This window comes from Schistocerca serialis, chromosome 5 (assembly GCF_023864345.2).
Source record: "Schistocerca serialis cubense isolate TAMUIC-IGC-003099 chromosome 5, iqSchSeri2.2, whole genome shotgun sequence".
In the NCBI taxonomy this organism is placed as follows: Eukaryota; Metazoa; Arthropoda; class Insecta; order Orthoptera; family Acrididae; genus Schistocerca; species Schistocerca serialis.
Genome location: NC_064642.1, coordinates 575,867,916 through 576,012,094, shown reverse-complemented (window position 1 = coordinate 576,012,094; position 144,179 = coordinate 575,867,916). Strand labels below are relative to the sequence as shown.

At 39.6% G+C, this 144,179-nt stretch overlaps 1 protein-coding gene across 1 annotated transcript; it reads left to right on the top strand.

The window, feature by feature from the left end:
* The first annotated feature begins 50,795 nt into the window (after positions 1-50,795).
* Positions 50,796-139,516, top strand: LOC126482106 (carboxypeptidase B-like). The gene is made up of 9 exons (XM_050106082.1): positions 50,796-50,872; positions 59,976-60,185; positions 70,741-70,837; positions 79,991-80,296; positions 95,858-95,945; positions 97,932-98,077; positions 118,634-118,690; positions 118,775-118,859; positions 139,326-139,516. The coding sequence occupies exons 1-9, from the start codon at positions 50,796-50,798 to the stop codon at positions 139,514-139,516; spliced, it is 1,257 nt and encodes a 418-aa protein (XP_049962039.1).
* Positions 139,517-144,179: the final 4,663 nt, after the last annotated feature.

The window sequence follows — 144,179 nt, the reverse complement described above, 5'->3', positions numbered from 1 at the left end:
TAGAATTTATGGTCAGCGACTAAGTATAAGGTCAATGAGTCGGATGCGGGTTTTGCAACTGTGAAATACTTTCCTACATGAATGAGATTTTCACTCTGCAGCGGAGTGTGCGCTGATATGAAACTTCCTGGCAGATTAAAACTGTGTACCCGACCGAGACTCGAACTCGGGACCTTTGCCTTTCGCGGGAAAGTGCTCTACCAACTGAGCTACCGAAGCACGACTCAGGCCCGGTACTCACAGCTTTACTCCTGCCAGTACCTCGTCTCCTACCTTCCAAACTCTACAGAAGCTCTCCTCGCAGGAGAGCTTCTGTAAAGTTCCCTGATATTTGTAGGACCTTGGTATTACTTTACATCTTGAGTTATTGCGATACAGAGAAGTGTTTTCTAGTGGTGACTTGTTGGAACCATTTTCAATAATCAAACGAGTGTACCGAGGGGCGACCTGCTAGACAGCTGCGCTATGTGGGTTGCATTCGAATCAGGCGAAATGCAATTCAGGTTGTTCGGATACTTTTGAGCACGACTGTACATGGAAGGAAACTGCGAAGAAACCATGGGTAACGGAAGAAACACTTCAAGTTATCCAAATATCAAGGCTGTACAAAAATCTTCGTATAAAGAAAGGAATACTGAAATACGTCACTTAGGAATGAATTAAGTTTGGGGAAGCCAAGGCGAAATGGCAAAGAAATCGAGAAAAAAAAAAAAACTTTAGACGGACTGACTCGCACATAGAAAAGCCACAATCACTGTCGGTGAAATTAAAAGCAAAGGTTTCATATGAGAGTACAAATGGAATTCCAATATTAAACGCAGGGATAGAGCGGATAGGTGGAAGGATTAAATAAGCCTCCGCGATTTGCAGGAACTGTTTGATGACGTGATTGAAGAAGAAATCAGAGTTAATGTGGTAGACAATGGAAACCCAGTATTAGAGTCAGAGTTTTATAGATCTCTGGGAGATTTCCGATGAAACAAGCCGCAAGGCATAGTAGCACTCGTTTTGAATTTCTACAATTACTCGGCGAAGTTGCAATTAAACGAAAATTCAAGCTGGTCTGCAGCGTGTATGAGTACGGGTAAACATCATCAGTCTTTCTGAAAAATGTCATTCACACAATAGTAAAGATAATAAGGACAGACCGGTACGAGAACTATGGCACAATCAGCTTAACATCTCAGACATCCAAGTTTCTAGCAAGATTAATATACTGAACAACTGACGAGACAATTGAGGATCTGTTAGGCGACGTTCAGTTTGGCTTTAGAGAAAGTAATGGCCAAAGAGAGGCGGTTCTAGCGTTGCACTTGATAATGGAATGAAGGCTAAAGAGAAAAGCACACCTTCGTAGTATCTGTCAACCTGGAAAAAAATTCAACAGTGTAAAATGGTGCAATACGTTCGAAACTCTGAGAAAAATAGGAGTAAGCTACAGAAAGAAAGAGTGATACGCAATATGTACGAGAGTCAGGAGGGAACAAAAAGACTGGAAGATCAAGGACGAAGTGCTCGGATTAAAAAGGGTGTAAGGAAGGGATGCAGTCTTTCGGCATTACAGTTCTTTCTATGCATCGAAGAAGCAATGACGGAGTTACAGGAAAAGTTCTAAGGCGGCATTAAAATTCGGGGTGAAAGGATACCAAATGTTAAGAGGAGTTCAGTGAAGATGAAGAGGAATTATATGTAGATTCTGTTGAATAGAATGAATTGTCTAACGAGTATAGAATATGGATTAAAAGTAAACCGAAGAAAGACGAAAGCATTCAGAAATGAATGAGAAATGTGAGAAGTTTCACATCAGAAACTGTACTTCTGGAGCACAGAATTGTATGGAAGTGATCCATGAATGAACTTTGGAGGAAGCTGGAAAGAAGAAAGTCGAAGCATTTGAGATGTGATGCTGCGGAAGAATGTTAAAAAGTAGATGGACTGATATGATAAGGAATGGGGAGGTTATCTGCAGAATCGGCGAAGATCCGAAATTTGGAAAACACTGGAAAGAAGAAGGGACAAGATGACAGGACGTATGTTAAGACATCAGGGAATAACTCTCATAGAACTAGAGGGAGCTGTAGAGAGCAAAAATTGTAGAGGAAGGCAAAGACTAGAATACATCCAACAAACAACTGACGATCTAAGGTGAAAGATGATCTGAGCTACATGATAAGAAAGCTTACAGAGGAATACAGTAAGGTGGAACGGAAGACGAACATGAAGAAGTGTGAGTAGTGACAGTTGGAGAGGGGAAAATAAATAATTTGGAAGCAAATGGAGAAGTTATTGTGTTTGTGCGTGTGGGGAAGGCTAAATATCTTGGGGTATTATTTAAGAAACAAGGCACACCTATGTACGAAATCACTTGTAGGATTAATAAAGGACGACCGTTAGCAATGGTAACGAACTGTATTCTGTGGAATAAAAGGATAAAATGAACAACAAAGAAGGGACTGCGTAATAATATATAAAACCAGTGTGCATTTTTGTGTGGAGCAGAAATCTGGGATTTTAGTAACATAAATAAATAAATACAAATAAAGAATAAATTGCTTCCCACTGAGATGAATCACTGGAGACGAGGCTCAAACTGTACTAGTATGGATAGACTAAAAATGATGTTATCTGTCAATGGATGAAAATGGATGGGGATATAAGTGATGAACTCCAATAAAAACAGTCAACAAAAACAGCTGATGTGACATGTTCATGTTAATAGAATGAAGACAGGTAAGCAAATAGGATTCTACAATAGTTTACCACCCCAACAGAAGAAAAGGGGTCACACACGATGCAATTGCCTAATGATGTGGAGGAGGCAATGGAGGATGGTAATACGAATATTGAGGGAAGGTAAGAGAGAAGAAGATAGCCACTGGGGTAGAGAATCTGCAACAAGAAGAAAAAGAAGAAGAAGAAGGGTACAAGTGCTAGTCTGAGTTGAAAATGTTGTCACAGGAGACAAATTCACGGCGGGTCACTTCAAACCAGCCCGGAGTCTGACGACTAAAAAAGATAGTATCGGGTACGTAGCCAGTGTCAAACGTCACAGAAACTTTGAATAACCTTGGACAATATCATTATCGTATGATCATGAATTTACGAAATGTGTTCATCGGTTGCTGGTAGTGCCGGAAGATCGATCCAAGACCGTTTTTATGGGTCCATACGGTCGTTCCCAGTACTGCCGAATGCCGAAAAGATTTAAGAATGGCGAGCGATGGACAGTGCCTATAAAATGGAGTACTACCATGGCCAAAACATGAAACAATGTGTTGTGTATTTAACTAACGCAGTTGTGTTCCTAAGCACATTAAATAGCATGTCGTACATTTATACTAAGTCATCTCGTGTTGTTGGAAGTTCGCTATTCGGGTCATGTTATCAGCCAGAATGGTGTGGGAACAGACCTCCAGCTTGTAGAAGTCACGTGACATTTTCCTGCAGTCCTTTTTACGTTTCGGTAATTATTAGGCGAAATTTGTAACGGAATTTGATGAAGTATCTAGCCCCCTTGGCCGTCTGTTAAAGAAGGCAATAAAATTGCGATGGACTTGGACGGAAAAGAAGCCTTTGCCAAATTTTAAAACTACTTCTACATTTGCATCTACTGTACATACATACTCATCAAATCACTGTATGGTGTGTGGTGACGGTACTTTGTACCAGTACTAGTCACTTCCTTTCCTATTCTTCTAGAAAATAGAATGAGAGAAGGCTAACTATCTATATGCCTCCATGCGAGCCGTAATTTCTCTTATTTTATTTTTGTTGTCCTTACGCGAAGTGTAAATTGGCGGCGGTAGAATCGTTCTGCAGTCAGCTTCGAATGCCAGTTCCCTAAATTTTCTCAAAAGTATTCCTTGAGAAAAATGTCACCTTCCCTCCAGGGGTTTCTATTTGTGTTCCCACAGCATCTCTATAATACTTGCGAAGATGATCGAACCTACCAGTAACAACTTTAACAGCCTGTCTCTATATTGCTTTGATCTCTTCCTGTAATTTTTCATGGAAGGGAGCTCAAACACTCAAGTAGTACCCAAGAATGGGTTACCTTAGTGTACAATACACAGTCTCCTTCACAGATGAGCCACTTTCCGAAATTCTTCAAGAAACTGAAGTCGACCATTCGGCATAGCTGCTACCATTCTTGCACGCACGTTTTATTTCATATCACTTTGCAACGTTACATCTAGATATTTAATCGATGTGTCCGTCTCAAGTAACACGCTACTAATGCTGCATTGTGGGATTGTTTAACCTACTTATCTGCATTAACTTACATCTTACTTCTTTTAGAGCTAGCTGCCCTTCTTCACACCAACTAGAATTGTTTTCTTAGTCAACCTGTATCCTCCTACAGTCACTCAACGTCGATAGTGGTCCTGTCCTCACTTTTTCAGGTTATCAGAAAGCCGGCCGCGGTGGTCTAGCGGTTCAGGCGCTCAGTCCGGAACCACGCGACTGCTACGGTCGCAGGTTCGAATCCTGCTATGGGCATGGATGTGTGTGATGTCCTTAGGTTAGTTAGGTTTAAGTAATTCTACGTTCTAGGGGACTGATGACCACAGATGTTAAGTCCCATAGTGCTCAGAGCCATTTGAACCATTTTTGTTATCAGAAACAGTTCATATTAACTTACGATACCAGCAGCCACACCTTAGGATGCGTATTAAGTCAAGAAAGAGACAGAGCAGACTGTCTGACAGCTAGCCACCTACATAAGGCAGAAAAATAAAACCACATAAAAGGAGATGCTTAGCCTGATTTATGGTACCACGTATTTCTGGCAGACTCTTCAAAATTATAACGGATAACACAACATTAATATGTTTGATAGGCCTTAAAGTTTCAACTAGCTATTTGATACAATGGGCTTTACAGCTTAATGAATTTGACAGTGTACTGCGCCAGAAAATGCTTGCTAGCACCGGTGGGCTGAGTCGTAAGGTACTCGAGTGGAAAACGTTGACATGTCAGTAGATAAGTGGCGAAAGGCTCTGGCAGCTGATCGAGACCATAAGCAGTTCCCACAAGCTCAGATGTGTGCTGACGATGGTGTGTTGTACAAACAAACAATTTGTAGCCGACAAACAGTTGTTCCGGTGAGTTTACCTGACGAGGCCCACAGGTCTATCTTAGCTTTGCACCGTGGTCGTCAAACTACTGAATGATGTATCACACAGAATTATTGGTGGGAAACACATGAGTAGGACATGGAGCAAATTTTGACACAGTGTATAGCGTGTGTGAAATCAACAGAGCTTATTCATCAGCGAACTTCATTGCAGAGATTGCCAGACAACAGTAAGTCGTTCAGAATGATTGGTATGGATATTCTTAGAACCTGTGCGCAAATTCGCATGTTTTGACTATAATGATCACGTCCGACATTATTTATCTACAATTGCTGTTCCAAACCAGCAGGAAGAAACTGTAGTTCAGGTAATGGTTAACCACGTTATTTTGAAGTTTGTTGCACTTGAGACGGAGATAACCAATGAGGATACTATGTGATCTGAGGGTTTCTCGGCATATATGCTGCTTCCAAACTTCTCGAGTGTGGTGCCGGAGCCAGCTGTCGAAGGTTCAAAACATTTTGGTGCATAACCATTCTGCTATCATCGGGTGGTTCTTATGGATGATGTTTCTGCAGGGTGCTGCCAGAATTTATGCAAGTCCAGAGTTCAGGCCTCGCTGTCCCCGTGTTGTGCTCAGTGATGTGTGGTCGTGGTAGACGGGGGTAGAGACTGCCAATTCCAATCCGCACACTGTCCGTCTCGCGTCCTGCGTTCGGATGTTACTTTCTGCTTTGATGGAGCTTAGTGTTTACTGCAAAGCCTTGTTCAGCTGGAAGCCCGAGTCCCTGTTGATTAACTTATCAGTCACATGGATTTCAATTGCTTCTTTGAAAATATAGCCTCAAAATTTACAGGTGGTAGTCAGGGCATTAGTTTGGTGGTAATTCATTTTATGTTCACTCTCAGTGCCGTGTTCTGCTATTGCGTACTTTTTGGAATGCAGTAAAGCAGTATGGCGTCCTTATTCTGTATATCGAACTTCGATTGCGCGGATTGTTTGTTCAATATAAGTTTTTCCTCATTCACGTGGTCCATGGTACACACCCGTTATCTGAGATACTGTCCCTAATAAAGCTCATTTTTTGGCTGGCGGGCGGCAAACTGGCGTTTCGTGGTGTTTTCGCAGTAGTTTGTCAATTTTTGACGATACATTGCCAGCAACCGGTATGAATGCCGTCTACTAATTCTTTCATAATTTCGTCCTCTGTGTCGTTCTGGGGGCTCTAGCATCGCAGAGCCGTCCGAATCTGTCGGTTGCACTGGCGAAGTGATTTCTCGTAGAAGATGGAATCCAGGTGCTGCAGCTCTGCCGTCAGATTTTATTCGTCTGAAATGGAGTATGCCCTATGTATTAGAGCGCTAACGATGTGTTCTTCTGCGAGGAATGGTGGCAGTTATAGGAATGGAGATGTTAATCACTACACATTGGCTTACAGTATACTCTATGGGCAAGCGAGCCATTCGTGGTAAACTGGACTTTTTTGGGTGGAATTCAGATGTTCTAAGAATTTTTTCGGGTTTGTGTGACCAGATGACAAAAGTACAGTCGACATACCGAAAGAAACGAACAGGTTTTAGTTCAGCAGTTTCCAGTGCTTTGTTCTCAAAGTACGCCATAAAAAATTTGCCGTAACTGCGAGTAGGGGCTGTCCATGGCTATGCCAACAGCCAGCCAAAATAGGTGGATGCCAGACCGTGTCAATAAAACTGTGTCAGTTCATGACTGAACTTCTGGTTGACTAGTTTTAGAGAGTCTTCCAGGGGCAGTCGACTGAAAACTGAGACGACATGAAAACTGAGTATAATGTCAGACAGCTGCAACCTTAACTCCTTCAGCTGACCGATGAAATCACTCGAGTTTCATGTGTGTGCACTTGTCGACATGAGGACCCGACACAGAGGTCAGATGCTTCGCCAGAGAATATGTTGGCGCCTCATGTTGCTCACTGTTGGCCGAATGCCATCTTCGTGGCTCTTTGGCACCTGGTACAGCAATGTACTGGCGAAGTGATTTGCCAACGTCATCATTAAGCACCCCATTACTTAATGAAGCAGAGATGCTTTGCTGCAATGTTATAGACACATTCTTATATCGACCTATTTCATTTTCAATTGGCAATACTGTAAGCAGACTGATGGGGCAGTTATGGGCAGTCCCCAGTCGTCAGTTGTGGCAAATTTGTTCATGGAGTACTTCGAGGACGGTGCGCTGAAAACCGCCAAACTAAAATCTGTTTGTTTCCTTTCATATGCCGCCGGGTCTTCCGTTACACGGCCGCATGGATCTCAAACACTACAGAAAATCTTAGACCTGAATTACATTCATGAAAATATCCAGTTTACCGTGGAAATAGGAAAAGATGGTAAAGGTCTTTTCTCGACGTCTAAGTTCAGCATAAGCCTGACAGTCCGCTTACCCACAGTGTGTACCATAAAAATTTTACCGATTTACATCTACGTGCGTACAGCATCCGCCATCCCTCACAGAAGAACAGAGTGTTCAACATTCTAGTACAGAGAGTACACGCCATTTCAGATAAACAATGTATGATGGCAGAGCTGAGGCACCTGGAGTCCGTCTCCCGTATGAATGGATACAGCAACCGACAGCTTCGGACGGGCATGCAGCGCGAGAGCACTAAGAGCGACACAGAGGTCGAAAACAAGGAAGGAGAGGATAATAAGACAGCTTTCATACCGTTCCCTGACAATGTATCGTCAAAAATAGGCAGAGTACTGTGAAAATACCACATAAGACCAGCCAAAATACGAGCTCTATTATAGACAGTTAAAGACGACCTGGGTCTCAAAAACCACTGATATTCCTCTCCCCCGCCCCCACCGCATCCGTACGCCTGCCTCCCCCCCTCTCCCCCACTACTAACACAAATGAGGCCCGAACACTGGACTGGCAGATATAAATACCTCTAACACGCAGCAGACACATCATTCCATAGCACACCTTACCATGGCAGAATGGTTGTTCACCAAACATCGTAAACCATCGACAGTTGGTGTCGGCAGCACAGCAAAGAACCTTGGATCCAGTCAGGGTACTAATTTTATATATGAGTTGACGAATCAGTTGTCTGTACTTTTACCATTCGAGTGCACTGCGTCTGCAAGTGAATGGGAGCACAGAACAAGTTCACCGTACCACAGGGAAGATATTACATTACTATGTGTGTGTTGTTACGGTAGTGGTTCAAAATGGCTCTGAGCACTATGGGACTTAACATCTTAGGTCTTCAGTCCCCTAGAACTTAGAACTACTTAAACCTAACTAACCTAAGGACATCACACACATCCATGCCCGAGGCAGGATTCGAACCTGCGACCGTAGCAGTCCCGCGGTTCCGGACTGAAGCGCCTAGAACCGCACGGCCGTTACGGTAGTGACTGGGACGTTTTACTACCATTTCTGGTAGCAACGTATAGCTCAAATGTGCATGAAAGTATTTTGTTATAACCAGATGAAATTGTTTATTGAGAGAAGATTCCATATTCGTTCGAACTGTGTAATCCATTCATGATGAAGATGTATCAGCTACATGTAACATTGCTAAGACATTTGGGGGCAAGAAAGTGCACAGAAAAAGATGTCAAGCGGCCGAAATACCATGATGAGCAATAAGTAATGTTTATCATCCCACATATTCCAAAATGGAAGCAAAAAAATTTTGTTATGCGATACCAGAGGCCATATCAGGTGGTCGAAATGACCACTCTGGTCAAAGTTTCAGTTACCAATTGTACCATTGTGCCACACCCAAAACAAGTCTGTCAACCAGAGGGTGCCTCTGACGCCCTGCCGCAACTGCCAGCGAGTTTCTCGAAAACAAAAGGGGGAGGGGGGAAGAGAGAAATGAAAAATACTTCAGCTTATCTGTACACTTTAACTTCACAGGGTGGCCTAGGGGACTAACTGATGACATCCTCTGGCTCTAGAGTGAGGTCCAGACCCAAACTATGTTCAGTCCTCAGAGGATGGCAGATGCCAACACCACTTCAGGCCTTCAAGTATCGGGCAAGGTTAGTTAGGAGAGTAAGAAGCTCATCACAGTGACAGTCTTGGGCATGTTTGGTAGATATGGGAAGGCAGGGGCACTCACAGTATATCCTTTGGATTGTGGTACACTTTTTATCCAATTGACCATCGCAAGGCTTTATTAGATTCTCACAGACAATATCACTGACGCTCACATTGAAGCTACCAACCTGCAGGAAGCATTTAAACGCACTAACTATGCACACATACCCCTAGTACTCTTACCCATGCAGCAATTTCTAGAAAGTCAGCAAAGGGTGTAGGAATGGTTATCAGCACGCCTGGAATTGCTAGCGACGTTGGAGGATGGGTCCATACTCTTACGCCACCATATAGCCAATGTTTATGTCACCGAGGGTGGAACCCGTTCACAGGTTTTGGTACAAATACCCCGTTGACATGTAGAGAGTGCGCGTTCGAGTGCTGTCATCTCCTACTCAGCAGCGTAGACGACTCCAAAGAAGTTCGTATCACTGAAGGTGCAAGACATACTATTAGCTGGGCCTGAAAGATAGTCCCACATACTACTTGTAACAGTGCAGTATCGATAAGTCACAGTAAACCATACAAAGCCCTGAGTCTAGTGAATTCGACTTGTGCCGAATTGAGAAACCCATGTATGAGTATCCTTAGGATATCATTACAAGTAAAACTGAATGCATCTTACGTGTCGGCTCACATTGTCTCTTCTCAGTGGCATATCCATGGTAACGTTCAGGTATGTCAAGATATCTCTAGGAATAATTTCGGAAGACTGGTCAAATAGTTAGTGCAGTTAGTAGGTGGTTCTCTAAGGTATTTATCATCTGTTGTTGATAGTAGCTTATGCAGATGGTAATTATCATCTGCATATGCTATGACCAATAGTAAGCAATGATTAGAGGCGCGAGGACTAGTTCTAATAATCAGTGGCAGCTTTTGTGACATGACTGGCCCCTCTTGTCGCCTTCCTGTCTTCATTACCCGAACCACACCGCTAAAAACCGCATACTCACTACACTACATACATGACCAGTCTTTCGAAATTATTCTTAGAGGTAACCTACTTGAACGTTGCCATGGACTCCAAACTTCTTGTCCCGCTGAAGCAAATGCTAGCCGCCCAGAACTGTGACATTCAGATGGAGCAACTATTTTTGTGCAGATAACGCAGTTCCATAACGAACATCAGTGCAGATTAATCGCATTAGGAACCTCCAAGTCCGCTGAACTCTTAATCTTGTGCGCCATCTCCCGCTGCCCCAAGAGTGGAGTAGCACAAATTCTATCCCTACTGACCTTCAAACAGCAAGCCTATGTCAGCAGTGTCGGCATCCATGTTGACAAATCGTGAATAAATTCCTGTAAATAGTGGAACCCAAAAAGACTCGCCTGAATGTGTCTAACATGATGTAAAACTTGATTAACTTCAGGTTCAACCACAGCGATATATTTGAATGGTTAAATTCTTCTAAGAGGGGAAGGATGTAACAGAATGTGGCAAGGCAAGTGCTCGTTGCCAGAAGCATACTGTTTGCCGAAACCTGTTAGAGCATCATAATGCTACACTATCTGCTTAGTAGCTGCAGCACGACTGTCTGGTCAATGACCATCAGTTGCCACGATCTGGGACATAAATACTACGGTAAGCTGTGACGACTCAACAACGAATCTGGTCTTGTGCAGGCAGGTCTGTCCAGGCTTGGATAGAATTTGGCGAGTCATTGAGTCGGCGTCCACTGAAGTGTAGGCTTCCACCAAGAAGTCGCCATCACAAAGTCATCATCCTGACAGGACTGCCTGCTTAGTAGTCCAGCTGTAGCGCTGATGGGCTATGGGGCGAACTGACGCCAATTCAGCCACCGATCCACTGGGTAACTGCCAACGCTAAGCATCACTTTCGACATGATGGGAATGGAGTTCGTGTCCCATATGTCTAAGCTTCTCTCACTCGCTACAGCTGGACAGGCTTCCCACTCAATTTGTTAGTACGTAGTGGGTCCAAACTGCCACGCCAGCTTCTGATACAGCCCACACCGCCACTAGCCTGAAATGCTTACAACACAATGTTTCTGCACTTTCGAGCTACACTGGGTGTAGCACCTGCAAGAAACATCACGATTATAAATCTGACACCATGGACCGTGGGTTTTAATCCACCACAGGTGGACATGGTAAGAAGGTCCAGGTATCCAAAGAATCTCAAGTTTATTAAGACACAATTAACAAATGAATTTCCGATTGTGGTAATTTAGTAATCAGTAATCAAACATAACAAAATCCTTTGAAGTTAACAATAGGCAGTTACTGTGGCAGAAGGATGATGATATCTCAAGTAACTAAATAAAGTTCACAGTTTAAGTACACACACTAAGTGCTAGAATTAAGAGTCTAGAAGGGACTAGAGGAAGTCTCAGTCCAGTCGCAGAAGCACTAACACGAAATTCGGTGTCTTCATTGCAGCAGCTTCAAAGTGAGTTCCATAATGATTGAATGAGATGCATTTGGCACCTGGTCCAGGAAGCCCACTTGGAGTAAAACATAACTCATTGCCCTTGCGATAGTCTAAATACAGCCCGGCACCAGTATACAGCCCATCCTCTTTCCATTCACGTGGTTCGTAAAAGGATAAGGTTAGCAGGGTCAACGACCTCTGACGGCGCATGGGTTATCGTCTACTGACCGTCGGAATGTAGCAGCCTTTGTGTGTAATCTGCAGGGATGGCGGCAGCCCGCGTAACTCCGATGCAACGTGGGTTGCTGACAGAGTAGAAGTAGGCCCCTGATAGTACAGGTGCAACGCCTGTCACTCTGATCCTATCCAAGGTTGTAAGAGTCTACTGTTATGAACTGTTGAGAAACAAATAAAGGTTTTAACTGTCTTTCAGGTGCCTGTGACCTGTCCTGCCAACCCACTTCCACAAGAGAACCCTTACAATACTAACGCTGTGTCAGAGTTTCAGTTATGCTGGCGGGATATACTGCAGAGCTGGGGCGGATTGCCTGATCTTACCTTAGAAAAGAACGTCATCACCTTGACCTAAAATTTTCAGGGAAAAACGCGCATTTGCAGCATATCAATCGCAGCAATCGACCCAACATGAAAATTTTTGCAGTAATTCTTATACTTCGCAATTGGAACTATCTGAACGTACAACTTTTAAACGTTCATGTGCGCTGGTTGTTTATCACTGCCCGAGATCGAAGTACTGTACAGTGTACTGAGTAGGCAGTTTTGTGTTCATAATGTTGTCATGTTAGTAACATAATTATATGTGTCTATTCGACTAACTTTTATATGAGGCAAATAAAAGTGTTTGGAGCTCTGTTTATGCCATTATTTATACACTGAAATTTAATTGCAGAAATCAAAGACCTTCACAAGTGAAGATGTGCTACATATAGAACGAAACAGCGGCTCGGCTGTATACTTCTGGAAGTGAGCATGAAGATGCTGATGAGGGTGTCCTTTGAAAACATTTACAGTCATCAACTGCCATATTGGTACAACGGAACACAGTTATAAAAACGAGGACGGCAGGTACCAGTTTGTCTGTAACAGAGGATGATATGAAACGAGCTGTCACCTTTTGGAAAAGTGCAAAGAAGGGAAATCTGTCTTTCAGAACTGTCGAGAGGAACTTTTAATTATTGAAACAAAAAAGGAATCTGTATATTTAGAGTAAATACACTGAAAACTTGAGTACGCATAATCTCCAGTTTTCGAAGGTCAACACATTCTATGTAGATAAATTTGATAACGCATTCAGGAGTAGATGAACATCTGCGATATTAATTTGCGGCAGGGAGCGTTCAAACCGCAATGGATTTTAAAGCATCTGCTGGATTGATGTACACTTTCAAGAAGAAAGGATAACCCACATTACTACAACTCAAAATCCAGACTTATTGCATGTAAAGAGCTTGTCGCTGAGATCAGAGCTATTATGGAACCTGTCAGTAGACAGAATGTGTACGATATGGCTCAGAGCGGGTTTAACTGAGAAATCAAGTCCAGTTGATCTCTTACTGAAAAGGAACGAAAGACATCGATACAGTCGTGTAGTCCGTCAGTAACACGACACACAACTGTATAATAAAGTCAAAGGTATCTGCATATGGACACTTGCTGTTACCTCTGTTTCAATTTTTCAAAGTGCCAATTTAGACGTTTGGGCCGCAAGTTTATTTCAACAAAGTTTGTTTCATGAGTTCAATATTTTAAGTCACTTCTTCTTCTGGAAAAGTCAATAAGGAACATTTACAAATGTGCCGACAGAAGATGTTTTCTGACGCGGATGGAGATTAGATGTACTGTACCTTTTCCTGAGTTATTTCGGCTGTGGTTCTCCCTTGGCAACTGTAAAGTTAGTTCGCTGAAGAATTGGAATCAAAGAGCCATTTGGCTCAAGCTTTCCTCTTTCTTATTGAATGAATTGTCATGCATGTGGATTTATAACTTTTTTCTGAACAAGAGGATGTGCTATCTCTCCTACAAATCAAAAACTTCTCTGTCATCAAATTTTATTACGTGGTGGGTCTCAGAACGCTCTTGCACCACAACGATCGATTTCTTCACTTGTGGCAGCCTGTAATGCCGTTCATTGTCTGTGATCTTGGCGTTGATGGACCTTCTGGTCATTCTCATATAGACTTTTACACGTGTGTAGGGTATGTGGTACATACCAAACATTGCAACTGGGACCTTTCTGTCCTTTGCTTCTCGGAGATACTTGTTGATCTTCTTGATTGGTTTGCGGATATCATTCTGTTTTTGTAGTGACTTAATGGATGAATTTAATTGAATCAACTGTGGGTTCTTGGTAAACCTAGGTTTTGCAGTAACAATAATAAAATTTGTGAAACAATACAAAAACAGTCTGCTGAGTTAACTTAATCGGTGGGTTCATAGTACTGAAAGATGCTCCACTGTTCAGAACCGACAGTATACACTCGTTACAATCACATACATTAACAACTAAAACTATCGTCCTGTGTTTCTGAGATTTGGCATCATGTATCTTAATCTTACTAATTTTCGATAGTATCCATGGTGACAGCACGGACAATTGCGATGAACTGGCTTTAGAGACCACAGTATGGTTTTTAATACCAAAAGTAGGGGTGGTAGATTTTTTGTATTTTGAAGTTGCACAGTCTGCCGCAATTGAGATGTATTAAGAACAGATGAAATAGTATTCTCTCTGTCGCATAAAAGCCCTTCAAGAATGAACATGTCGAAAACTATAGCAGCAATGTAGTTTCCCTCCTCAATGCAGCAGGCATGTAATTATCAGCGGTGATAATGACGGTAATAGAATGTACCGTATTTACGTGTAACTCATTACCTTTTTTTTCGTGCAGGAGAGGCAAACCATCACAACCATGTGATGTATAATATAATGCTGTTTAATTCAGCGTAGAGTTTAAACAGCAGTGGCAGCAAACGCTTTAGCTCGGGAATGATGCTGGATCGTGAGTCCTCCCGGGTGATGATTCTCGAAAATCCTCGATATAGTTATACAAATTATCCTTGGATTCGTCTATGTGACACTTCAGTGAAAATTACTGCCATGTTCATCGGGAGTGTTCAGATCCCCTCAGTGACTGAGCCATGGCAGCCCGTATAGATCCTATATTTATTAAAGGTCGCGCTCTTTGGTTTCGAGCTGGCTGGGTGGCATGCGGCGGCGTCAGGACTGTTGTGGCGAGTACAGGCGGCCTGTGAAGTGAGCAGAGACACTGAATGCTTCTCTGTATGGCTGGGTAACGGGATTTGGCATCTGCTTGGCCGTAGTGTGGTGTGCCGGGCTTTCCTGGTGCTCCCTCCGTAGCGCCCTCTTGAGCTTTGGTCAGCCATTTACTTCTTGGCTAGCCGGGAGCTCAAGTGTTTCATATTGGGAAGATCTCTCACTCTTAGGAACTGCTTCTGTTTTTACTTGTGGCGCTGTTCATTGTGTGATTTAGGAAGTGCTTTTTAAGCTGTCACATGTGGTTCTGAGTCTCGACATGTTGTATGTTATCTCCTTTTTAAAAAAATAAAAGAAAAGAAATAGCAGTTGGTTTGCTTATGGACGTTATTTAAGCTGCCTATTGAGGTAGCGTGCACGTGATAAGAAAGGAGCTCTTTCTATGATGTTGAGAGTGAACTGTGTGCTACCATTATCTTTTTTTCTAATATTAAAACTTCTGTGCGTTTTAGTTTTTTTCCCTTCGATTACCGCTAAGTGTCTCTGGATGCAGGGCACGGTCCTGTTGTTGCGCCTGAGGCTTTGGGCATGTGTTTCTTTGTACGCACCCGTGTATTGGGTGCAGGAAAGCTGGTTGAAAACTGTTCTCCATTTTTATATTGAAAGTAGCAAGTTTCTACTTGGCTTTGGCTAGCTGTAAAATGCCGCTTATTTCAGTTTCGATGTTTGAGCTCCTCTGAAGACTGATGACAGTTCGTAGTGCTAATATTACTAGAGATATTTGTTTTGAGTACCTAGATGTTGATTAGCAAGCCCTGAAGTAGCTCTCATCGGTTTAATTGGGCCGCTAAGGCAACAAAATTTTAAAGTGTACTACTGTTGTGAATGTTATCTTCTGATTAGTGTGATTAATGGATGATTCAAGGTGCAGCTTGTACTTAGGCTTATCCTAATTAAGATGTCTTCTCTTCATTCGGCTATAAAGGTAATTAATGAACTATTGGCACAGTACTGATCAAAGTTACGGAGCAAATAGTAAAGCTTTCTTATTCCCACTATTTGTAGCTTACTTTAGTTGGCTTTCTCGAAACCCCTACATTACACTCTATTTCGTATCGAATCTGGTACTGAAAATTCACTATATCTTAACTAATAGCCTTTTCTCTGTACTAATGATGAATAGTATTAAGTGAAGCTACTCGAGCCAAAAGTGCAAACTTAACACCATTTGCAAATTGTAACAGCCCTATACCCAGATATAGTCTTGTAATTGTATTAACTTTTTAATTATACCCATATTTGTACCTTCAACTAATTGTTTTTGTAACTGTATTAACTTTTCACTATTTTTTTGTGTCTGTAGCTCTAACCATTACTTAATTTTAGTTACTGCTAATACTTTTTTCATTTTCTCAGTTTATTCTCTTCCATTCTGTAATAGTTCTATTGCAATTATTAGTCTCTCCTTTAGTTCATTAATCACCCATCTCTTCGGTTTAAATTGTTCATAACAAAAATCACTATCAGTATCACTCTAGCAAATTTCAATCTAATTGTAGCTTCCTACGATGATCACTACCAGTATCACTTTAGTAAATTTCAATTTAATTCTAGTTTCCTACGATAATCTATTAATTATTAAGCTTACTTCTCTCTGCTGGCAGCATCGCCTCTTAAATCACTCCCCTTTCCCTTATTTCCACCCTAAGCTGTTTCAAATACGCTAATTACTTTTCTCCTCTTACGACATAGGATACACACACAGCCGTCACTATTTTGGTCATATTCTCCTTGCACCGAATACCACTAACAGATTTCTATACTCCCGCAACCTCAGGAAATCTCTTGCAGTCGCCTTTCTTTCGGCACTCGCGGAGTCACAAACAGGGTGCGCAATATCTCGGACACCCCTGTGTTATGTCACTTGGCGGAAGCAGCGGCCAGTGCCCCTCGCGGCAGGTAGTGCCTAACAAAGGGACAAAACAGTCTGCCACCCTACTCCAGGCTGCTCAGTGGAACGCGTCAGAGCTTTTAGCAGCTCACTGCAACATCCAACCTTTACCTGCACATTACGAAGAACTTAGCCTCCTCTTCAACCAACTAAACTACAACGTAATCCTCTTATCCGAAACGTGGTTGAAACCACACATATCCTCTGCATCTATTCCTCTCCCAGGGTACACATTTCTTAGGGCAGACAGATCAAAAAAGCGAGGTGGCGCGGTCGGCGCGTATATAAGAACAGATCTCAAAGCGAAAGTCTTATGTACGTCAAATCCTACTGAAGAAAAAGAGGCTGGATTCATGTTCATTGAAATAAATATACAAAGTCGGAAATTCTTGACTGGCGTCGTGTACAAGCCGCCAAAAATAAGTTCAATAAGTTCCTTCCAGTCGGAATTACGAGGGCGGTTCAGAAAGTAACCTCCGATTGGTCACAGTGCGGGTTGTGGGGGGAATAGCGACGCCATCTGTGCGTTCACGCACTCAACAGGTCAGTCGGCATCAAGCCGTGGTCGAGTGAACGTCGTACCTGCGCTAGTTTAGTTTTTGTGGCAGTTTGAAATGTGTGCTGCAATAGAAAACCCCGCCAAATGTGACGTGCGTGCTGTCATAAGGTTTTTCACAGCCAAAGGATATTCTGCAGCAGCTATTCATCGTGAGCTTTGTGCCGTGTACGGACCAAGAGTTATGAGTGAAGGAGTTGTCCGTGAATGGGTACGTTTATTTAAAAGTGGACGAGAAAACGTTCATGATGAAGAGAGGTGTGGTAGACCATCATTGGTGACTGACGAACTCGTTCAGACAGTTGATGCAAAAGTTCGTGAAAATCGACGTTTCTCAATGTCGGAGTTGTCTACTGGTTTTCCACAGATTTCTAAGACTCTCTTGTACGAGATAGTGACAGCAAGATTGGGTTACCGTAAGTTCTGTGCACGATGGGTGCCCAAAATTCTTACCGACCACCACAAAACTCAAAGAATGGCCTCTGCATTAGACTTTCTGTCACGTTATGAGAACGAAGGAGAACCATTGTTAAACAGAATCGTGACCGGTGACGAAACCTGGATTAAGTACGTGAACCCTGAGACAAAAGAACAATCAAAGATGTGGGCACATTCAAATTCGCCTACCAAACCAAGAAAAGCCTCGCAAGATTTTTCTGCCAGAAAACTGATGGCAACAGTGTTTTGGGATGCCAAAGGGGTGTTGTTGGTTGAATTCATGGAACGTGGTACGACCATTAATCAAGACGTGTACTGTGAAACAATAAAAAAGGTATGACGGGCTATACAGAACAAACGCTGTGGTATGCTGACTTCCGGTATCGTTGTTTTGCACGATAACGCCCGTCCTCACTCTGCTCGCAGAACAACGGCCCTTCTTGAGTCCTTCAAGTGGGACGTTATCAACCATCCACCTTACAGCCCAGACCTGGCGCCAAGTGATTATCACCTCTTCATGCATTTGAAGAAATGGCTCGGGTCACAGCGGTTTGATGACGACGAAGAGCTCAAAGATGCGGTCAGAGGCTGGCTCCAGGCACAAGCGGGTGATTTTTATGCAGAAGGAATTTCAAAGCTTGTGAAGAGATACGATAAGTGCCTCAATCGCTATGGAGACTATGTAGAAAAATAGTGCAAAGATGTAGTTGTAAGATGTATATATTAAAATATTTTTATTTAACTTGGTGTATTTTTTTAAATCAACCGGAGGTTACTTTCTGAACGGCCCTCGTACATTCACTTTAGTGTCAATACGAACATGTCATCTTAATGGGTGACTTGAACATAGACCTGCTAAGAGACACTCCCTCCGCAATAAACCTAAGAAGACTGTTTAGTTGCAATAGCATGAACATTCTTCCATTACAAGCTACACACCATACGGCGCACAGTCATACTCTTATAGACGTAATCGCAACGAAACAGACTGACAAAGTAAGAGATGTTGGTCAAACATCGGCCCCTGGCCTCTCAGCACATGATGTAATATTCCTGGCCTACTCTGTGCAGCCCCCAAGGATCAAATCGCGGTACATAACTTGTAGGAACATGAAACGTATTGACCTTGACGCTCTAACAGCCGATTGCTCAGAAATCTCATGGCATCAAATAATCAGATAACCTACAATCGACGGCAAAATTAATGAACTTGGTGATAAACTCACTGCCCTCTATGACAAACATGCACCTGTGCGCACAATCCGTGTAAGAAAATCTCCTGCTCCATGGCTGACAGCTGAATTACGTCAAATGATGACTGATAGGGATGCTGCCCACAGGCGTTTCAAGGCAGATCCGAAACCTGAGCGTTTCAAAGAATATAGAAAGCTATGGAACAGAGTGAAACAATCCATTCGCAATGCTAAAATCAGGCACGCTCGCTCCCTTGTATGCAGCGATCTGACGCCCACGACTCTATGGAAGAATCTCCGTAGCTTGGGGGTCGGAAAGGCAAAATCGGAAACTACTTTTCATGTGTCACCTAACGAATTAAATGAATTCTTCTCTGCACCTCTGAATACCAGCACAGCTGATAACTACCGTCCATAAGAATCCCCAAACAGGGTAACTAACAATGATACCTTCCATCTAAAACATGTAACAACAAATACGGCAAGAAAAGCAATAATGAGAATCTCTTCTGATGCAATAGGCAACGACAGTATCGGTATAACCATGATTAAGAATGTTACTGATATCTTAGTACCTGTCTTAACTGACATATTTAATTTTTCCCTTGTGAACGGAATATACCCCACTGCATGGAAAAGAAGCATAATTCGACCCATCCCTAAGATCGAAAACCCGCAACTGCCTAGTGATTACCGACCAATTAGCATACTGCCTGCTGTTTCCAAAGCACTTGAATATATTGTTCATGACCAAATCACTGAACACTTGCATGAATTCAGCCTATATGAGAAATTTCAATCCGGTTTCCGTAAATATCACAGCACAAACACTGCTCTAATTAAAGTAACTGATGACCTGAAATATTCCATCGACAATCGAAAGGCAACAATATTGACGCCACTGGACTTCATCAAAGCTTTTGACACTGTTAACTTTGACATATTGCTCAGAAAAATGCAACAGGTTAATTTCTCTGATAGTGCAATGAGATGGTTTGAAAGCTACTTAAAAGACAGACAGCAATGTGTTGTCTCTGTAAATGAAAAATCTTTCTGGAAACATATTTCCTCGGGAGTGCCACAAGGATCAGTCTTAGGACCACTTTTGTTTTCTTTATATGTCAACGTTATTTCATCTGTTCTGTCCTCCTGTAAATATCATTTCTATGCCGACGACCTCCAACTCTACCTAAGCATCAGACCTGAAGATGTAAACACTGCAATCGCTCAGATGAATGATGATCTGTCTTCAGTAGTGACATGGGCGAAAAACCTGGGGCTTAAACTAAATGCAAAAAAGACGCAAGTAATCTTAATAGCCCATCAGAAATTAATAAGTTCAGATTTCCGCGAACGGCTACCTCCTATTCTGCTTGACGGTACTCCAATACCATATCAGAAAACAGTGAAGAACTTGGTTGTAGCTTTGGATGAGCATCTCAACTGGGCGGAGAATACAGTCGCAGTGTGCCAAAAGACGTCTGCTTGTCTCTATGCTCTCAAAACGTTTCGGAACATATTTCCACAGGACTTGAAACGCCAGCTCGTGCAAGCACTCGTTCTACCGAACCTCCACTATTGTGATGTGATTCAACAAGGCGTGAGTAGTGAAAACAAAAGACGGCTAGAGCTAACCATGAATGCCTGTGTACGTTACACCTGCAACATTCGCCGATATGATCATGTTAGTGCTTCATACTCCGAGCTAGGGTGGCTGCGGCCGGACAACTTGCATGACTACCACACTCTATGTCTACTTCACCGACTCCTCGTCGCGCAAGCACCCCAGTACCTTGCTTCAGATATTAAAAACCTGTCATGCCATCATAATCGAAACACGAGGTCACTCTTATTTGGTATCCTAACTGTGCCCACTCACAAAACAAAAACTTTTGCAAACTCCTTCTCAGTTGCCGCTGTCTGCCTCTGGAACAAACTGCCCCTTACCTTGTGCAGAATTCAATCTCCTGCTGCTTTTAAGAAGAAGTTGAAGCATTTCCTACTATCATCCTCATAAAGTTCTCCACAAAATTAATGTACAAGGCCAATCCTCTCATCTGTCAAATAGCAAAGCTAGCGTCTCCTATTTTGCTCCTGAGATGCCTTTCTCTTCATCTATATCTATTAGCCACGCAATCTTCTTTTCCTTTATATTTACTTAATTATGTTTCAACATGTCTCTCTATTCTTCTCCTCCCTTCACCATGAGTCTCATACTCCCTGCTGCCAGCACTCCTATCTAAAATCTGTCTCTTAAATAAATTCTAATTATAACAGTACTTATGATCTACGAATATAAACTCTATATGTATGTATTTTTACAGGTGCACCTTTCTAATTGTTTATTTCACTTTTTGTACTACATGTAGTTTAACATGCCTACTAAAACAAATGAATGTAAAATAAGTAGGATGCCTGGTTAGATGTAAGAGAGGGCCTGATGGCCCTAATCTTGCCACGTTAAATAAATCAATAAATAAATAAAAAATAAATAAATAAATGATGCGCCTGGGCCTGAATTCGTTGTTTAGAAACTTCCTTAAGGTTATACTGTTGCTGTATTTTGAGCTGTGTCAGCACTGGATTTTGGTTTTCAATCACGGCCGGCTCTCAGTGCTACTGGTCAGTTTACACCTACACAATAGTCATGATTTCCGGCAGCTTGGGCTGAGTGTATTCTGCAAATTAACATTTTTTTGGGTGCCCTGTTGCCACAATCAAAGAAAGAGATAAGTGTTTTTCTAATTTTAAGAGTCTTGTAATTTCAGGACTATTTATGTGTACTTCCATTATTTTGAATTTTAAAAGTTCCTTTTCTCTATGGATTAGTTTTTTGATTGTTTAACATTATTAATTTATTTTCCTGTGGAGAAAATTTGAGTCCATTCACTGTTTTCTTGGACAGTAAAATAAAAAAGAAAAATTTATAACTTTGTTAAAGTTCGAAATTGTTATCCTTTTAAATTCTGAGTGTGAAATAAAGATGTTGCTCCTTTTAATGCTGATTGAGGTCCAGTCCTTCCGTTCAACAGCATTTACTGGTGCTGACTTCTCCACAGTTACTAGGCTCAGTAATACAAAACGATCGTGCGATTGCTACAGAGGACTTACCACGAACGGTTAAACTTTTTAACGAAAGAGAATGCACTCTCGTGCAAGAGTAGGCGTTTAAATATTAATGCATACCAATTAAGTGATCCAGCATGCTCTAGGCATATGTCTAAGACAGCCATATATGTACAGATTCTATGAGAAAAAATGTACCAAGAGGAAGATGATGATGAATGTAACACTCTTTTCTGACAATATGCAATCGATAACCGCTGAATCATCAGACTGTGGCAATATGACTGTCTTTACATTTGACATTTTGCTGTAGAAAACCAGGATCAATTATGGAAATATTTCTGTTTCGGTCATCATATGTGGGTTGACGTCTTTTATTTGAATTGCACGTATTTTAGAATTGTGAATAATTGCTAAGTGATAAAGGAAATCCAATTATAGCTTTCAAAGAATACAATACTGATTAAAAATTCTTTCAGGCACACATAGAAACTGATATAATACTAATTAATATCATACTTGAAGATTGCTGGAAACTACAGTACAGGTTTCTAGTTACCGATAAAACAAGAAACTTGAGTGATGGGTGAGGAAGACTAAATTTCCAGGAATTTCAGTTAACAGGTAATTTACTAATACAGAACTGTGTCAGTATACTGTATACGAATGACCTGTATGTATATATAGACAATGATAAAAGTTTATTACACTACTATTCATTTCACTTTGGACATAATTCAGTGCATGTCCTGCATTCATTTAAGAGGGCGATGTACAGATGAAACAAACATTTGTATGTTGATGCCAAAATTGCATGAATCAACAATGACATTCTACAGAAATGCAAGTGATGAGTGATAGCACTGAAAATTCAAATGATCTACATAATTCTGAAAATCCAATCTGTAAAAAATACATTGTTGTGCGATAGCACTGAAAAGTGTAATACGAAAATTCAGATGACTGAAACTCCAATGACTGAAAATCTCTAACGTCATCTCATGGAAAGTCAAGTGAACAACCAAGTACTCAAAATCCGTTCTAGGTTGATTATATTAATCACTGAAAACCTAAGACTATAAATGTTCAACTAGAGAACAATACTAGAGGCGTTTTTGATTCACAGTAATATGATGCGTTCCTGCAGTTAGAAAAACGCTATAAGGTATAAAGAAGGAACAGTTGCACAGTAAGTCTGAGAGTACACATTCTGTATACCGACAGGAAGAAGGTTTAGTATGCAACATCATGTAAATAAATCGCTATTATCAAGATGAGGACTACTTGGCAGAAACTACGATTTCTCTAAGTGTTAATCATATCTAGCACACACCCAATGAATAGTGGCATACATGGGCGGGCGAATAATGGAATCTGATTAATACACTACTGGCCATTAAAATTACTACACCACGAAGATGACGTGCTACAGACGCGAAATTTAACCAACAGGAAGAAGATGCTGTGATATGCAAATGATTAGCTTTTCAGAGCATTCACACAAGGTTGGCGCCAGTGGCGACACCTACAAAGTGCTGACATGAGGAAAGTTTGCAACCGATTTCTCATATGCAAACAGTAGTTTACCGGCGTTGCCCGGTGAAACGTTGTTGTGATGCCGCGTGTAAGGAGGAGAAATGCGTGACATCACGTTTCCAACTTTGATAAAGGTCGGATTGTAGCCTATCGCGATTGCGGTTTATCGTATCGCGACATTGCTGCTAGCGTTCGTCGAGAGCCAATGACTGTTAGGAGAATATGGAATCAGTGGGTTCAGGAGGGAAATACGGAACGCTGTGCTGGATCCCAACAGCCTCGTATCACTAGCAGTCGAGCTGGCAGGCATCATATCTGCTTGGCTGTAACGGATCATATCTGCTTGGCTGTAACGGATCGTGCAGCCATGTCTGGATCCCTGAGTCAACAGATGGGAACGTTTGCAAGGCACTTACCATCTGCACGAACAGTTCGACGACGTATGCAGCAGCATGGACGATCAGTTCGGAGATGCTGCATCACAGACAGGAGCGCCTGCGAGTCTGTACTCAACGACGAACCTGACTGCATTAATGGCAAAACGTCATTTTTTCAGATGAATCCAGGTTCTGTTTACAGCATCATGATGGTCACATCCATATTTGGTGACATCACAGTGAACGCACATTGGAAGCGTGAATTCGTCATCGCCATACTGTCCGGCCCCGGTAGCTGAGTGGTCAGCGTGACAGAATGTCATTCCCAAGGTCCCTTATCACCCAGTGTGATGGTATGGGGTGCCATTGGTTACACATCTCGGTCACCTCTTGTTTGCATTGATGGAACTTTGAACAGTGGATGTTATATTTCAGATGTGTTATGACCCGTGGCTCTACCCTCCATTCGACCCCTGCGAAACCCTACATTTCAGCAGGATAATGCACGACCGCATGCTGCAGATCCTGTACAGGCCTTTCTGGATGCAGAAAATATTCGACTGCTGCCCTGGCCAGCACATTCTCCAGATCTCTCACCGACTGAAAACGTCTGGTCAATGATGGCTGAGCTACTGGCTCGTCACACTATGCCAGTCACTACTCTTGATGAACTGTGGTATTGTACCCGTAGCTGCATCCAAGCCCTGTTTGACTCAATGCCCAGGTGTATCAAGGCTGTTATTATGGCCAAAGGTGGTTGTTCTGGGTACTGATTTCTCAGGCTCTATGCACCCAAATTGCTTGAAAATGTAATCACACGTCATTTCTAGAATAGTATATTTGTCCAATGAATACCCATTTATTATCTGCATTTCTTCTTGGTGTAGCAATTGTAATGGCCAGTAGTGTAATATATAATAATAATGATGATGAAAAATAACTTATTTTATATACATTTTCCGTAGGTGAATGTAATAAATATGTAATTTATATATAACACATAATGAATTATTTACTTTCTGATTTAGCAACCATAAGATTATTATCATTTGTTGTTTGTAAATGTTTTTTGAGTGATCTCTTTAATACAATTCTATCACATTCATAAAATTTAATTGTTTTGAAAAAGTAGTTGAAACTTGTTTGTTGAAAGTAAAGTACTTTTCTTGCATATATGAAGGTAAGTAAACTAATTAAAATGCATTAGTTAACAAAGTGCATTATTTTAAAATTTTCAATTTTTATTTTTTCTATCCCTCTTAAAATATTTCAGAAACGTATATAAGCATGAAGTTAACACTTTTATAACTGTTATAAGTTTGTCATTCATTAATATAGAAGCAAATGTTAATAATCTAATAATTTTCAGTAAGTAATCTGTGTTGTGCATCATGTGTAAGATTCTTTTTAGCATACATGATTATATAAGCAAGTGTATCATTTGGAATTTTATCACTAAAACTTGCACAAAGTTTCATGGTAGTTTTCTGTGTAGTTACAACATTCTTTCTATGGGTCATATTGATTACATAAATTAGATATTTAGTTATAAATCGAATAATATCAGTATCTAATTTCAGTAAAGTAATCCTTATGAAATCAAGGAAAGCATCATATCCCTTCAGAAAATTATTTTAAGGAATAATATTCCACATTTCTTGCAGAAAAACTTCATTTCTACCATTTTTAAATAAATATTCTGTATGAAACTTCCTGGCAGATTAAAACTATGTGACAGACCGAGACTCGAACTCGGGACCTTTGCCTTTCGCGGGCAAGTGCTCTACCAACTGAGCTACTCAAGTACGACTCACGCCCTGTCCTCACAGCTTTACTTCTGCCAGCATCTCGTCTCCTACCTTCCAAACTTTACAGAAGCTCTCCTGCGAACCTTGCAGAACTGGCACTCCTGAAAGAAAGGATATGGGGAGAGATGGCTTATCCACAGCCTGGGGGATGTTTCCAGAATGAGATTTTCACTCTGCAACGGAGTGTGTGCTGCTATGACACTGGCAGAAGTAAAGCTGTGAGGATGGGGTGTGAGTCGTCCTTGGGTAGTGTAATATTAGTAATTTTTGCCTCACAAACATTAATATACGCTCAATAGTAAGTGCGAGATCAAGAAAATGTTACGCTGGAATGTGATAGAAGTATCTCATTCACCTTATTAGAGACCTTTATTGTCTGTACCAAAATCAGACGGTGGCGTAAGGCTAGTCCTAGATGCAAGATTAATCAATAAAATTATAGTACCCATACGAACGAGACCAGAGGCTCTTGAAGAGGATCTGCAGAAGTTTCATGAAGTTAAATATTTGAGCACCCTTGATTTGAAAAGCAGTTACTGGCAAGTAAAACTTGCGCAGGAGTCTAGGAAGTACACTGCATTTATATTTGCAGGTAGATCTTACCAATTCAAAGTTGTACCTTTTGGACTAAATGTGAGTTCCGGAATTTTTATTTCTGCCCTTGACTATGTACTAGGTCCTGATCTTTTAGATGCGGTAACAGTCTATGTGGATGACGTTCTTGTAGCATCGAAAAATTGGGAAGATCATGTGGCCCTTCTGCAAAAAGCATTTCAACGAATCAGAGAGTATGGTGTTACAGTAAATCTTAAGAAATCCAAGTTTGGAAAAAGTGAAATTAAATTTTTAGGACACATCATCACCTTTGAAGGAATTAAACCTGCCCCGGAAAAATTGTCTGCTATACAAAACTTTCCAACCCCTGTTACAAAAAGGCAACTGAAAGGATTTATCAGTCTTACGTCATTTTTCAGACGTTTCGTTCCCAATCAGGTACTGAACAATCCCGCTCTTCACAACCTTTTAAAAAAGGATTCACATTGGAATTGGACGCCAGAATGCCAAGACGGATTTCAGAGAATTAAAGACAGTCTGGTTAACAGTAACATTCTCCATCATCCTCAGATGGATAAGGAATTTTGCATTACTGCAGACGCTTCCTTTGTGGGTATCGTCGCTTTTCTTTTCCAGATTCAATTAGTAAATGGACACGAGCAAATCCAAGTGATCAGCTTTGTGAGTCGAGTGTTATCTGAGTGTGAAAAGTCTTATTTGGTTATGGAGTTGGAGGCACTCGCCATAGTATGGGCTTTTAGGCGATTTAACTATTATATCTATGGAAGAAAAATTAAAGTCTATTCAGACCATCAAGCCTTATCATTCCTCCTTACATGCAAGTTGTAACATCCTCGTCTTACTCGATGGTGCTTATTCCTGCAGGAATATGACTTTGACATTGTATATATAAAAGGTAAAGATAATGTTATAGCAGATGCACTTCCTCGCTCACCTGAGGGCTTACCAGAAACCAGCGAACTGGTGGAACAAATGTCTAATTATAAAGTTTTGTTAATGAAAGATCCAATTCACAGAAAGTATTTTCTTCAGTTAAGTAGGCAGATTCAGATTCTTCAAAATACAGATCCAAAATGGAAAAACGTTAGACAAATTCTTCACGAAAATCCAGCCCACAAGTTGTCCAAGTTTTATAAAGTTCATAACCAAGTGCTGTTTCATAAGACATCTGAGTCATCTGAGAGGTGGTGTGTTTGCATCCCTCGAAATTTCATTGAACATCTTCTGTGGTACACTCATATTTCATGGGGTCACTACGGATCAGAAAAATGTAAAAGGAAAATCTCGACTTACTGTTATGTTCCGAACCTACATCAGAGAATCCATAAATTATTGAGAAACTGTGTCATCTGTCAAAAGGCATAATCCTTAAACATTTCCACTTCAATCCCACTAAATCCAATAATTGCTGAAAGGCCAAACCAGCTTCTTAGTATTGATCTGGCAGGTCCACTACCCACCTGTAGGGGAGGCGCTAAATACTTAGTAGCAATCCTGGACAATATTTCTAAGCACATAACACTGTACGCAGTGAAACCTTCTTGTGCAAATCCGATAATTCGTCGCATTGAAAATGATTATTTCTCACGATTCAGGGTTCCAGAATCAATCTTGTCCGATAATGCTTCAAATTTCACATTACGCCCATGGCATGCATTTCTTGCTCGCCATGGAATCAAACAAATTTTGATATCCCTGTTTCGACCGCAATCGAATCCGACAGAAAGAATCTTCAAAGAATTTAACAGATTTATAAGGAAGTACATTCCGAATAAGCAATCTAAGTGGGTAGACTTCGTAACACCTTTCAAACAGATTGTAAACCACCTTCCTCATCTGTCGACCGGATTCACGCCACATGAGTTAATGTCAATATCAAAAGAAAGGAATGAATGGATAGACCCCCTTCCAAAGTTACAAGACAACGAATTGGACCTAGACGCAAAAATCAGGCAAGCTCTCATGTCATTGACAACGTATGCTAACCTCCAAAAGAAGGCATTTGATAAGAAGGTAAATAGAGTTATCGATTTCAAAGGAGAGAAGGTATAAGTCAGGACTCACTTTAAACTATCCCTGTTGTTAAAGAAGAATCGTAAGTGGCAACACATTTATGAAGGTCCCTTTGTGATAATGAGGAAACCACACATTGGTAGCTATTTGTTATATGACCCTGCCACGAATAAAATCGAAGGATTGTTCCACCATCATGATTTCAGAAAATTTTATAACGCCAGGAATTAAGTTAATTTATGCTGTAAGAAAATTCTAAGGTATTGGAGATCAGGATTAACCAATGAATGACAAGAACTGAACTGAACTGACTATGGACGTTAACTGGTGTTAAAAGGAAACCTTATGTATTAAAACAACTTGTCTGGAAAATAAAATACAGAATAAGTTGTAGACAAATATTTATATGAATAATCTTTATGTAAACAGGAGGACATGTCCTAGAGGCAATTTTCAATTTTAGTTATAAGTTAGTATGTGAGAAAAATGATGTACTCGAGAGGTATTAATTAGCCCCGAGGTACTAAAATGAGGAAAGAGGAAGGAGCGAATAATGCACTTCTCTCGCTAAATAGTAATTTGAGAATGAGCGGGAAGGAGCGAATAATGCACTTCTCTTGCTAAATAGTAATATGAAAATGATGATTATATGTGCTTAATATTAGTAAGTGAAATTTAATCGAGGACAAATTAATGATCTGTTTTAAAAGGAAATACTTAACGTCCAGACAAAAGAGGAAAGTTGTGTGAAAAGATTCGATTCCATGAGGATATTCCCTATTTTCAAATGTGACGTAAATAAGGCACGACCTGTTAGCGCTAAACAGCCGGTAGATTTAACTTGCAACTTCCAGCACAGTGCTGTGCCAACGATAAAATAACATCTCTTTGAAGTAAACAGGTACCCAGGATTAAGCATGAACAGATTGATGACGCAGTGCAATTGTTCTAAAAAGGCCTGACGTTAACCTTAAGTAAAAGCGTGATGGAATAAAAGGAAGTTTATTATATAACGCAAAGTAAGATGAGCCCAGACTATAAACAAGCTGAGTAAAAGAACATATGAGTAACATGGTTTGTTATGGCAACTTCACGGTACTATTGAGCATTAGCGATGCTGCAAATTCACGAGCTAGCAGCAAATAGAACAAGAATCTCGCCCAAGCTTCACAGGTCGCGACAGCAGCAAACAACAACACTCTAGTGAGAGGCTTATATATACAAATGATAATTAATACCCAAATGCGTAATGCATAAACATGACTTAGTCTAAGAAATGAACAAAGAGTAGTAAGCAAGCTGCAGCAAGATACATATTAGATATAAATGCTTGAAGTGAGGCAGTGTAATATTAGTAATTTTCCCCTCACAAACATTAATATACGCTCAATAGTAAATTCCTGATGGCCTAAAGTTATCGAACAATTGTAAAGTAAAAGAAATGAACCATCGCATAGAAGCGACAGAGTCTATTATTCTTTATCTTTGCCGTTCTTGCGCGGTGCCTGTAAATCTCTATGTACATGTATCGATTAATGGTATAAAAAAGAATTCTGTTGTTTCAAGACAAATGAGGCTTTTGGCGCCTCACCTTTTTTACTGTTTTGTATTCTGTGAAAGACGGCCACGGAATTGCTGCGTTCCGCAACAGTATTTTATATTCTATGTGAAAATATTGAGTGAATATGCTAAATGTTATTTTTTTCAATCAAAATACATGTAGTTTCTTGTAGCTGATTACAAACAGACAGCATCAAGAGGACATATTGACTGTTATGTATAAAGTATTTAACCACAATGGTCATCTATTGTAATTTAATATGAAAAGGTATGTAGCATTAAAAAAAAGGTGTGTTACAGATGAGTGTGCTTATTTTAGTAAATTAACCTTGATGATTTCCATCTCCTCATTTACTTGAATTATAATTATTTTGTGTTACTTCATCACCAGAAATTACAATCACGCTGATGGGCCGAATGCAGCATGAGGCAGAAGGAACATTATCGTTCTCCTATTATTTCTGAACCAACTTTTTTGTGTAGTGTTGCATTTCTTTTAAAGTCTATAAATCCTCTGGTCCCTTAGTGTTGGTCCGGGTATGACTACATTGCGACTATAAAAATGCACAGAAATGATAATGTTTCTTCCAAATGGTCTCAAATATATATATCAATATGCTGCTCCTATTCAGGTATTTAATGCTCAACGTATGTTATTATAATAGTGTAATCAATCCCTGATCTGTTGCCAAGTGGCCCACCAAGATATTAACTTTTTTGACATTTAAAGAAAAATATAAAATAACAATTCTTTTTCTTTTCGTCCCCCAGGAGCAACGCTACAGTAGCTCAGTTGGTAGAGCACTTGCCCACGAAAGGCAAAGGTTCTGAGTTCGAGTCTCAGTCCGTCACACAGTTTCAATCTGCCAGGAAGTTTCATATCAGTGCACACTCCGCTGCAGGGTGAAAATCTCATTCTGGAAACATCCCCCAGGCTGAGGCTAAGCCATGTCTCCCCATATCCTTTCTTTCAGGTATGCAAGTTCTGCAAGGTTCACAGCAGAGCTTCTGTAAAGTTTGGAAGGTAGGAGAGGAGATACTGGCAGAGGTAAAGCTGTGAGGACGGGGCGTGAGTCGTGCTTGGGTAGCTCAGTTGGTAGAGCACATGCCCTCGAAAGGCAAAGGTCCCGAGTTTGGGTCTCGGTCCGTTACACAGTTTCAATCTGCTGGGAAGTTTCATATCAGTGCACACTCTGCTGCAGAGTGTAAATCTCATTCTGGAAACATTCTGTAGTTTAGCATGATCAAATAATGACAAATCCACTAACTGATTATTTTTATTATTTGTCTGAAATACAACAAAAACAAAATATGGGATGTAAAATTCTGTAGAGTTATAGTAATTTGTTATATCTAGTTGAAAACTGTTTTTGTTAGATAAACCAGGAACTTCTTCAGTTTGAAGTTTGTAAAAAGAAATAGGAATTTTACGATTTTTTAAAATACGTTCATGAAGTTCAAGTTCACACTTTGGTTCATATTTAATAACAGGTTCTCGAATTTCCATAGATTCTATAATAATTATACCCTCTTTAGGTGATGTATCTTTAATTTCAACTGCATCATTTTTATCATACCAACATAAAATTGCATCTCAAGAAGAAGTATGTGTAAAAACTACAGTTAAGTCTCCTTCAATCATAAATTTTTTATGATCTTTAAAGAATCCACCAATAATGATAAAGGATAAAGTACTTCATTTCTTTTATTATTTATATTTCCTGTATTCAGAATATGTCCTTCTAAACTTATTTTGTCAGCAACAGATGAAGTTAGATGTAGTAAAACTGATGAAGAAGTAAAAGGATGTTCAAATCTAGATAAAATATTATTTCCTTTTTTCATTGGTATAAAATCAACAATTAGCCTTATAATTATCAAATAAGTTTTTGTTTGATTTTCCATCATACACTGTATAATCTGTACCATCATTTCCAATAATACTAAAATTCACGTATAATTGTGCACGATTTGGATGTAGCCAACCATCACCAACATTTATTTTTAGTTTTTTCATTAACAGGAAATGAGTAAAACTGAAAACTTTCATTTTTATTCATGACACAGTCAAAGATTGCTTTAGCTATCACTGATTTATTAAGGAAAAAACTTAATAAGATACTTTTAAAATAACTGTTACAGTAGCACCATTAAAGTCAATTAAATTATCATTTTCATCAGCTACAGTAACTTCTAAATCTCCAATTGTATAAAAAATAGGAACATTTTCAGGATAATTCGGTTCATAAATTATTTGTAAACCAAATTCTGCATTATGTTTAAATGAAGCAATAATATTAATTTCTTTATTAAAGTGATCATTATGTTTTACATAGATCCTTCAGCAAGATTAAAATTGATATTTATTAATTCAAAAGGAATAATTTTAGGAACATCTTTGGCTATAGCTTTTTTGTTAGCTGAACAATTTGATTATTAAAACCAAGTAAACTACCAATAATATCTTGTGTATTCATATATAATTTTACATCTCCTTCAATAGTAATTCTATTTAAAATTTCATCTGCTTTAATATCTATTTTAGGTTTGTTCGAAAAAATATTTTTTTTTTTAATTTTTAGAACTATATTGACATATAGGAATTCTTTTCTCCATCACAATAATATTCATTATTTTCTGTTTTAATATTAGTTGTTAAAAATGTTGAATTAAAACCAACTAGTGAAACGTTAGTACAGCTATCATGTATTGGGACAGTTAATCTTTTTCTAGTATTGAAGATTTATCACTAAGGTGAAATAATCTACTTATTTACTACTGAAAAAAACTAGTAATGAATAAAGAAAACAGATTGGGAACCTAAAGTAAGAATTCCAGAAAATAAGTTAAAAACAAACATAGTAAACCTTTACCAAATTCTATAAGATGTGCAACAATTGGACCAAGTGGTTGTGGTAAAACAACATTAATGATTGATAATTATATTTTAACTCTGGGATGGTGGAATTGGAATAAAATTAAACATATATACCTTTATTCAAAAAGTTTAGATTAACCAAAGTGTCAAGAAATTATAAAATAATGTAAAAAAATAGAAAATCAAGTTAATATATAAATTAATAGCTTCATTGAAAGTAATGAAGCAAGGAATATCAAGATATTGTTATAGATTATTTTACCATATGCAGACACAAAGTTTTAGATTGTTTTTATGTAGCTCAAACTTATTCAAAACTATCAAAACAGTTGGTTATTGATAATTTTATTTTTTTAGATATATTCAGTTTAGATGATACAAGTTGGAATCATATTTACCATGGGTTTGTTGGTGAAGATTTAAAGTTCGATAATTTTAAAAAAACATGTAGGAAATGTTGGAATGAAGAATTTGGTTTTTTTAACACTAGATATCTCTAGGAAATCAAGTGAAGGTAAGTTTAGAAATATAATACAACATTTCTTAAAAACATAAACACAAACAAAAGTGTAAATGTAAATGTAAACAAAAGCATAATCATAGCTGATGTTTTTTCTTCATGAATAAACATTTGCAAAGTATGATGAAAAAATTGTTAAGCTAGCTAAACAAAATAGAAAGAAAGCGGAAAAACTAAAAGAAAAATTTAAACTTTAGAAAAAGCAACCAAGAACAGAATGTGAAAAACAGAAAAAAGAGGATAAACCTGTTACTGATGCTATTGAAATATTAAAACAAGTTATTGAAGGTTTAGTTGATAATATTTTAAAAGCAATTGAAGAAAATTGAAAAATAAATGATTCCATATCATCATAATATAGAAGTTTTGGAGATGTATCACCAATTAAGCCATTAACAGGTGGTCTGATGATATTTCTGGAAAATATAATTATATATGAAGTTAAACAGAAATTAATGATATATTGAATAATAATAAAGAAAAAATATAAATATAAATATAAATATAAATGACTATAAATGTAAAAATTGAATGAATCGAAAAAAATAAATGTTAGTGAAAGATGTTAAAATATAATTATTATAGTGAAGGTAAAGTATTAGTTTAAAAGCTGTTGCTATGTTTAAATATTTTGGTGATTTACCTGTAGAATTTAATGGTGATATTTTAAAAATTGGTGGTAGAATATATGACGGTACAGAATGATTATGAAACTCTTAACTGAAAAACAAATTAATATGAAAGATTTAAATAAAAAGTTTGATGCTGTAGATTTATCATAATGTGCAAATATATTATTTAATTCAGCAACATTATATTCTGATAATAATCGAAATAAAATATGTTCAAATAGATGTAATAAATATAATTATTTAATAAAAGAAATTGTTAATGTTTATTTTCCAAATTTAAGAAAACAAACTATAGATTCTTCAGATAATAATTCTCCAGGACTGAAAGGTAAAGTTTTAAATTAAAAACATGCAGATAAATAGATTGAATAAGTTAGGTTACATGATGTTAAACGATTAATTAATAGATTAGCAGTAATTCATGGTGAGGAATTAGCTGGGAATAAGAATTATCAAAATGAAAAAGTTAGTATTGCACTAATGTCAACAAATAATTTTAGCGATTTTATAATTGATAATGCAAGAGGCATTTCATATTCAATTAGACTTTAAGATAATCTTCCACATACATTTTGAAACAGTGATAAATAGGGAAATGGATTAGTAAATCCTTTAATTAATAAATTACCTTTTGAAATGCATCTTACAGGTTATAATTATTGTAGTCAAGGTACAAAATTAGAAGTAAGATTAGCTAAAGGTGATAAAGGTATAAATCTATTAGATGAAGCTTGTTAAAAACATGATATTGCTTACAGAGGTAATAAAGATTTAGAAAAAAGACATATAGCTGATAAAGAACTATAATTAGCTGCTAAAGAAGGAATGTATGCAAATGATGCTACATTTGGTGAAAAAGTATCAGCAATAGCAGTTAGAAGAAAAATGTATGGAAAAAGAAAATTAGGTATGGGTGCAGAGAAGCATGCTTCAGCTGGCACTGCAAACTAATGTTAATATTGACGAAAATGGCTGGTGTTTATAAAAATATCATTATTCATTTTTAAACTATATAATTTTTTTATACATAATTAAACTTTATAAAAATAGTTATACATTTTTAAACTATCTAGAAACGTTTATTAAATTTTTAACTATGTAAATCAATAACATTACAACTAATTATACTTTTCTAAAAATAAAAATCAATTAAATTAAAGTTAAATAATGAACAATTAAATAAAATTGAACCAATTTAACTGAACTACAAGAATGTAAAAAAGATAAGAAATAGGTGGAAATTAACTTATTACATTAAGTGTTCATGTTGTTAAAAAATTATTGAATATTAAACAAAAATGTAATTTGGTAAAGGATTAACACAACATGAAGTTAGATTTTTAACATTATTATTATCTGATTTAGCAAATTTACCAACAATTGGTTCCTTAGCTGGTGGTTCTGCAGCAATTGCAAATGCAGCTGTAAATAAAAATAATGCTGATATAGAAAAATTTACTAAACAGCTAAAAATTAAAAACTTCCATGGTGTATTAATGATTGATGAATTGCCAAATAAACCATTTAAAATTAAATGTGGTTTAGTTAATTTAGATAATCTGATAATCCTGGTACTCATTGGACTGCTTATTATGAAAATAATGAGTGACAGCTAAAGCAGTCTTCAGACTGCATATATAAAAAGTTGTTTATGAGACATTTGATCATAATATACCAAAACAATTTGATAACTATTTATGGAAAAAAGGAACTATACTACAATACAGAAAGAATACAAAATTGTTATGATATAATATGTGGTCATTTGTTTTTTAATTGTTTTAAAATTGCTGTGTGCAAATAAAAAATTCAAATTTATGTAAACAAAATGAACAAATAGTTAATACATCTTCAATAAATTTAGAAAATATCAAGAATAGTATTAAACAACGACAATCATCAAAAAATCATAAGATAACTAATGCAATTAAACAATTTCAAAAAGTATTTAATGTTATTTATAAAATAGCTAAAGGTTACATTGGTTTGTTAAAGTAAATGTTCCAATTGATGTAAAAACTGTAGACAACAAACAATACTTAGAAAAAGAATATGTTACAAAACCATAATACACAAGCATTCCAACACAATTTAATAACTATGCTACCACTACATGCTGTAATGAAAAAATCAATCAGATTCTTCAAAATAACAACATAAGTATTAAGAATTTCATGGAAGTAGAAAAAACTTTTTCAGGTTATTTCTCAAAAAGGGAAATAGAAATAGCTTTTAATAACTATGTGAATAAAGATGATGATAACAAGTATTTTTCAGATTTAAATTACGGAAACTGTATTATAGATGGAATTAACACACATTATAATAAAGAGATTAATGATATGAAAAGAAATCTTTTTAATGCATTAAATAAAATTGATTCAGCAGAAATTTATGAATATCATTAGATTCAAAAATTAAAAAAAGCTTCCACAAAAAGGTAGGTAGGGATCTAGAAGTACTGGAAAAATTAGATAAATCTTGATTTCATTGGATTTTTTTAATCTATTTAAATTTTTATATATATAAATGGAAAATCACAATCATGCTCACATGAGTATCATATTAACTGTTTAGAATGTAAAAGTTTACTGATACACATAATCCATATAAAGTAACAACTAAAAATGGAAGACAAAGAATTTTAGGTCTTTGTACAATTTCTAAATCTAAAAAAACTAAGTTTGTTAAAAATTTTTTGTAAATGAACAAAGTTCAGAGACTGCTTCATTAGTTGTTGGTGAAGCTTTACTTAATAATAATATTTGTGAAAATATAATTAATGTATTACATAAACCATCTCGAATGAATTTTAATAGAAGAAATTTTGTTTCTTTTAATACAGACGATTTATGGCAATTTGATTTAGTTGAAATGGATTCTGGTAATTTAAAAGACATTTCTAAAATAAACTAAGGTTGTAAATATTTATTAACAATTATTGACGATTTCTCCAAATATGCTTTTGCTACTCCTATTTAAGAAAAAGCAAATAAGAATATTTTTGATGCTTTTAAAAAAATTTAATAATTAGAAAACTTAATAATTTACAGATAGATAATGGTAGAGAAATTTATAACATTAATCGTTATTCAGGTTTATCAGAATTAAAAGTATCAGTTGTTGAACGATTTAACACTACACTGAAAGAAAAAAATGTGGAAAAATTTGCTTTACAAGGAAATTATACATGGTTATATTAAGTTAAAGATGTAATTGATGAATATAATAACACAAAACATTCTACAATAAGAATGAAACCAATAGAAATTAATGAAAAATTTTAAAAATAGTTATATTTTACTAATGAACGACAGCTAAGGCAGTCTATTGACTGCATCAAAACAGCTGTTTTTAAAAAGGTAATAAAGATAGAATTAGTGAACTTAAAGGTCTTTTTGAAAAAGATATTGCAGCTAATTGGTCAATGGAAATATTTGAAATTGAATATGTTATTTATTCTTATCCAATTACATATAAATTATAAGATATAGAAGGAAAACAAAATTACCCTGTTGTATACTTAGTTGAAAAAGATTTAAAAAAGAAAGTTAATAAAGTTTATGTTAAACGATTTGGTTTTGATAATTCACATAGCAGTTGGATACAGAAAGATAAAGTAATTTTATAGTAGTTCAATTAGATGAATCATTTTAATTTAATTAATCAATTGTTCTTGAGTATAGTTATCCAAAATATGGGAATAGTTCAGATGATGCACAATCCTTAGATTTTCTTTCATTCTTGAACAAATTAGCTGAATTACGATTATAGTACAATCCTAACATTTCTACAAAATTTTGTTGTTTTTGTAAATTTTTTCGTTGTGTTATAATGAAATAATAGTGATATTCACGATCGACATTAAATAATTTTGAAAGAATGAATGTTGGTATTTAAATGTCATCAATTGTTTAACAACTACATCTGCTAATAAACTATTTTTTTCTTCATTTCTTTTACCTACTGCTTGTGAAGCAGTATGAACTCTTTCTATCAAATTTTTAATTTTACCATTTTTAATTGAGTTATTTATGTGTTTCATTTATTTAATTTTTGTACTTCTATACAATTATCTTTATATTTTGTTATATCTTTGTAAAAAGTTTGAATTTTATATTCTCCCGGTTTTCTAATTGATGGTAAAACATCATGTGTAACCTTCTTTTAAATTGATAAGCTTCTTCTTTTTTAGAAGATAAAATTTATGAATATATTCAAGTTCATTAATAAATATTGAAGATTTTTCATCCTGTTTAAACACCAGTAGTTTTCTGGGTATAGACAAATTTCCGTATGTTACTCGATCATCAATATCAACATATTTTCTAATTACATCATCAGTATCTTCATCTTCATCAATAACCTTGAAAACTTGTTTATAGTTGCAAGTGAGGTTTCTTGTTGATTAGATCTCTAATCAGTGACATTTAGGAGAAACATTTTTTTTAATATTGCAAAAAATAACCTGTAGTTGAAATTTGTAGTTTGTATTTCTTGATGATAATGATTAAATTAAATTGTAAATGAAAGTAACTTAATGGATTATATTATTTTATGTTGTAATCCTTAACGCATAAATTGTAATTCATTTTAAATTGATTAGGAATTACAAGAGAATATAGTTGTAATTAATTAAATAATAATGTTCTTTCAAATTTCATTATAAGTTAGACCTAGCAATTCATCAGCTATAATTGGTTTGCTATTAAGTTACTTAGTTTAACAATCAATTAGTTTTTAAACAATTTGATTTTATAAGAATTAGTTTACTATTTACTTTAACAAACAATTAGTTTTTAAATTTATATTTTGATCATTTTTTGATTTAACCATATCATCATTTATTTTAATTCTTTCGTTTTTATTTTAATACTTTCATCTCTCATTATTTTAGTTATTTCATTTCTTAATTTATTTAATCTTCTTAGTTTTGTGTTATGAAATATTTTATTTTAACTTTGTATAAAGATTCAATTTAAATTGATAATTTATATATAAAAATTTTATTAATTTTATAGAAATAATTTTATTAATTTAATAACCTATAATTGTAATTTGGTAATGTATCTACTTTAATTTCCAATATATGTCTTTTAGTATCATGAGGACTTAGTGCTGTCCTGAATTGTATACATTTAATGTTTTTACCATTTAATTACATAAAATTATTTATATTATTCTATATTGTTAAACAAACAATCTTTATAATCTTCTAAAATTTTTGTGTCTTTAACGACGCATTTTTATATCTTTAGATAAATTCTCTTTTTCACTACGAAATTTATAACCCTACATCTTTGCTCTTAAACCACTAAATTCTTTCATTATCTTTCCATTACATTCATGTTTCATTTCACCAACACTTTACTGTTTACTTGTGGAATACCATATATATTATATGTTGGATAATCACTTGTATCAAAGTAATCAATCATTAATGTGATGTCTTCCTAAAATTCTTCAGTTTTAATATCATAAATATCTGTACATTGATAACATAATTTAGAATTTTCTCCATATTTATGTTTCATAACTCTATAGTGAAAATCATACATTAATTCTTTAGATAAATCACTTATACTTAATCCAATATAAATAGGTTTATTAAGCATAATTTTTGTTTTATTCAGCAGCAAGATTTTCATTACATTTAGATCTACAGTAAAGTTTTGTCTAGCTACAAGTTTATCCCATACTTTACTATTCGAAACTAATTTTATTTACTGTCTGTATCTTATATTCTCCATTGTTTTACAAAATATAGAATTATTTACTAATTTATACAAAACTTTATAAAAATCATTTGTTGCTTTAGTTCTTACCTGTGTGTTTAGATTTATATACTTATTTAACCAATCAGATTGATTAAATTTTAAAACTTTATGTACTTTTGTAAGTTGCATTCCTAAAGATAAATGTTTTAAAGATTTCTATAATTGACTACATAATTATGAATTTTATCTAAAGTAGTTATTAATTATTTGAACCTGGAACAGGTTTTGATTCAGAAGCCAATGGGAAATCTCTATGTAAATCATGTAATTCTTTTTGGTAATCCAGAAAACCTTTGATTATATATCCATCTTGGCTACATTTGACTTATTTATGTACAATTAATGGTATTTTGTTCTTCCCATTGAAATCCACCATATGGTAAATATTGGTTCATAGCATACCCATATAAATTATTTGCATCTAGATATTCAGGGTGATTCAAAAAGAATACCACAACTTTAGGAATTTAATACTCTGCAACAACAAATGGCAGAGCTAGGCACTATCTGACAGCGAATTAAGGGAGCTATAAAGTTTCATTTAGTTGTACACTTGTTCACTTGAGGCGCTGTTGACTAGGCGTCAGCGTCAGTTGATGCTAAGATGGCGACCGCTCAACATAAAGCTTTTTGTGTTATTGAGTACGGCAGAAGTGAATCGACGACAGTTGATCAGCATGCATTTCGAACGAAGTATGGTGTTAAACCTCCTGATAGGTGGTGTATTAAACGTTGGTATAATCAGTTTACAGAGAATGGGTGTTTGTGCAAAGGGAAAAGTTCTGGACTTCATCACTGGCCTCCAAGAAGCCCTGATCTTACCCCCTGCGATTTTTTCTTATGGGGGTATGTTAAGGATATGGTGTTTCGGCCACCTCTCCCAGCCACCATTGATGATTTGAAACGAGAAATAACAGCAGCTATCCAAACTGTTACGCCTGATATGCTACAGAGAGTGTGGAACGAGTTGGAGTATCGGGTTGATATTGCTCGAGTGTCTGGAGGGGGCCATATTGAACATCTCTGAACTTGTTTTTGAGTGAAAAAAAAACCTTTTTAAATACTCTTTGTAATGATGTATAACAGAAGGTTATATTATGTTTCTTTCATTAAATACACATTTTTAAAGTTGTGGTATTCTTTTTGAATCACCCTGTATTATAAAATCTGATATTTTTTTATTGTTAAAATCTTTCAAATATTTATTATTTTTCTTTTACATACCTTTTACAACATTGTGCTATACGTCCTTATTTCCTATTTTAACCTTTACAGGCCTATCATAATCATATAATAACTCAAGTTTTCTTCAGTAATTTTTAACATTGCATCCTAAGAGAAACCTGGAGCTGTTAAATATCAAGAAGGATCTGGATTATATGTTTGTATACATGTTTTTCTAAAATTTTCAAATACATCACTTTAGAAAATAGATCAGTTTTGAGATATAAATCATGATAGTGAGCAAGATTTATTATATTGAATTTTTCACAAACTTATTTTGCATGTTTATAATCATTATCACTTATATCACTATCATTGAATTTTACTATGACAGTTTGCTTTTTTGGTAATTGTGGTTCACCAAATTTATTCCAAGAAACCATATAATAATATGGATAAATAACTTTTCTAATTGCTAAATTAAAAAAATCTGAAAAAAATTTTAATTTTTTTAAATTTATTTTTCTTTAAATTTTTGATAGTTTATCAAGCGAAGAAACCATTAATTTAAATCAATCAAAAAATCTCATTATTAAAATTTTTGTGTTTACCAAAACTAATATAATTATTTACATTATTTGGTATTAATTCATTTTCTTAATAGTCGTAATAAACTTCTTTTACTAAAAGATGTAAACGTTAACCAGATAAATTATGTAAATAAATAGGTACAAAATCCAGTTGTTTTAGTTTTATTTTACAATTATTACATAATGGAAAAATATATTTCCAGTTAAATGATCATGATAACGAATTATTTTCTTATTTTTTGTATAATAACATTTACATAATGTACATCATTTAGAATTATTTTGTATTTAATTTTCTTCATTTGTAAGTGGTTACATTTCTTCAATTTCAGAATATGTACTTCCAATTTCTTCACCTTCTTGTTTTATACATGCTATAGATTTTTTACGCAAATTTGGTCCTCTATAAACAGCAGGATGTTTATAATTTCCTTATATATACTTAATATAATAAAAAAACCTCTTGTTGATGTTTTTGATATTTCATTGTATATGGTTTGGTTTACAGTTACCTATTTTTATAAGTAAACTTTCAAAATCAGCATAAATAACAAATGGAACTTTAGGTGTATGAAGATAATTTTTAAAATATACATATTCAGCTTTAGTTGGCATTTCAACTTTTAATGGTTTTTTAGTTAAACAATTTGGTGAGTGATTAACTAGTTTTTCTATGCTAAAAATGTGGTAAACGTAAGTCACAAATAAGTTTACTGTTTCATGTTTGGTAATCTGACTTGATACCATTCTAGATAATTTTTTTATATAACAATAGTGTGGAATACGGTCTATCTTAAAATAAAGTAGATTTACATATTTTTCTTTTTTTATATTCAGTTATTTTTTATTTGATGTTTTTTATCTACATCATCAAATGAATAAACAATAATAGTTAAATTAATTATATTTTCTAATTTTGGAATATGATAAACTAGTACACATCAAGAGCAGCATCTTTATAATTTGTTATTCTTTCTGCATTATTATTTACAGGAAACAAATCTGCTTTCATAGACCATAGAAAACATTTTCATCACTTTTTTACGTTAGTACAAGTTTTTTGTTTTTTATTACTTAAGGTAAAACAATATAAGATTATCATTTTAATTGAACATATTTAGTAATTTATCCATAAATCATGATGTACTTTCAAACACTCACTAACAATTTTAAAAAATTTTATTTTTACTACATTTAATAAATGTTTACAATCAAGTAGATGTATACTATTTTCAAGATTTGTAATCTATTTTCAAATGCTTTTTTAACTTAGTAATCTTTAATGATTTTGCTATATTTTGTGTTCGTTTTTACAAATAAATTTGTAGGAAATCGAAATATTGTTTTAGAATGGCTTATCTCCTTTAGTTTCGAAAAACATCATAAATATCATGAAATGGTAACTTTTTCCAAAGATTTTCACTGGGTTCAGCGACAGCTGAAGCAGTCACAGATCTGTGTTCAGCTTTATTATGTTTACCATTATTTGTTTGATCTTTACTGACAGCAGTAGCAGTCTTAATAAGGCTATCAGATACATAAATATTAACAATATTTTTATTATTTTTACTTAGTTCAGTTACGTAATTTTCACTTACTTCTGATTTATTATTATTATTTTGAACAATATTTGTATTATTTTCACTTACTACAGTTGTATTATTTCTAACAATATTTGGAAGATTATTAATAATAATTTAGAGATTACTATTAATAAATCTAAGTAAATCAACTGTGCGTAAATTTTAATATCTTCTTAATAATGATTTCTCTGTGTTACAATATTTACAAAATTTAGTTTTTACAGAAGATTCTTGTTGAACTTGACACAGTTCTAAACCTGCTTCAGCTGGCGCTTGCTGCTTAATATCTAAAATAAATTTATTAGATTTGTGAAAAAGTAAATATTTGTAATTTTTATCACCATTTTAATTCATCTAAAAATATGACTTGTGAAGTATATTCTCTGCTGTATTATGGAGAATATCATCCAATGTCATAGTACCAATGTCAGCTTCATCATCACCTAATGTTAGTGGTTTGATTTTAATAATCGTTCTACAAAGCGGACAATTTTCTTTTCCTTTTAACCACTTATCAATACATTCTATATGAAAAATATGATTGCAGTTTGTTTTAACAAATTGATTATTATTTTCAGCACTTTAACAAATGGGACAATCAATATCTTTTCCACATACCTCAATTGTTTCATAACTACCGTTTTGTAGCTCAAATTTTTTGTTATCTATTTATAAGAAATAATTGTTATTAGATTTATAAAAAATGAAATTAGTAATTTTCAATACATCATTTAGCTACAAGTACAAAAATTCAATTTTTTTAAATATGTAAATTCAAACTACAAACTTATTTTTGTATAGACTAATAAAAATACTTTTTATATAAATGGAAACTACTTTAATCAAGAAGCTAAGTAATTTAAGTATTTCTAAAGAAACTAGAAAAGTAAGTGAGCTAGAGATAAATATTTTATATAATATTATGAATTGTGATTATTTAAATACTCAATTTGGAGAACAACTTTGTGTAGAACTCAATAATGATTTTGAAATTATTTTACACAGCTAGATTTTCTTAATTGATTGACGAGTTTGGTTTTGAAATAATTAAAAAAGGACAAATGAAATTAAGATATAAAGGATTGAAGAAACTTAAAAATAGAAACAATGAATTTCATGATTTAGAATTTACAATGTAAAATGTTTAAAATAGTTTTTTTGTTAGTTAATACATTATAATTTTTTACTTATGTTCAAAAAGTACAATTTTCAAAAAATTATCTTCTCATTAATTTTATTTTAAATTTGAAGGGAAACACTAGGCCACAATTAAGACAGTGTAGTGAATGTATGATTAAAAAAGTATTGAGGAATTTTATAAAGATAAATATCAAACAGGTGCACATAAACTTGTATGTGAAGAATGTTACAAGGAACATAAGAAAATTAAAGTTACTTGTGAATGCAGTAGAAATATAAACAAGAATAATCTTAAAAAACGTTTACATAGAAGAAAACATAATAATCTTGTAGCTGCTAAAGCAGAAAGTAAATAAATTTATATATTTAATTTATTATAAATTATATCTATTATATATTTATTACATTCACCTATCGGAAATGTATGTAAAATAAGTGATTTTTTATTATAGTTATTATTATATTATACTATATATAAAAGAACTATCGTGCAATAAGTGTAACGGCTGAGGCAGCCAGTTGCTAACAAGAGTAATATACAAAAGAATGGAAAAGAAAACTGATGATTTGTTAGTTGATGGCCAGTTTGGCCTTAGTGAACGTAAAGGAACCAGTGAGGCTGTTCTGACATTGCAGGTGAGAATAATTTAAACAAGACTTAAGAAACAGGACCCTCAGCTTTGGTAGACTGGCAGACTGAGCTAGCCAAGCAATCTCCTACTCTCCAAACATCTCTGTCGCTCTCCCAAATATCTCGCTAAACGAGGACTCCTGGAAGGAAGGATGTTATAGAGAATCTTCTTGTCACAGTATAAGGTGTCGTTTCTAGAACTAAGAAAGGATAGATCTCATGAAGGCTTTGTGGGTATAGAGCATGTGTGTGTGCTCCAGCGTAGTGCTCTTTCTGCAGAGATTCCACAGATAACTATGTATCCTACTTTACTGAGTAGACAAGCCTACGAACCCCACATTCTGTTAAGAGTCTTTGACATCCAACCATTTAGCGCCCAGTGGTTAGTTTCACTGTCCTACCTCTTTTTGTAGGTGCCAGGGGCAGGAGAACGTGAACATCCGACCAGCTTCTCTGTTTTCGGGATACTCGTTCACAGTCTCCCTGTATTAATAATCTGTCCTTTGTCAAAGGTGCTTATCTCAGTGGATTTCCCAATTCGCAGCCCATATCTTCGCTGGGGTGATCCCCCGTCCACCTCTGTTCAGCTCAGTTACTTTTGTCTCTGCGTCACATGCCGGCAACGCCAGCATGCGGTATCCAACGTCCTGGTGGGCAGTGGTCATAACGCTTTTGCTTATCAGTGTATAGCAGACATTCACCTGCACTTGCATGTGGCCTGTGATAGTAATCAAAGACACGCTAACAGCTGCGATCCATCTGCATTCCTTCACGATTAATGTCTTTTCTGATGGCGATGTCATCTTTCAGCAGTATAATTGTCCGTGTTTCGGAGCCAGAACGGTGCTACAGTGGTTTTAAAAGCATTACAGTGAAATCATATTGATGTCTCGGCGACCAAATTAGCCTGATGTAAATCCTATGGAACCCATCTCGATCGCTATTGGGCGCCATCACCGCGTATGGAAATCAGTGGCCCGTTATTTCGCAAATTAGATGAGCTATGTGTAGACATCTAATGCTGCATATCTCCATAATGCGCAAAATCAGTGATGTATTTCGTTCTAAAGACTGACAAGTAAGGTACTAAGCAGGTGGTCATACTGTTTTAGTTCATCAGTGCATACTGTATATATATTTTAAACAGGGTCGGCAACATACTGCAGCCCTCTCTCTTTCGATTTTTGGTATGTATCATCAACTTTCTCCCTACTTTAAATGCGAAATACGATTGGTGGTATATTCTCCAAACTAGGGATATTTGTTGTGCTTCTACACCTATATACTACATCGCTTTTCATAGTATGTTAACGGATACAGAATCACACGCATTTTCCTAAATCCACTAATGTTATGTGTACTTCTCGACCCTCAGAATACGTCTTCTCACTTACTTGTCTAAGACTAAAAATATGATCCGCATAAAATCTTCCAACAGTAAAACCTGCCTGTTTCTCTCGCATATTACCCTCAGCCTCATTCTCCAACATGTTTTTCAGAATAGCGCTAAAAGGTCTGCTAACAGATGCACTAGTTCCCCTATAATTATTTGATTGTTTCTTGTGTCCCTTTTTAATAGATAGTATATATCTCTGACACACACCACTCCCTTGGTATTTCCTCTTCCTCCACAATCTAACTGAATAGTTTACATATAAGTCTCACCATTGGAGGGGGCCCATATTTCCACAATTCCATCACAACTTCTCCCTTTTCCATTTCTTGGGTTTTTCAGCATCTCTTTTGCTTCTTCCTCTAGCATGGGTTTCGTACTCTCTAATATACTGCTTTTGTTGTGGACATCTATCAAGTGGCGTATTCTTTTTTTCTACCAGGAGCTCTTTGAAGTGTTTTTCCACTGTGCAATAGATGTAAGTTGTATTGTGGGTGCGGGATTGTTAGCCATTTTCATCTTCCTTATCGTCCTCCATGCCTCTGCCGATCTCCTATATCGAAGCGAATTCTCTGTTTCCCCACACACTCTTTCTCAATGCGCTTCCAAGCTTTTTTGTTATTCTTTAGTGGCACAGCAGATTGAATAGGTTGACGTTTTTAGAGCAATGTTAATTTTTGTACTTTCCAGTCACTAATCGTTTGAGCTTCTCACCCACATTAAAGCACAATGCCACCGTCTGTCTCTCCTTGCCACATTTTCCTCCATGACAGTTTTTGTCCTTAACATGTAATGTTTCTTCAGACATAATGTTATAAAAAGGCCGGAGTCACTCATATTAAATACATCGCTTAGGTGAACAAATGAGAGCGCTTCGACTAAAATTCCCATGTCCACTCATTAGGATCTTCCTCAATTATTCTATGTGCTTCGACAAAGACACTGACAGCACAGATCTAACGTCTCTTCTATAAACGTCTTAGTCAGATCTCAGAACGCACAAACACAGCATTTGTCTTTCTGTGGGCAATTCCACGACACTTTTCTTGAAGCATGGAGCTGGACAAAGGAATTCGCAGCGAGCACATATGTTGGAACCACTGAGACAGCGAATCCTCCACTTCTTCACGTTCGGCTGTCTCATGCGTTAGTTATAGTTGCTGAATGAACAGCTTGTCAGGCTTGCCTCTATTTTCTGTCTTGAACTTATTATCGGTGAGAGGGTAGGTTTTGGGATCTAAAAGTGTTCTGCAACCTGTGTTTCAGTCTTCTCTCCACTGGCAACCACATGTAGTATTTTCTGCCTTTGTTATAGTATTAGAGCGTTATGAGCTCGTTTATGTTTTGGCGGCGTAGCAGCAGTGCTAAAATTTTTCGTTTCCAAATAAACCCTTTTAAAATGGTTCAAATGCCTCTGAGCACTATGGGACTTAACTTTTGAGGTCATCAGTCTCCTAGAACTTAGAACTACTTAAACCTAACTAACCTAAGGACATCACACACATACATGACCGAGACAGGATTCTAACCTGTGACCGGAGCGGTCGCGCGGTTCCAGATTGTAGCGCCTAGAACTGCTCGGCCATCCCGGCCGGCTAACCCTTTTAAAAAATGAATAATTCTGATTCGTAAAAATTCCATTGCCTGGAAATATTGCTTATAACACAATATTGTAAAAGCGATGAGTGCTATTTTAATGAGAATGCCGACAGTAACGAGCAACAAACACGTGGCATAAGAATTGGTACAGCACTGCTGAGACAATACTGTCCCTGTTGCCATGTGGCGTGGCCGTTTACCTGGTACGCATATACAAGCAGTGTGCATGGCGTGCCCCATCTGATCTACACAGCAGTTTTCACTGACGGCGTCAGACAGCAGTTGTGTCACAGAATGGCGACATCCCTAGTCTGTAAGTGTTTACGAAGTGCGGTATCAGTGAACTGCAACGCTATATTTGATTTAAAAGATTAAAACTGGAGGAGCCACAACAAAGGAGAACACTTAAAACTTAACGTTTCATTCATAGTTTACGCTAAAAATCTTCTGCCTGTGTTTAAAGAGTATACCTTCATCTGCTTATAGCCCTTGAAAACGGACAGATTAACATATTTTTAAACTTCAGTTTTCACCCTTTAGCAATGGCTATTCGTAATGATCATATTCCTCGATTACAACAAGATTTTTGAGCAGATTTTCAAAAAACTAGAAACAATAGGATAATATTGCTGATTTTTTGCAGTATTCATCCATTTATCACTTTTCGAGAAAAAGGGGTGAAGTGTGGACGAACTAAGTTTTCTTTTATTTGCCTATTTAATTTAATATTTTAATTCTACTTATATTGAAACTGAGTGAGTCAAAATTTTTCAGTCTTTGTTCGATTTCTACATTTATTACAGGAAATAAGAGGAATAAAAAAAATGAAAATCGGTTATTCCGGAGATCGGTTATCTTGAGCTGTTTTAACAGTTGGGTTAAACTGGCATAGAAAAAAGCGACATAATCGAAAATCGGTTGTTTCAGCGATAACCGCCACCCCTGTCTGCTGGCGAACCCCTCTCTTCCCCCTCCCTTCCCTCTCTTACGCTGTGAATGCGCCACGTGAGCAGCAAGCAAGCGATTGGCCCATTGTTACAAAATGGCTTGGCTCTGAGCACTATGCGACTTAACTCCTGAGGTCATCAGTGGCCTAGAACGTAGAACTAATTAAACCTAACTAACCTAAGGACATCACACACATCCATGCCCGAGGCAGGATTCGAACCTGCGACCGTAGCGGTCGCTCGGTTCCAGACTGTAGCGACCAGAACCACACGGCCACTCTGGCCGGCTGTTACAAAATTACAGTACAGTATATTATTGTGAAAAATTATGTGGAATCCATAATGGAAGATATCGTAGTATGCAGCACTACATATGTACGAGGGTGAGTCAAATGAAAACCTTAAATTTGTGACAACAAATCGAAATTTCGCGCCGTTATCCTGTAAGTTGGTAAGCATGCTCCAAACAGCGTGCAGAATGGCCTGTAGGTGGCAGCATGGTGCAGATGCACACATACCGTCGCAGTACCAGTATAAAGATGGCCGCCCCACTTGCGACTTGCACAAGGGAAGCACAGCATTCTGTTATTCGGCTTTTGCTTAGTGAAGGTGTGAAACCTATTGAGATTCATATTCATCGACGAATGAAGATTCAGTACGGTGATGCATTTTTGTCAAAGCAGCAAGTCTACGAATGGAGTAGGAAGTTCGCAAATGGTGTGACTTCAGTGGACGATGCTCCTCGTCCAGGTCAGGCACAACGAGTTGTGACTCCACAGAACATTGCAGCAGTTGAAGCCATAGTGAAGGAAAACCGCCGAGTGACAATGAATGAGATTGCAGCATGTTTACAGACTAGTCTTGGATCAGCACACCACATTGTGCATGATGTGCTCCAGATTCACAAAATGTCTGCAAGATGGGTGCCACGGCAGCTGACTCCTGAAATGAGAGAACGAAGTGTTGATACTTGTGAAGAACTTCTTCGGCGCTTTGAACGAGAAGGTGATGGCTTCCTTACAAGAATCGTTACTGGGGACGAAGCCTGGGTTCACTTCCACCAACCGGAAATAAAGAGAGCGAGCAAGGAATGGCGCCATTCCTCATCACCAAAAGCAAAGAAGTTTCGAACAGAACCATCAGAAGGGAAGGTTATACTGACTCTCTTTTGGGACGAAAAGGCGTCGTTGTGGAGCATTACATGCCTAGAGGGACCACTGTCACCAGTGCATCATACATAGATTTAAAACTTCATCTGCGGCCTGCAATCGAATCAAAGTGACATACATGACAATGCAAGGCCCCACACTGCCGGTACAACAGTTGCAACAATCACAGACCTGCATTTTGAGGTCTTCCTCATCCACCATACTCATCAGACCTTGCCTCGAGTGATTTCCATGTGTTTGGACCACTCAAAGACACAGTGGGAGGAAAGAAGTTCCGTTCTGATGAAGAGGTACGCCACGCGGCGCATGAGTGGTTGCGCGGACTACCAAAAGCACTTTTTTGTAAAGGAATTCATGCACTTTGTAAGCACTGGAGGGCTTGCATTGAGCGTGGGGGAGATTATGTTGATAAACGATACAGCTTTGTACCACTCCTGCACAATAACTAATAATTAAAAAGACATTGAAGGTTTTCATTTGACTCACCCTCGTACATACTTATTCAGTTTAGACGAAGAATAAGACATGGACCAAGTAATGTGGGTACCAAATTTTAGTTTGTAGTACGAATTATCCGAACTTCGGTTTATGAGGTAGATTTTTCAATGTAATTCGGCAGGGATTGGACAGCTAGTACCGCTTTATCCGATTTCGAAATAACGAGGGTCTACTGTACTTCGCTTTTAGCGTCACGTGCCCGCCACGCTAACATGTAGCATTCGTTCTCACGCTGGGTAACGCTCTTAATGGCTCATCAGTGCATAAAAATGATGATGAACGATCGATCTGCGGTCGAGTGCTTTTAAATATGGCATTAAGTGAAGTGGATAATTAGAGGCTAGCAACGAGATAAGGCCGGGTATAGATGGGGGGCGAGCAGAGGAGTCACCAGACGGCAGGATGCGCGCCTCTGCACTGTGTCTGCTGCCGCTACTGGCATTACTGGCGCCTGCGCTGGCCGCCGTCTCCTACAGGGGGTGAGTCTCGCTAATGTTACGCCACCTGACGTCGCAGTCCATCTAAAGCTCACATCCTTGCTATGATCCTTGGCGAAGTTGCTTATGGGAGTTCCTGAATCGATTCAAATCGAAATACGTTGACCGTCTTTGAATGCTTCCCGGGAGCTAGCAAATTTAGCTACCAGATGACACACAGTGCATATTACGTCTAACGCGTCAGTACATCCATTAGCCAATTACGCACAACACTTCAGTGACTATCAAGTCCGTCAGTTATTTCTGGTTTAATGGTTATAGACACTCTAAATTCAGTGTCGTCTGTTAGTTAACGGCGGCAACAATCTACAACCAGGCAATACCTGTCGAAATCATGTGACCTCTGTTAATTGAGATACTGCTATGAGCCATCGCATCGAGTTTCCTGTAATACTCGAGTAGAAGAGACATGTGCATGCTCTTCAAAGATAAGAGTGCTGTGTGAAAGAGTTTAAGAGATTTTACGAACAAGAAACCACATATTCCTCCAGAAACTTCTTTCTAAATCCTTCTGTGTAAAATGCTTAATATAACTGGTATACTTGTTGTCACTTTTTTCCTAACATTCTAACACTGCACCCTTCCACTTCTCCTTCTTGTCATGTTATGAAAAAGAGTAAATCAGTGGTTCCAAAGAACTTTGCAACGATGAGATTCTTGCTTTGATTATAAGAGGGTGATCGTTATAACAATATGAAACACAGGTTTCTTCCCGCAATCCACCAAACACAATCCCACAAAAATCTATGCTACAATACAAAACATATTATACAATACTAAACGTATTATACAATCATGCAAATACATAATAAAGCTATGGTGTTTCTTATTATGACTGTCACATAAAGCGCTGAAAATGCTGAACTCAGTCATCGATACCTGCTAAATGGGATTATGGACTGTCATACTCACAGATCAGAGCAGTGTATCACCGTATTTAATATCGTCCAGAGTCGTCGATATGTCCTTGTAGATCTTATAATTATTTCCACAGATAAAAGTTCAATGGTGTTAAGAAGTGTAGGTCATTTGTGTTTCCCGAACTACGCTCCAAATGATGTCAAAATTTTCTGTTGAGGAAGTTTGTAATCATCTGTGCAGAATGATTGAGCCATTAACGATGCTCCACAAGGATTTCCTTAATCACCGTGGGATAACTTCCAATAACTGGCGCAGCATGTCCGCTAGGACGTGAAGGTATCTGTCGTTGTTTAGAGTCCCATCAATGAAACGAGGAACCAAAGATGAGATTCTTGGAAAATTACATCACACGTTGACGCACTAAGGTCGTTGTTTATCCATTTCTCACAGCCACCGAGGATCCCCAATTGACCTGTAGTGTATAATGTCAGGATTAATATGATTGTAGTTTGTAAATAATGCTTCATACGTAACAAAAATCCTACATAGAAACGTTGCAACGTTGAATCGGAGAACTTCAACCAATTCTGAAGGTCATTACCCCGAAGTAGTGCATGTAGCGAAATGTGGAGAAAATGATATGCATTAGAATGTAGCATTCGCACACACTTATTTGGCTGATCTCGCTTGCACACCAAGTTGCCACGTAACGAGATGTGGGCTGTGTGTAACCGCTGCTGAAATGTAAGGTGTATTTCTTTCACCTGCTGCTGTACTTATTCGTAGGCGTATTATATCATTCGAACTTCGATCAAATATTTTGACAACGTTTTTAAAGACAGATGGTGAGTGTTTGGCATGACCAGGATACCTCTCAGCTGCAGCCGCACTGGTACTCCAACAGTTTGGTGACGTTCACCACATGGAACTGTCGTATACGTTGCGTGAGTCTGAACAGCAGCACGAGCAAATTACCTGGCCAGACTAGCGGGCTTCAAGTTCACTGTGTCTCAAACAATTCTGGAGAACTATCAAGTTGCAGCGATTATCGTACTTGTGCTAGAGTGGAGTAACATTAATTTAATTGAGTACAGGTAGAATGCAACACGTGTTATACTATTGTAATCAATGCTGGCAAATCATCTTAGATACGTGAAAGGTGATCTAGCCTTTGGGCCGTTTGTTGTAATTCCAAGAAAAGTCTTACAAAACTGCTTTCTATCAATAGTAATGATCTTTGTGAGACGTTATACCTTACCAAGATCAAATGTTGCTATCGGCCAAGTCGTTGTGAGAATAAATCCTAAAAACTAACAACTGTTTCAGAATAGCTATACATGGTGTGTTCGATAACGCTAGTAATTGCCGTCTACGTCCTGATAACAGGTTCCTAGGAAATGATGACTCTGGTCCCTGTCGTTTGATTGCAGACCACTTGCTATCGATGCAACATTTTTATATGAAAATACCAAATGAATCAGTTGCAGCCTTATCGTTGCGGCAGTTCACTTCTTTCGTTGCTTAGTAGTTTCAATATTCTATGCTCTGTACTATGATCTTCATTCTTTAGAATAATTATTACTCAAAACATGTTTACATATTACGGAACTGAATAGAGTACCCACTGACGACAGCTCAAAGGCGCTGAAAAACGTTTAGGTGTATACAGAAAATAGCTGTTTGTATGAGAGATGGACCTGAAATCCAGTAACTTGAGAAGCTACGTCAGCAACATGAAGGCCATATTGAAAATCACGTTCATGGGTCAAGCTCGTAATTTTCAGATAAAGGGGTCAAGCCACATACCCTCCAAACAGAGAACCACACGAGAAAAACAATGGTATCTTTTTTAAAATAGCTTTATTCATTCTCGAGTTACAATTTTATAGAACAAGGAAAACGCTGCTGATAACATACAGCGACCGAAGGATGTGTTACATGTGTTGTTCAGCGTGTTGTAAGGTTGTTGTTGCCCGCCTCGCCCAGTCCATATCTAGCACAAGCACCAAAATGCGAACATCAGCAATCTGCCCCCTGAGATGTGCAAGCTTTGTGATCATTACATACACACTTGACTTCACAGGTCCCCACAGATAGTAAACTATCGGTTTCAAGTCTGGGGAATACGGAGGCCACTCCACCAGAGGTCTATGGCCTATCCATCTCCAGATACGTCCCGACAGCTATCCCCAATGAGGCGCTGCACTCCATCTGTGGGTATCAGTAGATTACAAGGGTCGCCCAGAAAGTAATATACCATATTTTTTCTCTCAGCCAACAATAAAGGTATGAATGAAAAACTTTAGGTGCCGGTATGCATTATTGGAAGTTTCCGGAGCATATGTGAACACGTTGACCAAACTCAAGAAGCGTTTACAACGACTTCAGCTTCGTAACAAGCCAGATGATAACGCTCGGCGTCACACAACTTTGAGGACTTCGGAAGACATCATTAAACAAGGTTGGACAGTCTCCCGCCATCCACCCTATGTAGCCCTCACCGAACTCCCTTAGAGTTCCACAAGTTTGGGCAATTAAAGGATGGAATTCGTGGAAGATATTTTGAGTATGACGAGGGGATAATGCGTGCAGTGAATAAATGGCTTCATGACGAGGAGGAGTGGTATCGACAGGGCACACATGGCCTTGTGTTTCGTTGGAGGAAGGCTATCGAACATGTTCTTAGTTGTTTGAGAAAAATCGACGTAATTTACCAGTTCTTGTATGTGAAACTATTTTTGTGTGATGCTTGGTAATTTACATGTGTTGAAAAATCTTATACACCAAAATATAGTTTGAGGATAATAATTATAATTATTATTATTATTGTTAATCATATGGTAATTACGTATCAGTTTAGAAATAGAACTGCGATACACAGTTTCGCCATTGATAGGTTTTTATCCCTATGTAAGTGCATTTTAAACATAGTAATTTTCTTTTGTATGAGAACTGGTAGAGGTGAGTGTTCGCTTTATCTTTAAGGTGACAATTGTGTGCTATTAAATTCTCTAGAAATGTGGACTGTGGAAGTTCACTAATTATTGATCTCATGTGTTACACATATTTTATTCGAAAAATTTAATACGCTATATCACTCGCGTATTGGGTTTTCAGTCATTACTTGTTAACTAGGATCTCTCTGCTTCGCCGAATTCCTCTGAGACTCCACTTAGCGGTAGTTACTGTTTCTGTGGTGTGTTACCTGATCTGCAGGTTTCTTGCACTCACTGTTTTCTTACGACGCTTTCCACTCCACAGAATACTTTACTGTTAAATGCTTGTGTGTGCCACTGTTACAGGTTTCCTCTTTCATGTGCTATTGCTTTATGGCATTGGAATATTTCTGTGTAACGTTTCAGTTTCCTTGGTTATGTGTTAGACAGTCATGTTTACATTTCATGTTTCAGTTTGTCTACTGTGTCTGACTTACTTTTACTTTTTGCTGTGGTGCTTGCCTTGTTAAGAGAGGCGTGCTTTTAGAATCCCACCCTACAAACCCTTAGACAAGATAGCCATAAAACCGTAACATAAGAACTTTCCTTCCTCAATATTTGCCTAAACCCACTACTTTTTCAAGACAAGAACAATCACAACATTTTCTACAGACTTTGTCCCTTACAACTGCTTGTAGTGAGAGCAAATATCAGGGTATCTGACGCTTTGGGCTCCACATAACGCTCATGGCTGTGTTGCAGTGTGGCGTTGCCTGAAATGACATTGAATCCAATTCATTTAAAATTATATGAGAATACCTTTAACGCATGATAACTGATAGAATACATTAAGGACGGTTTTCCTAAATGAAGTATAACGAACTGTGAAGGTAGAAGAGAGTTGGCAATAAAATCGAACTAAGGAGACTGAACGGCAGGTAACAAGTTTTATGATTGACAGAATAACATCACAACCGCCCACTGGCACAAAAAGGACGAAAACTGGGCTCCCAGAACCTGAAATATTAAAAGTGGCTGTACCCTATTACGTCACTCACAGTTGACATGTTGGATCATCTGTCGGATCGTTTGTCAGCGGACGCGCAGCATCGACGGATTGAACGGCGAGAGTATCATCTTTACGAGACGCCTCTAGACCTCAGTAGAGTGGCGTCCACTGAACGCTTCTGCTCTTGTTACTACTATTACTACCACCACCACTACTACTTTTCTCTCGGGGGCGACACCTCACTAAGCTCCCTGAGTATCATTTGCAAAGTAAGCATTCAGAGTTCTAGATGGAATAATTAATGTAGATTTAACTTTCAACCTTTAAAGGCACTCTGAGATGTACTGGGTCCATGTTTAATCTCCTTGTTCTATTGAAAATACAAAGTAATGGCGTATTCGTCAATTTAACTACATATTGTGCTGCATTGGTCACTTTCCCTTCGTGTAATCTGTTCCCAACCATACAAATTTAGTTGTTATTGGTTTATGCTCAGCTATTTGGCGTCCAGAAGTCATTAAAATGGCCGATAGGACAAGAGGGTCAAACCATAATTAGTGTTCAACGTGAGGTCAGTAAAGCACACCAAAGTAATCGATGCCCAAAGAAGTAAACACTACCCTGCTTCAGGATGTGTTAAGTTTTCCGGTGTCGCTGCATCTGTACAGTATGATTCCTAACATATGTGTTTATGTACTGTGGAGTTGTTTGATTTAATGTGTCACTAATTTATGGTTTCTGTTGAGAGGCTGAGAAAGACATTCATATGGACGGAAAATGGTAGTCAGTAGGACCATAGTAATATCACGGAAAAATTGTAGTTTGGTGGTGGTAGAGCCGTTGTGTAAAGGGGCATCGAGACTCATCGAAGTCCGGCGACTGTCTGCTTAGGTGGTGGCTGAAGGAAAACGGTTAATGAATGGAGTTGCATGTATGAGGTCCACAACCCAAAGTGTGACTCTGTCAGAATGCAGTTGTCACAGATCTCCTTCCTTTTATAATTACAAAATCCATTCCAATCCTCGAGCGGTTCTAGGCGCTTCAGTCCAAAACCACGCTGCGGCTACGCTCGCCGGTTCGAATCCTGCCTCAAGAATGGATGTGTGTGATGTCCTTAAGTCAGTTAGGTTTAAGTAGTTCTAAGTCTAGCGGACTGATGACCTCAGACGTTAAGTCCCATAGTGCTTGGAGCCATTTAAACCACACCAATCTCTTCTGGCGGAAACAGACAACACATAAACTGGACGGTAGCTGGCTGGTGGTTTGTAGTCTAGTCTGAAGAGTCGCACCTTTACTTTTCGTAAGACGCAAGCCACATACCTGTAGTATGTATGTGTAAATGGTGTAGTTCAGACTGGAGGTGGTCCTGTTAGCTTTTGGGGTGTTTTTCGTGTCATGATTTTTGGCCTACGCATCCAGCATTCTCGGTGACCAAATGTTGCACCTTCTTCTACATCTTAGTGAAGAGTATTCTGTGGACTCTCCCGTCTTCCAAGACTACAACATGAGTGTTCGCAGAGTTTCACGGATTCGTTCCTAGTTCGAGTGAGACTCAGGCAACCTATCACACCTCTAAGTGCCCGCTAAACCGTCTGATCTTAATATGGGACCATTTGGACCAGCAGGTGGAATGTAGCAACTAATATCATAGGAATTTAGTAGCTCTGCTGGTTGTAGTAGTGAATTTGCGGCTTTATTTAGATGTGGCACACCTGAAAATAGCTTGTGAAGGCTCTTTCTCAATGAATTAATGCCATTTTCAGGGCTAGAGACGGTATCATGTCGTAGTAGCATGTTGTCTCCTCGGGGCTACTAGTACACTACTGGCAATTAAAATTGCTACATTACGAAGATGACGTGCTAGAGACGCGAAATTTAACCGACAGGAAGAAGATACTGTGATATGCAAATGATTAGCTTTTCAGAACATTCACACAAGGTTGGCGCCGGTGGCGACACCTACAACGTGCTGACATGAAGAAAGTTTCGAACCGATTTCACATACACAAACAGCAGTTGACTGGCGTTGCCTGGTGAAACGTTGTTGTGGTGTCTCGTGTAAGGAGGAGAAATGCGTACCATTACGTTTCGGACTTTGATAAAGGTCGGATTGTAGCCTATCGCGATTGCGTTTTATCCTATCGCGACGTTGCTGCTCGCGTTGGTTGAGATCCAATGACTGTTAGCAGAATATGGAATAGGTAGGTTCAGAATTATAATACGGAACGCCGTGCTCGATCCCAAAGGACTAGTATCACTAACAGTCGAGATGACAGGCATCTTATCCGCATGGCTGTAACTGATCGCCGGCGGGGGTGGCCGAGCGATTCTAGGCGCTACAGGCTGGAACTGCGCGACCGCTACGGTCGCAGGTTCGAATCCTGCCTCGGGCATGGATGTGTGTGATGTCCTTAGGTTAGTTATATTTAAGTAGTTCTAAGTTCTAGGAGACTGATGACCTCAGAGCCATTTGAACCATTTTTTTTGTAACTGATCGTGCAGCCACGTCTCGACCCCTGAGTCAACAGATGGGGACGTTAGCAAGACAACAACCATCTGCACGAACAGTTCGACGACGTTTGCAGCAGCATGGACTATCAGCTCGGAGACAATGGCTGCTGTTACCCTCGACGCTGCATCACAGACAGGAGCGCCTGCGATGGTGTACTCAGCGTCGAACCTGGGTGCACGAATGGCAAAACGTCATTTTTTTGGATGAATCCAGGTTCTATTTACAGCATCATGATCGCCATACTGGGATATCACCCGACATGATGATATGGGGTGCCATTGGTTACACGTCTCGGTCACCTCTTGTTCGCATTGACGGCACTTTGAACAGTGGACGTTACGTTTCAGATGTGTTACGACCCGCGATCCATGCGAAACCCTACATTTCAGCAGGATAATGCACGACCGCATGTTGCAGGTCCTGTACGGGTCTTTCTGGATACAGAAAATGTTCGACTGCTGCCCTGGCCAGCACATTCTCCAGATCTCTCACCAACGTCTGGTCAATGGTGGCCAAGCAACTGGCTCGTCACAATACGCCAGTCACTACTCTTGATGAACTGTGGTCTCGTGTTGAAGCTGCATGGGTAGCTGTACCTGTACACGACACCCAAGCTCTGTTTGACTCAATGCCCAGGCGTATCAAGGCCGTTATTACGGCCAGAGGTGGTTGTTCTGGGAACTTATTTCTGAGGATCTATGCACCCAAGGCCGTTATTACGGCCAGAGGTGGTTGTTCTGGGAACTTATTTCTGAGGATCTATGCACCCAAATTGCGTGAAAATGTAATCACATGTCAGTTCTAGTATAATACAGGGTGATTCAAAAAGAATACCACAACTTTAGGAATTTAAAACTCTGCAACGACAAAAGGCAGAGCTAAGCACTATCTGTCGGCGAATTAAGGGAGCTATAAAGTTTCATTTAGTTGTACATTTGTTCGCTTGAGGCGCTGTTGACTAGGCGTCAGCGCCAGTTGATGCTAAGGTGGCGACCGCTCAACAGAAAGCTTTTTGTGTTATTGAGTACGGCAGAAGTGAATCGACGACAGTTGTTCAGCGTGCATTTCGAACGAGGTATGGTGTTAAACCTCCTGATAGGTGGTGTATTAAACGTTGGTATAAACAGTTTACAGAGGATGGGTGTTTGTGCAAAGGGAAAAGTTCTGGACGGCCGAGAACGAGTGATGAAAATGTAGCACGCATCACTGGCCTCCAAGAACCCCTGATTTTACCAACTGCGATTTTTTCTTATGGGGGTATGTTAAGGATATGGTGTTTCGGCCACCTCTCCCAGCCACCATTGATGATTTGAAACGAGAAATAACAGCAGCTATCCAAACTGTTACGCCTGATATGCTACAGAGAGTGTGGAACGAGTTGGAGTATCGGGTTGATATTGCTCGAGTGTCTGGAGGGGGCCATATTGAACATCTCTGAACTTGTTTTTGAGTGAAAAAAAAAACCTTTTTAAATACTCTTTGTAATGATGTATAACAGAAGGTTATATTATGTTTCTTTCATTAAATACACATTTTTAAAGTTGTGGTATTCTTTTTGAATCACCCTGTATATTTGTCCAATGAATACCCGTTTATCATCTGCATTTCTTCTTGGTGTAGCAATTTTAATGGGCAGTAGTGTATTTTGTGTGCTGTGTTTGTTTTGTGTTCTGTAGTTGCTCCAAAGCTGCGTTCAGGAACATGTCCACAATTTTTCATTGTGCTTAGCGTTTGCACGTTGTTCTAAAGGCTGTGTTGTTCGTACAGACACGAAGTGTATCGTCTGGTGCCCACGGAGGAGCAGCTGCCTGTGCTGGCAGAGTGGCGGCAGCGGGCGGACATCGACTTCTGGTCGCAGGTGCACCTCGCCGGCCACCCTGTGGACGTGAGGGTCCCCCCACACTTGCAGCGAGAATTCCGGGAGCATCTCTACCGCCACAGAGTGGAGCACCAGCTGCTGATCAACGACCTCGAACAGTGAGTTTTCGTTTCTCTCACACACGCTCTCATTCGACAGCATGACACTGTTGACAACCACACCTCCTGACAAAAAAGTGAAGCACCAGAGGGAAAGGAGGAAATGAAAATTCGCTACTCAAGGGGACATGTAATGTTGTTTCAGGGGATTCAACATGGAGTCAAAATTTCAAAGAACTTGGCAGGAAGGGCCCACTTATCAATATGACGTTGCGCCCCTTTCCGTCATGACGCGTGCAGTCGTCCGGTTGGGATGGGTGTTATAAAGCCGTGGCTTCCAAGGCACTTGTTCGACCTATTCCTGAGAATTGTTCATCTATACGCGAACCCTACCAAGTAAAAGTGATAGAAGAAACAGAATATCTAAAGAACAGAGGCGCGTTTCGTCACGTGATAGTTTAATGGGCGCGAGAGCGTTACAGAAATGTTCAACAAACTGCAGTGGCAGACTCTAGAAGAGAGGCGTTGGGCATCACGGAGAGGATTACTTCTGAAATTTCAAGACAGTGCTTTTTGGCAAGAGTCGGACAACATATTATTTCGTTCCACATACATCTCGCGAAATGACCGCAATGAAAAATTAAAGATAATACAGAGGCTTACCGGCAATCATTCTTCCCACTCGCCATTCATAAGTGGATCAGGGAAGGCGGATCCGTTTGTGCTACCAGAAGTACCCTTCACCACACACCGTCAGGAGGCTTCCGGAGTATTGATGTAGATATAGATCCTCTCCTGAGCGGAGCTGGCTTAAGACTGAAATGATACAAACAATGATTTCCACAATTTCTGGATTTATACGGTGTCTGTACACTACATTATAATGTTCCTCAGACATACATGTATGTCTGGAGGACATAGTAATGTAACATACAGGCACTGTATGAATATAGGCTTTGTGTAAATAATTTGTATACAAGGCCTCAACGGACTAAAATGACAATAGTAAAAGTTTTCTCTCCCTGTGAGGGAATCACAAAGTTCGAGCACTTTTCATGTGTCATCAATAAAATGTACAGCTGACATCAATACTTCTTGGCTAATGGCGAATTCATTTCGTAATATTTACAACAGCTGTGAACCGTCAAGAGAGAATTCAGACGTTCATGCACATCTAAAGGACATAATAATGTAATACATTCTACAAACACAGGCATTGTATAAATCAGTGGTATGTATTCCTCTAAGGGCTAAAATGACCATAATAAAAATTGTCTCTCTCTGTGTGGGAAACAAGGACTTCGAGCCTAAGGGATATAGAGAACATGACATAAGGAAGTTTTGGTCGGCCCAGGAGGCGTTCACAGCTAGCCGCAGTTGTTACGTCGACCACTCGCGATAAACAAGATATCCGGGTTCGAGTCGTGGTCTGGCACAGATTTTCATGTGACTTGTGCAGCTGACGCCACTACGTATTATCAAATTGCGAATCCATTTCGTAACAGCATCAAAAGCAGCAGTTTGGGTCGCCAAGCTGAGAGGAAAGCCAGAAGCGACCCTAGCGCAAAATTTACACACAGGATGTACGGTAGTAGTGAAAACAACCCATTTTCAAGATCACTACATTTAGATATATTTTTAAAAGTTTGGCAAGGAACGACAACCAGCGTCTGAATGAGGGAGGGAAAAGGGGGTGGGCGCCAAATGATACCCCGCTTGTGTGAGAAAAATCGAGGTGGAGTGGTTGCCAAAAATATGTCGCTTGTGCTGCTTCTGAGGCAAGCTCAGCAACAACTGTTGTAACTCGTCCTTGTTATCCCGAATGTCGATCCTGGAACGGAGTTCACGTCCGAGACGATCCCACACATGTTATGTCAGAGACAGATCTGGGCATCTTGCCGGTCATACGAGTAGCTCAACATCATGTAGAATTGTAGACAGTTCACTGAGATACGTACGAAGTGAGGACGAACATCGTCGTCTTGAAAAATGGCACCACCATTCTCTCGCATGAGAGGTAACAAATGAGGACAAAGAATATCCAGTGACTTACCGTTGTTTCTCCAACCACTATCAACCGTGATCTGAAGTCACCATGACACCAGAAGTAACTACGCTGTGTTTCCCCGCCTCTCCAGAACAACGTAAGACTGGAACCTTTCCCAAGATTGCCATCATACTCGCCAACGGTCAGCTGGGATAGTGCAGAACTGCGATCCATCGCGGAACCCAGTGCGACGCCATTTATCAGCAGTCTTTGCTTCCCGGTCATGGCACCAATCCAATGGCAACCGTTTGTGTTGTGGTGTTTACGGCAGCAAATACGTGGGACGGTAACTCTGTACTCCAGCTGCTCCGACGAATGGTGCAGAATGAGACACAGTGTGGCGGGAAATCTGTTACTTGTTCTTGGATGGCAGGCGCAGACGTTGTGCATGGTTCACAATTCGGCTCTCCTCCCATATGATGGTCAGGTATCATTGACTAGAATCTTGATCACGAGTACGTTGCGATAACGTTCAAATCCAGTTCAGCACCAGGCCAACGTCACATCCGGTAGTCCCACAAATCTGGCTGTTGCTTGATTCGACCTGTCGTCGAAACCGAGACACGCCGTATTGCCCCATTCAAACCGTCAGATGGTGATAACACCGCCTCTCATGAGTACGCAACATCTCCGTCTCCTTCACAGTTATCACAACACTTGGCGCTCTTCCCGTCACTTATACACTGAAGAGCCAAAGAAACTAGTACATCTGCCTAATATCGTGTATGGCCCTTGCGAGCACGCCGAAGTACCCTAACACGACGTGCCATGGACTCGACTTAAGTCTGAAGTAGTGCTCGAGGGAACTGACACCACAAATCCATCAGGGCTGTCCATAAATCAGTTAGACTACGAGGGGGGTGGAGATCTCTTCTGAACAGCACGTTGCAAGGCATCATACATATGCTCGGTAATGTTCATGTTTGGGGAGTTTGGTGGCCAGCAGAAGTGTTGAAACTCTGAAGAGTCTCCCTAGAGCCACTCTGTAGCAATTTTGGACGTGTGGGATGTCACATTGTACTGCTGGAATTACCCAAGTCCGTCGGAATGCATAATGGACGTGAATGGATGGAAGTGATCAGACAGGATGCTTACGTAAGCGTCACCTGTCAGACTCGTAGCTAGACGTATCAGGGGTTCCATATCACTCCAACTGCACACGGCCGCTAGCCTAGCGGTCTAGGACGCTGCAGTCATGGACTGTGCGGCTGATCCCGGCGGAGGTTCGAGTCCTCCCTCGGGCATGGGTGTGTGTGTTTGTTCCTAGGATAATTTAGGTTAAGTAGTGTGTAAGATTAGGGACTGATGACCTTAGCAATTAAGTCCCATAGGATTTTCACACACTTTTTTTTGCACACGGCCCACACCATTACAGAGCCTCCACCAGCTTGAACAGTTAACATTTTAATGTTCTTATAATAAGTTGTCGTCTCTTTAATCTAAGAATAGATGATCAATGCAGCTAGTCGCTATCTCTGTGTAATGTCTTGTCCGTATAGACATGTATCTGTTGTCTTTAAGATCCCTTCACCTTCACACATAAGTCTATACAGTAAAGTAAGGCCCTCCCAGTTCTCGGCTGATCCGTGATAAGACAGGCGAAAAATTAGACTAATGGAGGATTATTAGTATTATCTCTATTTTCATTCGCTCTCTCTCTTTCTCTCCCTCATCTATGTATAGTTTTTAATATAAGATTTCATTACATGATATAGTGATAAAAAGAACCGCCAAACAGAATCTTTGGTGGAGTCCTTCGTCTTGGTAATCAGCGGTGGCTTGCTGTAAGAGATCTTTACATTTATTATTACTGTTAAACACTGCAGTCAGTCGGGAGAATCAATCATTTGGACAATTTGTTCCTTTTACGAAAGATTGCGAATTCCAGGTGTGTACGAAGCCTTTTTGGACGACTTAACACAGACTCAGTGATTGCAGGCTCTCTTCGACACAGCTGAAACTTCCCCCCTAATTACAGGGCCAACGTGATCAACAAATGATTCAGAAAAAACTCATTCGTTCATTCACTCCAGAACAAAAAAGTCACAAACCTTATTTATGGAGGAAATCCATCTCCGTTACAAGTCCAGATCTCCGGTGATTCCACGCCTTAATTATTTTCCTTTTACAATCTCTTTCTCTTCAAAACAAACCACTAGCGGCACATGTTAATTGGCTCGCTTTAGCGAGAAGAAAAGCAGAATATGTATCTCTCAGAAACACGTCAATCCCTCAACAGATACTCCAGAAGCTGTCCTAATTACCACTCTAACAACCATGGAGAATGCATATATGCATCTCTGTTATTTCAAAGAATAAATGCACTAGAAAATACTTTGGCGTCGACGAGCTGTCGCCGCATATATTACGAAAAAATCAGATCAGATAACTTTTCCAAAGTGAATGAATGTGGATGGTTTGATTGAAAATGATTAATTGGTGCGTGGTAGAAGGTATTTGCTGTGGGGACATTACAACCATTACAGAGCCTCCACCAGCTTGAAAAGTTCCCTGCTGATATTAAGGCTCCATGGATTGATGAGGTTGTCTCCATACCCGTACACGTCCATCCGCTCGATGAAATTTGAAACGAGATCCGTCCGATCGGGCAACATGTTTTCAGTCATCAACAGTCCAATGTCGATGATGACGGGCGGAGGAGAGGCGTAAGGCTTTGTGTCGTGCAGTCATCAAGGGTATAAGATTGGGCCTTTGGCTCCGAAAGCCCATATCGTTGATGTTTCTTGAGTGGTTTGCAAGCTGACACATATTGATGGCCCAACGTTGAAATCTGCAGCATTCAGCGGAAGGGTTACACTTCTGTCACGATGAACGGTTCTCTTCAGTCGTCGTTGGCCCCGTTAGGATCTTTTTCCGGCCGCAGGAATGTCAGAGATTTGATGTTTTACCGGGTTCTTGACATTCACGGTGCACTCGTGAAAATCCCCACTTCATCGCTACCTCGGAGATGCCGTGTCCTGTCGCTCGTGCGCCGACTCTAACACGACGTTCAACTCACTTAGATCAGCAGTAACCGATCTAACAACTGCGCCAGACACTTGTTGTCTTATGTAGGCGTTGCCGACGGCAGCGTTGTATTCTGCCTTTTTACATATTTCTGTATTTGAATGGGCATTCCTATACCAGTTTCTTTGCCCTTCAGTGTAAATCTGTTAAGTATGTTACAACGTATAGAAACCTAGGTACCTTCACTTTTACATGCATGTACAATTTAATATTGTCGAAGCACGACGTGTCTTAGGCACTACTCTCTGGTAAAATTTAAATGATTGCATATAAAACTGTAAAATAATACGTGATAATCGTCAGGTACCAATAAGATTCTCTAGTGTTTATATGTACTGATTGTATTGAAATTTATATAACGCTAGAATTGAGGAACACCTTAAGATAGTTCTTGCCCTAGTGAATAACTCTTAACGACACCTTCTTACATCCAGTCTGGTCGTCACAGTAGTTATATCCAACTTACTGGGTACCAGGTTCCACATATTTAAATACAATAGTAGTTTTTTCTCATGCATATAGGTCCAAAAAATATCTCTCGTAGTTCACATTTTCGAAACTGTAAATACGTTTGCATTAAACAACCGTTAGGTACACAGGGCACTATTTCTAATAAATGGTGCTAAAGATGGACAACTTGTGACGGGAAACATCTGTTACAAATCACAAATTGACGATGCTGTTCTAACGCACGTGCACGATAAAAACATTAGGCGCTGCATCTGATATATTCAAACAAGCGGCGCTCGATTAGAAACATCAAATCAAAGTATAATTTCTACAAGTGACAACTCAGATAACAATTGTCATTACACTGTGATAAATGTACTGGTTTTAAGAAATATTTTCGTCCCAATGTGTCCTGTATCATAGTAGTTGTCTAAAAGTTCTCTACAAGTCTATGAAGATCTTTAAACCACCAGAATCGATTTCACCGGAATATTCTCTAAAGTAAATAAATAACTGAAAAAAGGTTTGAAACTATACCTCCCACACATTTCTGATGATTGTTTTATTAATGGGCCTGTTTTTACACTTACTTTTATCAAGGGAAGAAAGAGATGAACGCAAAATGTTGTATTTGTACGTTCATTTCTTCACGCTCCTGGAATATTTGTAATGACTGAGCTGATGCACCTCCGTTGTGTTACTAAACACCCATGCTTTTTAATAACAGCTCAGGCATATACTAGGGTGACAAAAGTCATGCAATACCTCCTAATAAAGTGTCGGACTTCCTTTTGCAAGGCTTAGTGCAGCAGTTCGACGAAGCATGGACTCAACCAGGCATTCAAAGCCCCTGCAGAAATATTGACCTATGCTGCCTCTGTAGCCGTCCATAATTGCCGGTGCAGACATTTTGCGCACTAACTGATCTCTCGATTATGGCACATAAATGTTCGATGGAATTCATGTCGGGCGATCTGGGTTGCCAAATCATGCGCTCGAACGGTCCAGAATGTTCTTCAAACTAGTCGCGAACAATTGAAGCCCGATGACATGACGCATTGTTATCTACCAAAATTTCACCGTTGTTTGGGAACATGAGGTCCATGAACGGCTGAAAATGGTCTGTAAGTAGCCGAACATGCCAATTTCCAGTCAGCGATCGGTTCATTTGGACCGGAGGAAGCAGTCCTTTACATCTAAACACAGCCAACACCATTACGAAGCCAACACCATCTTGCACAGTGCCTTGTTGACAGCCTGAGTCCATGGCTTCGTGGGGTCTGCGCCACACTCGAACCCTACCATCCGTTCTTACCAACTGAAATTGGGACTCATCTGACGATGCCACGGTTTTCCAGCCGCATAGGGTCCAACCGATATGGTCACCAGCCTAGAAGATTCGCTGCAGGTGATGTCACGCTGTTAGCAAAGAAACTCTCGTCGGATGTCTGCTGCCATAGCCCATTAATGCCAAATTTCGCTTCACTGTCCTAACGTTTACGTTCGTCGTACATCCCACATTGATTTATGGAGTGTTACTTGTCTGTTAGCACTGACAACTCTATGCAAATGCTACTGTCGATTGTTAAGTGAAGGCCGTCGCCATAGCGTTGATGGTGGTGAGAGGTAATACCTGAAATTTGGTATTCTCGGCACACTATTAACACTGTGTATCTCGGAATATTGAATTTCCTAACGATTTACGAAATGGAATGTTCCACTCCGCGTTCAGAGTCTATTAATTCCCGTCGTGCGACCACAATCACGTCGGAGACCTTTTCAAACGAATCACCTGATTACAATGCACTGCCCTTTTATAGCTTCTGTACGCTATACTACCTCCATCTGTATATGAGCATATCTCTATTCCATCACTTTTGTCACTTCAGCGTATATGGGAGTTGATATACCCCTTCATTGCGTTGACGATTCCTCAGGAGCGTCGAAGCCAACAATGCGGTTATTTACCGGTACGCAAGCAACAACATGCGCTACCTAATATGGTCCAAGACGACGCGGATAGAAACAGGATTCTTCCGCCGCTCATAAGTTGTATTGTATTGTTGATACAAATGTAGGGTCCAGGGCTGTGGATAGTCCTTGTATACCCAATACAAGGATAGTCTCAATGTCATTCTCCTTCAGTGCAGGGTCAAAAGTGAGTACTATGCGTTTCTTAGTGTTTAGGCGAATGGAGCTAATCAGTAGGCTCAGTTTGTATTTGTGTGGTCTATGGTGAGCCTTAAGAGGGTTATGGGGACACCAAAACGGAGCCTCATATTGCAAGATGACTATGCACAGCAGCGGCTCAAATTTTTACGATATATTCTTAAGACGTCGGGGTGGAACAGCATTTAAAATTTTCTTGATATATTTATTCGTTTCCGATATGCAGAGGTGCAAATTTACCCTACTTCTACACGTAAAAAAAAAAAAAAAAAAAACCGCACGTAAAATCCAGTGTGAGGCGGAAACGTAGTTTGTAAAGTGACGTAGCACGAAGAAATATGCAGTAAAGTGTTTCCATTACCATCAGAAGTGTTCTGGGAACCCCACGTTGAAGAACAGAAGCACAAGCAAAATTTTTGCTCCCATAAAATTGGGTCTGACGTGTATAATTAGTTTTGCGTTACTTCAGTTTCACGTAAGTAAACTATCAAAATTTCACTGACCCATAAAGTTCTTTTCATATGAGTGACATGCCCTGCTGTGGTAGGTAAGAGAAGGAATCCCGAAGAAAAATGCTCCTGTCGGAGCACAAAAAAGGCGAATATGTTCCTGTTTAAAAGACTGACTGGAAAATCGTTCTACCTTTCTCAGCATCTTTAAATATTTTCCCAAATATTTTTACAAGCGGACATTTTCGCGCTTTCTTTGCTGAGAGCGAAGGAGACACTGGCAGTGGGATAGAGACGGAAACGTGATAAATAGTGGAAGATAGTAGACGGTGGTTGTGGTATAGAAAGAGAGAAGGAGATAATGACATTGAGAGGCAAAAGAAGGGATACAGTGGCAGTGGAACATAGTTGACAGTGACAGAACAGTGCTAGGAAAAGAGTGAAGGACGCAGTGCCAGTGGGAGAGGAATAAAGAGACAGAGAAAGTGGAAGTGGGTGTGAGCCAGTGATAATGAGAAACAGTCTATGACAATGACAACGAGGAAGAGAGAGATAATAACAGTGAGAAGAGACAGCAGCAGTGGGTAGGAATGAATGAGTTGTAGCAACAAAAGAGAGCAAGAGGGACAGAGCTACAGTGGAAGGAGACAACAATAGTAGGACGTAATGAAGGAGACGTGGTTGTGAGACGGGAGACCGTGACAGAGAGACGCAAAGAAATAATGACAATGAATTGGGGTGAATTAGTGAGTGAGAATGGGCATTTGGGAGTGGATGTGTATGAGCGACTTATAGTCATGGACTAGTGTGTGTGTGTGTGTGTGTGTGTGTGTGTGTGTGTGTGTGTGAGCGGCTTACAATTAGGGGAGCTTTTGCGAGTGAGAGGTGCTTTACATGCTAAAAAAAAAAGCGCTAATATGTTCGCACGCCAAAATGCTTGGGTAAATTTGTAAAGGTGTTGAGGAAGGTAGAGCGAGGCAGCTGGACCCCGGCTTTTCAGTCCGAGCCTTTTAGACAGGAGCATATCCGCCTTTTTGTGCTCCGATAGGAGAATTTTACCGCTGGTACTCTTTGGATTGTAGAATCGTTGTTGTTGTCTTCTTTATAACGTTTAACCACGTTGTAAAAGATTCTGTTCCCCCCTTACCTGAACTGCTTGTCGTCCACGTTTCAGTTCCGTACAAGGTTGCACTTCAGACCAACACCTTCAAAAAAGACTACGAAACACTTAAATTTGCATTCGGTGTGAACATATGTCTCTTTTTCAGCTTTCAACTTTTCTCGTTCTTGTAATTCTAGTTTTACGTCCTCTCTACATCTGCTATCATCACTTATTTTGCTGCTCAAGTAGCGAAACTCATCTACTACTTCTAGTGTCAGAGATTCTAATCTAATTCCCTCAACATCTCTAGATTTTATTTGACTACATTCTATTGCCCTTGATTTAGATCTTCCTCTACATCCATTCTCTGCAGCTGCTGTCAACTGCAAGGCAGAGGGTACTCCCATAGTACCACATATCAGAGCTACCTCCCGCTTCATTTACTTGTAGCGTGCACAAATGAATCTAACATTGTCCTTTCGATCCATATGGGAGCAATAGATAGAATTCATTCCGTTCAACTGGAATTATAATATATGAGAAAGGGCGATATGAGTGTTGTTGACATTACAGGAAATATACACAACAAGTTACTGTATTAGATGCTGTATTATATTATCATAGCCGTAACGTATTTAAAGCAACTCATACACATATTCCAAGTTTCAAAATTTTTGCTCTAATCTAGATAATGATTTGAGCGCAAAAATCATGTTGTATCTTTAAGTACAGTTTGCTTCTCACCTATACAAATACTGCTTTAAACATGATGATTGAGTGACGTAACAAATTAAATAATTTGACACGACTTATGGATTACTAAACTGACAGCATTGCAAGCCGTAATTCCACAAACACAGCTATGTTCATGATTCGAGGGAACAGTAGTGTCTTTGGTAATTAGATTTAGCCGCTTTTTAGCATTCCAGGCCTATTCTTTTTCTGGAGGCTCGTATCTCGGTTGTCGACGTATTTTCGCCAGAAAACGCAGTTGTGTCCCAGATGACCAGTACGCGCATCGATGACGATCATTAAACTGAAATTCTGTTTGTGGAGCCTTGTGGAGCGAGGCGGGGTAATGCCGTTGATGCCGACTCGTCTGTCAGGTGCCGACTTCCCTTCAGAAAAATGACTCCTCAAAGTGCCGAACGGAATTTCAAGACTGGCGAAGATTGGGCACAGGAGTTTTTACCTGAAATTTTTTGCTTCGACTTCGGACGTATGTGACCAATGTGGCTCTATGTAAAAATCGTTAATTAAGGGCTATGGCGTTTCTGTATTTTTATCGTAGTTATTAAATTAAATTATTATCATTGTATTTGTATCAAACCATTTCTGCTCTTTGAATAATCTCTCAATGTCGCTTTTCAGGGTCTTCGAAATGGAACGACAATGGGCGCAGACAAGAGCAGTCTCCAGAAACCCCGAGTCTCGCATATCGTTCACCGAGTACCTTCGGTACGATGAGGTACGTTGCCACAAGGCGAAAGCGCAAATTCACAACCATACCTTTTCACAGTGGTTGGTCACTACATTATCTTACGTAAGCTAAATACAGCTAAATACACTCCACGGCAAAAAAGTAATGCAGCCAGAAAGGGAGGAAGAAACGAAAAGAAACTTTATGGGCTGATGTTATTCCGTGATTAAGAGCACGACGTTGCACCCTCTCTGCATGTGTGACACCGATGTGATTGGGAAAGCTGTTCAAATATCAAATGTGTGTGAAATCTTATGGGACTTAACTGCTAAGGTCTTCAGTCCCTACGCTTACACACTACTTAACATAAATTATCCTAAGGACAAACACACACACCCATGCCCGAGGGAGGACTCGAACCTCCGTCGGGATCAGCCGCACAGTCCATTACAGCAGCACCATAGACCGCTCGGCTAATCCCGCGCGGCAGGGAAAGCTGTCATGAAGCCGTTGCATCCCCTCCTGAGACAAGATGCCCTATAACACCTGTAACTGGTCTTAAATATCCTAAATACTGGCACTGTGACGGGGTTGATGTCCAAGATGCTCCCACACGATATATTGGACACAGATCTGGGGATCTAGCTGGCCACAGTAGTACCTTAACATCAGCGAGACCGTTTATAGAGACACATGCCAAGTGTGTACGATCCTAATCCTGCTGAAAAATGGCACCTCGATTCTGTCGCATGGGATGTAACACAAGAAGACACGTGAAGTACGTGGCGTACCGTTGTTCCATCATGATTCCGTCAATCACAACCTGCCTTTGCCTGAAGCCATACCAAATGGTTCTCTCTAACATGTCGCCAGGAATAACACCACTATACCTCTCCAAAACAATGGAGCAATGGAACCTCTCCCAGGTCGCCGCCGTACGCATCGACGATTGTCATCCGGATAGCGCCGAACCGCAGTTCATCACTGAGCTCAATACGTTGCTATTCATTAGATTCCATGCTTCTCAGTCACTTCACCTCTCCAAACGCAGCCGTATGTGTTGTGTTAATGGCAACTTGCGTGTGGAACTGTAACTACCAAGTGCGGCTGCAACCGGAACGCAGGGAATCCATTATTTGTTCTTGGTAGGCACGAACAGACGTGAAGGAGTTACGATGTGCTTGGCGAACAATACGGTGGTACCACACTGTGGTGGTCAAAAATGTACGACCGAGATGTTGACCAAGAGTGTGTTTGCCCTTACTTTCCCACGCAGTCAAGCACAGTGTCAACGTCACATCCGAATGTCCCATAAATCTGGATACTGCATGATTCGACTATCTGGCCAATTGGAGAACCACAATAAGGCGGCTTTCAAACTCTTTCAAGTGCAGATAACGCTATCTCACACGAGTCTTCAGCTTCTTCGTGTTATTCACAGCGATCACTCAAAATTCAATGCTGTTCGTGCCCCTTTTGTACCCTACGAGGCCTGGTAACAACACTAAACACGAGCAATACTAATGCACTCTGGTGGACATTGGCCATTCTACTTGTCACAGCGAATCGCAACTCTAATCATTTACACACCCACGAAGGTGGGTACGTGTATGAAGTTACAATTACATCCGAACATGTCTTCTGTGTGCTTAATTTTTTTTGTCAGTACAGATATGTGTGTGTGTGTGTGTGTGTGTGTGTGTGTGTGTGTGTGTGTGTGTGGTGTGGTGTGGTGCGGTAGGGGGGGGGGGGGAGGGATGTGATACGGTCTAATTCTGTCAAAAGCTTGTAATTAGATTTTTGAGGTTGTTTTGTTTACCTTTATCCTCTACGCTCTAGCGAACAGTGAATGGATGTTGAGTGAAATATTGAGTTGCAATGGACGCTTAGTACGGCAAACATGTCGTTGTGCAGTACCCGTACAGTAGAGGAAGTGGCTATTTGAATTGCAAGCAAGATTTCGGTGTCTTTCATTGCTCTCATCGACGCAAGCTATTTGTGAGTGAAAGCGATTCTTAAAGAAACCATGACAGCTTTGGAACATCGAGGTCAGCATTATGACTACATTCGCTGGAAGTACGAATGAAGGATCCTCATTTTGAAATTTCAGTGAATTACAAACATCAACTGTGTACGGGACGTGATAGAATCAACAGGCAGGGTTGAAAATGTGTGCCCGACTGGAATTCGAACTCGGAAGCTCCAGCTTACTAGGCAGGCGTTCTAACCCCTAAGCCACCGAGGACACAGGACCTCAGATGTTAAGTCCCATAGAGCTTAGAGCCATTTGAACCATTTGAATTTTGATTCTTGTCAGTGTTGTCCTCTCGTTTGTTTCGAGCTACGTATTTGATATTCCAGATTATCCATCAAATGTCCGTTTCTGAACTACGGCTCCAGTATCTGGGAATATAACCGCGGGACTGACGTTTTCTAACTGATCTAATACAGCCTTTACTGATGTACTATCTTGATGCCCAACGTGGGGTCAATACATCCAACTACACTGCTGGAATGAAAACTGTAGCATCACGAAGACAACAAACGTAATGCCATCTACATTCAGTGCGTAAGTAGACAATACACAACCGGATTCTTATTCAGAAACTGCATTTGAACGTCGTTTGTTTGTCAGAGGATCGTGTTACGCTTCGTGTATGAAGGAGAAATTTCTGTTTTTAAGTGCCGGAATCCAGCAGTGGCAGCAACATTGTCAATCGAAACTGTGCTTTGTCGTTCCGCGATGCTGTTGCATGTGAATTTTGAATCGATTGGTTCAGCAGGGCCTTAGTCGACGCCATGCAGGGTCTCAATGGCCCCACGCAGCTAGCGCCTGAAAGAAAAGACATAGCTTTCGCTCTGCCGTGCAGGATGTTACAGTCAAGTCCTGTACATGGAACCAGGAAATAGGCTGGTTTCCAACAAGGATTTCCTGAACTTGACTTGACTATAGGTGTGTATTAGTAGTAAAGAACAAATGTACTAAAACTTTATGCATGATGCGGCATTATTTCAGGTATCTGTGTGTTTATCAAATCTCCTAATGTATGTATGCCACCATGATATAATTGTGTAGGTGTATTCAACGGCATATATATATATGAATCATAGCACTAATGATAGCTTCTAGGTTACCTGACATCTAGATCTGCAATAAAAAAGACAGATGACATTACGATCGATGCTACCTTCTTCCTGTCCTGGATTACATCACGGTCGTCGGACACAGTCATTCCCATGTAATCAAACATAATGAATATTCTGATCCTTACTGCCTCTCTAACATTTCCAGCGTTTCTTGTGCAAAAGAAGCGCAGCCAAGGCATATAAAAACTCTTTTTCAGGTTAATATTATTTGGGAGCTTAAGGACACCAATCCATGCACTGTGTTCATTTCTTTATGCTAGTCTTCAGAGAAACAACCACTGTACAATGTGCATTCACTGTCTTCGTCTTCAGACTGCACACCCAAAGCATTATCTCCAGTTAAATTTGAATTAGACTACGAATGACTGGAAAACTGTCTTCTGTATTTTCCTTTTCTCCTTATTGATTTCGCTACGGCTTTCATCTCTTTGAATTGTTTCAAACATTCCCTGTACGCATACGATGTTAGCTACTTAACCGATTCAGAACATGCTGATATTACTAGATCAGATGGCTCCAGATTTGGTTTGCCGATTTTAGGAGCGGGCCTGATGAAAATTGGAATCACATTTGCTCCGTTGTTTGCATCTTGTGTGTCAACTCCTGGTGTATTGAAAAGTCATTGTCTCTAAGTATACGCCTGTTAATTGGAAAGAATCACGCTTTCCAGAGACCGTTTTGGAATATTTTACATTTTTACGGCTCTCAAGTATGCTTCTTACTGCTCTCACGTATGCCGCTCCAAATAATCTCGTAATCAAAAGCGATGTTGCTACTTGACCTGGGTTATTTGCAAACCAGATTTCTACTTCTTGAAGATAACACGTTTTAAACAGTCCCGTGAGTTCTACACATGAGGCTGTATTTTATGCGTGGATTGGGGTGATAACCAGATGTAGTGGACACTGTTTTCTCTTGCTTTGTCTCTCACACAAATGTGATATGATACCCCTCAAGTATTAGCGCTACAGGATTATCGCTATATTGATCCAAAAAGTTCGCAAAGTTTTCAGACCAGTTAGTAAAAATAACATTCTGAATCCATCTACTATGGTCGAAAGATAAAGACATTCCAATATGAGATACCATATTCTAATACGCAATACTGTCGCGTATTAGGATATCCATGGTATCGCATGTTAGGAATAAGCCATCTAACGCTAGAAACCTAGCCCTATAGTTACGCTGCCTGGCTTGAACAGTTCACTATAGCGAACGAAAGAGTACTTTATGAAGAATATGTTTTTGTTTCGTTGTTGTGGTCTTCAGTCCAAAGACTGGTTTGATGCAGCTCTCCATGCTACTCTACCCTATGCAAGCCTCTTCATCTCAGAGTAACTACTGCAACCTAAATCATTCTGAGACTGCGTATTGTATTCATCTCTTGGTCTACCTTTACGATTCTCGGGTAAAAGTGCAAAAGGACTGCTATTGAACTTGGTTCTTACTTTCGACAGCATAATTTGAAAAGTAAATAATTACCGTTTAGATTCGCACCAATGAACTGAATACTTACTCGATTGGTTACCCTCTCCTGCATTTTAAAAACGGGTTTCGTGAAAAATAAAATTTTGCTAAAAATATAACTAACCAAGAATCAATTTCTCATCGAGATAATAACATTCTCTCAGTCCCATAAAAAGAACGGCCGTAACGTAAGTTGGATGAATTTTGTATAAATTTTTTTCAGTTTTTTGACATAGGTTTTTAACTTGTACTATAATAGTTCTTATATTATGAATGAAAACACACACAACACTGGTGTAAAATTCTACAATATTTATTATTTATTTCACAAACTGGTTTTCGACTGTTACGACATCACCACGTACAAAGGTAAAAGAGTATCTCCATTTCCAGAGATGAAAATAATAAGATTCAGGAATAAAACGAGAGCAGTTATTTCAGTGTCAGTGGGATATAAGATTATTTAACTAAGATGAAATATGTGACAAATAACTAATGAACTATACACAAATTACAGATGGTGCAGATGGCTCCATGCACTATCGGACCTAACATCTGAGGTCATCAGTCCCCTAGACTTAGAACTACCTAAACCTAATTAACCTAAGGACATCAGATACATCCAAGCCCCAGGCAGGATTCGAAGCTGCGACCTTAGCAGGAGCGCTAATTCCGAACTGAAGCGCCTAGAACCGCTCGGCCACACCAGCTCATCTTGCCTAGTAAAGCGGTGCGGGTCTCCCGCATCGTTCCCCTACGCTCTGTAAAGAAGCATGGGACTTCATTTCATTTCACAAATTGAACAATAAACTTTGGTGAGATGGTCGTCTTATAGGAGTGAGAGAATACTATTATGTCGATGAATAGCAAAATAATCATGTCTTTAATAGATCTTAAAATACAAACAAATAAAACATACTAGTGAGATTAAACAGGTAACTGAAGCAGCGGTGGTTGTGCGAACTATTTTTTTCAGCACGACAAGATAAATAATGGTAACTATAATAAAGGAAAAATGCGGCGTGTGAGTAAGAGGAGTAATTTACAACACAACCTGGATGATATTATGAAAGGGTACCAGCAGCTAGAAGCGGTGAGTAAGGGAACTGTGTTTCGTCATTCAGTACTAAGCTGGGGTAGATGGACATATCTTTATTAATTTCCACTATTTCAAGACAGTTCATCTTCCTTCCTTTATGGATGTAATATAATACTTGATGTTGCACCTCATAAATATGTCCTTTAAGCAGATGGTCTGCAAAAGTAGGGTGTCCAACTTCTGCGATGTTCCTTCAAGCGGGTGCATATTGCCGTGATAGAATGACCTATACAGAATTTGCCACAATTAAAAGTAATTTTATATGTTTCACGCTTTTGCACAGCTGGAATTACAAGTAGTTTTATACGTTCTACTCTTTGCCAAGGCTGCAAAAAAATGACTTTATATAACCATGGCTGCTTCAATTATCTGATTAATGTCACTAGTATAATTTACCTGTTTGTGTTTAGGAACTATTGAAGATGTAACACCCCACCCATCACATATCTGGTTTTGGTGTGTGTTCACCCCAGGTAATTGACTAACAGATCAACAGAGAGTGCAAAACTGCCGCAATGTCGGATTACGCAAAGAAAGTAATAAGGCCCTGTGACTACTGATTGAATTGCAGTGGCAGTGTTGAAATTAATTGATTCAGAATTGATCCCTTTTAATTAAAAAGGGGTGCACATTAATGTTATATTCAGCTACTGAACACCAGCTGCAAATGTTGAACATAAAATTAATTAAGAAAGCGACTTGGGATTTCAACTACTTGATTGAAAATAGATGCAGTCGATTAGCACAGATTTATTTTAACTCACGACCTTCAATCATCACATTACATGACTCTCCTAACAGGCAGTGGTCATAAATTGCGTTTGCATGGAGTAAAGTGCGATAAATCAAGAGTAATTCCTATCGACTGACCCAGGCGTAATGCGAAGTGCGAGAAGAATTCTAGAATACACGGCCCATGAAACCCTCGTGGAAACTTTGCCGATGTTATCCAACAAATTAATGAGTGGCCGGAGCGGGCGCAATATCACCGAATTCAGCGTGGTGGCGCGGCAGCGTTATGTGGACGTCAGCCGACCTCATGGTGCTGCAAGGCTGTGCTCGTCTATTCACTTCTAGCTATCTTGCTCAGTACATAGCTGAACCAAAACTTTCTATATCCAAGCTCAATCGTTCCGTTTGCTAAGTCCTAAACTGCAGAGATGCTCACTCTCTCTCAGGCAAGCTGAGTAATGAACGCCATGTCCGCACTCTAGGCAAGCTGGGAACGGAAAACCACTATGGAGACTTCTCCCAGTCCATTCTTCGCCTCGGTTTCCCTTCCAGTAAAATCACTTACGCCAATTGCAGCGCAACTCGCGTTAATTATGTATCGCTTCCAGGCGCCAACCAGTGCCTGCTCTTGGAAGTGAACAAATTCCCACAAAATTTCCCTTCCTCTCAACTTCTGCTATTTAGCTCCTTCCAGGCCATCCATCAAGGTCAGAGTCTGCACAAAACACCAATTTTTCCGGAATTCTGACTCCCAGGAGAGTACTTCAAATTCCTTGGTCCTATGTTCCCATCAGAGGCCGGCATATTTCATTCTGTCGCTCTTCACATGATTTATTTCAGACTCTGGGGTCCGTGAATTCAGCATGAAGTTACTATAGTCACGAACACGCATATTTTGGCCTCTGTTGACCGCTCCACCATAGCTTTGTGCGGCTTTCTCGCATGTTTCACTGAAAACGGGATGAAGGACATTTATCAACAAGCATACAAGTTCTCCGTCTGCTTCCCAGTACACCAGCATGGGGTCAACCACCCCCCTCACTGTCACTCATGTTAAGGCAGCTGGAGGCTGCGCCCCGGTTACCGCTTTCTCAAGAGTTTGAGCACCATAAGCTGCCTATTGTCACTTTCCTTCGCTGCTCCCCAGCCATGCACTGTGGTCAACTTGAATACTTCCCTGGGATAAACTAGCCTCCAGTAAATCGACGTGTTTCCACAAAGTTTTCGTGTCGTGTGAATTACATTAAAACCATCACCCAACATTAATTATTCCAATATGTCCATACTATACCCTCTACAAGATGTATTGTGCCTTGTCAGTCATTTTTGTTCAGCCCTACTGTTCACTCAACGTGAGTTAGGTGGTCTTTAATGACTTCATGTAAGGGGCATAGTTCTTGCCATCTTACAAAGACAAGATTAATTCGTTCAGCCACACCCTTGGTATACGTCATTGAGGTTTATTGTTTAGTTTACTTTCTTCTATGAACAATTTTTGTAATTTGTATACAGTTCATTTCTTAATTGTCACATATTTTATCTTAGTTAAATAAACTTACGTTGCAAGTACAATGAAGTAATTTCTCTCGTTTTATTCCTAAATATGGCATTATTATTTTGATTTGTAGAAATGGAGAAATTCTGTAGATGCACTAGTTTAAAATCTATTGTGATGGCTATAAAGTTTATATGCCGGAAGTCAATAAAATAAAAAAGGTTTAAGATCTTTGATCCTACAAAATTTCACTGCAGCACATGTTTATCTTTGTAACTGATGATAGTGTAACAGCCGAAAACTGGTTTGTGAAACAAATAATAAATATTGTAGAATATTAGACCAATATTGTGTGTGTTTTCATTCATAATGCATAAAATATTCTACCAATGATTGATGGAACAATCAATGCAGTATAATAGTTCTCTTAAAGAGTACAAGTAATACTACCTGTGTTGTATTCATCAAGACAAGAGAAGCTACCAAAAAAGGCCACTGACACCTACCATGATGGAGGCATAAAAAGTATTGGCCAGATGACCAAACCGAAGTCTGGTTCAATGAGTGACATCCAGGCACCTTGACGTGAAGTGATGCTAACACCTCCTTCGGACCTCATCTAGCGCTAGCACTACATATATGCTGAAGCTGTCAACATTCAATACTTCCGTGTACAATGTTTCACTAATTTTAATTTCCTTTGTTGTAGTTAATGTCTCCCTGCCATGATAATATTTTGCAGCTGTAACCCAACATTGGCATTAATAGGGCGAAAGTGTTGCACCTGTTTGCGACATGCCTGTTCATGCCAAGAATGCCCAATGTGCGAGCAGTTTTGTCGACTGCTTGTTTTCTACATGAAGAGGGGGAAGTTTTCGTTCCCCAGTTTTTTTTTCTTGAAATAAGCGATATTCTCACATTGAGTCATCCCCTCCACGTAGGGTTCTTTGAAAATAGAGAGCTGAGGACGGAGAACCAAGTTTCATAACATTCATGTTCTGAGTGCCTTGGCTTTGATCTCCCGCCAGCCGTTTGGTGATGATGGGTGCACGCTGTGCTGACTTTGGGGAAATGTATGTTTCACAAACTGCACTAGTACCATCCGTACTCTGAGCTAATTGTCTACCGAGGCAGCACTGGGGATGGTACAGGCATATCCTTATACTGTACACTTACTTATTACTAAACAACATCCCTTTTATCATGACAGTATGCTCTGACCCAATGTTATATGGTCTGTGTTCTCCACCATGGTTTATAGATTCTGCAGTACCTGTTGGATCTGGCTTCAAACTACTCTGACACAGTGACGGTAGAGTCCATCGGGAACAGCTACGCAGGCCGCGATCTGGATATCATCAAGATATCCTCCGGAGGTGACGACACCAGGCCTGTTATACTGATCGACGCGGGCATCCACGCCAGGGAGTGGATCGCGCCTGCTGCTGCCCTCTATGTCATCAACCAGCTGGTCGAGAACCCTGCAGAAAGTGCGCTGACAGACAACGTCGATTGGCACATCGTCCCCGTGCTCAACCCTGATGGTTACGAGTACACCTTCAAAGAGGTAATGACAACAGGAACTACAGGGGAACTTATATTTATACACTCTAAGAAAAAAAAAAGACGCTCCATCAAGGAATTATCCCAATGGGACAGAAATGACAGATGTGATGTACATGCACAGACAAACAAATGATTACAGTTTAACGAAAATTAGATGATTTATCCAAGAGAAATAGCTCCACAAATTGAGCATGTTACTAACACTATGGTATACTTCTAGCCCTTTTGGAAGCAGTTATTCGGCTTGGCATTCATTGATAGAGATGGTGGATGTCGTGCCAAGTTCTGTCCAATTGGCGCTTTAAATAATCAAAATCACGAGCTGGATAGAGGGTTCTGCCCATAATGCTTGAAAAGTTCTCATTTGCGGAGAGATCCGGTGACCTTGCTGGCCAAGGACAACAAAACGGGGCGTAGAATATCATCGATCTACCACTGTGCTGTAGGGGTGCTGCGGATGACAACCAAAGGGGTCCTGCTACGAAAATAAATGGCTCTCGAGACCATCAGTCCTGACTGTCGGGCGTGTGGTGGGCGACACTCAGCTTTGTATCCATCCCTGTCCAGGCCGTCTCCAGACACGTTTCGGGCCTGGAATCTCGTCTGTAATAGAACTGTCTTCAGTGATGAGTCTCACTGTTAATTGAGCCCCAATCACCAGAAAAGAAACGTCTGGTGACGCCTTGGACAGCAGTGGCACACCAACCTGACTCTCGCCCGCCGTACTGCCCGGTAGCCAGGAGTGATGGCCTGGGCTGCCATTTGTTTTCATAGCAGGACGCCATTTGTTGTCATCCGTGGTGCCTTTAGAGTACAGTGGTACTCGATGATATTCTACGCATCGTCTTATCTTCCTTCATGGCAAGTTATCCTAGACTTACATACCCGCCCTTACAAGGCGAGAGTTTCTACAGCTTGTCCTCGTGTGTCCCAGAGCCTACCTTGTTCAGCAAGATCGTCAGATCTTTCCATAATGGAGAACGTTTAGAGCATTATGGGTAGGACCCTCCAACCACCTGCCTCTGGAGAGCATCCAACAACTCTGTCAATCAGTATCAAGGCAAATAACCTCTTGCATAAGGGGCAGTGTGTAGTAGTTCCATTGTTGTGATATTTAAACTTTTCCCAATATAATGACTATTCCTAAAAGAGTATTTTCGTAGATGATTATTTCCCTAGGAGATTCCATAACAATTACATGGTTTCTCGGGAATGGGACGGGAGGAGATAAAAACCACCTGCTAGCTCCTAGGCAATCAGTTCATCAGCCTACCTGATGATGGCAAGGGTGGATACTTGCCGAAATATCGTGGCCACCGAACACTGACATTTGGCCATTTACCACGAACTATTCCGTAATCTAACCCTGTCCCCTGTAGGAGTGAGACGAAGGTGCTGAAGAATATTTACAAATTCTTCACTTTAAAAAATACTGGTTCTTGATATATAACGTTGTACGTGGCCTTTCGCGGTATAATAGGCGTCTATCTTCAAGAGTTTGCAATTCATGTTTTTCAACATTTTCGTGATGCACTCCCGTAAGTCATACAATACTGTGGCTATTCGTGGCATCGTTCTTTTTTATAAAATATATGATCAGGCGAATATCCGAAACTGAGAAAGTTATTAGTAGAATAAAACTTCTCCTTCAGTTGCCATTAATTTTTTATTTATTGCACTAACGGTTTCGAATCCTAAAGCATCGTCTTCAGGTGTCACGAAAAGCGAACGAGAGAAGCTACTAGCATACACGAATTATGGGGGTTAACATTAAAAAATAAAGGTAAAGCCATTAAAAGTGATGTTCTTATGAAACCTTAAATCTGTGGCAGTCAGGCCAATCGGTCACGGGGAGGGGAGGCGGGCATACCCACGTCAAACAAACGCATAGGACTGGGACGAATACGCTAACATAGAGGGAGGGATCAGGACAAAAAAGACATCTATAGCAAATAAATAAATAACTGCACTCACACATAGGACCAGAAACCACGTTGACCACATCGACAGCACTACACACAAGTGTGTAAAGCAGAGACGGACCAGATGCCAGCTGACAGCGGCAGCAGAAGCGACTGACACACTAGCCAATGAGGTGGGAACCACAGTAGATAGCTGAGAAACTACGGGACACAGGGGCTGATTCGTCTGCTCGCTTACGTAATGGTGGATCACTAGATCGATACAAAATATAACTACAAATTCAAGAATAATTATAATAATGATGAACACGAGTGTTGCGCAAAAATGCTTAATATATACTTGACAGAGTGCCCTAGGATAAAAACGTGAAAGATAAAAATACAACTAAAATAGAGGGCACAGATAGGGGCAAAAATGTTTCTAAAACTGAGCTATAAGACGACAGGTGAAGTATGGTAGGAGAATAATGTCAACATCGGTAGTCAAGTATGGACTCGTCTTAAGGAGCTAAAACAACGTTTACAAAAGGTTAGGCTGGTTTAAAGAGATACACGCAACAGAAATAGCAATGTAGACATATAAAACGGCACGGTGCATCCCCACACTACCAATACGTAATAAACGTAAGCGAGAAGAAAAGGACTAACGAAAGCGAGTAAAGAAACTAAGCCTACATGTAGTGTACGAGAGCACTCTAATTCGGGTACAATAGGACTACGTTAAAATAGAGTAATACTAACTATTTTAAATATATGGAAGTATCACCGGTGAGACACTAAACAGAATAACATACAAACATAAGTGTTCAGCAAGAATCCCTAAAAGTCAACGTGACAAAAAACACGACAATAAAAAGATAAAAATACCAGTAAAATAGGGCCCACTGATAGTATAAAGAAATATACTAAAAATTAAGCAGTAATATGACGAGTTCATTTTTGTCCAAATTCCTCCCTCTATATCAACGTCTTTGTTTTAGTCCCATGCGTTTACTCGATGTGGGTGTTACCGCTCCGTTACTGACTGTCCCGACCACCTCACATTTATGTTTCCATAACTACACCACTTTTCGTGGCTTCACTTTTCACTTTCATATGCCAACCCCATAGTCCTTGTACGTTAGTAGCTCCTATTGGTCGCAATTGGTGGCACCTGAAGATGAAGCTTTAGGCTTTGAAACCGGTGGTGCAGTACATAAGAAACATATCTCAAATGAAGCAGATTTCTTCTTGCAGCGGGCCTCTCACGTTTGAGAAGTATTCGAAGATGGGACGCACAGAAGATTTATAAGCAATATTTTTTGTAGACTGACGGCATTTATCCAGTATACCGCCAATGAACTGAACTCTATCATCCCCCTTATCAAGGACTGAGCTTACGTGATCATTCCATTTCATATCACTACAAATCTTTACTCAAATATTTGCACGAGTTGACTGACTGAAAAACTCACTGTTTTATAAGAGACTATTTTTTCTGCGTATTGTGCAGTGCACAATTACACATTTATGATCATTTAAAACAATGTGCCAGTCTTTGCATGTTGAAAATGTGTCGAGATCTGACTGGATATTTGTGCAGCTTTTTTCAGATTTAGACTGGGGGAGTAGTCCCCCCAAAGGATGCATCCGTGGTGGGCGTGCCAGGCCTATAGTCAGACGTGGTCGGAATCCGATTCCTCTAGGATGGTTAGAGGAACCGGATGTCGATGCCACCGGTGTGGAAGTGTAGTCCCAACGTGGCGTAACCCACTTTCTCATAGAGCCGCCGCGCGTTGTTGCGTGTGGTCGTCTATTTGACTGCAGATAACTGCATCATCTGCAGAACGTCTGAGGTTATTGTTAATATTGTCTGCCAGGTCATTAAGATGACAATATAAACAACAAGGGTCCGTTCACACTTACCTGGCGCACACGCAAAGTTACTTTAACTTCTCATTACGATTCTCTATCCAGAACAACATGCTGCGTACCCCCCCCCCCCCCCAATTTCCGAAAAATCCCCAATCCAATCACAAATTTTGTTAGTTACAGCATATAATCGTAATGGTTAGGGGCGAGTCAAATGCTTTTCTGGAGTGAAAATATACTGCATCCATATGATTGACTTGATCCATGAATCTCAGGATGTCTTGCGTGAAAACGGCAAGTTGAGTTTCGCACGATCTATGTTTTCGAAATCCATGCTGGTGCGGTCATTCTGCTCGAGATACCACTCTGAAATAAGTTGGCATCTGTTATACTGTATCCAGTCGCGATTTGGCACATACAATCAGACTAAAGGACCTTAAAAATTTCTGCCTCGAACATAAGTGATACACTCATTTTAAACAGCTAAGCAAGTCTGCGAAGTCGCGCGATTGGAGCTCTGCCTAACTTCTGATCAAGCAGAGTATTACTCTAGCAAAAAGGTCTTAGGCACTTTCAGGCTATTGGGACTGTATGATGAACGATTCCATAGAAACGAAATTACTGTTTGGTCTCGTAACAAGGGCGGATGGTACGGATTACATATTATGTGGGAACTACCCGTCTCTCTGTTAAAATACCACCCATTCTTCTATGCGACATATTCTTACTATAAAAATATTGTGGCTGTTGTAATGTTTGCTTTTGGTCTCCAGAAAGCACGCATTTACTAACTAGGTGCATTTTGTCTCCCCGAGTGTCCTCTTCTATGTTCAGCGACACCAGTGAATTGTAATAGAGGCGGCGAAAGATGATCCCTGACAGCTGGCAGCGCTGTTGCCAGCTTTCAATTGCGAAGCTCAAATGGCTGCATCAGAAAACAATATAGTCGCACAGCTTCGACAATACTAACGTGTTGCCGGGGAGACGTACCAAAACGCAGTATGTTATTGATTTAGGGGGATGCCGCATGGAGCAACCACAAGAAAACCCACTGCAACTGTCAGGGAACTTCTTTCGCTGACTTTACTATAAAACGTGGTGAACGAGCAATTTCGCTTGGAATCCCACGTTGCTCTCCACAGAGTAATACTGGCAAACTACTACTATTAATGTGAGGCAAACCACCTTCCGTCAGACCTAAAGTAACCTCCTCATCTACATGTTCGACCCAAACTACTTCACACCCCTACAAGTCCCCAACATTCTCTTCATCGAGTTATTTATTACTGCTCTGCAAATTACGTTTCTGGAGAACGAAACTCTTCTCTATAAGAATAAACCTGGTTTCCTTACGCAGAGATGTTGCAAAACACATCTTGCTCTACATGTCCATGTGTGGTGTGCGTGCTGTAAGACCTTCGGTACACACACCATCAGATTATTTGACTTGTCGCTCTAACGAAGTAAGCGAGTGTCAGCAATATGTCTCGTGGTCTTATCGTGGCGTGTTCATCTTCTGCCGTTAGGTCAGACGATAGAAATGCCACTTGCACGATTAGAGTAGCAGATTGACGGTGACCAACTTTAAACAGAACTTGCTTAATTTTCACACACATTTATTAAAATAATAAAAATCGTAGAAATTACTTAACTTGATTCTGGATGCTGTTTACAATTGACAATCTGAAATTCCTTTGGTCTTGGTACGTTAATCTTATTCTCACATATCTCTGATACTTGACGAAGTGTCTATTCATTTATCTTCATGGCTATGTACAGGAAAATGATAATCTTATTAGGCGCAGACTGAAACTTGACTATAGACTAACGCTGACTAATGCAGACTGACTAATCGGAGGTCTGTACACTCGTTATAATACATCGAGCGTTCAGGTATCACTGCGCGAGCGTGATCCGCGAGGAGAAAAGGTTCTACGTTAGCAGCAATCTCATTGGCTGCGTTACATATTAATACGCGGATCGGCGGAAGCAGAATTTGGTCCGTCTCTAAGACAGCCCCATCTCGTAATGCGCAGACGGACGAGCGCTGCGCCTGCGCTGTTGTGCTTAGCGGGGCGCGCTCTAGTGGGAAAGTTGTGTATGTGCTGACTACGCGGAACTATGTACACAACACCATGGAATCCAGAGTGCCGTACATAGAAACTCCCAGGTTGATACCGTGTTCTTTGAGTTCTAGAAGACATCTGATACAGTTCCATAGCGTCGTTTAATGAAGAAAATACGAGCTTACGAAGTATCAGACGACATTTGCAACTCGATTCACAACTTCTTAACAGTTATAACTCAGTACGTAGTTCTTAATGGCACCAATCTGATAAATTTAGAGGTAACGTCGGGAATGTCGGAGGCCACTAATGATTATAATTTAAAGGAGTGATGCAGTGGATTCAGTCGGAAGCTCTATGAGGCTGTTCCTAGACTATGCTGTTACCTACAACGAGGTTGCAATCTCAGATGAGTGTAAAGAAATGCAATAACATGTTGAGTATCGACGATTGGTGCAGTCACTGCCAGTTGACCCTCAACGTATTGTATATAAAGATGCGAAGACGCCCATTACTGTTCGATTACGCGATTGGCGATTAATCACTGAAAACAAGACACTTCGGAGCTAACTAAAATGGAATAACCATAAAAACTGACAGCAGGGAAAGCAGGTGGCAGGCTGAAATTGATTGGCAGAATCGTAAGGAAATGTCGTTCAACAATGAAACAAGAGGCTTACAAAACGCATGAAAGACCATGTTGGTTGTTTTTCACTAGTCTGGGACCCTTATCATGTTGGATTGTTACATAATGTAAAGAACATCCAAGGAATGCCACGTTTCGTCAACACATCTATTAATAAGTGCGAGAAATTCTGCTGAGATGCTCAACAAACTCCGGTGATAGACACTGCAAAACAAAAATTATACATTACAGAGAGGTTTACTGTCGTATCATGACTCGGACAACACATTAGTTGCTCCCACATGCGTCTCGAGAAATGGCCAAGACGGGAGAATCAGAAAAATCAGAGGCCAACGGACGTTTATCGACAGTCTTTCTTCCCACTCACCAGCCGCGAATGCAAGACGGAAGGAAAGTATTGATAGTGGTGCCGGAAGCACTTCCCGCCACCCACGACAAGGTGGCTCAGGGAGTGTAAATATAGATACCCACCCCTTACCACGTTTTCACGTTCTCTAACAAGTCACACAGTATTAAACCTAAATTTCACCACCGCTTACTCCCGAAACCTACCCCCATTTTATTCCGCACAGGAGACAGAATCCTTACACATCTTGAGCCATCCGCAAACTTGATGTGATCCCTTACGTTTACCCGAAACCCTATAAAGCTTTCTAACAAGCTCCATCCAATTTAATACTTCCATTTCTCACACAGTTTCAATCTCCTTTCTCACGATTCTATTTCGTCTCGATAATGGAAACTTAGGCTTGTCGCCAAGCCTCAAGAGATCATTCCCATTTGACGTACGTCAGCAACACAACTTCAACACCAGTATCAGCAGGAAAAGATAATCACTATGCAAATCGCCACCTAAGTCAATACCGTGATACGCCAGTATGGCGATGACGAATACACGCTTCCAACGTGCGTTCACCGCGATGTCGCCATCGCAGATGCGACCATCATGATGCTGTAAACAGAACCTGGATTCATCCGAAAAAATGACTTTTGCCATTCGTGCACCCAGGTTCGTCGCAGAGTACACCATCGCAGGCGCTCCTGTCTGTGATGCAGCGTCAGGGGTAGCCGCAGCCATGGTCTCCGAGCTGATAGTCCATGCTGCTGCAAATGTCGTCGAACTGTTCGTGCAGAGTCGAACTGTTCGTGCAGATGGTTGTTGTCTTGCAAACGGCCCCATCTATTGACTGAGGGATCGAGATGTGGTTCTACGATCCGTTACAGCCATGCGTATAAGATGCCTGTCGTCTCGACTGCTAGTGATTCGAGGCCGTTGGGATCCAGCACGGCGTTCCGTATTACCCTCCTGAACCCACCGATTCCATATTCTGCTAACATTCATTGGATCTCGAACAACGTGAGCAGCAATGCCGCGATACGATAAATCGCAATCACCATAGGCTACAATCCGACCATTATCAAAGTCGGAAACGTGATGGTACGCATTTCTCCTCCTTTCATAAGGCATCATAAAACGTTTCACCAGGCAACGCCGGTCAACTGCTTTTTGTGTGTGAGAAATCGGTTGGAAACTTTCCTCATGTCAGCACGTTGTAGGAGTCGTCACCGGCGCCAACCTTGTGTGAATGCTCTGAAAAGCTAATCATTTGCATATCACAGCATCTTCTTCCTGTCGGTTAAATTTCGCGTATGTAGCTCACCATCTTCGTGGTGTAGCGATTTTAATGGCCAGTAGTGTACTTTTCCAGATCTTGTATACCAGAAATGTTATTATCTCCGTAATAAGTCTGCTAAAATGTTCTACGCCTTCTCCATAGAATGATGAATACATCGCCACTCAATTTGAGGATATTCCCACTCTACGGTGTCGACATTGTGAGGCCTTCTGTTAGGATCAAGATTTTCCTCGACAAATCCCTTCTCTTTCGCGACATCTAACATTCTCACTTGATCTGTACTGCCACAGAGACGTGTACTGGTCATGATACCCAGACAGACGACATTCCTTTGTGTACCAAAACCACCAGGGTAGCACTTTTATGAGAGGATTTGTGTTTCAGTATCTATCCGCACGAGCTAGTCTCCAGAATTACTGATTACACTGAACCGTGACTTGCTTGGCAGTATATTCCTAGCCCATTACCAATGGCCCAATCACAAGCGTTCCAGTCCCTCTTCTGACAACAAGCTCTGTTAACCACTTAAGGTCAATACGGCGATTCTTTCTTCGAAAATGCGCCGGCTGGTTTGCGTCTCCGTCATTGTACCGTTGTCGGGTGGACGTTAAACTCTAACCTTGCTTTGTTCCACAAGCACCATACTCGGTGCAGTACTGGATTTTGTCCTGGCGGCGAACAGCGGTAAAACGCTACACACTGTTTTTAAGAGGATCTCTTGCCGCTCTGCAATCCCGCTGAAACAGCTGTGAAGGCCACCAGAAAGGCACAACTTTTCCTCCAGTAACAACACTTTTTTCAGTCGTAGGGTGACTTTATATTTGGTATTTCAAGTGGCACATTTCTGTTCCACTACCCTTCAGCAATCATAATAACTGACTTGACGCCTTGTAGCTGTCCTCTAAAAGGATTAGACAGTGTAGGTGGCAGTTCTGCCACTGATTTATTCCAGCAATGACAATTCACAGAGAGAATTCGCGTTCCACGACTAATCATTATTAACAAAAGTACAGTTGGGGCATGAAACAAATTTTTTACTCGGCTGGGGACATACACGTATTCAGGAAGGACGCAGCATGTTATCCCGGATGGAAAGTCATCGACGGAAGGAAGTAACTTTGGGCGTGACACAGAGAAGCATGTTGGGATCCTTGTTCCTCATACTGTATTTGAGTGGCCTGGCATCCAATATTATTACTTACCTCATTTATTTCGAAGATTTTGCAGTGATCTACAATGAATATCTAAAAAAGGTCTCTCAAATATTCAGGCAGATCGTGCTAAGATTTCAGAGTGATACAAAGAATGACAAATAGTTTTAAACACTCATAAATGTAATATTGCGTATTTCACAAAACGCAGAATTACGGTATCCTACGACCAAAATATTGTAGAGGCCCCAGGTTGCTGGCCTGAACAGTAGGTGATGGAGCTGGGTTGTCAGAGGTCAAGAAGCCAGTAGTTCACCTGAATGGGATAACGGTGGAGTGGCGAGTGCCTGGTTGTGGTTCGATGTTAAGTCAAGAAAACAGCATCGTTAAAAGATTAATTTATTGCTCAGCAAACTACAGTAGTCGTGACAAAGTTCGGAGAAGCCGATGCCCCCATAGTATAAGCCGTACACACTGTCCGGCAATTAGTGAGTGGGCTATTGTCCCTGGCAGCCTTCAGCATCACTCAGCCAGTGAAGTGATGGAAGCAGCGACTCAGTAAGGTTGCTGACTTTGGCAGTGGCCAGCAGCAGGCTAGCAGCAGCAGGCTAGAGGCAGCCACGCGACTCAAGGCAAGGCGCGCAAAACCGCGTTATGGACCCATCGTGGAGGGGGCGACTCTCAGCAACACTGCTTGCGTACACAAGTGGAAATGGACAGCATAGAGTTTGACCACGCAAGCAATGATGGTTGAGTGGTTGCACGTCCCCTTGCTCGAACTGTAGACCACCAGGGTAGGAGGTCGGTAGTGGCTGCAGTAAGTCTGCTGGTGGCCTTCGGTTGCAGGGCGCTAAGTCGCCAACATCAGGGTCAGTAAGACAGGGCAACAGCTAGCAGCGCCACGGTCCAGTGGTAGCAGCTTGGAGATTCATGTCAACTCAAAGAACAGCGTGGACCTCCCGTCAAAAGTGGCCGCAGTCAGACTGCCTACTTCTGTCAAGAAATGAGTTGTATTCATACGGGATCAGCCCATCCTTCTTATGCCAGACACCGAATCGCATCAAGCAAGCCACAACAGAGCCACAGCTTGGACACGACGGGTCATCCATGCCACAGTGACTTTGCCTTCTGCTGTGTCGGTGATATTACAACTCTAGCCCTGCTGCTGGCTGGGGTATGTTGTACCAGCAGGTCGCTTCTGATGTAAGCGCCAGGCCACTACAGGTCCGACCCACTTTCTTGAGGCTCTTACGTTACCCCTGGCGGCATCTTTATTTTACCTAGCCGCGCCGAGTACACTACTTGCAGCACAACTATATAATTCAGACAACTCATACCAATACCTCGATGTAACATTTTGTATAGGCTAAATCATAGGTGAAGGACCTGCCAGTTTTCGATTTATTGTCAGGATACTGAAAGAATGCGACAGTTCTACAGAGGTATCTGCTTGCATATATCTTCCATGACCAATCTAAGAATATTCAAGTATGTGGGACCCCATACCATATGCCACTAACGGGAGACATTTATCGCTTGCACCTTTGTCGCGCATTTTGCGCAGGGTTGGCGTGGTTAAATCAGATTTGGCATGTTAATTTGAAGGGGTGGCCGGATGACCTTCATGCCGCTATCTCGTACCCCCTGGCACGGAATCAGAGTACCCCATCTGTCTGCGTCTAGTGGAAATCATGAAAAAGTGTGGATGTGTTACAAATGTCTGTGAGTCTTGTAACTGAGGTGGGACGTGGGGACCAGCCCAGTATTCACCTAGAGGGATGTGGAAAACCGCCTAAAACCACGTCCAGGCTGCCCGGCACACCGGCTTTTGTCGTTAATCCGGCAGGCGGATTCGATCCAGGGCCGGTGCGCCTACCCGAGTCCAGGAAGCAGCGCATTAGCGCTCTCGACTAACCTGGCGGGTCCACTAACGGGAGAGATTGAACGTATACAAAGAAGGGCGACACGAAAGACCACAGGTTGGTTTGAATATCAGGAGAGCGTCGCACAAACTCTGAAAATTTGAATTGGCACACTCTTGAAGATAGAAGCAAATTCGCCTGCGGGAGCCAGTTTAAAAGGTTTAAAAAACAAATACTAAATGAAAAGTTTAGGTGTTCTCTTTATCCTCTTCGTATCGTTTCCGTGAAGACAAGATTACACTATTTGCAGTACACTCAAAGCCATGTAAGCAGTCGCTCTCCCCACGCTCAGAAGCGCGACTAGAACGGGAAGGAATCCTAACAATGCTCAGTACTGTCTGTCATTGACTTCACAGAAGTTTTCACGATGCACGGAGGTGACAAAAGGCTGGTATTGTGCTATGCACATATAGAGATAGCGGTAGTATCGCGTACACTAGGTATAAAAGGGCAGAACACTGGTGGAGCTGTCATTCGTGCTTGGATGATTCATGTGAGAAGGTGAACGACGTGATTATGGCCGCACGACTGGAATTAACACACTTTGAACGCGGAATGGTAGATCGAGCTAGACGCATGGGACATTTCATTTCAGAAATCGTTAGGGAATTCCATATTCCGAGTTTCACAGTGTCAAGAATGTACCGAGGGTACCAAATTTCAAGCACTACCTCTCATCGAGGAAAACGCAGTGGCCGACGCCCTCCACTTACTAGCATTGAGTAGTTTGTGCTAACAGACAACATCACTGCGTGAAATAACAGCAGAAATCAATGTGGGACGTACGATGAACGTATCCGATATGACAGTGCAGCGAAATCTGGCGTCAATGGGCTACGGCAGCAGACGACCGACGCTAACGGCTTTGCTAACAGCACGGCATCTCCTGCAGCGCCTTTCCTGAGCTCGTAACCATACGGTTTGAATCCAGGATGCTTTTTCTTCGATGGCTCACCTGAGGATGGCTGGCAATTGTCCAGTCGAAATATCGTGGATGGAAGCTAACGATGACTGGCTGTAAGCCGGAAATCTTTTTGAATATTCAGTTCGCAGGGAAAATTTTAAATTTCACTCCTAGATGGCTGTTAAAACGTGGCCTGGTCAGATGAGTCTCGATTTAGGTTGGTATGAGTTGAGGGTAGGGTTCGAGGGTGGCGCAGACCCACGAAGCCATAGACCCAAGTTGTCAACAAGGCACTGTGCAAGCTGATGATGGCTCCATAATGGTATGGTCAGTGTTCACGTGGATTGGACGCGTCCTATGGTCCAACTGAAACGGTCATTGACTGGAAATGGTTATGTTCGTCTACTTGGGGACCATTTTCAGCCATTCTTGGACTTTATGTCCCCAAATAACGATGTAATGTCACCGAGCCACTATTATTCGCAACTGGTTTGAAGAAAATTCTGGACAATTCGAGCGAATGATTTGGCCATGACATCGCATCACACAAATCCCGTCGATAATTTATGGGGCATAAGCGACAGGTGAGTTCGTATACAAAGTCCTGCACTGACAGCACTTTCACAATTTTGAACGGCTATAGAGGTTCAGTATTTCTGTAGGGGACTCCAACGACTTGTTTATACCACGTCGGGTTGTCGTACTACGTCGGGCAAAAGAGGCCCGTCACGGTATTAGGAGGTATCGCATGACTTTTGTCGCCGCAGTATATGTATGTAAATGTAGATGTGGATGTAGATGTTTATGACAGGGTGTAATTGCTGCGCGACTAGCTCTCTGTAGGCTGCATTTTTCGAAGTGGAGAAAGGAAGGCTGATAAGAGTTTAACGCACCGTCGTTAGCGCCGTCGTTAGAGAAGGAGCACAAGCTCCGGTTACCAAAGGATGGGGAAGGAAACCTGCCGTGCCCCTTCCTAAGCAACCATCCCGGAATCTGACTGGAGCGATTTAGGGAAATCACGAAAAACCTAAACCTGGTTGGGCGGACGGAGGTATGAAGTGTCGTCCTCCCAAATGCGAGTCCGTTGGCTGACTACTGCGCCACATCGCTCGGCTCCATTTCTCGATACGTGCTGTTTATGACTCTCCTTGCACGCCATGCGACACCATCTTAAATTGCAATGTGCGGAAAATAATGTATCGACAACAGAAACTAGCTCTCCACACCTTGTCTGTTTCCCATAGGTCTCTGTCCACGGTGAAAAATTCGTTATAGTTAAGATAATGCTTGTTACGAAACACCTTTCTGCTGTTTTCCTCGAGCTACATCCTTTTGCATCATACGTTAAATGCATGTTTACAAATTTCTGTGACAAATGATGCTTCATTTTTGACAGCCAATCGCAAATGTAAATCTCCATCCCAGATTCCTACTTACTGGTTTACTAAATAGGACTACCAACGTCGATGACACGTAGAGGTTTTTGTTGTAAAATCACTCATTTTACATACTCGTGTGTCACAGGCATCCCTCATTCAAGACCTCAGTCCAACAGCAATATTAATTTCAGACTATTGACTCCTAGTCTGAAAATACTCAGTTTAAGATGCTATAGCGGCTGTATAGTTTTAATCCAAATGCTGAGACACTGTTCTTAGCAATACTAATACTACAATCGTGTTGCACAAGGACTGTTTGTGCGGTTATATATATATACATATGAAGAATCGAAATGGAAAACATTCTACGTGTCATTAATAAAAAGAAAAAAGAAAAAGAAAACAAAACGCGTTCTCGGAACTCTGTTGCGTATTCATAGCTTTGATAGAGGTGGTAAAGCACGTATAAAGTGAAACTTCCAGGCAGATGAAAGCTGTGTGCCGGACCGAGACTCGAACTTGGAGTAGAGTCTCGGTCCGGCTCACAGTTCTACTCTGCCAGGAAGTTTCATATCTCAGCTGCACAGTGAAAAATTTCATTCACGTAGAAAGTGTTTAAAACATGCCTTAGTAGATGGCTCATTGTCCTTGACCCGAGCTGTGCTTGCCTTTGGTGTTTCAAAATTTAAGGAATATTAACAGTGGTTCTTATTCACTACAGTTCTACTTCTTAAAAACGTAAAGTATTATTTCTGTGCTTGTATTATCACAAATAAAAGTTAGTGCCGCAGTATTAATGGTATTTGGAAGAAAAACTTTCTTTTTATTTTGTTGAAACCACGTCTTTCACACCACTGCTATGTACAAACCACAAGTTCATTCTCTAAAACAAAACAGTAAACAATGAAAGTTAATAATGATTTCTAACTATATAAATAGCGCCATTTACGGTTTAGAAACGACAGGCCCGTCTTCACACGACTGTTTACTCTTATAGTACATTTATTGTTGGTTACATTAGCTGTTGGCCAATTTTCTTCCAACGAGTAATGTAAACAACAGGAAATGTAATATGAAGATGAACAGCCGTCTTGAGATGAACTTGTCGGTTAGAAACCGGTAACGGCACTATTTATATAAATAAATAGCATTATTATCACTGGTTGTTTGCTGTTTTATTCTTTGCAAGAATCAGCCTGTAAATTCTTTCTTGTACAGCAGCAAGAAACAGCATGGAGAAAAGCACAGCTCAAAAAGAAATGATGCACGTAACCCAAAACGGAATGGTTGTTACCCTTTTCTTCTCCGCACGCACCTTGTTAGAAAAATCTATACCACTTTCACGGAGATGCTCCTTGAAATGAAGCTAAGTCTTGCGACCGCTACGATGAACACTTGTGGGCGTAACCTAACGTCATACCAAATACGCGTCGGTACTGTGACGTATACCTACATCTATAGCAACATCCATACTGTGAAAAGCCCTGTGGAATGCATGGCATAGGTAGCGTCTCACTTTCTCAGTCATTACTGATCTTTCCCCCTCCATTTGTGTGTGGCAAGTGGAAAATTCTTTGTGCACGCCTTATTTATTAAAAAAGCCTATTACTGCATAAGCCAATCATTTGCTGTGGAGCAACATTTGTAATTGTACCTTTCTGTTTGTAATGCGTATCAATCTTTTGTAGGAGACATACTTATTTAAGAATTTTAGCATATTGCCGCTGCCAACCGATCGCGTGGTGAAGAGATGCCGGGGCTGGACTTCAGTTAAGTAGTTTTAATTCGACATGGTACCACGGTACTATAGGTTTTAATTTTAATGTTAACTGTGCCTTACTCTGCCATGTTATAGTAATTTTATGCTTCTGAAGAAGGCTAGATTAATTTAGTCGAAACCTGGTAAAGACTAGAAAATTTGCGCAACTGAGGCTGATTCTTCAAAATATTAAATATTAGAAATACGAGCATATGCTTAATGTTAATTTAAAAATTAAAATTTCCCCATCAGTAAGTGATTCTGCTTGTACCCACGCCTCGAATACTTATACACTTCTACTTACTTGTGTTTTTATATGTCACAGGACCGAATGTGGAGGAAGACCCGATCCACTGAAATTACAGGATGCGTTGGAGTGGATGGTAACAGGAACTTTAATTTTCACTGGAATGGTAAGAGGAATTGCATATAGCATATGGAATTTTTATTTTATTGCCTAAGACTCAAACACACATAATACTTATTCCACAGAGCACAGGGGTATAACCTTCGTTAGTGTCACAAATGAAAATCATAAAATTGTAGGTGATTTACAGTATTAAGTAATTTGGTTAACCAGTTTTCCTGTTACAAGACAGTCATCAGACTATAACAGAAGATCGTCATCAAACAAGATGTAGCACTGGTTAACAACACTCCAAAAGACATTACACGTGGGGAACGAGAGACAAATACAAAGTAAATCTCATCTTTGACAATGCAATAGTAACATAACTGAAAATATTAAAGCCGAATAGTTTGAAAATGTAAAGGGAACACAGCAGGAAAATACTAAGACAAAACATAAAGAAAACATGAGCAAAGCATTACACTCAAAAGAGGAGAAGATGTACATGTGGTGAAACAGCCCAATAAACCTATACAACAATTTAAATGAATTTAATATTTAAGTAACACAAAATATGATAATATGAATCAAGATCACTTAGGAACAACTTGAAAAAGTTTTACATGTGGAAGGTGATTTAGAAAAAGATTGAAAGATATAACTGGAAATAGTAACAGGAAATACAAAACTAAACTATGTGTCAGTGTTTTGAATAATTAATCTCAATGTATGGAAAATGTACTTATAATCAAACAACAGAATACATGAAGCAGACGCACAGTCACAGTTAAATAAATAAATGTAGGGAAAATGGAGAAATAGGAAGTAACAGACTGTGTGGAAAGAATTGGTCTCATAAGAGGCTTGAATGAAGTTTAGGAGAGGGGAAGCATTAAGCGGTGTCTGGTCATTTATCGTTAGATGAGGATTGTGTGACAGATATTTATCGATTCCCAGGAGGTTCCAAAAGATTCAGTTTTTACCCTCTTTTAGCTAAGTGACGGCCATGGGACTGTGACTGGTAGCTGTACCTTTCATATAAAATTATATACTTAATTAGGTATAAACCGTTCTGTGTTGTCACCACAGTGTTTTTGGGGAAACTGAAATATTCAATTTGCGACTTGTTTCCAAAAACTGAAACGAGAAGAAATATATCGCTGAATAACTAATGAGAGTGGATTAGATACATTTTTGGTTCTATAGATCTACTGTGATATAGAACGTGTCATAAAAAAAACATATAATACGTAAGTACAAAAAAGAAAGAGAAATGTTTATGTCCCTTCCTCGGGTCCTAACTGAAATGCCCCTCTCGGGAATCGCATGAGGCAAAAGCATTGTATAAATATTTTCATTAAATAAGTAATAACAAATGTGTTCAAAACATATAATTGTGCAATAAATCAAGTTGTAGATGAATAATTTTTAGCCTATTGTAGTAACGCTTCTTGTAACGGAAACTCAGTTTACAACACTTATAACTATGATTACACTACTGCACTCGATTTATGCCGAAGTAAGGTTTTATGTAACATCCACATCTTTGGGTGTTATTAATGATATACACATAGGCCGGTTCTATTAAGAAACTCTCCAAAGGAGCGGAAGAAATTAGACACCAATAAATCATTATCCTTTAGGCCTTAGGTTTTTAGCTCTCTGAGTTTGTCTGAAGGAGCTGACGCATTTCTGCTGCCGAGGACAATGAATTACCGCCCCATATTCCACTTTACCAACGGTCTGCACCATTTTGTTTTGTCATTATAACAGCATGCCACAGTGGTGTGGGACAGAACTTTGTTGTGTACCAGATGTAGACTAGTACTTGCACACACATTCACTTACACACACGCATACACACACACACACACACACACACACACACACACACACACACATACACTTTCACTCACTTTGGAACGATATGTTGCCCTGTGTAAGACACTATTTTCACCAAAATATGTTTTGCAACATTTTGTTCATTTAGGCCTAGAATGATACTTGTATTATGTATTAATCTGCAAGCTGTACATTTCTGCTTTTTCAGAGACGGGCTCCAGCAATGACCCCTGTTCTGACACTTATGCTGGGCCTATGGATTTCTCCGAGGTGGAGACCAGTTATCTGAGGAACCACATCAACAGGAACATCGATCGTATCAAGCTCTACCTTACGTTCCACAGCTACGGCCCTGTGAGTACTTAATGCACTATTTTCCAAAGTTATATAAGGTGCTACTTGGTAAACAATATATTATAACCTAATATAGAACGAATATGAAGCTTTGGTGCTTCATAAGTAAATGAAAAACAATTGACATGGGGAAAATTAACGTTTTTCAAATGAACAGTAGCATTTTGTTTGTGAGGAAATAACTTTATTTATAGAAAATCCAAGATCTGTGTAATTTACATTGTCGCTTAAGAACAATTATTTCAATCAAGTAACGACCATTATCTTGTATACAATTATCAATTCTCTGCTAGAACGTTACTCATAACTCGAGCAAACAGGCGCTGATCAATCGCACACTCCACTTTCTTAGTACACCTTTCAGTTCTGGTCAACTTTGGATTTTCTTACATAGACACACCAGTTCAAATGCCCTCACAAAGAAAAGCCACAAGTGCACAACTCTGATGTTCTGAGTGGCACGGCAAGTCATCAAAATGAGAAATGAAGTCTCCAGTGAAAATGTTCGACACAATTGACATGGTTGCAGTTTAGATGTGTGATGTTGCATAATCCTTTTGAAAACAAAACTTTCTCACGTGCATCAGTCGTATTCACAATTCTAGAAAAAATAATGCGTTGATCATGCGTATGTAACGTACGGCGCCCATCGCCATTGTTGGACAGTCCTCCTGCAAAACGTGAGGTGCAATTACGTCAGCAACTGCTGCAGTACACCGCACAGTCTCACGTGGAGGTCTAAGAGGCCTATCATGAACTGGACAAGGCTTTTCAGGGAACTAAAGAACGATAATTCAAGTGAAAATGGGCGCATCACTCGTAAACACAGCGGCATTTGAATCTTCCTCAAAGACCTTTCTCCCATGCGCAGCGATGATTTCTCATTATTGGAAGTCCCTGAATCTGTTGGACGGATAGTAACATTTTCGTCTCTTACTCACAGTTTCTCATCCAAGAACAGCGTGCATACTGGTGTACGAATCGTCTTCTGCTAATTGCTGCTCTCGTAATGGCTATGCTTCCATTGTTCTCGCTTTTTTCCAACAGGTCTTGGCGGCTTTGTTAACTGTTGCTCCTAAAAGCTGTAACCCACCATATGATCGTAGTACGACTGGAAGTTGTGTGATTAAAAAAGCGACGAAATATTCGACACGTTACTGCACAGACTCAGTATTTAGCAATATGGTATGGAAACCAGACACGCGATGCTCTATAGCCGATTTTTTCATTGCAACTGAAATGGCAATCAGTCCAGAAGTGAATGACAGTGAAGTATGTGCCATCTCAAAAAAATGGTTCAAATGGCTCTGACCACTATGGGACTTAACTGCTGAGGTCGTTAGTACCCTAGAACTTAGAACTACTTAAACCTAACTAACCTAAGGACATCACAGACATCCATGCCCGAGTAAGGATTCAAACCTGCGACCGTAGCGGTCGAGCGGTTCCACACTGTAGCGCCTAGAACCGCTCGGCCACTCTGGCCTTCTGTGCCGTCTCCCTCCCACTACTGACAACTGTGTAGTAGCCAGTAGCCAGTCCTTTTCCCATACGTCACCCTGCATTCACTCTAGTTTTGAGTCCTGTCAAGCTGATAAATTTTTACAGTGATTCAGTCAAGTACTCTTCCGTTATCTCACTCAACCTCAAAACACTGAGTTGACATATTGTGTTGATTTAGCAACTTCATTAAACTTATTTTATTATACTGAGTATTGTTTCTATAATTCCACTGAAGTAGATATGATTTGCCTGTTCTGCATCACACCCCTTTGATCACAATTTTTAGCTAAAATCATTTTGTCAGCACAAATTAATTAAAGTAACATGGGCAAGAATAATTACGCAACCTCATCAGCGCACTGCACCACATGAAAGATAATATAGAAGAGTTCAGTCCTACATAAGCACATAAGAAATCTAAATCAGAAAATCGAAATCAAATCGTAAGTAAATAATGTACCCATACGTTTAAGAATAAAAATACAGACAAATGATCACCACCAAAAATACAGCCGCCGGTTAGTATGAACCCGCAATCATGTGATAAGTTACAAAGGCCTGAAACGAAATAGAAATCAATCCCCATACAAACTAAGGCATTGAAAAGTTAAACCCCGCACAAATGGCGTGTTTGAAATAGAAATCAAGTAAGAACAAATACGAAAATCGTAAGTAAATGCAACCATACATCGATATGAAGACAAAAACAGGTCTCTCTTTCTATAGTTATCAAAATCGAAATAAAGAAATCGTAAGTAAATCGGTTTCATAGATACAAGTTAAATCTAAATATCATAACAACTAATCAGGCAATCTTTCTGCTCCACTGTTCCATGTATACAATTAATGGTGGAAAATGAAAAAAAAGAAGAACATTTTGAAAAATCCATGGGGTACTCCCTTTGATCCTCAAAAATGGCCGAAAATAATTAATTTATTTTTGGTGAAGATAAAAATTGAAAGGCCATAAATAAGTTTTCTTATACAATAAATACGATGTATAATAATATAAGTGAAGAAAGTAATAATGGTATGAGTGAGAGAATGAATGAGAGTGTGAATAGATCAGCATTTGAAAGTATGTCGGTAAATAAACTACACCAATTATCTAAAGCCAATAATATTCGTGGCTATAGTACTCGCAACAGAAACAAACTAATTCAACAACTAACACAATATCACAACACACCTGACCAACTAAAACACATCCATGACATGACGCTTTTAGAACTTAAATCCTATTGCAAAAATAGCAACATTCAAGGTTACTACAAATTTAATAGAGGAGACCTCATCAGGCATATTATTAATTCGAATCCTCAACCAAGTTCCTTAACACAAATGCCCTTTTACTATGACACAGATCAAAACACATTTATTAAGCCCACAGCACGAGATCGACTTAATGTAGCGATGAAAGATAAGGCATTCACTGAAAAAATTAAAAGAAGACTTGAAACATGGACGTTTGAACAACCGCACATCAAAACAAAAAAGGATCCAGTGGTTTCATTTATAAACAGAATAACTAAAGCTCTAACTAAGAAAATCGAAAGTGAACTACATAAGCACAACGTTATAAAGTTAATGTACAACTAACATGTGATTACATTAAAGGCAGAGAGGTGCAAGAGTTCAATTTCAAAACCCCAAACGATAAGATTTTAGAATCAACCAACCTAAGAGTGTACATGCGCTCTATTAAAGACAAACTCTTAAGAGAAATGAGTGAATTTCAAGGTTGAGGATCAGGTTGGTCATTACACAAAATTAAAACATTTGAACTAAGAATTAATCAGTATACACCATATTCAGGAGCAACTTACTCTGATTTACCATATCACATCAGGTCCAAACAGGTGGTACTAAACATAATGAATAAAGATGATAAGTGCTTTCTGTATTGTTTGAAGGCTCACTTGAATCCATTACATCGTTTATCAAATCCAACAAGTGTACATCAACATTACAACTGATATCGACGAAGCATTAAAAGACATTGAATTTCCTGTAGCACTTAAAGATATACCAAAGATTGAGAAAATATTAGGATTACAAATCAGTGTGTTTGGTTATGATGAAAAACATATAATTTATCCACTATACCCACACAAACGAAGAATACCAGCTGAAAATCCTGTAGATCTATTAATAGCAACTGAAGATGAACGAAAACACTATTGCTTAATTCGTAACCTATCACGTTTAGTTTCATCTCAAGTAAATAAAAACGAACACAAGAAACATATATGTAGAAGTTGTATGCTGTGCTTTAATGATGAATCTAAATACAAAACTCATATGCAGGACTATTGTAATAATGAAACTGTTAAGATTGTAATGCCAGATAAAAGAAGCCAAATCTTCTTTAAGAACATTCAAAACACAGTCAGCGTACCATATGTTATTTATTATGACTTCGAACGTTTAATCCCTAAGATTGATCCCAACACACAAGACACCGCCAAGAAAAGTAGATGTGACCAAAAGCATGAACCATGTAGTTATGCATACTGTATGATTAGGAATGGCATATTTATAAAGTTTAAGCGTTACAGAGGTCCGGAGGCACCAAAGAAGTTTATTGAAAGCCTAACAGAATAAACCAAGAAGATTCATCAAGTGTATAAAAAAGTTGTACCACTAGAAATGACTGAAGAAAATGAAACACAATATGAATGTTCTGAGAACTGTACATACTGCAATTGTGAATACACAGAAAAGAATATAAAAGTTCGTTATCATGATCATATTATTGGTAAATTCATAGCACCCGCATGTAACGAATGTAATTTAAAACTAAAAGCACCGAATTTTGTTCCTGTCTTTATGCATAATCTTAGTGGTTATGATTCTCGTCTGTTTGTTAAAGAACTAGGATGCACAAATGAAGACATAGAAGTTACTCCAAATAATGAAGAAAAATAGATATCATTTAGCAAGAATGCTAAAGAAGGTGTGAAGTTAAGGTTTGATGACTCATTTAGGTTTATGCCTAAATCCCTTGCATCACTCATTAAGAATCTGAAACCTGAATAAATGGCTATTACAAAACGGTTTTTCGATGATGGGGCATTAAAACTTGTAACTAGAAAAGGTGTTTATCCATATGACTATATGAACTCTTGGGACAAGTTTAAAGAAACACAACTTCCAACTGTAGAAGCCAATTACAATAGCATTGAACAAGAAGACGTATCAAATGATGATTATTAACATGCAGTAAATGTTTGGAATCACTTTAATTTACAGAATATGGACGAATATCACGAATTATATTTAAAGGCTGATGTGTTACTGCTTGCTGATGTGTTTGAATGTTTTAGAGCTACTTGTACGAAAGCTTATGATCTCAATCCAGCACAATATTACACAAGTCCAGGTTTAGCATGGGATGCAATGTCGAAAATGACTAAAATAAAATTAGACATGATAACAGATTATGATATGATTCTAATGATTGAAAAAGGAATAAGAGGTGGTACATCACAATGCTGCCAAAGATATGCTCAAGCAAATAACAAGTGAACAACTATGATCCAACACAAGAAAGTACATACATCGCATATTTAGATGCAAACAACTTATATGGTTGGGCAATGAATAAATATTTGCCATACAAAGATTTCAAATGGTTAACGAGAGAATAAATAAAACAACTTGACATCAAACATATACAAAGGAACAACGACACAGGTCAAATCTTAGAAGTTGGTTTAGAATAAGAAATGCACGATCAACATAAAGACATTCCTTTAGATGTAGAGAACATGTGCTCCCAATTCAAAACAGCCAAAACTGCGTGGATCATTATACAACAAAGATAAATACGTTATACACTATAGAAATTTACAACAGTGTATAAAATTTGGACTGAAACTTAAAGAGATACACAGAGTTCTTAGCTTCAAACAGTCTGATTGGTTAAGCAAGTATATAGATCTAAACACACAGATGAGAACCAAAGCAACAAATGAGTTTGAAAAGGACTTCTATAAATTGATGAACAACAGCGTTATTGGTAAGACAATGGAGAACATAAATAATCGAGTTGACATACGACTAATAGCCGATGGAAGGAAGTGTGCCAAGCTTATATCAAAACTAAACTTTATAGATCAAACTATATTAACCGAAGATTTAGTTCTTCTGCACATGAATAAGACCAAAGTGCTCTTTAATAAGCCTATATAAGCAGGGATGAGTATTCTAGAACCGTCTAAAGAGTTTATGTATGACCTCCATTATACCACAATGAAGCCTAAATATAGAGAAAACATAACTATTTGCTACAAAGGTACAGACAGTCTGATCTACCATATAAAGACACAAGATTTTTACCAGGACATGAAAAATATGATGAACCACTTTGATACAAGCGACTACGCCAAAGATAATCCGTACAACATACCACAAGTTAACAAGAAGGTCTTAGGCAAGATGAAAGACGAGTTAGCAGGAAAGCTTTTGACTGAGTTTGTTGGTCTGCGATCAAAGATGTATGCTATGGAGTACGATGACAAAGAGACTAAGAAGGCTAAAGGTGTTAAGGCAAGCACAGGAAGGAAAAAATCTTGATATTACAGACTACAAAACATACCTACTACAACAGACCGAAATGAATAGAAGTATGAAACTTATTCGAAGCAAACGACATGAAGTCTACACAATTGGATTGAACAAGCCAGCACTGAGTCACAAGATGATAAGTGATTCATACTACTAAATGGAATAAACACATTGCCTTGGGGACACTATGAAATTGTGAACCAATTAAATCAACAATGAACGTCCATATCTAAATCTTCCCTTTATGTTAATTGCCATTTCTCTCTCTCTGTCTCTCTCTCTCTCTCTCTCTGTGTGTGTGTGTATGTGTGTGTTTGTGTGTGTGTGTGTGTGTGTGTTTTAGTATTAGCGCTTTTATAGGCGGTGACGCTCAAAAATGACCATAAATTAAATTAAAAATCATTTTTAAGCTTATGATTAAGGAACTTAAAACGAATGATAAAACTCTGAGGAAACTTAAGAAAGACAACCTAATTGCATTGGTACAGAGTAAACAAAACGCCATTGATAAACCCTTAATGACTATGCCCAATGACAAACTAGTTAAAAGTGATGCTGAAGAAATAAGACATGATGTAACGAAAACACTTAGAAGTAACAACATTAAATGGAAAAAAGTGTCAACATACCCTAACCTTTCAGAAGACTTCATAAGAGAATTTGAAAATGAATTAGATTGGTCTGAAATGTCATACAGTCAAAAGTTCACAAAAGCCTTTATAAGAGAATTTAGTCATAGTCAATTGGCATGGTATTGGCTGTTCACAAAAACTAAGTGAAGATTTCATTAGAGAATTTCAAGATAAAGAATTCAATTGGTTATATTTCATTACTCATCAAAAAGTGTCAGAAGATTTCATTAGAGAGATTGCATATAAATATAAGTCACTGAGCTGTTGGCGAATAAATCTAGTGTGCAGAAAATTTTTTTCAGAACAGTTTTTAAGAGATTTCAGTAGCAAGTATAATAACGAATTGTGGTATGTAGTTTGTCAAAATCAAAAGTTAAGTGATCAATTCATCAGAGACTTTAAAGATCAAGTTGACTGGACAGCTGTTGGCTACAAACAAGAGCTTTAAGATGATTTCATTACAGAGTTTGCAGATAAAGTTAATTGGCATGCTTTAATGAGTAAGAACAAGGTATCGAGTGTTGAAATCGAGCGACTCAATCACAGTATGTATGTAAACGTTGGGAAAAATAGAGAACCTTGTAGTGTATGTTTGTTCGTTAATGGTCATTCTAATGAAGTAGAAAGAGTTTGCAATCATTTTTTCTGTGAATTATGTTTAGAAACCAGTTACAAAATAACAGTACCTGCCCATTGTGTAGACGCATTTTAAGATATGGGTCTTAGACACAAACACCTGAAGAGAATGAAATTATTGTTAACAGGATGCTTTTGATACTGATGATTAATTTGATTTTGATAATCCAACTATTTGTGATGATGAATATGATATTCATTAAGAAGAAGCGGTTTCACATTGAACATCACAAAAACAAAAATGAAATTAAAAAATATTTTTACTCTTACAATAAATAGGATCATGGAATCTGTTATCACTAAACTCAATGAAATAGTTAAACCAAATATCCCATTCAAAAGCCTAAATGAACTTCCACTAAACAAAACACTATTAATCAAAAAGACTGAACTACTCAAAACTAAAGTTGGTGCTAAGATCCTTGTTTACATAGACAACTATAAGGTGTTTTTACCTGATCGTTACATCAAAGCGTTTGATAAAAAAAAAACAGAAAAGTAATTAACGATGGTAAAGAACAATTATATCTTGTCTATGGAGGTAAAATCAATTTGAGTGACAGTAGAGGTTTTCACAAGATTGAATTTACAGAAAAATCAAACGAAAAACAATCAGAACTAGAAATTAGCGATAGTGAGTAACTGCTTTTTTAGTTTTAAATTTGTATATGCTTTTATGGTATTAACCATTAAAGCTCAAGCTTAACTGTGTTTATGTAAAACCTAACCTTTCACAACTGTCTTTCAAGCGCAGCCTCAAGTTGTTTTTGTAATAAGATGTTTTTGTGTTTAAGCCTTTCTATTTCTATTTCCGTTTTTAGTTTGCCTATTGTTATGTTTTTCAGTTTAAGTTGTGATTCAAGCTGGTCTTGTTCGTTTACTAATTTTTGAAGGTCAAAGCTATACTTGTCGTTTAATTCTTCATAATGTTCTATTATCCTTTTGAGTTGTTTCTCATTAAGCACAATTAGCTCTTTGAAGTTTCAATAATCAATCTTTGCACCTAATGTGTTAAAGTGTTTAGAGATGGAACTTTCTGCATTTGTTACATACAGCAGATCGATATAAGAAAAACATTTAAGAGTTAATACTACATTATAATGTGGTCTTTTGTTCTTTCCTCTAAGTCTTTCCTTTTACCATATTTACACACAGTGCAGTTATCAGCAATAACATCATTAATGCAAAACTCCTTGCGAAGGTCTTTAATGGTACCTAACGAAAACAAATAAACACAAGAAATAGAATTAGTTGCTGTCTTTAAAACAGCTATAATATGCGCTGGGGTAGCTTCTTTTGATCTTAGTTGTTTGTTCTCTCATTATAGTTGTTTAATTCTATTTTCTAGTTGGTATTGACCCATCTTTCTTACTGATGGTAAAACTTTCTCGTAAACCCAATCTTGTTAATTTTCTGCTTCTGTCATGTTAGACTTCATAAGTAAAGAATACAGACCATGTTCATTGATAAAAATAGAGTGAGGTTGAATATTTAAATGGGATAACGATTCGTTACCCCTTTGCGTCCGTCTATTTAAAGGGGGTAACGAATCACTACCCCTTAATTGTGTATATGTTTTTAGGTATTTAGATTTGATGTGATCTTTAATTGCTTTGTTTGTGTTTGTATACTCGAAAATCTCTACCACGTCTTTGTCTTTAAACCATATCTTAACATCATGGTCTTCATTAACTTTTGTTTGTTCATTTAAAGGGGGAGCAAATCGATTCTCCCTTAGTTCGAATGTTTTTTTATATTTAAGTTTGACATGACATCTAATTGCTTCACGCGTAGTAGATCTTTACATCATCATCGTTTTCCTCAATAATAAAACTCACAGTTTTGGTTTTAAAAGTAAGTAAGCTATTCTGTAAATCAATCAACTATCTGTTTATTACGTAATGAATTAAAAACTTTGTTTGTGCTTTTATGGAACAAGAAGCCAGAAGCAGAAAAGTTTCAAGATTCCGTTACGTTTACTTTTTTTCGTGTTACATCTATGTTACGTTTACCTTATGTTTACGTTTTTTCACATTGCGTTTACGTTACGTTTACGTTGTGATTAGGTTTTCTCGCATTACATTTACGTTGTATTTACGTTTTATTTTGTAGAATAAATGGTTGGTAAAATGAAGAATCCTTATGATGTAAATAAAGCACTAGAAGCAATTAAAATGAGAGAATATTTAAGGGATAGTTTTAGAGGATTTACAAACAAAAGAGTTGATGAATATGACAAATACAAAAAACAGGAACAACCTGTGATTGATGCAATTGGTAACCTTGGTGAACGACTTGAAAGCAAACTGGATGAAGCTCTTGAGAATAAAAGTAAAGACCTTATTCCATTTCAATTTAATACAAGTGAAGATTTGGGAATCAATAGAACACTAAATGAATCGGAAGTAGATAATGTGCTTTGTGATTATGATGAAGAAACTAAGAAAAGAGAAAAGAAATACATAGCAAGTCAAATGGCTTATGATTATCAACATGATGAACCAGAAGGACTAGCAACTCCAAAACCGAAACAAAACCAACTTTTATAGGAACACGTATACTGAGATACCTGAACAACTGTATAGACGAAATTTTCGGTTTAAAATCAATTGGCGCTGAAAAATATATTGGTGATGAACCTGTAAAATTTAACACATTAACTGTTGAAGGAAGACATTACGATTATTTAACTGTACAAAGAAAAGAATATCAACCCACTGACGGTTTAATGAATCTTCTTACTCAAAAGTATATTACTTTGGATGATCTTGATGGTAAATTTGCTGAAGAGGATTTACAAAATTACGCAGAAATCTTACTTGAATCAAACGCAATTTTTTGTAATAGGAAGCTTAGATCGAGTAGAGGGGCAAAATACAAATCAATAATTGAGCACATTCTAGGAAAACACTGTAGAAATGATAGTAGCTCAGAATCAAGATTTGAAACTAGTACTCCAAGACCAAAGAGAGGTAAAGGTTTTGTTAAAGAATATAATGAGCTACGAATCGAATACATTTGGATGAACGATGTTAGGGACTTAATTGACTGTTTGGCTGTTATTGATGGTGAAGAGAGAGAGCAGGAAACGATAATTTTCGAAATGCGAAAGTTGCAATAATGAAAATGTTGACGTGAAAGTTTAACGATTTTGTGATTAATAGCCCTAAAGGTACATCATACGTTATAAAATTCTTAAACATGTTACCACTATCATTCTGGGAAAATAAGAAATATGGCAAAGGAATAGTTAATTGGGCTTTGAATAATCTTAAAATGCCTGAGCTTCACATTCCTGGTTATAACTATTGTGGTCCGTTTACAAAGCTGGAAGAACGATTAAACAGAGGAGATGAAGGAATTAATAGGTTAGATGAAGCTTGTAAAGAACATGGTATAGCTTATGATGAGAATAAAGATTTAAGTAAGAGACATGAGGCAGATAAAGTCCTACAAGATAAAGCGTTGGCTAATGTTATTGGTAAAGATTCTGATTGGGATGAAAAGTTAGCATCGGCTGGTATCGCAAGTGTCATGTACATGAAAAGGAAAATGGGCTGGGGTTTGTAAATAATTGTTTGTTAAGCTTAGTTTACGATGTTTTTATGAGCGAATCCATAAAAGCCGGTTTTAATTAGAGGCACTACAACGTTCTGCTGCGTAATCGGTAAGAGGAAACGATAGCTGTCAACCTTGGCGTGCTTTTTGCGCTGTGCGTGATGCACCCAGCTAGTGACCTTGTTAGCCTCGCTATCTCTCACAGCTGCACGGCGCTGATTCATACACTGCGATACGTACCAGCTTGGAGCTTCCGTCAACAGATGGCTCTGATCTTTGTTCCGTTTGAGGCAATAAGAAAACATTTTTCACTTTAAACACAAATTAATTATTTTTAAAGCGGTTTTCAGTATTCATACTAACATTTGCACAGAGCTTACATATCGTCTCTTCAAATGAAATACAATAATGTGAAGGAAATCATATATTTATGTCCAGAATATGCTGATGAACGTAGCGCTTTTTGAATATACTTTATCACTAGATTACCAACTGTATATACAAACTGCAAAGGACTACTTGTCCTCCCGGTTGCCCCAGGCTGGAAGTTGAGCTGGCCACTCAAGCTATGGGGATCATCGTTGGTCAAGACGCTGCTGTCTGGAGCTCTGCCCCCTCAATTGAAGATGACGGGTGACGGAAGCGGAAGGGCAGCTACCATCAAGTCGCTGGAAGAGGAATTTGGACTATGAGAAAACTTCGAAAAAAAAAGAGAAGTTGGAATAATTCCCTCCGGGGTTTCATTCAATGGCGCCGAAGGTTTTTGCCGTTTTTGAGAATGATTTTCAGATTTGATTTATTTTAATTTCATTATTGCACTGCGAACTTGTTCATTTCGTTTTAACCCCGTCGTTTTGGCGGGTTTTAATCGTTTACAGTTGTTCTTTTTAAAGGCTGCTCTCTGTTTAGAAAGAGAACCGTGTTTCAAAGCGTATGGTTTATCTGCTTCTTTCATATTAGCTTTATAACTAAAGAATACAAGCTGGGTTCATTGATAAAAATAGCATGAGGTTGATTATTGGAAGGGAGTCTATAGTATAGACACCTTGAACTAGAAGGGAGTCTACAGTATAGACTCTTTAATGCTTCAAATGTTTTCCGATTTTTTTGCCTTTTGTTGTTTGTTTTTTTGAAGAGAGTAGCGAATTGCTACCCTTTGTTGTATGTTTATTTGAAGAGAGTAGCGAATTGCTACCCTTTATTGTTTGTTTATTTGAAGAGAGGAACGATTCGTTCTCCTTTATTTGTGTATATGTTTTTTGGTATTTAGATTTAACGTGATCTCTAATCTGTACATAACCGTCTTAAACAACAATAATGAAGTGCACATTTTTCGATTTTGTTGGGGCGGTTTAATTCATTCATTAGTTTTAAATTAGAGAATATAAGCCAACTCGTTCGTAAAAATTGTTCTTCTTTCGTTAAAATTATACTTGTCGTTTTTGGCTGGATAGACCTGTCGTTTTGACTGCGTAGACCAGGCGTTTCACCAGGTCTCACTTGTTCGTGTGTTTTATTATTTTCTATGTCTACATGTTTCCTAATTGCTTCATCTGTATCAGTTTATTAAAGTATATCAGTCATATCTTTAGCATGGAGTGTGCAAGTGTCTGTTCTATTTGGTTTCAGGCCATTGTGACTTATCACATGATTGGGGGTTCATAGTAATGGGTGGCACTTTTTTTTTTTTTTTTTTGTGGTGATCATTTGGCTGTATTTTTATTCTTAAATCTATGGGTACATTATTTACGTACGATTTGATTTCGATTTTCTGATTTAGATTTGTTATGTGCTTATATAGGACTGAACTCTTCTATATTATCTTTCATGCGGTGCAGTGCGCTGATAAGGTCGCGTAATTATTCTTGCCATTTGTTACTTTAATTAATTAGTGCTGACTAAATGATTTTGGCTAAAAATTGTGATCAAAGGCAGGTGACGCAGAACCGACAAATCATATCTACTCACTGAATTTACAAAGCCTGCAGTTAAGACGAAAATAATGAAGCAGTTCACTACCCCCTGTCAGTCAAAAAAGTTTTGATGCTGGATTAATAAAAATAGAAAAAAGGTTAAGTTTGTGACTTTGACGCTTTGGGGTTTCTAGATAGTCTCCACTCACTTGAGTACAACGTACTGAACGTTCATACAACCATGTGAAATGTTACATAACGCGTTCTTTGGGATGTTGTTCAACTCGCTTGTCACATTGGGTCGAACACTGTTGTCAAAGAATTGACTTTTCGTGTGAGTTTCTGCGTTTTGTCCTTTTGTGGTAGGCTCACGTTGATATCACCAAAGAGTTGTTCGCATTTGCCATTTCAGTCAAGTCGTGGAAGGTGTACATATCATTGCCTGTCGGTTGGGGAAGTTAAGCTAGGCTGTTCCCTTGGTGCTCTTCAAGAGTAGTAGCCTTTGTGTCGGCACCAGGTTTCAACCTCCACCATCTCTTATCATCTTTAGTGCGAACACGACGTTACCTTCTGCACACATACACCACAGTTACCTACACTCAACGGAAACACTTCAACATACAGCTCTCATACTTCGCGAAGGAAAGGTATCTGCGGCCGCGAAGGATAGGAAGAAACCGTTCCAATTTTGGCGCTGAATCTGCACTTCTGTGTTTCCTATCCATTCATGCCATACGAATTTACTTTTATTTTATTGTTTTCGTCTGGGTGTCGAGGTTTGTAGGGCTAAGTTTGAACACACTTTTCTCCTCTTCAAAACATTCTGGAAAATGTCTTGGACATTCGATTTAGAGATGATGTCTGGGAGACTAGGTGTGAAGGACAGAGTCTGGACGCACTTTTATGTTCTTCATAACATTTTGGACAATGTCTTGAACACTTGACTTGCAAATCTTCAGTTCGTTGCTCCATCGCGATTTGTGATGCAAGAAAGCTGACAAATTATAGTGGCACATTCACTACGTAACATTGTCTGGTCACAAGTCTGTTGTTTACAGTTGTTAGTTCAAGCTGTCGCCGTTGTTACTCCGCTGATGACGCGTACATGGCAGAGCAAAACCAGGTCCGCAACTTTTTGACGTATGGTGTATACAGCACCTCCTGAAAGCACATCACAATGTTCAACATATTATGATCATGTAACTTATGCTTATGGTACCCTTACTTTCAACTTGTTATGTTGCACCTTTCTGTAAAAGACTTAACTCTGAAGCGAATGATGGTAATATCATTTGAATAGTTTGCTTCTAATGAACTTTTCGACTCTGTATGTACAGAACAGGGAATCAGTGATCATAAGGCCGTTGCAGCATCCCTGAATATGGAAGTTAATAGGAATATAAAAAAAAGGGAGGAAGGTTTATCTGTTTAGCAAGAGTAATAGAAGGCAGATTTCAGACTACCTAACAGATCAAAACGAAAATTTCTGTTCCGACACTGACAATGTTGAGTGTTTATGGAAAAAGTTCAAGGCAATCGTAAAATGCGTTTTAGACAGGTACGTGCCGAGTAAAACTGTGAGGGACGGGAAAAACCCACCGTGGTACAACAACAAAGTTAGGAAACTACTGCGAAAGCAAAGAGAGCTCCACTCCAATTTTAAACGCAGCCAAAACCTCTCAGGCAAACATAGGCTAAACGATGTCAAAGTTAGCGTAAGGAGGGCTATGCGTGAAGCGTTCAGTGAATTCGAAAGTAAAATTCTATGTACCGACTTGACAGAAAATCCTAGGAAGTTCTGGTCTTACGTTAAATCAGTAAGTGGCTCGAAACAGCATATCCAGACACTACGGGATGATGATGGCATTGAAACAGAGGATGACACGCGTAAAGCTGAAATACTGAACACCTTTTTCCAAAGCTGTTTCACAGAGGAAGACCGCACTGCAGTTCCTTCTCTAAATCCTTGCACAAACGAAAAAATGGCTGACATCGAAATAAGTGTCCAAGGAATAGAAAAGCAACTGGAATCACTCAATAGAGGAAAGTCCACTGGACCTGACGGGATACGAATTCGATTCTACACAGAGTACGCGAAAGAACTTGCCCCCCTTCTAACAGCCGTGTACCGCAAGTCTCTAGAGGAACGGAAGGTTCCAAATGATTGGAAAAGAGCACAGATAGTCCCAGTCTTCAAGAAGGGTCGTCGAGCAGATGCGCAAAACTATAGACCTATATCTCTGACGTCGATCTGTTGTAGAATTTTAGAACATGTTTTTTGCTCGAGTATCATGTCGTTTTTGGAAACCCAGAATCTACTATGTAGGAATCAATATGGATTCCGGAAACAGCGATCGTGTGAGACCCAACTCGCTTTATTTGTTCATGAGACCCAGAAAATATTAGATACAGGCTCCCAGGTAGATGCTATTTTTCTTGACTTCCGGAAGGCGTTCGATACAGTTCCGCACTGTCGCCTGATAAACAAAGTAAGAGCCTACGGAATATCAGACAAGCTGTGTGGCTGGATTGAAGAGTTTTTGGCAAACGGAACACAGCATGTTGTTATCAATGGAGAAACGTCTACAGACGTTAAAGTAACCTCTGGCATGCCACAGGGGAGTGTTATGGGACCATTGCTTTTCACAATATATATAAATGACCTAGTAGATAGTGTCGGAAGTTCCATGCGGCTTTTCGCGGATGATGCTGTAGTATACAGAGAAGTTGCAGCATTAGAAAATTGTAGCGAAATGCAGGAAGATCTGCAGCGGATAGGCACTTGGTGCAGGGAGTGGCAACTGACCCTTAACATAGACAAATGTAATGTATTGCGAATACATAAAAGAAGGATCCTTTATTGTATGATTATATGATAGCGGAACAAACACTGGTAGCAGTTACTTCTGTAAAATATCTGGGAGTATGCGTGCGGAACGATTTGAAGTGGAATGATCATATAAAATTAATTGTTGGTTAATGCGGGTACCAGGTTGAGATTCATTGGGAGAGTGTTTAGAAAATGTAGTCCATCAACAAAGGAGGTGGCTTACAAAACACTCGTTCGACCTATACTTGAGTATTGCTTATCAGTGTGGGATCCGTACCAGATCGGTCTGACGGAGGAGATAGAGAAGATCCAAAGAAGAGCGGCGCGTTTCGTCACAGGGTTATTTGGTAACCGTGATAGCGTTACGGAGATGTTTAATAAACTCAAGTGGCAGACTCTGCAAGAGAGGCGCTCTGCATCGCGGTGTAGCTTGCTCGCCGGGTTTCGAGAGGGTGCGTTTCTGGATGAGGTATCGAATATATTGCTTCCCCCTACTTATACCTCCCGAGGAGATCACGAATGTAAAATTAGAGAGATTAGAGCGCGCACGGAGGCTTTCAGACAGTCGTTCTTCTCGCGAACCATACGCGACTGGAACAGGAAAGGAAGGTAATGACAGTGGCACGTAAAGTGCCCTCCGCCACACACCGTTGGGTGGCTTGCGGAGTATAAATGTAGATGTAGATGTAGATATAAGTCTCAAGAAGATTAAAACCGTGTTTTGGGCTGATTCTCAAATTTCGCTCTCAGTATCTCAAAATTTTGTTCAATCGATTATGCAGACACCACTCGTAAAGCTTTTTCCATGAAAGGCAAAGCTCTGTGATTGATCCTGGTTTAACGAATATATGAGGTGTATTCGAAAAGTTAGCATCTTTCGGTCAAGACAAAAAATTCATTCATTAGAAAAAGATTTTATTTGAGATTTCAGTTAGCTACAAATCTTTTTAAAGTATCCGCGCATCACTTTTCGTAAGGTTTCAATATCTTCTTCAATCCCACGGCACAGAAGGCGCTCGTCATTTCAAAACCACTGTTTAACGTGCAACAAGATCTAATATTTGCTGGGTGCGAGGTCGGGGCTATAGCGCGGGCGTACGAAAAGTTTCTAACAAAAATCCTGAACTGTCGTTAGTATGGCCAGTCGTCTAGTATCACACGTCGTATTTGGACAGCTAGCCGCTGTGGCCGAGCGGTTCTAGGCGCTTCAGTCTGGAACCGTGCGACTGCTACGGTCGCAGGTTGGAATCCTGCCTCGGGCATGGATGTGTGTGATGTCCTTATGTTAGTTAGGTTTAAGTAGCTCTAAGTTCTAGGGCACTGATAACCTCAAATGTTATGTCTCATAGTGCTCAGAGCCATTTGAACCATTTCCGTATTTGGATATGTCCTTATACACACAAACATCGAATTGTAGCACACATTTTCAAAGTCAGTATTGGACATTTATCTGACCTTTCTTCATTTAAATACATCGCCTGACTAAGAAAGTGAACCATCCAGAAGGGAAGGAGGAATTTTACTGCTTGAGTGGAAATGTAATATTTCGGTGTTTCTCTATTGTGGGAGCTTTAGGATATGTTATGTCACAGTATGACATCTTGTAGAGAACTGGAAAACAGTATGCTCCTTGGTATTTCATTTTGGTATATACTATCGTGCCCTGTGAGGCAGTTAGAAAGACACGCGCAAAGAGCGACAGGGAGACTTACCTCGTTCGAAGAGATCGATGAGGAACGGTTTGTGGACCGGGCTGAAAGTAGACTACTGAGTGGTGTAGAGCACGGAACTCGGTAGGATTCGCTCGGGAACTGGATGTAAATCATGTACTGGTAGGAAGGAATACACTCCGTGGAAGTGCCTCCTGTGACATTCCCTATGTATAAGGGACTATTTACAAGTATGCAGAAATGCTTGTATTAGATTGTACTACTATTGTCTTCAAAGTACAAGTTCTACTATGGCGGAGGCTAGTGAATCTTTCTAAGTACTGCCTGTTCCAAATAATACAAGTCCAGCCCTTGACCCCGAGCGACACGGAGGTGGTGTCCCAAACAACTGTCGATCTGCTCTCACCTCCAGTCGGTGGTTGGCCTATTTATAAGGAGCCGTTGCACACTGCACCAACCTTCTGGAGTGTCCCATGATGACTGTGTCGATTGCGATCGTCATGCGGCAACCGCATGACGTCCGCCGTACTTTCCCGTCGTATTTTTGTCGACGCTGGTGCCTGTACCGTTGAAGGGTCAAGTTGCTTAGCTCACCAGTTGCCTCGTAACGCTCCAATATCGCTTCTTGTTAGCTGATCAGACACTGGATAGCGGAACCTATCTCGTCGCACAAATATTTCACTTCCTCTCTCCAAGAAACGATTTCCCAACTTTCTTACTAACTTAAACTGAATACTTTACTATTGAATATTTTACCCATCCCGACAATAAGCTTATTTCAGCTTTATTGCCTTCATCAGTACATGCACTGACGTTGTAGATGGATATATGTCAACTCTGAGTAAACCATTATTGCTGTCTGTAGTTGTTGGTTGTAATAATATTATTCTCAGCAACGTTTTAATGCTGTTCAATAATGTGCTGTAGCATGTGTATTACAATCCGTTTTTTACTATCTGACAGCTATAGAATTTAAGGTTGACACTAGCTGTTCTCTCAAAGACTGAATAAATTTAACATACTGTGCACAAATATGCGAAGAAATCCACTACTGCTCTGTTACACTATTGGCGAGAGATCACTGATAAACGCGAGGAACTGCCAAATGGAAATCTGTAGTGTGTGCATGAAGTACCTACAGAAGAACCAATGGCCACACGTAAGGAATAGAAAATTGAAAGTAAAGCATAAATCACAACCATATCTTTGTAAATAGTTAGATACTTTAAATGTGCCGCCAGGAAACACTACAGATCTCGTAACAGAACATGCATAATTAAATAATTTTCTTTGTGTTACAGACCACTGGTGCATAGAACGAATAGACAAATTTTTCTTATCCACATGATAAACATAATAATTATCAACTAGTTACCAAAGCAAATAATTCAAGCTCTTTCCTGATCAATCACTGATAGGCAATGTAGTAATGGAGAAATAAGCAAATGTGAGTATTTATTAATAAAAGGTATCATCTTCTGAACAGAAGTGACAAATATTAATCTCACTGCAAAAAGTCGGCATCATTATGTACAATATGTTTAATTGTAAAACATATAAAAAGCAATACTATCTGTGTCAGATTAATTTTTTAAACTTATTTATTTTACAAAATTTATTTGAAAAGAATGGTAGCAGTTATAATCTGATCTTCGTTTACTTTTTGACTCCACATGTGTTTAGCACAAACATAAACATCACTGAATGTGATGAAAAAGCCGCTTATAAATGTGCACGCAAAAGAACGCCTGGTAAATAAAATACTGCCTTTTGAAGTGTTTGATCTTATGCTTTATCAATGGTCATTGCCAAAGCTACTTCTGTGGTGAATTGTTGTCTTATCATAAGGAAAGGCATGGCTGGATCATGAGGTGTGAGGTTAATGTGGAGTATGAGCACAGTTTATCGGAGTCAATGAGTTTGACAGTCATGAGGTACTTGCATATGTGAGTTACCACTAATCTTACAACATTAGTAAATGTCAGATTAGCGTTAAAAATTCAATTTAACAAAATATCAGTATTTTTCTTTCAAAACATACGATAAGGTGATAAACCGGACGAACTGAAAGAGTTCAAAAATTCTGTGTGGTACAAATGAACATTATTTATTTCTTCGAGTAGGACGGAATCAGAACTGAGATAAGCCATTGTCGCTCCAGGTAACGAGTTGGAAACGACATATATATTATATGTTGTACAATCATAATTTTTTGACGTAGAATTCCATTGGATCCAATTTCGAAACATTTTGTTCATTGATTTCTGTAGCATTGAATACAGTGGTAAAAAACTATCGTGACTACAGTAAAAGTATTTCGCAATTTTGATACGGATTAATGGTATTGAGGTTAGGAGACGTGTAACATCATCTTGCAGACCATATAAAGTAATGAAGAATTAAGTTATAAAAATAAATATGTAGATTAATGGTACAGAGATCAGGATACGTGTAACGTGACGTTGCAAACGCTGTAAATGAATGAAGAATTAGAAAATAATATTTAAGGTATAAAGGTAAGCGGTGCTTACCTGTGTTGGTGAACGCTGATTTCACTGTAAGTGAGCAGTACGAATTGCTTGCTTAAAGAAAGTAAAAAACTCCTGCCACTGTTGTGCATAAAAGTAAAATTGGATTGTCAATAGATGGCACCTTCTACATTGGCTTTATAAAAAAAGCCTTCTCAATAAAGTTTGTTAACCAAAACAATAACATCAAACTGTGTAGTTTTCGTTATTAGTGGTGAACAAGACCTTGAAAATGATGTCGCAGTCATTAATTCTGTTATCTTACGCTCCATTTGTGTTTTTTTTTCAGTTCACTCTTCTAAATTTCGTAAGAAGAAAAAATACTGTAGTTTCACGTATTCTGCACTCAGCACAGTGTTTTAATTTATTCATTTGCTTTCTGTGTAGGTTGTATTGTCAAATATGTGAGAGTAACTTTTTTTTAAATTTAGTAGTCGTGTGTATGTGAGAGAGAGTATAAGTTACAGAAGATATATTAGGTGTTACTAGTGACTGCCGTCGTTATATGTGGGACGAGACCGCATGCTAATAACTGACTTTAGATTCACACGATGTTCATTTTCAGGCTCCTCAGACGAAACAAAATGTTGTGTATAGAAAAATGTCATGCATTTGATTGTATCTTGCATACTAGTTTTGTTTTAAAGTAGTTTACGAGTCTTAATACACTCTGTGTTTTCAGTGGAGATAAATAATGAATGTGTAATTTCTTTGCAGTACATGCTTTACCCCTGGGGCTATACTAGCGAATTGCCTGACGACTGGGAAACTCTGGTAAGCTGAACTGAATATTCCCTTCAAGTACTAACTGCTTTAATGTATTGTAAGTTGAGATGATAAATTCCTTTCCTTGTATAGGACGCCTTGGGACAAGAAGCAATTGAAGCCCAGCAGGCAGCGGGAGGGCCTAACTACACCATTGGCAGCATCTACAACGTCATGTGTGAGTTGTCCTGCTGCTCTCATTTTTAAAGAGCATTGTTTTGAGGAAACTGGAGCTACTTGCGAGACAGTATTATTCCTTGTATCGTTTCTCTCGGTATTTCGCTACTACTTTCAGGTTGAAACTCCGTGCACGACTAGCTCGTGTGAAGTCGTGTACTACACGGACCTGGCATATTATCTTAGCAAAACGCAGTGAATGTCTTGTAAGTCTTTTAAGTTACATTTTTTAGCCTCAGCTCACATTGCAGATTTCGACTTATTGCCAAGACACTATCAGATTATATGAACAGGTGACATCGGAACTGTGCCTCTTAGTTTTAGGTGCTTTGTCCCGTGTACAAGATGATACCACAACGATGTTACGAACCATCATGGGTGATGGAGAAGGATAAATGTATAAATTTCAAAGTGAAACTGGTCTGGAAACGAATGAGTTGAATGTTATAAGAGAAAATCGTTCGCTTATCTCTGACTGTGGATTGCATTTGCCGATACTGTTGTTACTAATATTGTAGGGTGGCAACTTTCACAGGTGGCTGCAAGGGACCAAAACAAGAAACAAGTGGCCAGTAAACATGATCTCTAAAATGCATACCTTTTGAGCTATGAGCACTTGTTCATCTTCGCTACTATAAAACATCTCATCTATTGAAATACTTCTAAAAAATGTTTATTTACGACATAGGGTTACCTTACAAGTATCAAAACAAATAAAATATATTCGTCACAATGGACAAACTTTTGGTTATAAGGATCAGCAGACTGAAAACCAATCCGTAGGTTTTGATAAATTTACTAGAATTCAACAAAGATTTCTGCAACACTTCCGGTACTAAAGAGTAAAAGATGGCTAAGATTTAAAAGCGGTAAGCACGTCTATGAAGCAGATACTTAAACAGTAAATGCCATATAATTTTCAAAAGTAAGAAAGAGCGCTATTCTGTGATGCAGACGCAGCAGTTTGTTCAAAATTTATGAAGGCATATGAGTGAAACCATTAATGTACAAAATTTGAAAATAACAAGAAATTAGACAAGTCTGTGAAGCAGACAGAGCAGAATGTTGTTAAAAATATTTTAGAGAAAAATAAGTTATTGAAACGTCCCTCATCGTCAGTTTCCGTAGCGTCTGGTGAAGCTCAGAAGCAACCGTGTCCACAGTATTGCTCCGTAGACCCTCCCACACCTTTGTCGGCGGGCCTGTATAATTTTAGGTCCTGTTACACCTACGCTATAAAGCCACATTAGGGTCCCCAGTCTCGCTTAGACCCAATAGACAGGGTTAAAACGCTCTCTTCCTCTATACCACTATTCAATCCTCTGAATCCATCTGACAACCTTCAAAAGCACACAAGTCCGACCACTAGACTGGACAACGAACACTGAAATCCGTCACCACACCGTCACCAGTTAGGTTCTCCCGTCTCTTCTGCAAACAACACAGGAACACAGTCTGTAGTCACAATGGGTTAATACGCACACGAGAACATCCACACTTCTAATTTTTATTGGAGAAAATCTCAATTTATTCTTCTTCTGATAACCCTCGCTTTGTTCGATACATTATGTCTGCAGCCAACCAGTTGCTCCACACTCTTTTAGGCAACCTATTCGTAAAAAGTCTGTGTACGGTCGCTACCATCAACATCCACCGCCAAAACAGTCAATAGACTGAGATGTTTCCCACGCCCGCGCAAGGGAACATACTTCACAACACTTTAGGCACCTTCCATACACTGAAAAAAACCTTACTGACTTCTGACTACGAACTTCCGTAATACAACTTCACACCACCTCTGGCCAGAGGTCGCAATTCGCCTCCTACACTCTATCAGAGCCACCGAAAGACTCCGATTTTTAGTGAGCTTTTTATAGCCCCCCCCCCCCCCCCCCCCATGAACCATGGACCTTGCCGTTGGTGGGAAGGCTTGCGTGCCTCAACGATATAGATAGCCATACCGTAGGTGCAACCACAACGGAGGGGTATCTGTTGAGAGGCCAGACAAACGTGTGGTTCCTGAAGAGGGGCAGCAGCCTTTTCAGTAGTTGCAGGGGCAACAGTCTGGATGATTGACTGATCTGGCCCTGTAACATTAACCAAAACGGCCTTGCTGTTTTGGTACTGCGAACGGATGAAAGCAAGGGAAAACTACAGTCGTTATATTTCCCGAGGGTATGCAGCTTTACTGTATGATTAAATGATGATGGCGTCCTCTTGGGTAAAATATTCCGGAGGTAAAATAGTCCCCCATTCGGATCTCCGGGCGGGGACTACTCAAGAGGTCGTCGTTATCAAGAGAAAGAAAACTGGCGTTGTACGGATCGGAGCGTGGAATGTCAGATCCCTTAAACGGGCAGGTAGGTTAGAAAATTTAAAAAGGGAAATGGATGGGTTAAAGTTAGATATAGTGGGAATTAGTGAAGTTCGGTGGCAGGAGGAACAAGACTTTTGGTCAGGCGAATACAGGATCAAAAATTCAAAATCAAATAGGGGTAATGCAGGAATAGCTTTAATAATGAATAGGAAAATGGGAGTGCGGGTAACCTACTACAAACAGCATAGTGAACGCATTATTGTGGCCAAGATAGACACGAAGCCCACGCCTACTACAGTAGTACAAGTTTATATGCCAACTAGCTCTGCAGATGATGAAGAAATTGAGGAAATGTATGATGAGATAAAAGAAATTATTCAGGTAGTGTAGGGCGACGAAAATTTAATAGTCATGCGTGACTGGAATTTGACAGTAGGAAAAGGAAGAGAGGGAAACGTAGTAGGTGAATATGGATTGGGGCTAAGAAATGAAAGAGGAAGCCGCCTGATAGAATTTTGCACAGAGCATAACTTAATCATAGCTAACACTTGGTTCAAGAATCATGAAAGCAGGTTGTATACATGGAAGAACCCTGGAGATTCTAAAAGGTTTCAGATAGCTTATATAATGGTAAGACAGAGATTTAGGAACCAGATTTTAAATTGTAAGACATTTTCAGGGCAGATGTGGACTCTGACCACAATCTATTGGTTATGAACTGTAGATTAAAACTGAAGAAACTGCAAAAAGGTGGGAATTTAAGGAGATGGGACCTGGATAAACTGAAAGAACCAGAGGTTGTACAGAGTTTCAGGGAGAGCATAAGGGAACAATTGACAGGAATGGGGGAAAGAAATACAGTAGAAGAAGAATGGGTAGCTTTGAGGAATGAAATAGTGAAGGCAGCAGAGGATCAAGTAGGTAAAAAGACGAGGGCTAGTAGAAATCTTTGGGTAAGAGAAGAGATACTGAATTTACTTGATGAAAGGAGAAAATACAAAAATGCAGTATGTGAAGCAGGCAAAAAGGAATACAAACGTCTCAAAAATTAGATCGACAGGAAGTGCAAAATGGCTAAGCAGGGATGGCTAGAGGACAAATGTAAGGATGTAGAGGCTTATCTCAAGAGGGGTAAGATAGATACTGCCTACAGGAAATATAAAGAGACCTTTGGAGAAAAGAGAACCACTTGCATGAATATCAAGAGCTCAGACGGAAACCCAGTTCTAAGCAAAGAAGGGAAAGCAGAAAGGTGGAAGGACTATATAGAGGGTCTATACAGGCGCGATGTTCTTGAAGACAATATTATGGAAATGGAAGAGGAGGTAGATGAAAATGAAATGGGAGATATGATACTGCGTGAAGAGTTTGACAGAGCACTGAAAGACCTAAGTCGAAACAAGGCCCCGGGAGTAGACAACATTCCATTAGAACTACTGACAGCCTTGGGGGAGCCATACCTAACAAAACTCTACCATCTGGTGAGTAAGATGTATGAGACAGGCGAAATTCCCTCAGACTTTAAGAAGAATGTAGTAATTCCAATCCCAAAGAAAGCAGGTGTTGACAGATGTGAAAATTACCGAACTATCAGTTTAATAAGTCACAGCTGCAAAATACTAACACGAATTCTTTACAGGCGAATGGAAAAACTGGTAGAAGCTGGCCTCGGGGAAGATCAGTTTGGATTCCGTAGAAATGTTGGAACACGTGAGGCAATACTGACCCTACGACTTATCTTGGAAGCTAGATTAAGGAAGGGCAAACCTACGTTCCTAGCATTTGTTGACATAGAGAAAGCGTTTGATAATGTTGACTGGAAAACTCTCTTTCAAATTCTGAAGGTGGCAGGGGTAAAATACAGGGAGCGAAAGCTATTTACAATTTGTACAGAAACCTGATGGCAGTTATAAGAGTTCTTTCTTCTTCTCCCACTCTTATTATTCCCTCTTGGTTATTGTACATATTGTATATTACTCGTCTTTCTCTATACCTTTCCCCTATTTTTCTGAGACTTTCGAACATCTTGCACCATTTTACATTATCGGCCGCCATTTTCACGTCGACAGATACTATGAACGTGACTTGATTTTTCTTCAGCCTTGCTTCCATTATCAACCACAGCTTCAGAAGTCAGAACTGCCCCTCTGGTGGCTTTGCCTTTCCTAAAACCAAACTGTTCATTATCTAACACATCCTCAGTTTTCTTTACCGTTCTTCTGTATATTATTCTTGTCGCCAGCTTGGATACGTGAACTCTTAAGCTGATTGTGGTACGCTTCTCGCACTTATCGGCTCTTGCAGTCTTTGGAATTGGCTAGATGATGTTTCTCCGACATTCTGAGTCTAATACCGAATCCCCCATTTTTTCTGTGCCGACTCCTTCCGGAGTACAAAATACTTAAATTTACTAATACAAGCACCAACAGTGCAAAGTGAGATTTACAATCAAATGGGCGTTAGGCCTAATGACATTCAGGATGCTAAGCCTCCTCAATGCTTTGGCCAGTTTACGATCTGTAGAATGAGAGGTAAGGACGACAAATGATTGATGGTGACAGTACATAAGTCAGGTCAGTACCGCGTGCAGTCACGAACACATGAATGATACGCTTCCCCATGGTATCATGCAGTAGTCTAGCAGTGGTGATGTTTATGTGGGAAGCGTATGTTGACAACGTCTGGTAGACAGAAGAAGAAGTTCGATAATTTGCTACCTAATCAGACTTTTCGGCATTTAGACGTTTCCCGGACCGTTATCAATTTCTCCAAAAGTTCGTTATATGACGATGAGACATCTGTGCTTGCCAAGGGAGGAAATTTTGCTGTTAGTCCGCGTTTTGTGCCCATGGAAGAAATTATAGCCAGTGTAGAAGCAGGAATTCGCAGTGTGGATTCTGTAACAGCTGAAGAAATCCGTATAGAAACAGTGAGAATATTAGCCAATGCAAAACCGCCGAAAAGTAATATAACTGTGGGTGAGAGAAGAGCTTTAAAACTCCTGAATGACGACGATAGTATTTTGGTTCTCCCAGCTGACAAAGGAAGCGCAACGGTGGTTATGAATGTGGCCGACTATCGGAGTAAAATTACTCATCTACTGGATCCGCAAGCATATAGGAAGCTGAATAAGGACCCCACTAACAGCGTTCTCAGAAGTGTGTCGCGGTTAATAAAAAAGTCCTCCATTGAAGAGAGTGTACAGATAGGTCTCTGCAGTTCGGTTGCGCTACCACCGAGGCTTTATGGATTGCCCAAAATTCATAAAGAAAATGTGCCGTTAAGACCGATACTAAGTGCCATTGGTTCGCCCACCTACTCGTTAGCCAAGTTTTTGACTACGCTGCTAAAACCACATGTGGGCCGTTCGGACTCTTATATAAAGAATTCGACACATTTCATCAGCAGATTGAACGGCATAGCGGTCCAGCCGGAGGACATGTTGGTCAGCTTCGATGTGGTATCGCTGTTTACCATGGTTCCACTTAATGATGTATTGGAACAGCTGGATCGAATTTTTCGTGCCGATATTTCAGAACTGTTTAAGTGTTGTTTGGCGACCACATACTTCAAGTGGAATGAACAGTTTTATGAGCAAACGGATGGCGTGGCTATGGGAAGCCCCCTAAGTCCCGTAATTGCAAACTTCTTTATGGAGAAATTCGAAGAACAGGCCTTAGGTACTGCCAGCAAAAAACCAAATGTATGGTTCCGATACGTAGATGACACGTTTGTGCTGTGGAGACATGGTAGGGAGGAACTAAGCCGGTTCCACGAACATCTGAACAGTATAAACTCGAGAATTCAGTTTACAATGGAGGAGGAGGTAGACGGCAAATTACATTTCCTCGATGTGCTTGTTTTTAGAAACGAAAATGGTAGTTTGGGCCACTCAGTATACCGCAAACCCACGCACACGGACCGTTATTTGCACCGGGATTCGAACCACCACCCACAACAGAAGCGGGGTGTTATCAAGACGTTAGCGGACAGAGCTAGAAATATTTGTGAACCTGAGTTGATCGACGCTGAGATGGAACATCTCCACAATGCACTAATGAAGAACGGATATTCGTCCGCCGAAATAAAACGTGCGTTGAGGCAGCCACGCAGAAATCATACTGACGTACAGGCTGCTGCAAAATCTAAGGTTTTCCTGCCGTTTGTTAAAAATGTAACGGAAAGAATAGGGAGGATCTTGACGAAGCGGAATATTACTGTAATTTACAAGCCCACCAGGAAGATACAGGAATACCTTAAGCCTGACAAGGACGCTCGCAAACCACTGGAAAAAGCTGGAGTGTATAGGATCCCATGCAGCTGTGGTGATGTTTATGTGGGTACCACTAAAAGAACTGTTTCTAAACGTTTGGAAGAGCATAAGGGAAATTGTAGAAGAGGAGAAACGGAACGATCAGCTGTTGCGGAGCATGCTTTCCAGCCAGGGAACTACAATATTCGTTTCGAGGAGACGCAAGTACTAGCGGCCACAAGCGGATATTACGAAAGGCTCTACAGGGAGGCAATCGAAATCGCTAAACACCCAAATAACTTTAACCGGTGTGAAATTAAACGGTATATGGATGCCGGTGTTAAAGAAGATGTGTACCACCCGTCCACTACTGTGTGATGGCAACGGCCATCGACGGCGACGGACAGCGGCCAATTGCACTGACGTTTTCAAAACACGTGACGTCACGCCGCGGCGTGGGAGCGCGCGGACACGGAATTTAGCGGCAGTCAGTAGCGAGCCAGTGGGTGTGACCTTCCATTGAGCTACGAACCCTCTTGAAGATGTCTCCCGCAGTCGGAGACGAAACGTTGGGAATCGACACAGAATTCATCAAACGACCACGGCATAACAGCCCGGAAAATTATAATGGACATAATCCTCCGTGTCAGCATCCCTCCATGAAGACAATACTGAGGGCAGAAAGGGGAGAGTGTCATGTGAAGTTACAGACGTTTGATTGTCGTTATTATCATTTATTTATGTTACGATATTTACCAAGACCGTGCTCTGCGTCGTACGACTAGCCGTACACTTTATAGAACGTATTTCTTAACACGTTCAGGTAACATTTTAAATGAGGGCGTTCAGTAATACCTTTAATCAATTTTGGCAATTTATTCCACAGTTTTATTTCGTGGTAGAAAGAGTTTATGTGTATTCTCTCTAGTAAAATGTAAGTTTGGTCTGGATCTTGTTACATAGCCATCCACAAAGCTGTTTGTGCAATAATTGTCAATGTTATTTTGACGTGCACAACTGAGTGATAAATTTACTCGCATGTATGGGTGTTCAAAAAAATGGCTCTGAGCACTATGGGACTTAACAGCTGTGGTCATCAGTCCCCTAGAACTTAGAACTACTTAAACCTAACCAACCGAAGGACATCACACACATCCATGCCCGAGGCAGGATTCGAACCTGCGACCGTAGCAGTCGCACGGTTCCGGACTGCGCGCCTAGAACCACGATGTATGGGTGTAGTTAACAACCTACAGTGTTTTGAACAGACCTTCGCTATCTGCTCGACTACCAGTTCTGGTTATTATTATTATGGCCCTTTTCCTTTGTCTGAAAACAGTGTTCGTATTTCGCGCATTTGCTCTCCAAAAAAGAATTCCATAGCGAAGAACTGAGCATATATGTGAGCAGTGTGCAACTAAAAGCCGCTGCCTCTTACACGCTGATGAGAGAATTCTAAGGGCGTATCATGTTGATGACATTCTGTTAGCAAATATCTCACATAACTTCAACTGAGAATAAATGTTCTCTCCTACAAGTTTTGTCTTTGTTACACACTCTATAGATTTGCCATTACGTTTAATTTAACAGTCTCATTTTCTTTCTTAATAATGAATTTCTTGGCATTTATTTTCCTTTTGTTCAATGTCACTTCGGTGTACATTGACAAATTGTAAACTCCCTAGAAGTTTCCACTTGCTTTCGCTAAGAGGGCTTCTCTTATTTTCTCAGTGCTAATTTTATTGCTGTCATCAGGAAATAGAATTTTCACCTTGACTGGCAGTGTTGGGAAAGTCGTTGCTGTATATTAATAACAGTATTTCTCCTAATATGCTAACCTGAGGAACTCATATTAACGCATTTTACTTCTGTTAAGTCTTTTACTAAAGGTTTAGCTTATTTGAAGTATGTGTTATTTCTACTTTATGTGTGTGTCTGATAGCTATGGTCGGTACCACTCGTTAGCTACACCTCTTAGTTCTAATGATTTCTTTAATAGAATCTTGTGTTTAACAGTATCAAAAGCCACAAGAATATCGAGAAATATGCCTGTGACTCACTTATCTTTGAGAAGAGTATCAAGTACCGCTTTAGTGAATTCTATTTCAGTTGGTGCTATACTTGTATCACTTTCGTAACCACACTGTTATTCATGTAGAACGTTGTATTTATTCGAGTAATTCAATAATCTCTTTTATAAATGAGCATTGTTTTCGAGAATGATCACATCAGAGGAATTGATCGGTAGTTTTCTAAGTATTCAGCATTAGCTTGCTTTAGCAGAAGCTCAGTTCTTGCCTCTTTTAAATACTCTGAAAATTTTTGCGTGGTGCTAATGACTCATTGACCATTTTTGTTAAAAGAGCTTATAGACTCTGCTTGCAGCATACATACTCGTACTTCATCAAAGTCCACAAATTTTGCAACAACTGCTCAAAATTAACGTGGTACTAAAATAGCGTAAAACATCTCTGATTTATTTTATGAGAATAACATGGAGTTATACGAGCAACGATGTACACAGCATAATTTTCTACTAAAAATCACCCATAAAATACTTGAAAATGGCCTCAGACCGATATTGTACAATCGCACATGAAATAAAGAGAGTGGTAGCTGAAGGCATCATGAAATCGTTCAAAAAATTCGTCGCAGCTTCAGATTCTGTCGCATTGAAAATTAAGTCTAAAGGCCTTATTTTTTAGGTTTTCTACAGCTTTACTCACTTCGTGTGCTGTGACTGACAGCTGCTCTTAATGCTCAATTATTTATAGGGCTTATAATAGTTTTTCGGAATTTTTGTTATTCATTTGGTGTAATACTTAAAATACACATTCACACAGTTTACTAGACGGCTGATATTATTTCTTACTTTATGTCCCTCTCTTATTATGTAGCTGAGAGTGGGCCAAAACCTGCCTGTTAACTTATATCTCATAAAAATCTGACTTCTTCTATTTTTTTTTTTTTTTTTTGTAGAATGAGGTTTTTAATATTATGTGCATGTTAAAAATGTGTGATACTCATGTATAATGTGATTATAAGTGGTTTAATTTTTGTGATTTTTTTCCTGTCGTTTACCCCAAAGATGGGGTAAAACAGAAACCCATAAGATTTAAATATAAAAAGTAAGTTCCAAAATTTTGCCAAAAAAAACCTGTACAAATGAAATTTTAAAAAGTGACGAGACATTTATCAATATGAAATAAGAAATTAACACTACATGAGCTTATATTTAAGTTTTAAGGACACAAGTCACAAACGAAATTTTAATCTTCTTCGACACAATTTGTACAGGCCTCGTGGGCCCATTCCTTACAGTTCAACCGCTGAATTCACCCTCCCTGTCCTTTGAGTTACAGTATAATTCACTGAAGAACATGCAGGCCTCTTCTTCATTCAAGTCGTCGTCATCTTTATCGACGTTAATTTCCACTTTCTTTTCTTTTACCTTGCTATTTTCAGATTTTGTTTGGAGCTTAGACTGAAAATAAGGCTTTCTCTTTGGATATCTTTTACTTTTAGTATCTTTTTCCAGTGCTCCATTGTTTTTAGCTTTCATTCTTACTTCTTTAATTTTCCATTGGTCTTCTTTTTTCTTCTCCTCTGTCTCCAGTTTTGATTTTTAAGGTGAGGATGTGAGGATGACTGTCTTTCCTTTTTTCCTTCCATTGTTCTTGTGAACCCTCCTATTCTTGTGGGGGTGCCATTAGTAATTTGGATGATATTAGAAATTCTCCTGTTTCTTCCAATGGTCTTTTTCGTAGGCCTAGTGGGGTTGGCCCGTATGAAGTATGTGGTGAATGTGCTGCTCCAGAAATGAAGGCTGGTTCCCTTCTTCATTTCGTGCTTCAGAAGTTGAATACCGAAATCACGTAGCATTAGGTATCACAGATGTAAATGGCTGAAGACGATTGTCATCAGGTATTCCAGAATCCACACTCAGGAACATTGCAGAGCCCTGGGACTGTGCAGAACCTAGTGCAGTGTTCGATGACTTAAGATAGAATTTTCAAAATTTTTAGGTGTGTCCATTGATGAGAGGTTAAACTGGAAGCAACACATTGATGGTCTGCTGAAACGTCTGAGTTCAGCTACGTATGCCATTAGGGTTATAGCAAATTTTGGTGATAAGAATCTCAGTAAATTAGCTTACTATGCCTACTTTCATTCACTGCTTTCGTATGGCATCATATTCTGGGGTAATTCATCGTTGAGTAGAAAAGTATTCATTGCTCAAAAACGTGTAATCAGAATAATTGCTGGAGCCCACCCACGGTCATCCTGCAGACATCTATTTAAAGATCTAGGGATCCTCACAGTAACCTCACAGTATATATATTGACTTATGAAATTTGTTGCTAATAATCCAACCCAGTTCAAAAGTAATAGCAGTGTGCATAGCTATAAAACCAGGAGAAAGGATGATCTTCACTATGCAGGGTTAAATCTGACTTTGGTACAGAAAGGGGTAAATTACGCCGCCACAGAAGTCTTTGGTCACCTACCAAACAGCATCAAAAGCCTGACAGATAGCCAACTAACATTTAAAAATAAATTAAAAGAATTTCTAGATGACAACTCTTTCTACTCATTGGCTGAATTTTTAGATAAAAATTAAGGGAAAAAAACACATCCAATATTTTGTGCAATGTAATATCTTGTACAGATGTCTTTTATTAACCTGACACGTTCCACATCATTACGAAGTGTCGTATTCATGATCTATGGAACAAGTATTAATCTAATCTAATCTAATCTGTTGATGTTGATGGCTGCCAGTTTGTAGAATCCAATTCTTCTGGCCTATAAGTAGTTTCACATTGAACATACAGGTAATCAGGGAACACGTTTGTATTGAATAGCTGTATTCCGGTCTTCTCGAAGCCGTTTATGGGAATCTGTATTAGAGCAGCTCTTGTAAAAGTCCTATTCACAAGGTTAATGATTTGGTAGATGGTGATGCAACGTCCAGGATTCCCAATTAACCACTGCCTAGCTTCTTGCTCCGTACTATGCATTCAAAGGGGCCATCTATGGGTTGAATGAGGTGTGTGATTCATATCCGTCAAAATTAGCAAAACTGATTTTTCCAGTGAAGGGTTAGGATATTCGACGAATTTCTTAAGCCGGATTTGAAAAGTGTCCTTATTGATTCACCCCAAGTCATGATAACAAGCGAAACATCATGGAGGAGCATCATTCGTTAACAGCGGACTTTCCTTCTTCCTGGGAAATACAAACATTGGCGGCATATGCTTCCCAGATAAATCATACATATTCCTGAAGTAACAAGTACACCACGTTTTGCAGAAGATAAACATCCAGCTTTTTTTTTCGGAAGGCTAACACCTTTCAAGGTTTGTTTGGGACTGTGAGAATCCCTGTCTCATCCGCATTGTACACATCGCTTGGTTTAATTTTGGACTTCGTATAAATTGACTCCAAAAGATCAAAAAATTTCCCAATGTCAGCTCTATTAAAACCTTTAACTCAAGCTAAGTAACCTTAGTTTTAATTCAGTATGTCGGTTAACGAAACCGCAGTAACAGTCTTTACCTTCCATTTTTTCGACTCTGTTAAAGGTATGATTTATGATATTTTTCTATGCTAAATCAAATGCCAGTTGGCGTAGATTAGAAATTGTAAGGCCAAACAGTCTCTCTCATAAATAATACGCACTCAACTATTTCCTTTTCTTGAGCTTCAGAAAACACAGTGTCATAGCCACCTAATCGCTTTTCAGATGCCAGGTCAGACCTCATTTCATTTTTTTACGCTTTTTTCATCCGGAAAATCATGGTTGTTCTAGGTATGTTGAAGGATTCACATGGTGCAGTGTACTCCATCTATCCTTCAAGGACTGCATTCACTGCCTCCTTCATTCCTTGTTGTGACAAACTCTGCCGAGTTGTTCCTCAGCGAGTAGCTTCTCACCATATCTGAAATGAAATTGCAGGTGCGTTAGATTTAGGAACATAAAAATTCCACAACAGTATTTGCCGTGAGTATTAAAAAATTAAAGAAGTTGCTTTGTTAATTTGAAGAGAACTTTCTACTTGCCTTAGGCCCTACTAAAAACACCAATTTCCTGCGGCTTTAACTTTTTTGTGTAACAAGTAAAACAGTTTTGTGTTAAGCAAAAAGTAAAAATTTGGGCAAAGCCTTTTTATTTCCTGTTAACTTCCATCCCCATTTAGAGTAAATTTAATGAAACACTTAAGATTACTAATTCAGAGTTTTAATTATTTTATAAAGTCGTATAATAGAGCACTGAATTGAGTGGTATTACACTGTACGGCAAAACCGATCTTCGATCTACGGATTTGCCCCACAGTACACAACGAAACAAATATGGCGATTTAAAGTTATTGAGCAACAGTTGGTAGGCTATCTTTACTTTTTTTTTTTTGGTCGTCAGTCTACTGACTGGTTTGATGCGGCCCGCCACGAATTCCTTTCCTGTGCTAACTTCTTCATCTCAGAGTAGCACTTGCAACCTACGTCCTCAATTATTTGCTTGACGTATTCCAATCTTTGCCTTCCTCTACAGTTTTTGCCCTCTACAGCTCCCTCTGGTACCATGGAAGTCATTCCCTCATGTCTTAGCAGATGTCCTATCATCCTGTCCCTTCTCCTTATCAGTGTTTTCCACATATTCCTTTCCTCTCCGATTCTGCGTAGAACCTCCTCATTCCTTACCTTATCAGTCCACCTACTTTTCAACATTCGTCTATAGCACCACATCTCAAATGCTTCGATTCTCTTCTGTTCCGGTTTTCCCACAGTCCATGTTTCACTACCATACAATGCTGTACTCCAGACGTACATCCTCAGAAATTTTTCCCTCAAATTAAGGCCGGTATTTGATATTAGTAGACTTCTCTTGGCCAGAAATGCCTTTTTTGCCAGAGCGAGTCTGCTTTTGATGTCCTCCTTGCTCCGTCCGTCATTGGTTATTTTACTGCCTAGGTAGCAGAATTCCTTAACTTCATTGACTTCGTGACCATCAATCCTGATGTTAAATTTCTCACTGTTCTCATTTCTACTACTTCTCATTACCTTCGTCTTTCTCCGATTTACTCTCAAACCATACTGTGTACCCATTAGACTGTTCATTCCGTTCAGCAGATCATTTAATTCTTCTTCACTTTCACTCAGGATAGCAATGTCATCAGCGAATCGTATCATTGATATCCTTTCACCTTGTATTTTAATTCCACTCCTGAACCTTTCCTTTATTTCCGTCATTGCTTCCTCGATGTACAGATTGAAGAGTAGGGGCGAAAGGCTACAGCCTTGTCTTACACCCTTCTTAATACGAGCACTTCGTTCTTGATCGTCCACTCTTATTATTCCCTCTTGGTTGTTGTACATATTGTATATGACCCGTCTCTCCCTATAGCTTACCCCTACTTTTTTCAGAATGTCGAACAGCTTGCACCGTTTTATATTGTCGAACGCTTTTTCCAGGTCGACAAATCCTATGAAAGTGTCTTGATTTTTCTTTAGCCTTGCTTCCATTGTTAGCCGTAACGTCAGAACTGCCTCTCTCGTCCCTTTACTTTTCCTAAAGCCAAACTGATCGTCACCTAGCGCATTCTCAATTTTCTTTTCCATTCTTCTGTATATTATTCTTGTAAGCAGCTTCGATGCATGAGTTGTTAAGCTGATTGTGCGATAATTTTCGCACTTGTCAGCTCTTGCCATCTTCGGAATTGTGTGGATGATGCTTTTCCGAAAGTCAGATGGTACATCGCCAGACTCATATATTGTACACACCAACGTGAATAGTCGTTTTGTTGCCACTTCCCCCAATGATTTTAGAAATTCTGATGGAATGTTATCTATCCCTTCTGCCTTATTTAACCGTAAGTCCTCCAAAGCTCTTTTAAATTCCGATTCTAATACTGGATCCCCTATCTCTTCTAAATCGACTCCTGTTTCTTCTTCTATCACATCAGACAAATCTTCACCCTCATAGAGGCTTTCAATGTATTCTTTCCACCTATCTGCTCTCTCCTCTGCATTGAACAGTGGAATTCCCGTTGCACTCTTAATGTTACCACCGTTGCTTTTAATGTCACCAAAGGTTGTTTAGACTTTCCTGTATGCTGAGTCTGTCCTTCCGACAATCATATCTTTTTCGATGTCTTCACATTTTTCCTGCAGCCATTTCGTCTTTCCTTCCCTGCACTTCCTATTTATTTCATTCCTCAGCGACTTGTATTTCTGTATTCCTGATTTTCCCGGAACATGTTTGTACTTCCTTCTTTCATCAATCAACTGAAGTATTTCTTCTGTTACCCATGGTTTCTTCGCAGCTACGTTCTTTGTACCTATGTTTTCCTTCCCAACTTCTGTGATGGCCCTTTTTAGAGATGTCCATTCCTCTTCAACTGTACTGCCTACTGCGCTATTCCTTATTGCTGTATCTATAGCGTTAGAGAACTTCAAACGTATCTCGTCATTCCTTAGTACTTCCGTATTCCACTTCTTTGCGTATTGATTCTTCCTAACTAATGTCTTGAACTTCAGCCTACTCTTCATCACTACTATATTGTGATCTGAGTCTATATCTGCTCCTGGGTACGCCTTACAATCCAGTATCTGATTTCGGAATCTCTGTCTGACCATGATGTAATCTAATTGAAATCTTCCCGTATCTCCCGGCCTTTTCCAAGTATACCTCCTCGTCTTGTGATTCTTGAACAGGGTATTCGCTATTACTAGCTGAAACTTGTTACAGAACTCAATTAGTCTTTCTCCTCTTTCATTCCTTGTCCCAAGCCCATATTCTGCTGTAACCTTTTCTTCTACTCCTTCCCCTACAACTGCATTCCAGTCGCCCATGACTATCAGATTTTCGTCCCCCTTTACATACTGCAGTACCCTTTCAATTTCCTCATACACTTCCTCTATCTGTTCATCTTCAGCTTGCGACGTCGGCATGTATACCTGAACTATCGTTGTTGGTGTTGGTCTGCCGTCGATTCTGATTAGAACAACCCGGTCACTGAACTGTTCACAGTAATACACCCTCTTCCCTACCTTCCTATTCATAACGAATCCTACACCTGTTATACCATTTTCTGCTACTGTTGATATTACCCGATACTCATCTGGCCAGAAATCCTTGTCTTCTTTCCACTTCACTTCACTGACCCCTACTATATCTAGATTGAGCCTTTGCATTTCCCTTTTCAGATTTACTAGTTTCCCTACCACGTTCAAGCTTCTGACATTCCACGCCCCGAGTCGTTGAACGTTATCCTTTCGTTGATTATTCAATCTTTTTCTCATGGTAACCTCCCCCTTGGCAGTCCCCTCCCGGAGATCCGAATGGGGGACTATTCCAGAATCTTTTGCCAATGGAGAGATCATCATGACACTTCTTCAATTACAGGCTACATGTCCTGTGGATACACGTTACGTGTCTTTAATGCAGTGGTTTCCATTGCCTTCTGCATCCTCATGTCGTTGATCATTGCTGATTCTTCCGCCTTTAGGGGCAATTTCCCACCCCTAGGACAAGAGAGTGCCCTGAACCTCTATCCGCTCCTCCGCCCTCTTTGACAAGGCCGTTGGCAGAATGAGGATGGCTTCTTATGCCGGAAGTCTTCGGCCGCCAATGCTGATTATTTATCAAAATTTAGGCAGTGGCGGGGATCGAACCCGGGACCGAAGACGTTTTGATTATGAATCAAAGACGCTACCCCTAGACCAGGAGTCCACAGCTTTTCTACAAAAACATAACTAAGCTCACTGAATAAAAATACTTTCTTACCGATCTAGGTGACGCTGTGGTTAACACACTGGACTGTCTTCGGGAGGACGATGTTCAAACCCGCGTCCAGCCATCCTGATTTAGATTTTCCGTGATTTCCCTAAATCTCTTCAGACAAATGCCGGGATGAATGCTTTGAAAGGGCACAGCTTTCCGATGGTAACGATGACCTCGCTGCTTGGCCCGCTCCTCCCAAACCCCAAATCAACCAACCAACCATACTTATTCCCTAATAGTAAATCAGATTGGCGTATTAATTCTCAAAATCATAGACAAAGTTTGTGCAACTTGGAAAAGAAATTGTCTAAAACTCAAAAAATTCACACAATCCAAACAATGGCCAGTATGCAAACGAAACCAATTTCGAACTTCTCATAATCGCTGACTTCAATGCTTCATAATGTTGTCGCCCGATAGCTGCACCTGACAGGCAATCTTCTAGGGGTCGGTTTGGTCTGCCCAGCCAGTATTGTCCCACTCTCCCCTGTTTATCACTCTCTGTTTCCTGTTTAATGACATCACAGACCGCTTTGCATTTGATGTTTGCAGTGTATATGATTTCATCATTAAATAACTTTTTTTACAGCAATCAGCATCTTATACATATTTTTGTACCTATGATAGAAATTTAAAACTCTGGTTCATCGCGGCGACTTTTATGGAACTAAGGTACTTAAGAGTTGTGAGGACTTCCTAATATCTGCCATTATCAATTTGCTTTTTAATATACTGGTAGTGATTTCACAATTACATTAGTTTTTTTGTATAATTTACCCCATCTTTGGTTTGATAGTTCTCTTTAAAAACCTTAATTTTGATTTCTGAGAAACGTCTTTTGGAAGTCTGTAGTTGGGGATATTTCTCCATATCCTATTTTACTGTATTTGCAGTGTATATGATTTCATCATTCATGGTCTGAGAGTCCAAGATCTTTTCCAGCTACATCTCACTCTTCCCTGCCGATATTTGTGGTCACATTGTCGATAACGAAATGGTTCAAATGGCTCTGAGCACTATGGGACTCAACTGCTGTCGTCATAAGTCCCCTAGAACTTAAAACTACTTAAACCTAACTAACCTAAGGACAGCACACGACACCCAGCCATCACGAGGCAGAGAAAATCCCTGACCCCGCCGGGAATCGAACCCAGGAACCCGGGCGTGGGAAGCGAGAACGCTACCGCACGACCACGAGATGCGGGCTTGTCGATAACGGATGCAGTCATTGTGACATACCTTATCGCACTATTGACCAAAAGGGACATGGTCTACCATGCTGCCACCATATCTGCTAATGACAACACTGGGTGGGACTAGAGGTATCCAGTGGTGTGCGCAGCATTTGGCTACGGAGCGTATTTAATCTGTTTAGTCAACTAGGTACTCACAACAGTGCTGCAGTGCAAGTGGTGTTGACACAAAGCAGAGTAATGGCAACCATAAACAAAGCAAACAATTGCATTATATCTACAACAACAGTTACGAAGTTGAAATTTCGTCAGAAATGAAGCCAAGGAATTTCGCAGAGTGAGAAAGAAGTGACAGATGCAATATTAGCGTTTCTGTAAGATGAGTCAGTGGAATGTGGTGTCTCCTATACGCTCGATTGTGCGGACAGTGTAGATGAGGAATACAGCGATGACAGTACGAGTATGTGCTTAACAAGTGAAAGTAATATGGAAACAGGTGAAAGGTAGTAAAGAAGCATCGCTGTCCAAGGAGCGGGAACTAAACATAATTACCTACATGGAACATCATCCGGAGCACGGTAAAAAAAGGAAAAAGAAAAAAAAACATTATACATAGATTTTGATGTGACTGTGTAGCGCATAAGAAAAACTACGGATATCGAAGAAAGCCATGGGAGACTTGTTGCAAAAATTAGTGTTTGCGCTTTTCAAGGATGCTCCATATAATTTATAAAATGTTCCTGATAGTCACCTATTACGTTATGCACTCAAACTGTGCATGATACGAGTTGCAGTGAATGGCTGCGTAACTTCAAACAGTGCCACAGAATTGGAAGACGTAAGATAACCAAATTTCAAACAAAGCGTCAACTTGACGATCTACAGCAAACAGCGGAACCGGCCCGAAAATTTGTAGATGAGATAAACAAAGGTATTCCATCGTTCAGTAAGGAATTTGTTTTCAGCTCCACCCATTCCGGATCTGAAGAGCAAATGCATATGAGAGGAACCCTGGAAATCACGGGTACAAAGAGAGTTGTATAAACACCAACTAACACTAGTGTCTTAACGCATTCGTGTACAATTATGCCGACTGTTAATCTCGATGGTAAGTTGGCTGGAACGTTGTTTCTGTGCTGCGTGAAGTTGGAAGTACTATGCCCCCTGCTGCCCTTTTAAGTGTGCGAGGTATAGGAAGAGCAGGAAGAGAACTACAGCAACGGTATGAGCAGCGCGTTTGGCCAATAGCTGGTCAAAATACTTGCTTTTTCTTGATTCCTGGTCTGCGTATAAAAATTATGTCGCTGTAGAGGAAACTATCACTTCTGCAAAGCGTTTGGCACTGCAATTCATGTCATCTGGAATGACCGGACAAATTCAGACTCTGGATGGTTGCTTTTTCCGTGCCTGTAACATATTACCGCACTATCTGCAGCTACGCCCTAAATGATAGCCTAAAGGATAGCCAGTTTCTGCCGGCCGGGGTGGCCGAGCGGTTCTAGGCGGTTCAGTCTGGAACCGCGCGTCTTCTACGGTCGCAGGTTCGAATCCTGCGTCGGGCATGGATGTGTGTGATGTCCTTAGGTTAGTTAGGTTTAAGTAGTTCTATGTTCTAGGGGACTGATGACCTCAGAAGTTAAGTCCCATAGTGCTCAGAGCCATTTGAAACATTTTTGATAGCCAGTTTCACAATAACCTCTACGACAAACAGTTTCGCATTCCATCAGTTTTCATCGCCCCGTTACACCAATACGATTTTATTTGCATTGTTTGAGAGTGGATACCCAGCTGACCACCCAGCACAGTTTGTAAACTGCCAAGAAGTTCGCCTTCGATCTTGATGGTGCGAGCCTTTGTCATCACGTTGCGCCATTTTTCATTCGGTGTTGATGGTCCAAGTTAATGGTTTGTTTTGAACATTTCTTGACTGTCGACGATGTCCCTTTTGTTAAGTGTAACGCATACATCTCATAGAAGGTTGATCTCTGCACCTCCCGAACACTCATTTTCTGTCACCCTCCTGATGCACATGGTAAGTCATCAGCAGCTAATAGTTTTCCTGTCATAATTGTTCACGTAACAATTTCAATTGAGCCTTACTAATGATTGCGCTGAAGGGGTTCATTGTCAGCTGAAGTGTGCTGCACATTTCCTGCTCCGAGTCCTACCTGAGACTCCTTTCCACTTATCTGTGGCAGTGGTTGATACATGTCTTTAGTGTTGGTCATAAAACTATCATACTGAGTTCTCTTTCTCCCTGACTGCCAACTACAGACAATCCTCCTCTCCTCCGTCTCCCTTGATCCTGATGAATCCTCTCCTTGCTTCCTCTAAATATGCCTGAAGGCAGCAGATTTTACCAGCCAGTCACGCAATCGAAATGTTCCTCCTGCGTACTCCCACCAGCTCAGCATGGATTGCTGTACTGTTGTTCGCTCTGTAATGTAGAAACGAATTGCAACGATAATACACTTTATCAAAGTCCTGTGCCATTTTGTTTTGCAGCTCTAGCGGCATGCTATAGCACTAAGGCGCGGGAATTTCAAAGTGTACCAGGAGTACAGACATGTACTTTCAAATAAAAAGAAAATGCAACTTTATTTTTTGGAAGCGATAATTAAACTTTATGCCTACCTTTGTGTTGATGCTCTCTGTTTGCGAGTGAAAAAAATTACTAATAGTATGCAGTGGCTTACGGAATATGTATATAAGCGTAGATCAAGAAGCAGTTGTGAATGAAGGCCGATTTATCACTTAATTGTCGAACCTGTCAATCCCAAGAGGCTTCTAATCTTGAAGAATTTGTTGTTTTTTTCTTAATTTCTAAGATTTCGTTCTCTGTTCTTGTAGACTGACGTATATGTGTGGATAATAAGAAAGATGTGTGTTTCTAACCGTTTGGACGACCCCTGTTTTCACAGACGCAGCGTCTGGCGTGAGCAACGACTGGGTGAAAGGTGTGGCTGGGGTGAACCTCTCCTTCACCCTTGAACTGCCTGGTGGCGGAGACACAGGTTTCGACCCTCCAGCATCCGACATCCTCAGCATTGTGACACCATTCTTTGAAGCAATTCGTGTTTTCGGACAATATGTTGCTGACAACTATGGATAAAAAAAGACTGCGTGCTGAAGCAGCGTCTATAACTGAGACTTGATGCTTTATAATAAATACTATTTCGTGAATCATATTCTCATAGTCATTGTAAGGGTAAATAATAAAACCATTCGTACCTTTCGTTACCTCGCCCACAGTTTAATACATTCTTTGAGGCGCCATAGTAAGCAAACTATGTAAATTTATATGAACATCATTTATCTCATGGGCCTAAGATTGTGGTTGCTAAGTTAACTGCTATATCTATTCGCCATACAATACACACTAACGCTATATTAACACGCACCTACGTATTTCGTGAGCTACGTCATCATTATCTGTCTGACAATATTTAATCAGTCAGAACTATTTGTAATTAGTGGACAAATAATCGTCAAATAAGCGGATTTAAAGATTCGAGGTATTGTCTTTAGTACACAAAATTAGAAGATGTTGGAACAAACTTCAAAATATTTAAGCATTTCTGTGGTACAAAACAACGAACATGAAAACTTAAATTAGAAAGGGAAAACCTATTCAAACCGCACAAAGATTTTGTTCTTCCTTTATTGTTGTATGAATTGCAAAAGCTGGAGTCTAACTTTTGACGAAAGAAGACAAACTGAGGAGACTGAAATGAGATTTCTCCTATAAGTAGCGGGGTAATCGCACCCAGATCACAAGAAAATCAAAATTAGACGAGGAACACTTACAGTAAATTTCCATTGTATTTATTATTCTTAAAATTATTAATTAATTTTCTGAGGCACAAAACACTGGCAACGCCTTCAGTTCATACACGGAGTATTTAACTTTCAGAGTGGAAAAACCGCGAAACGTCTAAACCACAGGCCGCCAACTAGTTGGATGTTCTTGATATGTGATAGCGGCAACCCTAAGCATAGATGTGTCCATTTCCACAATAAATTCTTTCCCAAATTGGGCATCGTCAGTACGGGATCGCTTGCCAGGGCCCCTTTCAGTGCTTCAAATGATCAAATGATGCCTGTTGGGACGGACCTCACTCAGATTTTCTCCTTTTTTCTCAGCTCATTAAACGGAGAATCTCTTGGAAAAAAAAAAAAAAAGATCGCCATCGCCATGCCTGTGAAGCGTGCCACAGTCTTAAGCGATGAGCCGGCACGATTTTCTTCCTTCCGTGCCTGATCGATGCTAACTACCTCAGTTGGAACTAAGTGGCTAAATAGGAGACCTCGGGCTGAGCGAATTTCACGTTAGTTGGCTTAATAGCAGATCCTGATTCTTGCAAACGTTCAAGTAACACCCTGATATTGCCAGATGCTCTTGAAAATTTTGACTAACATAACAATAGCACCTGAATAGCTACATGCAATGCTAAACTTTCAATCTGAAACGACATTATCCGAAATATGAGGTGGTGGACAGGCCAAAAGAAACCTGGTTGTATTCGAAAGGATTCTAATCAGTCACAAAAGCAGTTACTGGTTTTAATTCCTCAGCCAAGCACAGTTGAAAATAAGTTTGATTGTGATCAAAGGTAACGGACGCTTTTGCCTTCTGAAACCCTGAAATATATGGGTGCAAATCAGGCAAGAGTAAAGAATGTGGAAGAATCTTAGTATTGGGGGTGCGGTAGTCCGTAAGAGGTTGCACCCCCATCCTCTCTGGTTTTGGGACCAGAAAAATAGGGAGGAATGCGGAAAAGTGGTGGGCCTCATAACTCCCTCTCGCAGCATCTCATTCTCTGAAACGCTTATTTGCTTGATTTACGGAGGAAACAGATGATAAGGAGGATGCCTGACCATAATAGTGTCTGTTAGTTCGATTTTGCACTCTTAGCACCTTGCAAGTCCGAAATGGCTAGTGAGAACATCTCTAATTTCTTATTTCTTCATACAAATTCTCCAAATTTTCACGCTGCTCCGCATTCAAATGTCTCCACTCATAAGGAGACGTCTCCCTTTTCAGCAACCGCGGAATGCACGCCCAAGTGAACTACAAACCTGCAAAATTCAGTGACAGTTTGAGGAGCAAAACGAAAGAAAAAACTATTCTCGGGCCAATTAGGAATTAACCCAACAGGACGACGATCAGTGGAACTCACAACCTACGAATGACCCGGACCTTAAACCGCCATATGACGTTATGTGTACACAATCTAACAACCAGAACACATAAAAAGTGCATTTCGATCGAATTGGTCACCTTGCACGATTCACCTCGACCGCATGATGCCATAAATATATTCTTGTGTAACAAATAAAAACCCTACTGATTAAGGTAGGAGAGCGGCCCGTATCGAGCAGTGCACATACCGGTTCTGTATTAACACTAGCTCATACAAAACAAACCCGAGAAGCAATAGTCCCATAACACCTTTCCACTCTTTACAACACTTGTTTTCTCCACCGTCATCTACTGACACATCCACCTCTATGCGGAGAGTCCCTGGCTAAAATGACCATCACGGCGACACCTGAAACATCTAACGTTTTCCCAGATGCGTTCTCTGGCCAGAGGCCCTCGATCCTACTCCAGCACTAACGCTGAGCTGCTCCCTTCTCGTCTCTTACTATCAGATTCCCATACGTCCTCAGTTGCTCCAGTTGTATAAAATTTCCTGGAAGAGTACTAGATGTTGTTCGTGTGCTCTGCACTGAACATATTCCCTCCAGCATGTTGTTAACAACTTATTCCTCAGAAAAGACGTACACTCAGTACCATGTTTAATTATATTAACATAGTCCTTCGTGGGTCTCTGGAACACTGCACCCCGAAGTACAGTTTTTCCACCAATTCATGTTATCTTGCAGTTCGAGGAGAAATGTAATTGTATGTCCAATGTCTTCACTAATCCAAGTTGACAAAACATCTCATTCACATAATAATGCTACCAAGCGGTTAGCCAGCCTAGTAAGTAATTCAGACACACCATCAAGGTATCTGAAAATCACTGCTTCAGTATATCCTTACTTGTTCCTGGTAAAGTTTTCACTGTCTGTAACAAGTTCCGTTATCTTACTCAAAAGTGGCTGTGTATGCTCTCTTACCATTTCACTTGATCCTGCACCAAGGTGATAGGTTTCCTAACGTCTTCTATCCCATTGGCGCTGTGCATACCTCCATGTCTGTTCATACTAGAGAAGCTGATTAAGTAATGCAACACATTTTTTTCTGAAAGCAGGTTGGTTTTATACAGTATTCCAATACACCATATTGTTACTCACTCTTTTGACTACAAAACGTATGTTTCAACATAATTTACGTTCAACGCGACGGCCTTATGCCACCTTCTGGGACGGACTGTATGCTCACGGGGTACCACTTTACTGGTCAACGTCTCAGCCAGTGTCTTGCTAGATCAATAACCTCGGCATCATCGACATATTGCTTCCCGTGGAGTGCATCTTCCATTGGACCAAACTGATGGAAGTCGGGAGGTGCGAGATCAGAGCACACACCTTTGAGTACTCCAACTGGTGGACGAGTGTACCAGCACTACCAACAGAAGTGTTTGATTGTGATCCCTCGATCACCTTGAATGAGAGTCTTCGCATGTTCCGACGTTGCAGGAGTGACAGCTGCTGACAGCTTGAAGATGGTCGTACTGTTATCAGTCGCAATATCAGAAAAAGAAATACGAGAGGCATTCAATAACTAATGCAACACATTTCCTTGCTCAAACCAATTTCGGTTTATTCAGGATTCAATACACCATACTTTTCCCGACTCTTTTGGCTTCAGAACCATATTTTTCAACATATGTGACAGCCGGCCGCGGTGGCCGTGCGGTTCTAGGCGCTCCAGTCCGGAGCCGCGCTGCTGCTACGGTTGCAGGTTCGAATCCTGCCTCGGGCATGGATGTGTGTGATGTCCTTAGGTTAGTTAGGTTTAAGTAGTTCTAAGCTCTGGGGGACTGATGACCACAGCAGTTGAGTCCCATAGTGCTCAGTGCCATTTGAACCAATCAACATATGTGACGGCCTTGCGCCACCTTATGGCAGGCCTGTATGCCCTCTTGGTACCACTCTATTCATCGACGTCAGAGCCAACGTCTTGCTACATCAAGAATTTTGCCACCATCCACGTAATGCTTCCTGCAGAGTGCATCATTCATTGGCCTAAGACAGAAAAGTCGGAACGTGCGAGATTAAGGGCTGCCGGGTGGATGAGGAAGAACAATCCAATGAAGTTTTGTGTGTTCTTCTCGGGTTAGCAGACTCATGTGAGGCCTTGCGTTGTCATGGAGAAGGAGAAGTTCGTTTGCATTTTTGTGGCGACGAACTCGCTGGACTCACCTCGATTGAGAGTGTTCGCAAGTTACAACTCTGCGGGAGTCACAGCTATGTGCGGCCGGCCGGCACGAGGGAGGTTCGACTGGTTAGCGGGACCTTGTTGAGATAATGACAGACGCCTCGCCCAGCGACTCAACGTGCTTTTGTTCACTGCCACGTTCAAATGGTTCAAATCGCTCTGAGCACTATGGGACTTAACATCTTAGGTCATCAGTCCCCTAGAACTTAGAACTACTTAAACCTAACTAACCTAAGGGCAGCACACACATCCATGCCCGAGGCAGGATTCGAACCTGTGACCATAGCGGTCCCGCGGTTCCAGACTGAAGTGCCTAGAACCGCTCGGCCACTCCAGCCGGCTCACTGCCAGGTCTCCCTAGACATTCTGGAAGAGTCCTGTATAC

Bases quoted from the DNA above. Each gene is read 5' to 3' on its own strand.
- LOC126482106 (XM_050106082.1), top strand. From the start codon at position 50,796: ATGCGCGCCTCTGCACTGTGTCTGCTGCCGCTACTGGCATTACTGGCG. The intron at 98,078-118,633 runs GTGAGTACTTAA...ATTTCTTTGCAG, and splicing joins CGTTCCACAGCTACGGCCCT to TACATGCTTTACCCCTGGGG. The intron at 118,691-118,774 runs GTAAGCTGAACT...TTCCTTGTATAG, and splicing joins CTGACGACTGGGAAACTCTG to GACGCCTTGGGACAAGAAGC.